The sequence below is a fragment of the Numida meleagris genome, chromosome 3 (genome assembly GCF_002078875.1).
Source record: "Numida meleagris isolate 19003 breed g44 Domestic line chromosome 3, NumMel1.0, whole genome shotgun sequence".
Taxonomy (NCBI): domain Eukaryota; kingdom Metazoa; phylum Chordata; class Aves; order Galliformes; family Numididae; genus Numida; species Numida meleagris.
In genome coordinates, this window is record NC_034411.1 from 42439268 (window position 1) to 42560626 (window position 121359).

The 121359-nt window shown below is 43.2% G+C and overlaps 3 long non-coding RNA genes across 7 annotated transcripts; all 3 read right to left on the reverse strand.

Annotated features, from left to right (window-relative positions):
* Positions 2147-34445, reverse strand: LOC110395663. The gene is made up of 2 exons (XR_002436567.1): positions 34303-34445; positions 2147-2427 (listed from the first exon to the last, which is right to left on the reverse strand). It is a non-coding gene; the product is annotated as an uncharacterized LOC110395663 (long non-coding RNA).
* On the reverse strand, positions 34553-73038 carry LOC110395662. 5 transcript variants are annotated; one of them, XR_002436565.1, is made up of 6 exons: positions 72935-73038; positions 70217-70334; positions 69256-69373; positions 63046-63150; positions 37156-37304; positions 34553-34661 (listed from the first exon to the last, which is right to left on the reverse strand). It is a non-coding gene; the product is annotated as an uncharacterized LOC110395662 (long non-coding RNA). The 5 variants fall into 5 exon arrangements; XR_002436563.1 differs by lacking the exon at positions 72935-73038 and adding an exon at positions 71188-71386; XR_002436564.1 differs by lacking the exon at positions 72935-73038 and adding an exon at positions 70422-70558.
* Positions 47452-48619, reverse strand: LOC110395664. The gene is made up of 2 exons (XR_002436568.1): positions 48008-48619; positions 47452-47826 (listed from the first exon to the last, which is right to left on the reverse strand). It is a non-coding gene; the product is annotated as an uncharacterized LOC110395664 (long non-coding RNA).

A 121359-nucleotide genomic window follows, 5' to 3' on the forward strand; every position in this document is an offset into this window, starting at 1 on the left:
GCACTGGAAATGCTACTTAATGACCAAATAGCAGGAGCAGCTCCTGTGCTGATAAATGCTTCTCTGAGCTGGATAGTGTGGAAACAGTGTTAAAAGAAACCAGGCCCGCTTGTCCTGCCAAACAGGTTGTTGCCATCCACAGTCGAACTGCAGTAGCTTTGTGCAACATCAGGGTTTAAGAAAAATCATAACGCAGCCATGAAATGAGCTGTCTGAGAGAACCAGCAGGACAGTGTGTGTATGGAGATCGTACTGCTGGCGACAAAGCATAAACCCTGGCCTTCTTGGAAAAAATTAGTGTGCAGAGAGCTGTAGCATAACATTACAGTGTGCCAGCTAGTTTACTGTGGGAAATGTGTGCTGCTTCACTTTCAGTCTCTATTCTTTTCATAGGGATATTGCAAAAGGAAGTAGAACAGCTGCTGTAAAGCCTAGCAAGTGACGTGATTCTTGTGAGCAGTTGTGGAAAAAAAATTTCAGAGCTATTTATGAATGGAAAGCATTATACAAATAAAATGTAAACAGGTTGTGTGTTTGAGCTACCTTCAAGGCATCTTCAATTTTAAAGAATTGCATAAAGTTACTTGAAACCATTAGGTGAAATTTGTCTTGTGTATTCTTTCTGAGATTTTTACATGGTGAGAAGACAAAATCAAAATCCTCTTTGAGGAGTTTCCAGTCCAGCCAAGCTTTCCTGTAGATAGTCCCACTTAATTATATTTCACTCTTTAAATAATCATATATTTGATAAGAAATAATAGTGTGGGAGAAGCAAGAGAGCAGAAGACGAAAACTGCTCTATTTGCAAGTGATAAGGAAAAATTTTTTTTTACTTCTTTCCTTGCTGAACAGTGTAAATGTTCTGTTCTCTTCTAAGGCGCTTAAGACACCTAGGCTACTGTAAGCCATTACTGTGATTATTAGTTCAGCCCTCAGAGAATAATATGTATTTATTTCACAGAACAAATAAGATAAATGCCTTTTACCGTAGAGCTTGCAAACTACGTTTTGTCACAGGTGAGAGCAGCAACAACTGGAAGGAGGTCTATGCAGAAGAAATGCAGAAATGTGGGTAGGCTTCTGCAATCCTCTCCATTCTCTGAGACATCAGGAAGCGCAGTGCCCATGCAGTTACCTGCTGCAAGGGGATCGCGGCTGTGCTACTTCGCTCATTAATCATATCAATGCGCATCTATCCCTGGGGGAGCCGGTGGTTCTAAATAACAGGAGCGTGCAGGATCCCTGTATTTCTGCTCCTGGGCCAGTGCAATTTGTGCAATGGGTGCCCAAGGTTCTCTTGCATGGGGAAGGCTTGTGTGAAGGTAGGGTCGTGCTCTGCTGGCCGCCAGCCAACTGCCCATACGGTTGCCAGAATGCAGCATTAATTTCTGAGGCAGCGTGTGTCCAAAATACAGTGCCACACCATATAAATCAGCCGCTATTGGAAGTTATAAATTCACAGATAAGATGGAAATTGTTAAAGTAACCTTTACCATGGCTTCCTGAGTGTGCACATGTTTCTAGAGCAGAAGTATCAGAGCTGTAATTCTGCATAGCATAAAGCAAAACTTACAGGAGAGCAGCAGGAACATTGCAAACCCGGGTCATCAAACTGCTGTCCTTACATGGATGGCTCACCCACTGAGGTAAAGAAATGAGCCTGAATAAGGATTGCAGCTACGGTCGGTATAAACACACATGAGTCAGGGAAGGAAGAATTTTTTGTTGCGCCATTATTTCACCTGCGTGAATTGCACACACTGCATACATCAAAGTATCAATTTTGTAGCCTAAGTGGTAAACAAACATAGCACATAAAGGCTACGTGGGCAAATTCGTGCCACATGAAAAATCTTTGCATTTAGATCCCATTTTTCTTGCTGCATGAATAAGATTTTCATAACCTTGGCCTCTTTAAAAAAAATTAAGTAAGGGGAGGGGAGTACAGGGGAAAACGGGGCAAGTGTGGCAGGTTATATAATTGTTTTTTGGAAGTCTTTACGTTTTTTCAGTTCAATTATCCTTGCTCTATTTTCAGGGGAAGGAAAGCACTAGACAGTATAAATGGCAGCTAACCACTTATCTTGATAAATTTATCCTTTGTTTTATATGTGGATGTATAACAAAAAACTGCTGAAACCATTCCTTGAAGAGGAGGATGCTTAATTTTTATTATAAACAAGACCTTTCCAAGTAATTTGGTGGTGAACACTTCTTCGCTTATGTCCCGTGTAGGTTCATAGCACTCATTGCGTTCAGGCCTACCTGTGCGTATAGGTCCAGAGCAAAGACTAGGTTCAGGCCTGTCTTTATTGAAGCATGCTCTTTGATCCATGTTCAACAAGATGGACAGGAGTTTGACTGCCTTGGAGCATGTGAATATTCACATTGATTTCAGCAAGATGTCTGTCTTCAGCTGAACCAGTCCTGGAAATGAGAAGCACCTGTGAGTCTGTCTCACACAAAGAGGATCGGGCCCCAGTGAGTGTTGGCCGGTACTGGAATCCTCCTGGTACCTTCAGATTGATACTGAATGCTTTCCTGGAAAATGTTTTTTACCCAGGGAGTGATGTTCTCAACACAGAACTGATTAGGACAAATTTAGTGGCTTGTATACGCATTAGATTAGGAGATGATCTCTCCTGACCTTGTCTCATATAATTTGAAATTCAATCAGTTAACATTTAGAGAAGGTGTAGATACAACAAAAGCTTTCTGCTACTTTTTTTTGTTGTTAGTTTTGTGGCTTTTTTTGTTTTGTTTTGTTTGTTTGTTTCAGTAAGAGATCTCTGTTTTGAAGTATTTTCTCCCAAACTGCTGTGTCCTGAAAGAAGACCAGAAACTATCTGACCATAAGAGAAGAAAGAAAGAAGTCTATGTAAAGTTGTCAAGTGGACCATGTAAATTAACCATGTGAATAAACCCTATTTTCAGAAACTAAGCTCCCCTCCCTGTGATATACAGCATTATTCATATAAATGGTAAAGGCACTTAGGTAGAAGTTGCACGTTTCTTTTAAACTGAGGGCAGCTCTCCAATCAATAGCCCAAACTAGGCTATTAGTTACAACAATGTATAATCGTTGCAAGCCTCTTTGAGCAAGATGTAGTGGGTGTTTGGTTTTGTATAATTAACCCACCACCATTGGCCATGCATTCTCTCCACCCTGTAATTACTTGACTTAAAAAACCACTCAAAGCATACATTGTATAGAATATTAAAAGAGTATTAATTTCAGTGTTTTTACACTCACACAACGTTTGTAACTCACCTATACATTTCAGGAGCAAAAGTCATTTGGCCTAAGCATTTTTTGTTCAGAAAGTTTAATTTGGAAACAACTCGAGTTAGCATGCACAGAGTCACTGGCTTATTGTTATTATTATTTAACTTTTTTTGGAACTAATCTAAAAGTACTGAATGGATTTTCACTTAAAAATACCTTGCCACTGAGCTAAGAATGAAGCGGTAATGAATTATTCGCTCCAACAAATTGCTGTTCTTTTTAATTGTAGAACATGCGTAAGTCCTGTATGTAGAGGACTTCAGCCTCAAAAGAAAATGCTTCAGGAAGCTTATAAGTGAAAACTTTGGTGTAAGCCTGTGAAAAGAAAATGCCTGCTCAGCAAAAAAAAAAAAACAACAACAACAAAAAAACCCACCAAACCACACAACAATCTTCACTCAGCAAGTTTTCCTTCATAATGCTTTCTCATTCTCAAGGTCTTTGGCCAGAACAAGCATGGAATAGAAACAGGCTTGTGCGTAAGAGTAAAAAGCAACAGAAAGCATCTGGAAAGCCCTCTGTAGAAACCTGCAGTGAGATTGCTTTTATCTAACCTGAACTGTTTAACAATCAAAAAAGGACTGTCAGTGTAGATGCCCTCTAAGGGTAGTGAAGAGTAGCAGACGTTTCCAGAAGGATTCAGATCACTGCCTTGTGATAGCGTTAATCAGCTTACTATTCATGTCCTTATGAATAAGGACTAGAACTAACTTTTAGATCATAGAATCATAGAATGGTTTGGGTTGGAAAGGACTTTTAAGATCACCTAGTTCCAACACCCCTGCTATAGGCAGGGACACCTCCCTCTAGACCACGTTGCTCACAGCCCCATCCAGCCTGGCCTCGAATGCTTCCAGGGAGGGGGCATCCACAACCTCTCAGGGCAACCTGTTCCAGTGTCTCACCACCCTCACAGTGAAGAATTTCTTCCTAATATCTAGTCTAAATCTACCCTCTTCCAGTTTAAAGCCATTTCCCCTCATCCTGTTGCTACCTGCCCTTATAAAAAGTCCCTCCCCAGCTTTCCTGTAGGCCCCCTTCGGGTACTGGAAGGGAGCTATAAGGTCACCCTGGAGCCTTCTCTTTTCCAGATGGCTGCAAAGAGCTGAGGTCAATCCCTCTTGAGAACAGTGCCACCACTCCTCAAATTCTTCAAATCTTCAGTGTTTTGATTGTGCCGTGGGCTTCACTTCAAAGCCCACACCTTGCTTTAGCCAGTGATGCCATTTTGTATCAGACATTATATGGTCATCACATTTCTACAAAGAGTCCCTCCATCTGGATTAAACCCACTGCATTCAGGTCAATGAAGCACTTGCTCTTCACTTCCCAGAGGTCACAGCTCAGTCCAGCTCAATTGGGTGTAGAAGGGAATAGCTGAGGGATGGAGGGAAGCATTAGAAAGCTTATCTTACATTGCAGAACATGACAGAGATACTTGGGCCGCATTTGAAAGCACTTCCTTTATAGTTGGCTAAATTCGTCCATACAAAATTCTCTTCTGCCTCACCTCCTCGCATGGGTGTCTGCTCTTAGCACCGCATCTGCCAGCACAGGAATACTGGGTAATTACACTTTGAAATAACTGAGCCCTGACTCTCTCTGAGACTCCAACCTTTAATAGGAGGCTGTGCATTTTTTCCTCTAACACCCTCACCTTTCATCCTGTACCACTCCTTGATTGTGGGAAGAGACCAAGCCAAAATCACAGAGGTGCTCCCTTCAGATCCTTCTAAACTCACCGGTCATAAAGCTTGTGACCTGCTAGCCTATGGTAAGGTACCTTGCATTCTGCAACCTCTGCTTGTTGCTCTAACCAGAAGCCTTGTTTTTCATACCTTTCCACTTTCTGTCTGGTCATTATCGTCTTTCCTCCTTATCGTGTTGCAATATGTGTGTTGCTTTGAGGCAGGGACTGTCTTCTCACTGCGTGCACGTGCAGCATTTAGCGCCACTTGAAACACTCGGGCCATCACCACACGATAAATATTAAAATCTACTGGCAAGTAAGTGTAATTACCAGGTCCTGGTACAATAATCATCAGCATTTTGTATCCTTGGCTGGATCATTTTCTCCCAGGAGTGCAATTTAGTACAACAACAGTGAATGGAAAAATCAGACCATCTCCTGGCAGTACAGGAAGGCTGACACAATGGCAGCTAGAACCTGTTAATTAACCTGTCATGCACAGTATACAGCCTCACAGGTAATTTAAGAAATATGTGCTCTTCCTTACTGTTACCCAACAAGCACTGTGGGATCTAGTTAAGCAAATCTCAAACATGGTGTGCTCTACCTTGTAAGTACCTTCAGGGTCAGCACCTCTTATACAAACGCTCCTGTATGCAGTTCTTCTAAATGTAAAATTTCTGCTTAGAGACTGTCGTGCTCATTGTAGAAGAGTACTTAGCAGTTGCCAAACAAACAAATAAACAAACAAACCATAAGCGGTTTGGGAGTAGATTTGTCTTGAACAAAGTACTGTTTCCAAAGCATATAACTACAGATTATCCAGATCCAGCACTGCAGGTCAAACAAATGAGAAGCTAAGAATTAAAAGTCATTAAGACAAAGATTATGGAGAAGGACAGCTCTCTGGGCAGCAGATCTCCTGAATCACATTACTTCTACATTTCAAAACAGGAGGATCAACACTTTCCCTTTTTCTGACTAAAGTTAGAAACATATGCTCAGAAATAGGCACCTAGATTAGTGACCTGTTTTCCAAAATGCTGTAAACTCCCAGTCATCAAAGGCACCTTTAAGTCCTCACTTACAAATGTAGACCACGAGGCATGAAAATGTGTCCTTTGTCTCCCAGCAGTACTTCTCTGAATATGAGAATGCAATAGGAAAGCTGTGCAAAAAAAATTCATCCTATCTGAAGTGATCACGGTGGGTGGATATTAACCACTCTGTGTGACGCGTACCTGGGGTTGGTGAGTGCTGCTCTCACGCTAACGGATGGGACATGCTGTGAGACCGCAGGTCCTCTCTGCCTCACAGAATCACAGGAGAACCAAGTGGCTGAGATTGGAAGGGGCTCCTGAGTCCATTGGGTCCAACTCCACTCAAGGCAGGGACATCCAGAGCAGGGTGCCCACAACCATGTCCAGGCAGCTTCTTAAGATCCAAGGAAGGGGACTCCATAGCCTCTGTGGGCAACCTGCACCAGAGCTTCCTGATGTTTGAACAGAACCTCCTGTGTTCCAGTTTGTGCCCATTGCCTCTTATCTTGGCATTGGGCACCACTGCAAAGAGCCTGGCTCTGTCCTCTTTGCACCTCCCGCCTCTTATTTATACATATTGATGCCATCCCCCCAGAGCCTTCTCTTCTGCAGACTGAAAAGTCTCAGCTCCCTTTCCTCACAGGAGAGGTGCTCCAGTCTTTTCATCATCTTGGTGACCCTCCATTGGACTCTTTCCAGTATGTCCATGGCTCTTGTATTGTACTTTCTAAGCCCTGCTTCTGACCCATGATGGATATCAGCCACCCTGGGCCCACCTGCATGCACTTTATGCCATTTGTTTATGGCCATTTTGGGTGAACAAGTGTTACAAAGCACACTGCAGAGTAAAGAAGTCAGCCTTCTGGGCCTCCAGTGACATCAGCAGCACCACCTTAAAGCTAGGGTGGGCTTCCCAAGGCCCAGGCATTTCTGCTTGAGTAGAGATGCTCTGGATTTCTTTGTAGTTACTGACACTAATCTGACTATCAGAGCTACTATCACAAGGTAATATGGCATGGTGAGATTACAGCTCCTTCCCGTTATAGCTTTGGATTGACAGCAATCAAAAGAAATATCATCTGCTAAGGAGACAGTACAGAAAATGCCCTTCTCCAGACATGCGTGGTGACCCAAAGGCCCTGGTGTGGAAGGAGTGATGAAAAGACTCATTAATACTCCAACAGATTGTGAGGCAAAATGTGCAGCAGATCTCTTCTGGCTTGTCTAATAGAAACCATAGGATTCAGCTGTTCTTTGAATTAATTCAGGGTCCTGCACTTGGTGAAATCTCATCTTCCAAAAAGGCTTGAACTGCAGGTGATGAGACTGAGGATAAAGGGCCTTGCGGGGGTTATCCTGATGGTTCATCATCCTTGCTGCTAAATATGTGTCATGTGGCATGTGTTCACATTCACCTTCCAGGCACTAGCTCTTGTCACACTTTCTGCTGTTTCATTCACTAGCCCTTTGGAATTTCATATTTTCTCCTTTTTAATACACTTAGAGCTTACCTGCTGTTTTTGGAAGATGCCACTTTATCTTCCTTGTTTTAGCTAGCTAAACAGATAACTCCTTCTTTCAATGTAACATGCTTTTTCTGGCTTAGAAATAGGTACCAAGGCTCTTTACTGCACTTGCAAGCATATTCCGAGTTTTCTAAAAAGGATTCTAGCACTCAGCAAAATGCCAATTTGTCTCTCTTGGGCCTTGTGGTACAGAGGCAAGATCTGCACAGGCCCAGCCCCACAGTTCCTATCAGCTGCCTCCCAAATCACTGGGCTGTACTGCATTGTTTCAACTCAGAGTACACAGCATTATTGGATTTATTAAAAAGTGCATAACTAAGGGAACATTCTCTCATGCACACAGTAGCATTCTTTCTAGCCATGCATCTTGAGAACAAATGTAAAATAGTTTAAGGAGGAACTATTTTAATTCTATCTGCAGTAGTACATCTAATTTAGTTCCTTAAAACAGGGCTTTTTGAAACCTGGAAGCTCAATGGAGCTTCTAAACACAAATCTCTCTATACAGAAATAAATATGTCGAGTTAATACTACTTTTTTTTCTATGTCATGTTTTTAGGCCAAGAAGTGATGTCACATTAAGGATGATATAAAGCTCAGTGCTAATAATCTGATGGATTGCTTTGGGGAAGGTGTTAAAGCATCCTTAAGGAAAGTAGTAGTGGTGCTCTTCAGTGGATCATAAATTGCTTGTAATGACTCTTGAGACTGTATACATATATGATAACTCTTCACTTGTTAAGGATTATACATTCTTGTTAAACACAGGACAAGCGCTACTGAAGGTCAGAGAATCCTGTCACTGTTAATAATTCCTGCAATACGTATCTTTTCTCACTGGCCAGATTTGTGATTTCTGCCTCAGAACAAATTACATTACATACACTTTATGAAAGGTAAAAAACATCCAGTGATATTAAAACATGCTTTCAAAAATATTTACAAGACCTTTCAAACTCCTACTTATTTGCATTTGTCCCTGGAAAGCAGAAATACCATTGTGGTATACCAGAGGGCTATAAGCCCTCACCCTTTCAGCAAGAGTAATACACTGGAACAGATTTAAAGAAAATAATAATTTAATACTGTCATAAGCAAATGAGCTCAAAGGGCTCTGTTAGACAAAGCAGAGAAAAAGAAAAGTCTTAAGAAACTCTTATTCCTTTTTAATATAATTCTTTTCCTTAAGTAGCATCTTAAGGAGACTGCAGCTGCCCAGCCTGGCTGTGCTATGGATCAGCTGAACAGGAGACCGAAAAGGGTTATTCCAAGTTTCACATCAGTGCTAGAAAAACAAAATTATACCAGACCCAAAATGAATTAAGCAGTGAAGAGCCCAGACTAACATGTTAAAATGACCTTCTCACTGCTGATTTGATGTTTTCCAAGCAAAGCCAAGATCCTTAGTCACTGATGTAAACGGATTTGCTATTGACTATGACAAGAGAAAATTGAAGCTCATCTGTGGTTCAAGACTTTTTGCAAAGAGATTTGGTATACTTAATGAATAGTGATAAAACAAAAGCAGCATTGAGCTTGTGATAGAGATAGAGAAGGAACAAAAGCAGAACAAAACAAGGGTTGTCAATTTTAGAAGTCTCTTCCCACTCTGCATTTTCCATTTTTCCAATCTTGCTTTCCCCACTCTGTCTCTGTTCCTTCCTTCTCCTTCTCTTTCTCTTTCCCTTTCTTTCCCTTCTCTTCTCCTTTCCTCGCCCTTTCTTTTTTTCTCATTCTAGAAAGCATTTACATTATTGTTAAGTTCCACTTAAGTAAGAAAGTAACACAGTTCATGCTAAGTTAGGCATATGCTTACATATCTTTCCTGACTAACGACAACTATGTGAAGTCAGGCTGTAATTTGGTTGTTCAAGGATTTCTCCAGCTGATAAGGAGACGTTTGCCAAGGTTGCCTTTAGCTCAGACAAGCTGCACTCACTGTGGTTTCTCTGTTGGAAGAGAGACAGAGGGCCCTTAGAGAGGGCACTTCAGCTCAGGGTTCTGAAGCACTTGTTCTTAATCAACCCAGGAAACACATAACATGAAGTCAGAAAGGGGAAAGAAAACAACCAGTTGTGCTAGGGGCTTGCATCATGCTGTGGTCCATCCTGGATCACTTGATGTTTTCATGGGTTGCTCTAATCCACCAAGCTTTGGCACCTGCCTTATTCCTGTGCTTAAGTACCTAATGAAGCAATTTTCCTATACTAAATGCCTGCATTGCTCTGAAGACAAGACAGAAGGAAACTCCTCCACCTCAGAGGGAGACAAAATTTGAATATCCAAGTTGGGCAGACAAGTTCCCTTGTGGGAATGCTCCTCTTCTCCGACATGCCAAACCGGTGAGTTTGCCTCATTTTTTGAAACTGCCATACCTCAAGGAGTGGGGTATAAGCCTGCCGCATGGGAAGACTCAGTATCCACTGACTGCCGAGTCTCTCCTGAGCTGGGGAGGAAGTCAGACCATGATTTCAGTCTAACTTTCTCCTTGGCAAATCTTATCAAATCCATGAACAAACCTAATAGATGCTAATGAAAATTAGGGTATGAAAATTAATCATAACATGCATCACTTCTTTTCATCCAGCTATCAGAACTGGGAGTGATTATAGGAACTCCCATTGTACAGAGGAGGATGCAGAAATGGAGTGAATCAATGAAGCAGGAAGAGAAGACAGGCTTCTGGCTCCTCATTCTCCTTCCTACCTACCCACCACTGCACCTCCAGTAGGTACCTGTCACTCTGCTTTTGGCTCTGATTTGTAAGAGGTATTTGTAAATGCAGCTATTCTGAGCTGTCACTGGGCAGACCCTGTGGTTGCCATCCCGGGCTGAAGCCCTGTCACGTACCCTGGATCTGTCCAGAGACTCAGGCTAGTGCTGCTCCAAATAGCTCACCATGTCTGAGGAACTGTAGAGCGGGTGGAGGGGAGGGAAGGTGCAAGTACATTTTCCATACCCAGCAGCAGCTCCAGCCTCTGCATGCCACCTGCCTGTCTGCTGCCAGATTCTCCTTAAAAGCGCTGTGCATGAGGCCCTCCGCACTCACAATCTGTTTCTGAGGCATAGTACTCAAAGGTGAAGAGTCTCATTATAGATGGATCTGTTAGAGCAGGAGGTCGACAAAGAAGAGCTTGGATCTGAGTAGCAGCATCTCCATTTGCACCATTCTTGGATCAACCACTTGCAGACAGGACTCCACCGCTCTGTTGTGATTTAGTCAGTTAAAGCCTGGCATAAGCTGTGTTCAAGCCAAAGGAAAAAGCTCCTACTTAGGCACCAGGCAGAGATGATGAGATCCTGAAAGTTCAGTCTGTGCCTGATGGATAAGTGCTGAAGGATGTCTGGAAGAGGAGCTAGCAGCCAAGGCATGCCAGAAGGAATAGATTGCAGGACTCTGAGGGAGTTTTAAGGGTTTCCCAGATTATGTACTCATGGATGTCAGCAGTGCTGGCAATTTGCCTTCTACATAGTGGCAGTATCAGCTTAAATCTACATTATGGTTCCCTACAAAAAGCATGTGTTTTCTTCAAAGAGCTTTAAAGAGAAACCATGCAGATTCAATATAAATTGACCTGTCCTTTAGACTGGAAGAAATCAGCCTATTTTGTTACTAAATTCCGTAAAAATTATTACTTTGCCAGTGCATAATACCCTGATTCTAGCAGTCAGGTAAGCAAAACCTTAGTTGTATGGGTGAGAACTGAAAAAAATCTTTAGCAAGAGAACAACAGTTTTAACAGTTGTATGTTTGATTCCCATGGCAAATTTCATAAGCCGCTCACATCTCTTAAACAACAACAGCAAAAAAATTGGCAGCCTCATGGAAAACAGACTCAGTGGTTTGCTTTCACCTAAGCTTGTTTTGGTACAGAAATACATTAGTTGTTTTATGATGTTTTTGCATTCAGACGTAAGTGCAGTTTATGTCATTCAGGTCTAAAATATATTCACACCAAAGTGAAGGCAAAACATTTCAGTGGAGCTATGTTGATTTACACTAGCTGGAGTTCTGGTAAGTTTTTAAAGGCTCTTTTGTAGTGATACAAATACAGTGCAAAGCCAGTGTGAAAACATGAATACGTAAGAATTTTGACATCTAGCTATAGCTCAGATGTATGTAGTTATGTAACTAAAATGCATGAATACACATTTCACTCTGCAGCGTGTGCCGTGAGATTAATGTAAGTGGATGCAACTGAATGACCCTAAGTCTGCTCATTCCTTATGAATGCCATTCACAGTGCCTCTGCAACTATAGATCAAGGTGGGTCCCTGTACAATACTCATGTTCCCTCTGTATTGTTATGGTAACAAGCCATATGGTTATGGGAACACAGCCAGCTGTGGCAGCTCACATAGCTATGATGACCAGCTCCAGCAGAGGTCCATCAGCCCAGACTTCACTCCAGTGTGACTGTGGTCACAGGCTCTGGGGTACCAGACCCCTGAGTATCAAATGTACCCTCCTCAAGCCTTCTTGTGTGGAGCGGAGTGCGAAAGGTTACTGGAACTGGAAAAGATCAGAGAAAGAAGAAGTGTGAAGGTAAAGAACAGAAAATTGAAAGAGAGGGACAGAAGGACCAGAATTTGTGCAGAAAAGAAATGAAGGGTAAAGCATGGAGAAAGATAAAGAAACAAGTTTCTAAGTGATTGCAAGGGAATGCTTCCACCAAAATGCTGGTATTACAGCTTTGAAACCATCTCTGGACTGTAGTTCTTGGCAGTATTTGCTACATATGGCAGCAATTCCTGGTCATCAACAATAGGGATCTGTAAAACCCAGATTTCCTGCAGGGGAAGAGCAATTTAAGAAATGCAAACTTGATATACCGTTTATTGCTTTACATGAATTTCACTGCTGATTGACTTTAAAACAGCTTTTCCCTTGCAAGATGAAATTTCCAGTTGACAAACAACTTGACTTAGAGCCCATTTGTGTGCTAGGAAAATACTGTGTATCAGCTGTTTCTGAGAAAAAACTCACCATAATGAAATTTGTCTTTTAGAATAACCATGCTAAATAGTGCCGATCAGCAAATGCTTAGTAACTAACGTTTATAATGGTTTCTTTTAAAATAGTGACTTCTATTTTTATGCTGAACTTTCTCTAAATTGGTGGCACAATGTTATCTCAAGACCATTCATCTAGATAAGACCATGCCAGTTTCCTCAAAAATGGTCTTCTTTCTATGGATTTTGTATATATTTGGAGTGGGGAGGCACTGGGGGAAGAAAAACAATATATTAAAGTAGTTTTTAAAGTAGGATTCTTAGAAGTTGATGTTGGTTAGGGAGTAGGGCTGAAAGTTTACAATAACTTGCCTAACTTTGAGATAGGTCTTGTTCCCGATTTGTCCAAAGATTTTGAAGAGATGCTCTGGAAGATAAAAAGAGCCAGCCCTAAAAAAGATATGGAAAATTGGCATTCCAAAATCTCTGTGACCATCCACCTTGGGCAGAGAAAAGTCACAGCACTGAAAAGCACACTGCAGAAGCATGTGACTAGTCATCTTGAACTGAACAAAAGTCTGTTCAAGAGATGTGATGTCCAGCAGATCTCCATCTGGTTTATTGGCTGCAATCCTAGCTCTTACTTTGTGTAAGGATCCAGAAGTCTGAAAGAGCTGCAGTGTTTTCAGACTCCAGCTATCTTCAGAAATTTATTGTTCTTTTTTTTTCTTTTCTATTCTTCTATGCTGTAAAATGACTTGTTCTTTTTATGTTCCTTAATCCGAGGCATGAAAGCAGGCATCTCAAATGCATGCATATGAGCACATATACATATGTAGAGCCAATCTGGACAACGCTTTACTGTGCAAACATTGTTCTGTAAGATTGTTTTTCAGACTATATCATGTGTTCAAAAGTCTGACAAGGACCAAATTATTATCTACAATCCTAAATTGTAAAGGCAAATATAGTTTTCGAACTGATCAAATCAATAAACATTGCTGAGGATAGAGGCAGGGAAAGGTAACAAATAGATTTTCGAGGTTGCCAATACAATTTTCAATAGCAGGCTGTCTGCTTAAGTGCTCACCCTTTTAAGAACATAATTCTAAGAAGAAAGCCTTAATAATCATCCCTGAAACAATGAGATTGTTGGATGACAGTTTTATGAAAGAACAAAGAAGGTTAACATTTGCAATCACAATTTGTCAGACTTTGGTAAAATTCCTCAGTTGCACTTTCTAAAGAAAGGACATCTCTTCTCTTAGATTAATTGAAAATGCAGAGGGACTGATTATTTTTGAAGTAATTTGACTAAATTCCCACATAATATTGAGAATCATCTATCTTTGGTATGACAGTTCTAATTAATTCTAAATAAGTAATAGTTGGATTTTAAAAGTATTTTATCTTTCGTTTAAGTTTTTGAATTAATGATTGAAGTAGATACTAAATTTCATTTCTTGCAACACTCAAGACCTATGAGGCTGTTAACTGGTCAACTTAAACACCTGCACATTTCCCTAATGCTCTTTCCTGATCACTGTCCAATTTCTTCTGTTTTAACGACCTACTGATCTGTGCTGGTTGAGTTTAGTTATTGTTTTAAAGCTGATCAAGGACAACAAAAAGCTCTAACTTAAAATGCTTCCATTTAAAATGTTCTACATTAAGCTAAAGATTGGTTTTGTTTAGCGCAAAGCACTTGGGAACAGACTGAAATTGAACCTGAGCTGCAGACGGGCAGGATGTGCCAACACCACGACTGGTTGAAGCTAACATCTCAGCTGCCCATCGTGTGTCCTCTGATGTGGCACTGAAATCATTGGGGACCAGCAGAGATGGATGCGTCTAGCTTAACTGCGTAGCACAATGTGCCTCACAGAGTCTCTTCCTCACTGCCTCTGCTGTCCTGTTCTCCCTGTCAGTGCCTGAGTTCTTCATGAAACTCTCCCTCTGCTGCTGCCATTCACAATGGGGTGCTTTGGGAAAACCAAAATTAGTAAGGGTTTGCTTTTTGCTGTCCAGCATCCAACAGAGAGTTCGGGTGCCTAAAACGGGGCTATTGCAGTGCCCGTTTCCCTGCATGCTAAGCTTATGGACTTGGTTGCCTAGTGAGAGCATGGAAAAGGTGAGTGACTCAAACTAGGATGCAAACAGAGCACATGCTGAATAAGGAGGTGCCCGATGTCAGTGTGCTTCTGCCATGTATCCCAACAGAGAAACACTGGATGCAGCTGCCTTTGCACATTCTTTAGAAAATGTCACTGTGCTTACTCCTGTCAAAGAGTTAACAGAGTGTGTGCATCTCCTGCGTGTGTAATAAATAAGTTGTTCAGGAAACTATGAAAAGAGAGAATTCTTCATGCAGCCAAGGGCTTGCGAGCACACAAGTAACTCACTGCACTCTGCTTACAAAAAATTGCTCTGTATTTTAGCACTGGTATGCTATTATATCAATAACTTGTAATTCTGAGTGAGAATATGAGCATTCATTTGATTTTATATCTTTATTGCTAATCTCTGGGATGAAGACAAGGAGAGGGCTTCTGGCTTGTTTTATGAATTCCAAGTACCATCTGCATTCCAAAATATCTAAGCAAGGGCTGTTCATTAGATCCACTGGAAATGTGTTAGCATTTTACAGAGATCATTGCATGCATTTCACTGAAGTGACAGGCAGAGCACACTCCTAATTTTCGTCCCCATATGTTAGCTGCTTTGGGCAGGAGGGGTGAAACAGAAGGTTCCCAGAGTTCCCTTCTATCCTCAACTGCTCTGTAACTCCATGATTTTATGTGTAAAATGCCAGTGGAGAGAAATGTTTCATTTTAGCCTTAATCCGTTCAAGCAACTGGATTTGCTTCATAATTGACAGGAAAACGAAGATGCTGATATAAAAAGAAGCACAGACAGGATACTTTCACAAATTCTGAAAAGGGTGGAAATGAGAGAAATCACAGTTGCATCACTTTCACCAGAAAGGGAAGTGAAAACCACAGCGGAAACCATCAAAACCAACTGTGTCACATCTTCCTGTGTGCAACTGTTTTATAGCGGGTAGCTGGCACGGCATCTACTTCATCTAACTACCTACTGTAAGACAACTGTCAAATACCAGCATCCACAAACCATTATTTGTTTATGGTGGACAGTTCTTCTCTTCTGATCAAAACCTGATTTCTGAGCATTTGCTTTAAAGAAAAAAAAAAAAAAGGAAAAAAAAAAGATCTTTTTCAGTTAAAGGAATATAAAAGTGGAGATAAAGGAAGCTTACTTTAAAGCATCTTTCTATCACACCTGTCCTTGCTGGAGAATTTTGCGTCTCCTCCCTAATGACAAATAGTAAGAGTGAAGACTCATGTTTTGATCAAGTCTGCTGTGTCAGAATGAAGAGTCCGAAACCAAAATTTGTGTCTTGGTGTCTTCTGAGCTCAGCTTTAAAGGCAGGCTTTTGGTTCCCTCATTACTCTTTGCCTACTGCTTACAAAGGGATGACCGCCAGATTCACCAGCAATGTGCCAGCATGCCAGCTGGGTTGACTCCACAGGGCCAGCAGCCACCCACATCAGCATCGACATTTGGATCAGCAGAAGTAGATCTCGATCTGCTCTGTTTTCATTCCAGATCAAAAGGAGGAGCAAAATGTGTTTGGACCTGTCTTACTGACACTGTGTGTGCGGTCTGCCCAGTGGCCATGCTGCACAAGTCAGGGACCACCACCTGGACCTTGCTGGCTTCAGAGAAGGGCAAATGAATGGGAAGTCAACCATATCTGCGTACCTCTGATCAAAGCGTGGTCTGGGAATGCTCCATCACAGCCACAGGGACTTTGCGAATGAGGAAACGCTCCCACCGAAAGAGGAATACATACAGGAGGAGGAACAGCTTAGATAGAAATCTGCCAATCCTTTTAATGCAGCATCAATATTGCACTCCTTATCGACACATCTCAAAGAGCTTCCCTGCCTTTGATTCCAGATCATCGTTTTTTCACACCTTGCTATCTGTGCTCCATTAAAGGATTATCTGCACTGTGATAATTTCAAAACACAGACTGTTTTTGAAGGTTTAGATTGAAGAGCAATAGAGCTGCTTCTAAGATATACAGGAGCGCAAGACCTGGAGTTTTTAAAACCTGGAAGATGGCAATAAATAGTGATGTGAAATAAGCAAATGGCAGTTAATAGCAACCTGCTAGTAGCTTAGGATACTGGGCGAAGTATGATGAACTTGCTATCAATTAAAGACAGTGAACAAGCTATCTGTTAGTCAGCCAGCCAGCACACAATCAATCAACAGCAATGCAGAATTGGAAGATGGGGAATAATACTAATAGCAGGCAGATAACACATGCACTGGCATCTTGGTAGGATGCTCCTTGGAAGACCACAGACCTGCATGTGTTTGTAAGCCAGGGATGCAGAAGGAGAGGAAGTGTGCCGACTGGGCACTTCTGTACATCAAAGAGGTGTAAAAACGGGCTGGCTGTCAGAGTCCCAGTAGGAATCTCATATCAGATTTCAGATGCTCTTTGAATTCATGCCACACCTTGAGGAGGAAGATAGAGGTGCCCATAAAGTTGTCTCCTCCTCTCAGAAGATATTGTCAGGGGAGAGGCTGGCGTGCTTTGTGGCACACTGGTAGCTCTGATAAACGGTTGGGCTGTGGCTCCAATTTAGACTCCTCTCCACCACCATCCCAGTACCTCTGCAGGGAATAGCAACGACCTTTTTTGCTTCTCTTGTGATCAGCGATGTTCAGATATTTCATATGAAATCAATGGGACTGACACCAGCCAAGAAAGCACTATCAAACCATCCCCCTACCGCTTCCCTAAAAGTGCTGCCATTCGTTCTCCAGGACTCCTCCTGGGTCTGGATCTAAGACTCACTTGTGTCACATGGGAAGGACATAATTAGTCTGAGAAGAAATACCTGTTGTTCAAGATGAAACACAGCTCATCATTAATATAAGAAGAATTACAAAATCACCTGCAGAGATTCTTTTTAGTCACAGATTTTACCAGAGGGTTTGACCTGAGCGCCTAACACAAGTCTTTGAGACAAGCAATGGCAACCTCTCCCACTTTAGCTGTAGTTCTTAACTCCTCTGGATTCCTGCCACGCTACCACAAGTGTGCTAGGTGCCATATGTGTCTGCTGTGCTACCTCCCAAAATGTGTCAAAAAGGCATTTCAAAGAACATGGCAATGGCACCCTAGCATCCTGTGCCATACTGTCCTCCCCCAGCCAGCCCTTTTGTTGTATGCAGCTTGCCAGCCTACCAGCCTTCACCCACACCATTCACTGAGCTGTGACAGAGGTGTGTGCCCCGCAATGATGGAGGTGGGGTGCAAGCTTCCTGCGGTAATAATTCAAGAAACAGGAAGAAAACTCAAACTGAAGAGCAACTTGCTGTGTCCCACAGAAGGGAGCTGCAGTGGTCTCCTCATAGTGTTGTTTCCTTGCAGTGAACTGATCCTGCTCATCCAGATGATGGGGTGAGTGGAGGAGAGCTTTAGCTTTTCTTGTGTCCTGTTCAAGTGTGGCTCCCTTGCATCTTCTGTATACTCGCAGAACTGCTTTTGTTTAGTTTGCTGACTTTGGAAATGCTGAGAAATACTGGCTGAGTGCTGGGCTGTCTATGGCAAAGAAGCTGCCCTGTCAAGCTCTAAGATGCTGTAATGCTCTGTATTGTGATCTGCCCTTGAAACTTCAAAAAAAGCCAAAAAATACAGGTGCTGCTGAACAACTTCTCTAGACCCCAGCTCACAAGCGTCACAGTTTCTGCTTCACTGCCTGCTCTGGCTGACTCCAAGTCAGCAGCATACTTTGGTATTTTTCAGCCAGAAACTTGATCAAAACAGAAATCCTGACACCACATAGCTGCATGAGCTACAGCTGGGATGGTGCAGGGTTTAACTGTCAGGAAAATGCAGCCACATTTCATTTGCCGCTGTGCCACAGGGGTAAGTGCATTTGAAGGGACATCAGGCCCACGTCAGATGGCAGAGCCAAGACCCACCAGATTCACCATACTAAGAGAGAAATCCTGGGAGAAAAAGTGGTCTCCACCTCTAGTGTCAGTAAAACAGACTGAGATTCTGGTTACAGTTGCCTGGTGGATGCCTCTTTTCAGGCCATGCCATGCAAAATTGGCATGGGTATTGCAAATCTAGGACAAGGACTTCTGTTCCTCTTTCTGCTTCTCCTCCCTGAAAAACCACTCCCTTCATTCTCTGGGCACCCTAAAGAGTGAAGACCCAGTTGTTGGGCACCATGCTGAAGATTTCCTTTGGCAAACCAGGTAAGGAGACCCAGCTATAAATGCACTTTTTCTAACTTCATCTGAACTAAACACACTTAAAAAATGTAGACAATCTTATTACAATAAGTAATAAATATTATGGTAAATATCTCATTGTATCTAGCCCATCATTTAAATACGCTTTCTTTTCTTCTCTTGAAGTCAAACAATGTTTTGTGTTGGATGCTATCTTTTCTCTTCCCTTTGCAGTGAAGCAGCAAGAGCCCAGAGATGTGGGGAGATTGAAATATCTTATCCCCTGCGAAACACAGGCAGGCTGAAGACATGGCCCCAAGCTTCTTGGTGCTGGCAGACCTCAGTAAGAAAGGAGCAGATTGAGGCAAAGCACTAGCAGGGGCTGCCTTGCTGCATGCAGTGTAGGATGTACGACGTTCCTGCCAGAGATGGAGGAAAACCAGAGGCTCGGGTTTAAGAAATCACCTGCCGCTAAAGGGTCTGCATGAAGAATGGAGGTGGGAAAGGGCTGCACTGGGCTGCCAGGCATAGGGGACAGCAGGAGGACAGAAGACAAGGAAAAGGCCCAGGAATTAGGAGATCGTTTACCATGTCAAAGACAGAAAACAAAAAAGGGCAGCCGGTGGTCTGGCACAGGGAGTTGAAAGGCCAGCAGAGCATGACCCAGAGGGGGAAAGTTTGGCCCCGCAGGGAGTTACCACTTCTCAGATTATATTCTCTTCCAGAGGCCCTCAAAACAGGGGGAGGAAGAATAAAAAAAAAAAAAAATACTCTGTTTTCCCTATTAAATCCTTGATACATCTCAGCAGACAGTATTCTCCCTCTTGGCAGTCAGATCCTTTTTCTCTCCCAATAAAACAGCCTCTGGAGAGCAACTTAGATGAACAACTTGACTAGAGCGGCTTAGGACAGCACGTGCCGCCCTCAGTGGCCAGATTGAAATCTGAACTCCTGCCCCTTCCATGCGCATGAGTTCACATTTTGGCAAGTCCACAGAGTTTCTAAACAATTATATGTTTAGTTTACTGGTCCAGAAGGGGAAGCCACTCCAGACAAGTAAATAATATACAGAGATAAGTTTCTTGAGAAATTAAGGTCTCAATGAATACACAAATATACAAAGGATGTATAAATAAATGACATTTATAAATAGTATACTTGGCATACTCTTATTCATCCTTGCTCTTTTTTCTCCAGTTAAGGTTTAAAAGAAAACTGTTTCACGAGGATATTTTCCTTAAGTGCATTCAAGATGGCCAACGCAATGGCTCTTAAGTGTTCAGAACACACAATAAAATGATGCTGCTTCATCACAGTAAAAACAAACATTATTGTATATCTCTCATTTTAATTTACTATGCTCAGTTGAGTTATTAGTCTCATTCATGATAATCCAGTTATTTGTTTAATTCTGTTTTCCCCTGACTAGAAGCAGGGAGCCATGTCAGGCTGAAGTGTAGGTGTGCGTCTCTTGCTGTCCTGAACACACCAGAGCCTGCATTTTATTGTGTGGGGCAAACAGGAAAGGAAGGAGATGCTGCAGCCCCTCCATGCTGCCCCATTACAACATCCTCCTCAGAGAAGTTCCTGTCATGTTGGCTGATAAACTACAAACTGGAAAGTAAACATCTGCTTGTTATAATGCCCCTCACTGGTCTACTCTGTGTGTGGATGGTACCATACCCATGCCCACTGCACTGACAGTGCTCCTCTGCCATAGGAGCATCCAATCTGCAGGCAGTAGCACCAAGGCACAGAACACTTCAGGGATCATTTCAGCAGGGAATATAGTGCCCAGAGGATGAGGCCAGCTATGAGCACCTGTGAGCATCCAGCGCAGGTGGCTTGCTCAAAATCACACATGAAATCAGTAGTAGGACTGATATTGAAAGTTGCAGGATCAAGCTCATATCTGCGTTCCTAACTGGACGACTTCTGACAAATAATAGAGCAATACATCATTAATCAGAGGATGTCGGATAAGGATTTTAAGAGTATTCTGCTCATTCCTACCACGTCTCATGTTTTAGGTTCCAGTTTGAGAGAAAAGATCCAATTTTCAGAAAACAAAACAAAACAAAAAGCAAGAAGCACTTAGTGACAAACAGGCTGTGTGGAAGTAGGAACTCAAAAGAGGAGGCAGCTCAAATCAGTGGCCAGTTTAGCAAATCTTTCTGGTATTTTTGCCCTTAGCCAAAAAAAAGAAAAAAGAAATAAAGGAAAAAAGAAAAGAACAGAAAAAGAAAGAAACGGAATTTCATTCATTTTAAGAAGCTTATGATGTCACATGTGAAATGTCAACAGATCGCAACTTAGACTAATCTCTAAAAGATGACCTACTTGAAGGTGTTTGATAGATTCTGCAATTCCTCCATTCAGCATCAGTGAATGACACGTTTATGAAGCTAGATTTTAAATGCATCAGATTTTTGTGCAAACCAGCTGATTTATCACTGAATCAAACCTTGAATTCTTAGTCTAACATTTAAGAAAGAGAACATTAAAGAAACAACGTATTCCTTCTCCATAAACTCTGCCTGGAGACGTCAAACTTTCATGTTTCCTTGATTCATTTTTATCTGAGCTGTTCTCTTTTATTACCACAAATATGAAGCTAGAGTTTTCTTCTAACTGCTTTTCTTTCCATGGAGGTCTCACTCCCTCTGGCTCAAGGGCTTTTCTTTCATTGCAGTTGAGGGAGTGTCAGGTATAGAGGCTGGTGGTAGCAGGAGTATGTCCTTTACAGACACAGATCAAAATTACAATGCTACATATATCATCTGGATAATTTTAGGGAAAAGGAAAATTCCATCCGATCTAGACCTTTCAAATAAATAGGGAGTTATTTTGTGGCTTTATTTTTTTCTTCAGCAGAGGTATTTTTCCACATGGCACTGAACACAAGGGGTGGGAAATTACTTCAAGATAATAAAGATGTTGGCTGAGAAAAATTCACCCCTGCCCAGCAGGCCAGTCCAAGGTCTGAAATGATCTACAGGCCTAGTGCTGACCCTTGGCACAGGCGCACTTTTCACTGTCACACAAATAAAATGAAGAGGCTTTGCCTGAGTTGAGCTAAGGAAGGGCAAGAGCCAAGAGTGGCCACACTGACAGGCCATGCATTTCTCTCTGTTTTCTTCTTAATTTCCTTGCTTCATCAGTGCTTCTTGGCTTACACCTAATGTGTCTTTAAGGAATCTGCCAAATGGGTGAGATTTGGGCTGGAGCAATTGCCTGAAACCTGCAGATGCACTGTTTGTGGAAGCTGTAACCTGGGTGGGTGCAGCTGGAAGGGATACACTGCAGGTTGAACATCAGAGCATCGTCCACCCCAACACTCTCAGCACATAAAGGAGATTCGTGTTTAGCTGCAGCCTGGTTAATGGGCATGAAAACCTGCTTGCCAGGGATGCAGAGACTTCAGTGAGGCTGGTTGCAGGGCAAGGGAGACCAGCTGATGGTTCAGAAAAAATGGAAAGAAATGGTGAAGAAATGAGTGCTAAGGTAATGCAGCTGGCACTGTAGCATTAAGAACTTCCAAATGGTAAGATCATTTCAGGATTTCTTTTGTGCCAATGCTATATGATGAACATATTTTATAGTATTATAAACCAAACAAACAAATGATAAAGAAGATCTAGTAAATAAAATGCAATGAACACGTGCAAAGCAGCTATACTGACACTGACTACTTAGCAGACCAAATTCTTATTCAGGGCAAGCTCCCATATCTCAGAGAGAAGCTGAGAACCAACACAAACCTTGCAATGCAGAATGAGATTTTTTTTTTTTTTTTTTGAATTCTTGCCTGTGTCTGCTGGCTTCAATCAAAACTGAAAAGCAAGCAAGAATAAATGTGATCGCTTAAAATGCAGGAGCAGTACTGAAAAAAAAAGAAGCCTGGAATGTTATGAGCTGTTCTCCACCTCCACAAAGGGAGGACTCCTTCTATTACTCATCACTACTACATTTTTCAATAAGAGTAAAGCCTGGCACTTTTGTGAATGGTATGTATATTTTACGGTTCTCATCCACTCACTGTAGGTCTGATAGGAATAACTTTTTTACCTATAAGAATATTAAAAGTAAAAAAGAAAAATTGAAACAGTGGATAATCAATTGTCAGGAAAACTGAAACTTCTGTACTTATTGAACTATACTGGGCATTTACTATGCTAAGCAATTACCAAGATGTTCTCACCTGCACCTATTTGCATACTGCATACTTTCCACTGTCAGTTTATTAATATTTTACCAGCAGTTTGCTGCAGAGACTGCTCATACAAAGGAATAAAGCAAATGGGGGCCAGGGGGATATGAGATCTCAAAGCAAAATATAGGCACTGATTTTTGAATCTGAAGTTTGTGATGATGGAAAGCTCAACACAGCTTGCAACAGACGCAGATCTGGATGAGTAAACAAAGCAACCTAAATTAGTAGCACTAAATTGTCGAAGCTGCAAGGATCAAGTTCAGACCAGCGAGCTGGTTATTTTCCTTGAGTCTCCACGTAATCCTCTATTCGACTCTCGGCGCTATGTACTCTGACTGTCATCCTGAGCCAGTGAAAACCTGCTTACTGCTTTTGATTATCTGTCTTCTGAATGACCATCATCCACAGCGCTGCATTATTACCGCCAGCACAGCCAAGAGGAGGGCTTGGATTATTTTTCCTCCTTTAAAACTGCAGTGTAATTTGTGGAAGGAGAGATCATTATGACCTTGTGTGAACTGGATTTTAACTGACACCTCGCTTATTTTGGGAACAAAGGTGAAGCCTGCACTGACAATTTTGCTTGACTGCAGAATTTTGTTCATCTTTAAGTCTTCTTCAGAAGATACTCAACTTTTTGTGTATTTTTTTTTGTCAATACTGCTTTATGACTAACAAATACGTAAACATTCATGTCTGCCCAGTGAAATAGTACTTTTTAAACCCCTTTCGCAAACAAAAGTCTCTTATAAGAGATGGGAAACAAACAATTTTTAATTACACTCTGATATGGATTTCTGTGCAAACTTGGCTGTGTTAACTTAATGTTCCTGATGTGAAAGCTGGGATTTTATGTGGTTTCCAGTATAATGTCCTACTTACTGCCTACCTTAGTTTTATATATATATATATATATAGTGCACGTATATGTACATGTGTATATACACGTAAATGCACAGGATATAGAAGGCTCATCTACTCTTCCTCACTGTATTGACTTTGAAAATTCTTAAATTATCACACAAAATCCATGTTTTTAGGTTAGATATAAGGAAAAAGTCTTTTACAGTGAGAGTGATGAGGCACTGGAACAGGTTGCCCAGAGATGCAGTTGATGCCCTGTCCCTGGAGACTTTCAAAGCGAGGCTGGATCAGGCCCTGAGCAACCTGACCTAGCTGTGCATGTCCCTGTTTGTTGCAGGGGAGTTGGACTAGATGGCCTTTAAAGGTCCCTTCCAGCTCTAAGGATTCTATGATTCTACGATTCTGTGCTCTAAGAAAGGATTTGACATGACCTGAATTTTGGGTTGTATCCTGAGCTTGGTCTAGCCACCTCAGGAAAAAAAAAGGTGAAGAGACTGTTTTCCAAAACCATCAAATGAGCTGGGAACACGTTAAATGAAACCTTCTTCAGCTCTCCCAGTGTCTGAAATGCAGGTCAGGACAGAATGAAAACTGAAAGTCATTTCTCTCTGGGGTGGAGCCAAGATGGGAAGTGTTACTCACATCTCTGCTTGCAGCAAGCTGCATGAATTACGGCTGGGAGCCAGCCCCTGGGGACATTCAGCATTTCTTAGCTATCTTATCCCCTGCCCTCCCTGAAGAAACACAAGCTTGGCAGGACCAGAAGGCATGACCATGCTGCAAAATGTGCTGGTGGTGAAGTGCTTTAGGCAGACCAGAAGTTCTAAAATAGAAAATCTTTTTGGCACATCTACATATACATGTACATACACACATACACACTCACTTAAAAGTGACTTCAGAACCAAACTTTGCATGGAAAGATGAGAGATGTTACAGGGGACATTATGGTGCGGTTCAGCTGGTCACTGAGATGAATATTTCTTCTGAAATAAATACTTCTTAGGTAGTTGTGGGAATATTTTTTAGACCAAATTCGGGGATTTCTGAATTAATTCTCAGACAGCTGGATATGGAAGAGAAGAGGAGGAAACAATCTGCAAAAAAAAGTGACTATAACTAATTTCATTGATTTGTTTTGTTGTTTGCTTCCAGCAGCTGCTTTATTGCTTGTAGGATAAATAACTGAAAAGTTCTAGAGCAGCAGAAGTTGCTTGGTAGTTAGTTTTTAGGTCAATTTTTTTCTCTTACACCTTCTCCAAAAATAAAGTTGTTCCCAGTAAAACTCCCAGTGGGCACACCCCACCTCAAGGTGTGACCATGAAAGAACGCCAGGCAGAACCAACCATCCTGCAGCATTTTACAGAGAGGCAGTGAGCTCCAGGATGTCTCTTTTCCAGATGTTAAAACCCAAATGAGTTCTTGGTATATTACATCTTGCTTATGACTTGATCCATGGGATGCTGTTTTGTTGTTATCTTGGCTAAGATATCTTTAACAACTGTCAGAGTGAATGGAGATGATCCCAAAGATCTTGTGTGCTAACAGTTTTCCAGTTCATATGTCCTAAAGTAGGCAGAGAAAAGATAATCTACATATTGAGGGATAATGAAGGTACATTGAAGTACATTTAGAGAAAACTGGGAGCAGAGGAGTATATATATATACTGGATATATATATCTACATGTATGTATATTGAATATATATATATATAGTATATATATATATATATACAACAAAACCCAACTCAACTCAGAGAAGAATATTCAGAAATCCATGGTGAATGTCAAAGTGAAATTCAGTAACTGTGCCTAGCACAAATGTTCCTGATTTCTGCCATGCTTTGGGCTACCTGCAAGGCTGAAGTGCAAAGTGTCTCCCTTGTTTCAGAGACAATAAATGAGCCCCCCACCCTTTAATAGGATAAAGGTCATGAAAAAGGCCTCAAATTGAAATTAACTGGATTTCCTTTCTTCAAGAAGGTAAGAGAAGCCACACACTGGATCAAACCAAGGGCTACAGCTCAGTGCATTGCCTTGGACAGGAGTCAGGGGCAGGTGCCCAGGGAGAGTGCAAGAGGAGGGCCTGCACACAGTGATATTTCCCTGGAACAAATTTCCAGCTTCCAGTGATTTCTGGCTCAGGGTTTCTGTGAGAAAGATGAGGTGTGTTTGCATTTAATAGCCCTCAGTGGAAAATCCATGGAAGAAAAATCACTTCTTAAGCCTCCCTTCCCCCTTTCAAGGCATGCCATTACCCAGAGTTGGAAGTGAACTTTTGTTGCATACTTTTGTTCTCCTAGTGGCTCAACATTTGCAATTCTTGGCAGGGGCCATTCACTTATCGGTGATTCAGCCTTCAGTAATCAGCACAATGGTGACACTGTACAGGGGCAGCGCGGGGCCAAACCTGCAAATCCTACCAGCACCTCCCCTCCTTGTCCATCTTCCTGGTTATGAGGTGGGAGGAATGATGTGAAGCCTCTTCCTGACATTTAAATACATGAGCTGATGAGTTATTCCTGAACCATACCCAAAATAAAAAGGATGGTGAGAAGGCACTTGTTTCTTCCTACTAATCAGCTGTAGCAACTTTTTATCTCCCAGCCTTTCCTAAGTTTCCCTATTAATATTAAATCTTAGCATTTAGATTAATCATATATTTCACAGTTAATATTTTTATTACTACATATTGCTTATGGTTCTTTTTTTTTTAATCACTTCTCATTAAACAAAAGTTTACCTACATGTAAAGGGACAAAATCAGTTACTTCGGATTCCCACGGGACATGGCTCCATGAGTCCAGAAACGAAACTTTGGGCACCATGCACTGTGTCAAAAATGTGAGAGCCACTGGACCTTAATGCATTTATCAGTCTGCTGATCCAGTTGTGCTAATGGCAGATAACATTTTTCGCAGCAGATCTGCAGTGCTTATTGTCTGTAGGCCTTTGACAGGACCTCCCACAATCTGTTCCGACCTACACCCCAAGGTCATGGTTTCTGCATATTGCCATGCTGCTCTGTAAGCAGGTTTGGTGCTCTTCTGTTTGCACACTCACCAGACTGAAACATAGATCAGAATTATCCTTTTCTGCTGCCAATGTGCCTCAGTTTCCAGTCATGGCTATGCCTGGACTCATGCATGCACAGTACAGACAGCATGGCTCCGCTGCTCTGTCTGCATCTGCAGAGAAAGATATCACCTTCCACACATCCTAAATAAATCCTAGTGGACCCAAGCACAGCTACCAGCCTTAGCTGAGCCAAGAGTTTTGTCCACGCACTTGGCTGTCACAAACAGAGAAAGGCAAGGGTTAGTCATCTGGCTCTTCTCAGTGATCCCAAACTTGGAGACATTCCCATGAGCAAGGCCTGCCACGTTGTCCACTTGTGCTCATCCCCTGCAGGCAATGTAAATGGAGAAACTTCTGGATAGCATAAAGCATTGGCTGTCCTTTTTTCCCACTAAAGCAGAGCAGCAGTGAGTAGCAGTGAGAGGTGGATGACTCTTTCCTTAATATTTGGCTGGCTCTATTCTTCAACAGCCAAAGAGTCAGGAAATTTAGGTTAATCAGCAGGATCTGTGTGAATCAGCTCTGCCAGGTGCAGGGACACAGAAAGGTGCTACTTGGCATGATTTGGAAATACCTTGGTGGACATCATGCTGAAATTCTCCCAGAGAACTTTTGCAGGTGATCAACGGGAACACGTGAGGTGGCCTTAAAACTGGAAGGCTGATCCCTGGAGGTGCCGCCTCCAGGACAATGTTACTCAGCCACACAAAGGCAACCAAAAAGAGAGGGCAACTGCTACACCAGAACAGCCAGGTCACGACTGTGGTGCAAACTGGCACAGACTCCCCAAAGCGCACAGTTAACAACAGGATAGAAATGTTCTGAGGGCTTGCTTCTGACCTGTATTAATCTTGTACTGCCAGACGGTCTGGTGGATACAGAGCTGGTATTAATGAATGTTGAATCACAGATTCATTGAACAATACCTGGGTCAGACTCTGCACTCCAAACCCATGTATTGTGGCTGCTGCTGAGCGTGCCTCCTTATGCTGCTCAGGGAGTTGATGTGATGAGATAGGAAGCACTTTATTATTCATACTGTCTTAGCCAAGAAAGGGGCTGCAGGTAAGGAAGATAAGAAGAGTCAGAGTGGTAATTAGAGCTAATATTAGTCTGGCTGACCTGCCTTGACATTAAAATGCCTTGGAGAATTTGCTCTGCCCTTAAAAAGTGAAGACTGCTTTTTTGCATAAGTCTGATTTAAAAAGTGCCAAGTTGCATGCATATGCCATTAGAAATCTGTAAAGATACCTCGCCAGGTCCAGGTTCAAACTAGAAACAGCAGAACCATGTAGGTGGGGCATCACCACTGCCTTTAGGGAGCAGCAGAGGGAGAAAAGCACATTTTGCACTACAAGGTGGGCTGCTAATTAAACTAACAGAAAAAGGTAGCTAATATTAGTTTAATTTCCATCTTAGGCAACAAAACAAACTGTTCCTCCAAGGTCAGTGCTAAAGAGCACAGCTCTTCTGAAGCTTTCATCTGGGTGTGGTATGTGGCGTAAGCCCATGACGCAAGTGCAGGAGTTTAAGCAGCTCTGACTGCTCCCTGCAGCCCAGCGAGCTTTTCTCTAGGCTAGTGGGCTATTTGGTAAGTGACAGCATTTAGACATCAGCTTGTTAATCATAGCATTTAAATTCAGCTGGCTCAGCGTGATGTGCACCGCGGCTGTTAGGCTCACTGGTACAAAATGCTCAGCGTAACTGATGTTCTGGTGTTGGGACACAGGAAGCACCAAGCTGCTCCAGGCTCCAAGGTGTTTGGATGAGTACAAAGAGAGACAAACAATTAAACAGAAAAAATACTGACAGGAGTGAATTCAAAGTGCTTTTTCTCTAGTAATTTGTCACCATCTCACAGTGACAAATACAATAATGTTCAAAATATATGTTATTATTTAAAAAAAAGCGTTAAAGCCCGTGCTGAAACAGAACTCCTAACACTGCCATAGCCCTGGCAGATAAAACATGTTTGGCTGAAACACGGCAAACCTCCCAGGCAGGAGATATATATATTGTCTACACTGGAAACCTTGATACAGATGCCTTGGCAAACCCTCCTGGTACTTGCAACTCCCCAGTATTCTTACAGATGAAAAATCAGTGCATGTCACAGCATTTAGAAAACTAATTATAAATGGTAATAATCCAGCAGAGCTACACTGAGATTAGAATATCTCATGGAGCCATTTTTGTCCTTGCAAGGTGAGTGCTGTTATTATTTTTTTTTACAGTCTAACCTAGGGACATGTAGCAAAGAAGTCCCCTGGCATGGCTCATAATGAAACGAGCAGCACCAACAAATGGACTTTCCCATCAGTAAAGCGCCGTGGGGCTTCAGCTCATAGAGCTGCAGCAGCTATTGGTGCGGGTTTCCCACACTGTTGCCAAAACCTAGTAATGGATCAAGGCCCAGATGTTCCTCAGGTTTCCCAAGTGAAATGATGGCTTTCCAGTCTTTTGGCTAGCTGTGCTGCAAGGATGTGCTTGACAGAGGGTATGGTATAATCAAAGATGGTGCACTTGGCCACCTATGTATTTCATCCAAGCCCATAACGCTCCCTTCGTCACCTTGCCAGCAATTTCAAAGACAACAGATAGTGGCAGAATCTGCTGCAAAATGCTCCTCCCCGCTGCTGGGCATGGGTGCGACTGCTGTGGCAATGCAGGTACTGTGCAGTAGTGCAGCCCCTTCTGCCCTGCAAAGCACCTGGATATTGGTGGTGTGGGACTGGCACCCTGGGGATCACTGCTAGTACGTGCTGCCCTGTATGCTGCAGGGTGGCAGAGTGAGGGGAAGCAAGCATCTGACGGCCCTGAGCAGCTGGCCCTGGGATAGAGTCACAAAATGGCTTGGGTTGGAAGGGATCTTAAAGATCATCTAGTTCTTCTGTGGGCAGGGCTGCCACCCAGCAGCTCAGGCTGCCCAGGGCCCCATCCAGCCTGGCCTTGAACACCTCCAGGGATGGGGCAACCATAGCTTCTCTGGGCAGCCTGTGCCAGTGCCTCACCACCCTCTGAGAGAATATCTTCCTAAATTTCCTTCCTGAAAACTGGCTTTGACACAGTGAACTTCAGTGCTTTAGTGGGTGGGATTTCACCAGCAGTCTGAAGTAGTGTGCTGCTACTGAGTCCACTGAGCATCACTGCTCCTGGGTCGCTGAGGCCCTTTTTCAGTAAAGTATTAATCTTATGGTTAACACAAGCAGCTGCCAATTGTTATGCTGGGATTATGCATGTGTTTATGTTTTTTGCTAAACGGGAGTGTTAATGCATTGTGGGGAAAACATTAAGGAAATTGGCTGAAATGTTTGGAAAAATCATTATTGCATCTGACCGGACTGAAAATACAAAAAAATTGCTTACCTCTTCCTTTTTTTCTGGGTAATTACCAGATTCCACTACGTGATAACTTATACTTGAGGTATCAAATTTAGCACCGACCATTTATTTGCATTGATTAAACACTCCACTGTAACAGCATATGAGGTTTAAAATAGATACATTCATTAGAATTGGGAAGAAACAGTACTTTTAGAGGAAGTATCTGGTATACTGGTTTGGGGGTGGTGGTGGAACAGCGCTTAATAGTCCTGCTATCTAACCTGCTCATCGCACAGCAATCCAACAGCAATTAACCAGTATCCTCTGGCAGGCAGTAGGAGCTGACGAACTTGCCGAGCCAGTCCCCGGGCACCCGGAGGATGACGGCAAGCAGTCACAAAGCGTGCTGGGAAACTGCCTCTGCCTTCCCGGCCTGAGAGCCACAGCCTGCCCAGAAGGCAGCAGGAAGGGCTCTTCTCATGGGGGATCCTGCCCATGCCAATGAGAAGCCCTAGAGTAAAAGCCCAATGTCTTAGAGGCTCAAAAGAAAGCTGAGCCACTTCTCCTTTATCTTCTATATCATCAGCTAAATTTCTGCTTCTTGGTCCCAGTTTTATCCATTTCCAAAATATTCATTCTACATTTACCATTTTTGGACTAGCTTCAAGCCCACTGGATCCTTTGCAGAAGGAACAAGCAGGGATGGGTTCATTTTCTCTGGCTGAGCCTTGTGCTCAAGCGGAGATGCCATAGGCATGAGAAACCAGAAAAAAAACCCTAGTATCTAGATAGCCACTCAGTTGCAAGACATAACACTCCCATTTATAAAAGGCAGGAGACACACCTAGAAGAGCTGATTTAGAAATAACAATAATAATACAACTTGTGACCTATACACCCGGCGTGAAGGACAAAAGTAGGCTGCATGCCTGTGGGAACAGTGGTTCTGAAACCCAGCTATTACTGTTGTTTTTCCAAAACAGAGTCGACAGAGGAAGATCAACAAGGCAATGGCAATTCTCAGGCTGCTAAAGCAGCTCAAGAACAGTGATAAATTAAGCTGAGATCTAAGGAAAACTGCTCCTTCATAAAATCATAGAATCGTTGAATGGCATATGTTGGAAGGGACCCTGAAGATCAACTAGTTTCAATGCTTCTGCCACCCACTAGATCAGGCTGCCCAGGGCCCCATCCAACCTGTCTTCCTTCGAAAGCCTCCACGGATGGGACATTCACAGCTTTTCTGGGCAACCTGCTCCTTAGCAATTCAAAGCATGGTCCCAGTTTGTGTCAGGTGCTCAGGGTAGCCCGGTCCCATGCCTCAAGTCCCTTGGTGCCTCTGGGCACCAGTGGCTGAGTGAGGACAAATCCCTCGCCACTAGTCCCCTCTGTGTCCATTACGTGGCCGGGCATAAGTCTGGCTTCATGTTTCGCATTGGTTTTGAGGAATGACAAGGCCTGGAAGGACTGCACAGACCCTTGAGCTCAGGCTTACATAGATGACTTCTATGAAGACATCTGAAGGAGATTTGCTGTCTGTAACTTTATCATCTGGTCAGAGGGCAAATGTGCTTAGTTCGTAGGAGATATAACTTAGTTTCCAAAGAGCAAAAGATGCTCTCTCCTCTGAGGAAAAGGAAGTCCAGCTAAGACATCAGACTAGTAGAAATCTTGGGGTTAACCCTGTCATTCACGTTCTCCAGTGCTGTTCACACCACATTCTTGTTACAGCTGGTGATGCAAATAGTGGCTGCTTTCAGAGATTAGATCAATCAATGACTTGGATTTTCAATGCAGCTCCATTGGAGGGGAATGTTGAATTATCCCTACTGTAAAAATGTCATTGTCAAGTACTGGAATTTATCATCTCCTGCCTGTACAAGTTTTGTTTCTGTTATAAATTTAACTCATAGCTTTCACCACAGTAGCCTTTATAATTAAAATGGCAACATGCCTCATAACTATCTCATTTTTGCTCACCGATCACTCACTGGGGAAAATACATTCCCCTCCCAAAAGCTGAGTATGGAAATTTGTAGGAGTAAGGAAGGTTTGGGAGATAATGCTGCAAGAACTTCATTAAACTTCTTTCTGAATTACTAGGACAAGCAACGTGCAAAACACAATTTACTTTTATCAGGAGAAGTGGTTTTTTTGTAAGGTTGGTGGGTGTGGTTTGGATTTGGAAGCCCCAGTCATTCCAATGATTTAGCAGGGAAAAACCTGCGCTTTGGTCCTTCTGGAGCCTTAGGGATCACCTTAGAGTGCTGGAAGAGTTACAAAAGCAGGGACTGGCTTGGCATAGCCATTACTGAGCAGTAGGAACAAGCCATCCCCATTCTTTTGCTTGTGAATGCAGTAGCTGCTTGAGGTCTTTTAGAGGCAAAGCCTCACTGAAATGCGCACCGGTGCCATCAGAAAAAGACTTCTCTGGAAAGAAGAATGAGCTTGGAAGAAGACATCCAAAATCCCAAAGTTATGAGGAATTACCAACACGTTTCTCACTGACGATGAAACCTTTAACTAAACTCCATGTATGTAGCTTCCTGCTGCCTCACACAGTTGCGTAAATATACAGTTATCTTCTGCCAATAAGGCTGTGTGGTTATGCACCTCTGATTTTGCCAAAGAGTTCAATTAGCTAACCCCATCATAATACACTTAGCGCTGTTTGTTTTGCTTTTATCTTTTCTTTTTAACTGAAAGGGTGGAGGAAATTAAGTAAACATTCAGTTTATTAGCAGTTACTGTCTTCACTTCACAGATCTCAGGAAATGAGTGCTCTGTGATAACTGGCAACATCAATTGCCGATGTACCAGGAATCCCCTGCGGTGCACGACTACATGAGCCAGCAGAGGCTGAGGGATCGTGCAGCCGCCTCCGCCTGCCCTCATCTAAATGGGGGCTGCATTGGGCAGAATGTGTGGAATGCCAGTCATGCCTATAATTTAGCCAGGTTATTCACCAATGGCACCTCTTTCTCCGGGTAGAGAATCCACAATGGAAACAATGGCACAAAATGCATGTGAATAGTCAATTAGATTTGTCAGGCATATAGGACTTAGTTCACACTGGTATATATTAACCCTGTGAAGTGTGAGACAAACTGTACTTGTAACGTGTGCTGTACAGATAAGTGCAGTAAATCAGTGTCTGCAATGCATGTGACTTACTGAGAAACAGGTCAGCAGGGCAGCACAGGCACGGAGAGTCTGCCTTGAACATGGTCACTGTAAGAGTCCATGCGTATGTATGTGTAAAATGACTTTGGAGTCAGTGTGAAGCTGTCTGATGAGAGAAAATCTATCTGACATCTGCAAATTCTGGAAGAAGTCCAAATTCCTATCTTTTTTCCCCCCATTTGACGAAAAGTTGTAGGCTGAAAAAAGAACGTGCTCACGTAAACCCAGAATTATGGGTCCCTAAATTCTAAGTATTTCACTCTCCTGAAACTACTTGTATGGCGGGGGGAACATTTTAGTCTTGACTCAGCTGCTCACATGGAGTATGGAGCACTGTATTTGCTGAAGCTCGTAAAAAAAACACTGTGCAGGCTACAAGTGCTTCTCTCACACCTGTGCTGCTCTCCTCAAATTAAGTTGCTGGTGACGGATGTGTAATTGTGTGTGCAGATGTGTATCTGGCGGGATCTATGAAGTGTTTGTTCGGGAACAAAAGGAGCAGCACCCAGCCCACTCCTCTGCAGCTGACTTGGCTCCAAAGGGTGAGCTTGGGAAAGCAGCACCAGAGACATATCTCAGCCTTGACAGTGATGGAGATAGCTGCACTACCTGCTGCATATTCAGCAACCTTTGGAGTCTGCAGGGCTGTGGCAGTCGGGGGAGATTTTAAGAGATGCCTTTTGGCTTGTCAAGCGAGCATATCTGATGTGGGAATCCCTGACAGACAGGGAGCACACAGTCCCGCTGTGTCCCCAGGGCAGAGATTGCTACAGCTCCCTTCCCTCCAGCCCAAGGCCCCGCTCCCAGAGCCTCTCACCCTGCCCACCCAACCTGCTCAATGCCATCCTCCTTATTCCTACCCCACTGCTCAGTGGTTCCCCTCAGCTCTGCTTGGTCAGGGTTGCCAGGGGTGACAGCCAGCTCTCCTCCCCATGCTCCTCTCCATCACCATCCTCAGCCCAGTGTGCTGGAGAATGGGGAGCATATGGGCCAGTGAGAACATCCTGGAGGGAAGAAGAGAGATAGCCGAGGGCTACAAGAAAATAATCTGTAGTATCTATGGAATTAATCAGTTGTATCAAGACTAATATTGAACTCTACTCCTATTGTTCTTGCCTTTGTGCTCATCAAATGAGGATACGCAATCAGTCGATGCTTGCAGTGCCTTCACAGAACCAGGTCCTTTCTGTAGGCCCCCTCTCTACTTCCCTTCTTCTTCCTGTAAAATAGATCAGAAATATACTTAATTTATGAGCTGTGACTAGGCGGTAATTCAGTCAATATGTTTCTCAAAGACACAAATATATAAGAGATTCCAGGCATGTCTGCAAAATCCAATTGTTTTTGGTCAAGGAACCATCATTTTTGATTACTATGCTCACTCCAAATTAGATATTCATACTTTTTCATCTTATTATTTTTTATCCAACTGCTCTGTACTGATTTACAGCAGGGGAAAACCTAATCTTGTTTGAAATATCCACTGTCATTGATGAATTCTGCATGAAGCACAGGATTAAATGTTATTTAATTTTTTAATGATATCCATAACTGTACATGAGTGGTCTCCAGGCAATATAAATTTCCATGCATCAACACAGAGCAATAAGAAATTCAGAGACCTGATGTACTAATCAGTCCAGATAGGCTCATTCCAGTTTTAACATTTATGGCTCCCGAAGAACAAAAACGAGATTACTGTTCCTGCAAGAGGAAATCTTTTCTTATTTGATTTGTACGACAAACATCACCTGGCAACTTGATTGTAGCCTTGCCTCTCATCTGAGTACATCTGTGTTCAGATCTCTCCTTTTGTAAAATCATTATGCCTTTTGCCTTGATACTGATCTGCTTCCCAGGGATTAGCATAAAATTGTACAGCCCTCTTAGAACTTTATCATATCTTCATTGCAAAACCCATACAAGCCCTTTTCTATTATGAAAAAAGAGTCTTTATCACATCTCTTAATCTGTCAGCATTCTGTAGGAATGAATGATGTAGATATGATTACAGAGTTTGAAATTCATGTTCTAAGCTGGTCCAGCTGCCAGGAAAAGGAATGCAAAGAGGATATATCCATGCATCCCACTCGTGTCAGCATTGTATTGGTAAGGCCAACTGGATCAGAATAAAATGTAAAACTGTGAGTTTTTATGGTGACCGTAGAAGAGGTAGCAGAGTCTGCTTCTTGCCTTCATGCACAGCAAGGACTCTGCTGCTTCCTTTCTCTGCCATTGTGTCCTGTTACTCAGGTGTATCCTCCAGCCTGCCGCATCCAGAACCCATTGCTCTCAACTGGAGTAGACAAAGGCAGTGGGATGGGCTGCTGGTGATATCATTTAACTGCCTCGGTGTAACGACTGTGGGCAGGACAGACATCTGACAGGTCGCACAACCCTCCTTGCAGCCTTGCCTGGAGAACGACCATTTTTATGTTTGCAGTGCTGGTGCTTGATATCTGACACTTGCTGAGGTGATGTTTAACTACAAGTGTCTCATGAAATACAGGCTGGGACACTGGCCCCACAGACAGGCCTTAGTGTGTGTACATCAGAACACATCAAACCACCAATTTATTTGGCTGGACTTTGATGGATTTACTTCCAGCAAACTGGAGATTGAGTCTTACAGAGGACAGAAACTACTCAGGTTAAAATCACATAAATGATTACATCCCCGATCACATTATACAGATGGCATGACCTTCCCCTTCTTTAATCACTGAACAGTTTGCTTTTGCTGTTCACAAGCATCTTTCTCTTTTCAGAGGAAAGAAATTAAAAAAAGAAACAAGAGGCTGTTTTCAGCACGATAGACCAGGCCCCGCTGCGTGCAGTCACCCTTTTCTCTGGTCAGGACTTCCTGAGACCTTGGGGCTGACATCCTGAGATTGCCCGGTGTCACGGTGACACTGGTCCTCATCCAGTGACACTTCATGAGAGGTGAGAAAGCTGTCTGCAGAGCGAGAAACTCTGGATAAAAATAGCAAAGTCCTCCTGACCCCTGGCTTTCAGCAGATGATCATACTGACTAACACGCTGGCCTTGCTCTGGTGGACTTGGCAGAAGCTGGCAGAGAGGTGGTTAAATGATAACGTTCAGAAACACCCAGCAAGTGGCTGAGTGTGCAAGGAGAGCTGTGCAGGGAAGGGCAGAGCCCAGGGAGAGATCACCCTGAGCAACCTTTCAGGCTTTATTTTGACATATCCCACTTTCCTAGCAGAGAAGTCTTTCCATGGAGAGCTTCCTCCATAGGCCTTCACCACTCTCCCTGACACAAGGCTATATTAGCAGCAGGTGTTTGGTGCTCAAAGCCCTTCAGGGGCAGAGGTCCTTCCTGGCTGGTGACTTGAGGTGCCTCCATATGCGGGTTGTCACCACTATCCTGTCCTCAGCCTCCCAGTACCTCTGCAGCCCGGCTCCCACAGCCCTACACCAGGCCTGCCTGCTCCCTGCTCTGTGCAGATCCTCTGCCAAAACCTCTGACACAAACAGCACTGGTATGTGACAACATGTCACTTAAGCATTCAGTCAGTTCCTCTTCCAATTCAAGCTAGCCAAAGAATAATAAATGACACAAAATGCTGGCTTCCCAACTAATTTGGCTACCCTAGCCCTTTATTTCTGGATCTAATCAGTATTCCAATCTAATATGCACACCGTCTTGCATTTCCACATTTTTGTAGCTGTTCCAAATATCTTGCACTACATACCTGGAAGGCATTCTGCTTGTCCCGTGGTGGGATTGTGACAGCCATCCCAGGGCGGCTGCTGCACCCTGACAGCAACAGGGAGCTCTGGGCTGGGGGAGAGCAAAGCAACGTGCTGGTGTCAGAGCTGAATTTTGCCTCAGGGTAGAAAACTGGGGGAAAATAAACACAAAACCAGAACATAGGCTATGTTAGAATGACACATAGGCAGGGAGAGGCTGGAGGCAAGATGGCACCACAGACTGATGGGCAGCTGCTCATTGCTGCCAGCTTCACTTGCCAGTGCTCCAGCTTTGTGTTTTCATTTCCTCTTGAAATCTCTCAAGGGGTGAGAAGCTAAAGCACAGTGAAAAACTGGCCTGCAAACACCAGCCTGCCTGGCTGTAATGATTGAGGACATGATGCTGCAGGTTCTTCCCCATCTGCATCCACCTCCAGTGGGCAACCCAGCCATGCTGTGCTGTGCCATGCCAAGCTTTGCCATGCTGAGCCATGCTGTATGGCGTATGGGCCTGCCTCTGGAGCAGGGAGGGCACAGTTGCCTTACAGCCAGTCCTACCATGGATGGGATGGGGAGCACAGGCCTAATCCGCGCTCATGTGCATTGAAATCCTGCAGGAAGAGGAACAGGAGGCAGGACGAATACATTCAGTAGATCCTGCCAGCGTCACCTTGATCCCAGTTGGGAAATACCCTGTATGCTCTCCGAGGGGATTCATTTCTAAAGGAAAAGCTGGTGAATCACCATGCCTAGAAGCAACCTGCTTGTTCTGCCTGGTGGCAGCGGAATACCCCAGCGAGCACATCTCAGGGGACTGAAGGGAGCCACCCTTCTGTGTGTTCAGCAGTTATGTCTGACTCAGACACCAGGTAGAACGAACATATTAACCTTTCTTTAAAGTCTGGAAACTTTGGAAAAGCTAGTTAGGCATGTAAATAGTGTGCATTTACATGTATGTCTGAGCTGCATGTCCATCGCATTGAGGTGGACAGAGTGCTGCTGAGATGTGATGCAGAAGACCCCTGGACACAGCTGCAGGACTGAGGCCTTTGCATTTTGGATACCTTTTTTCACTTTCTTTCTCACGCCATTCTGTCAGCTGTCAGTAACTTGGATCAGGAAATGGCCTCAGGCACCACTCCAGCAAAACTGCCCTTTCCTTCTTGGCAATCTTGGGACTGTCTTGGGGCACAGCCCTTTGCTCGGAGGGGGTCATCGTGCCTGCTCTCCATGCACAATGCAGTATGAGGTGACACAAAGGGTCTGAGGAGATCACAGCTCTCAGATGTGATCCTGTCTTGCTGGGCATGTCCTTGGAAACCTACCTGCCAGGGACAGGCACATCAGCGAGGGCTTTGTGCAGGAAAAAAATATGACTAGAGCAGCTGAAGGGAAGACAGGGAGAAGCCTCCATCTGCTTAATGTAAGGTTGCATTTAACTTCTTGGCAAAGAAACCCGCGGAGAATAGGAATATTTTTGGAGCCTCATCTTCTCCTGGGAGATTTGAAGCTGATACGGCTACCACCTCCTTCTGCCTTGGAACACAAGTGAAAGAAGGGAGGTATCTGAGATGCAGGTCTGAGTGCTGCAACTCATGCATATCACCATCCCAGGAGCACAGCCAATTTGGACAATTAAGTTAGACTTGGTGCAAACCTTCCCTGTGTTTCTTTGAATGCAAAACAAAGGCTACTATCCTGGCCAATGGTGTCCTCCAGGATTAATGTTAAAGGGCTGTTGTGCAGTTGAATTTGTTACTGAATATGAGGTCCATTCAGATTTCAGAGCAGTTGTAATAGTACAAAATAGACAATTAATAATGAAAAATATCTCCATAATCTGTGGGTCTCCCCTCCTTCCCCATGTATTTTCATTCTAGTAATAAGCGCAAAAAAACCCCACAAACAAAAAACAACAAGTTTTCCTCTATGTCATCTAAAACTATCACACTAACACTTCATTTTTGTTACTTCTTTTTTTTTGTCCAGGCTACAGCTACATGTGCAGACTACAAATGACAACAGGCAGGGGCCACATCCCCATTATATTTGAAAAATGTTTGCAGCAGAATAAAAGTGTTCTTACAGAACAAACACTGAAGTAATTAAGTATTCATTGAATTTTAGGACTCGGTGTAGATGGAATTATGTAGATACATTAGTTGGTCCCCAGAGAAAAAGAAGCTGGCTGCACCACTTAGCGTGCACTGCTGGGAGCAGAGTGTTAAAGTGATTGCAAGGGCAGGGCAAGCTGTGAGAGACCAGCACAAGCTCTGCTCTTCTGTTGGAGGCCACTGACCCACGGGCAAGGGCAACTTAAGGGCCAGAGGAATTCACCTGTGGTATATTTAGATACAACCCTTCCATTACAGATATGATCATTATTTGACATTACCACCCATTCACTGCAGAGCCACCAGCAGACGGCAAAGGGCCCTGCACACAGCCATGGCCTGCAATGTCTTCGGCTCTTGAGACTAGATCTTCCTGCACGTGTCCCTCAGAAGCCACACATGCCCTTCTGGTCACGTCAGGATACAGCATCTGGGGAAAGGATATTTTTCTGTGGGCCAACAAGTGCCTCAAGAGCACAACACCCTTCCATCACTTTTATTTAGCACTCAGCAAATGGAGAGCCATTTATTGTCCATTGAATAGTTTGTAGAGCTCTGCTTTTGCTGAGTTGTACATGGAACTGAGCCAAAAGGAGAAGAAATAATTAACAGTCTGCCCTGTCCATATGTTTAAAATACACCGCAAAATGAAAACAGTCCTGTGGAGAGCTCTTTGCATTAAAGCTTTTTCATCATGCAGAGTTGGAATATTTTCTCTGTTCCTTAGGGGAAGACTTAGGACAATATTTGAGAAACCAGAGTTAATAATAATTTTAAGAACCTTTCTTTTGAATTGTTTCAATTCATTATTCAAACATTGTGTGCCTGCATAAAAATAGAATTAAGTTATTGTGCATATTGAAATTCTTTCAGATGTTCAGAATTCATAAGAATACTAAGGAAGAACCAAAATGAGTCTGGACTCTGATGGTACAACATGGAAAACAGAATGGTTCACATTTATAGCCAGATTTGGACTGAAACTTTATGTTCTAGACCGATTCGTTTAAAATGGATCTGATACCACCTGATCCATATCTATTGAAAGCAACTTACTGGGCTTGAATTTCTTGGAAAAGAAATAATAGGAGTTAATAATAGGAGTTCTTTGTATGACAGGGGAGGAATTCATGTCAATCCTCATTGACATGAAATGAAGCATACCCACGTAAATGCTGCCCATTCCTGTTTAAACAAATAATTTCCAAAAATCTCCTCGGCAATCAACATAATAGCTCCTCTGCTCCTATCAGCACCTGTTGGCCTCATTATCAGGCTCATTGCAATTGCTTTCTGGTGAATCACCAGTGTAAAGCAAACAAGATCCCAGCAGAACCAGTCTAAAAACAATCCTCACCTCGTTGAGCAGCTGTGACTGACCATACAACTAGTTCCCCATGTCAGTCTCCAGTTGTTGTGGCAATGGTCATCCTATGTCTTCTAGCTTACCCTTAGGGGCCAATTACCCTTGGTCTATCTGCCTTTTGCCAAAGTTGGGAAAAGTTTCATGTAATAAAACCAAGACTAATAAAGCTGTTCAGCTGTTTTTGTTTTCACATGAAGGATCTGCACAAAAAGCCAAACTCTCCCTCTTGACTATCAGTTGCTTCCCCAAGGCTTTTCTGGCATCAACAGTCTGTGAAGGTTAAGCTGGCATTACTAGCTTGGTCTAAGACAGAGTCCAAGGCCAGGCATCCAATGAAGGCCTGGTTGTATACTGTTGATAATCTGCAAAGAGAAGCCAAGCTCTGAACAACCTGCAAATCAGCCAGCAGCCCTCTGGACTCATGTTCAAGTCTTCTGGCAATGCCAGGTGGAGATTTCACTGGGGCAATCCAGCCTGTGCCTGCAGATTTTCACTCTGATCATTCATTCATCTGTCACCTTGCAATGCCAATACTCTAAGCAGAGGCTAGCCATCGGGGTTGGCTGGACAGGGATCAAATATCCCTTGTGGCGAAGATTTGCCTGTGCAGGCACTGTCGAGTCAGCACATGGGCTGTCCTTAAGGGGAAGCCACACATCAGCTGGGGATCATTATTGTATGACATCAGAGACCTCACTGAGCTCTCCATGCCTCAGGGCCCTCTCCTGCCCATGGCCCCTTGCCCTATGGCTCAGGATGGTGGGGCAGGTTTGCACGTGGCTGTGCTTGTGGCGCACATGCTTGCAGGGAGAGCACAGGAGAGCCATCTTTTTTTGGCAGTGGAGGGGAGTGGTAAAAACTTCAGCATCAATCCTCTTTTTTTTGAGTCTATAGGGCAAACATGCATGAACCATTCACAGAGTGGGCAGCAGAGGTGTCGAGGCTTCTCTTCCACTGGCACAGAGGAGATAAAATGCTCCATAATACCTACCACACTCTCCCTGCCCAGCCTTTGTGCCCCATCTCACTGCCCCAGGGCCTCACTCCCAGCTGCAAATGCCTGAATATAGTGGCATAACACAGATTTCACCTTTATTTTATTTCCCCGCTAACTGGAAGGTCAAAACAAATTGAATTAAAGAACTGTGTGGGGAATTCAGTAATTAAAAATTTGTGAATGGGTGTAAAGACTAGTCACAAAAGTAAGCAGTTACCCAGTAACGTCACTGCACTAAGGTAAGAGCCCTATATGCTACATAATATAACAGCAGCTGAGGGAGCTGAAGCCACTGAGAAACAATAAGTCAGTGTTTGAATCCAGGAGAAAATCCGTGTTGCTGTGGTCTGGTCTCTGGAGCAGAGAGGGAGCTGAGCTCCAGGCACAGATAACATCCTGACATCCTCCTTAACTTGCATAGAACCACAGAATCATAGAATGGCTTGGGTTGGAATGGACCTCAAGGATCATCAAGTTCCATCCCCCCTGCTGCAGACAGGGTTGCCAGCCACTGGGTCAAGTACTAGATTAAATTGCCCAGGGCCCCCTGCAACCTGGCCTTAAACAACTCCCGGATGGGGCATCCACAACCTCTCTGGGCAACCTGTTTCAGCACCTCACCACTCTCTCTGCAGAAAATGTCCCCCTGACATCTAATCTAAATCTCCCCTCCTTTAGTTTAAAACCATTCCCCCTTGTCCTATCACTATCTACCTATGTAAAAAATTGATTTCCCTCATATTTATGAACTCCCTTTAAATATTGGAAGGCCACAATGATGTTTCCCTGCAGCCTTCTATTGTCAGGCTGAACAAGCCCAGATCCTTCAGCCTATCTTCATAGGATAGTTATCAGCTGAGCATGATGTGTATTCCTTGGGTGCCACCTGACATCATAATCTAGTGACCTGAGGCATAGGGAGCAGATGAAGCAGTGGGACAGGAGGCTGGAAGTCTGTCCTGCAACAACCACTCTGTGCTATAAGTAAAGCTGTTTGCTTTGGGAACCAGAATGCTGAATGTCACTCTTCACACACAAAAGAAGAAGGAGGTCGTGGGGAAGTAATAACACCCACTGTCAATTCAGTAATGTCATCTAAATCACTCTGTCCTGATCTCCTCCAGAGGGGAAAAGCTGGCAGGCATCTCCTGACAGCTGAGTGGGAAGGTCCTGCAGAACGAGTTGCACCTCTCCTCCCTTCCCATGAAGAGCAGGGTCAAGTAGAGAACTATTTGGGCATCTCAACTATTTTCCCAGCAGCCCTACTGCTGCTGAAGGCAATAGGCAACCACACCTTTAAATTTCAGACCCACTGACACAAAAAAAAATAGGGCTAGATGAGAGTGTTGTGGGTGACAGAATCATAGAATGGCTCGGATTGGAAAGGAAATTTAAGATTATCTAATTCCAACCTCCCTGCTGTGGGCAGGGTTGCCACCCACTAGATCAGGCTGCCCAGTATCCCATCAAGCCTGCCCTTGAATGCCTCCAGGGATGGGGCATCTACAGCCTTTCTGTGCTACCTATTCCTCTGCCTCAGCATCCTCTGAGTCGAGAATTTCTTCCTAACATCTAACCTAAACATCCCCTCTTTCAGTTTAAATCCATTTGCTTTTGTCCTGTCACTATCTACCTGTGTAAAACGTTGGTCCCCTTCCTGCTTGTAAGCTCATTTCAAGTATTGGAAGATCGCAACAAGGTCTCCCTGGAGCCTTCTCTTCTCCAAGCTAAACAATCCTAACTCCCTCAACCTGTCTTCATAGGAGAGGTGCTCCAGCCCTCTGATCATCTTCATGGCCCTCCTCTGGAATCACTCCAACAGTTCCACATCCTTCTTGCATTGGGGGCCCCAGGCCTGAACGCAGTACTCCAGATGGGGCCTCACAAGAGCCGAGCAGAGGGGGACAATCACCTCCCTCACCCTGCTGGCCACCTCTCATGTGATGCAGCCCAGGATACTGTTGGCCTTCTGGTCTACGAGTGCACACTGCTGGCTCATGTCAGAATTTTGTTCATCAGGACCCCCAAGGATCACACCAGTGTCACCAGGCAGAAGCGTCTGTCCAGACTGCCGTCTGCAGACTCAAAGCCATTGCACGAGGTGAGTGTAGCCTGGATGAGAACAGCTGGCAGGCTGCAGATGATAGCTATCAGGTAATGTTTGACGGGTCTGGAAGTGTCCCACAGCCTAAACAAGCAGTGCCTAGGCTTTAAACCAAATCAGAAAGTCTCTATGTGGGTAATTCTCTGCATCTTCCATTCACTTTTGTGCATTAGTCACAGAAGGATTTTTAGTGACGGAGAAATCAGCCTCAAGGTAAGTAGGGGAAAAATATACAAACAAGATATTGAAGTAACACCGACCTCATTTAAAAAAGGAAGCACACCTTTCTGAAGCAGCTGGAAGAACAGTTAAGTCATACCTAAACCATAGGCCTCAAAGCTAGAAGAGGCACCTCCATTATGTCCTGAAGTACCTTCCTCAGGGGAAGCAGATGTCAACAATTGTTCACAATACGACTGACACAGTGAAAAAAGAAACCTTAGCTGTTGCCAAAACTACTAATATTTTCTTCCTGCTAAATCAGTCTGATCCTGCTGGGGTTACTGGGTTGAAACAGTACTGTCCTTTACATAGTCACATTTCTGTAGTCCTTGGTTGCTGAATTTTCTACTGGTCCTTCAGGGCAGCCAATCTAAAAGAGAAAGGGTAGAAGGATGCCTTGTCCAACCTTTTTTAACTTGAATTTATTACAGTCAGTACTGGCCTTTACCATTGCATAGCTAGGGGGAAGGGAAGAGAGCTGAGCCTTCAGCGTGCGGATTTCAATAACCTTGGTGTTTAAACATACAGCCAGTGCACAGCAAGTGTCTGCTTTGCCTGTTATGTACTTTTTCCCATAACACTAAATGAACTCGTTTTCTTTAAACCGAGAGCTTTCCAATGCCAGGTTGTTTTTCACATACAAAGTCACCATTATGAATCATGTCACATCATATCTTAATCTAGCAGGTTGTAAAAATAGAAGCCATCAACAGCTGAATGTTTTCTGGGTGCTTAAACAGCTATATTTCCTGAGCCCAAATAGTAGCTGTGTCATTAATAAGTAGAGCAATATAGTCCAAACATTGCCAAACCCACATCAGTTCAGATATGTTAGTAAGCTTTGAAATGAAATAACACAGGTTGCTTTTCTACTTTTTTGCAGTAAATGAGATTTTAAAAGCGAGGAATGCATCTTCTAGTAATATGGAGGTAAAAACTGTTGAAGAAACAGTTGATTAGTAGGAGAATTATGTTTTCTGAAGTAATTTACGTCTACAACAGTAAAGTCCACCCTAAAAAATGGTACAATTTACTCTATAACCTTCACATTGTTAGTTCTCAGAATGACTTGACATGTGAACAGAGTGATACTTATAATACAGGCCTCATTAAAATTATTGTCTTTTGGATAGGAAAGGCTAGTAAGCTTTCCATGTTGGAACTGAATTATTTTCCACTAGTTTGAAAATCTGACCTTACAGATACAGGAGTTCTGATCACTAACTAGACTCTTATTTGAACCATTAAATCACAGCACAGCCCCCCAGTTCAGTAAATGCTTAAGCACTGAATCTGAGCTTCAATGCCAAATAAACAAGTGTATCATACTGTTATGCCATGTAGGCTGCTAGACAAACTGAAATAAAGCACATCTAGCTTAATGTGTGCATTAAACATTCCGGGTAAGCATACAAAATTACAATCTTAAGTGTTCTGTAATGAAATCATGCCGCTAGCAATAAGCTCAGCATAAATCTTCCTGATTTCTCAAGGAGAGAGTGACACACTCTTCTGAAATCTGCTCCATAAATACAATAAAATCATGAACTGGGAGAAAAAGCAAACCAGGAAGGTCAGTCCACAGCAGAAAAACATTTTCATGCTTTTGGAAGTCAGGTTTCCATATATTTTCCCATCATGGGACTCTTTCCTGTAACTTCCCTTCCTTTCAGCACACTCCTCTAGCTGCTGACTGGAAGATCCTGCAATGCTTAGCATCATTACAAGTTATGACCTAACTGACTTCAATTGATATGTGTAGATTCATGGCTTTTTGCTGACCTCTTGTAGTTTTGATTCAAGATATCAATTTCTCATGCACAAAAGTCAGAAAACTAGATAGCATTTAGAATGCCCAAAACATCTGATCTTAGCTTTCTTTCATAAATCAGATAATGGATGGTCTGTAGTGTTTATAAATGTGTGCATCAAGAAACTCACAAAAGACTTGTGCAGGTCCTCAAAAAACATGTGCTAAAATGTCTTGGTGATGTCTGCGTCTTCAAAAAAACAAAACAAAACAAACAAACAAAAAAACAAAGAAAAAAAACAACAAAAAGCCTGACCAACCAACCAACCAAAACCTCTCTCTTTTCAGCCTATCACTGCATCCATGGCTTTCATTAATGATTATCAGACCTGATTAGTCAATGCCTATGCCCATCCCTGTTGCACAGGTCAAGCCCAGACCTGAGCACAATGGAGCAGAACACCAGTGGTCTTCATCCACCCTTAGGGCATTGCTGCTCCGTGGGCAGAAATGAGCACTGCTCTCACAACAAGGTGCACAGCGCCATAGCCATTCCGAATAGAGACGCAAAAATTGGCTTAGGATAGATGGGTTTTCAGGGCCTAGGAGGCAGCAGCTTGAGCCTCATCTCTGCTGGTTCCTGCTGGAAGGTCCTGTGTTGGCACCAGTGCCAATCCACAAAGGATGGGAAGAGTCTCAGCGAGGACTGGACTCAAACCTGTGCTTAATCAAGGATTTAGACATGCTCAGGGATGCATGGGTAAGTGCTCTCAGATCCTCTTGTCTTCTACCTTAGCTTTATCAACCTTAATTTAACATGAAAGAACTCAGAGGGAGCACAGTGTTTCATGAAGCCTGCTTGCACCTTGTGCTTCAGTGGCCCCAAGCAAGCTTCTCTCTCAACTTCTTTCCCCATCTACTGTTGCAGGCAGCTGAGCCCTGTGAGCTGTCAAGGCCTTCAAGCAGTGTCTCCTGACTCCAGGGAGCAGAAGGCCTCTAGCTTGTGCCGGTGGACTCTTGATCTTTGATGCCTCTTGGCAAGGATGGCTGGGGATCCACCAAGCTCACTGAGTGTCCCTGCTGGGCATGCGGCCTCTCCCTGGGGTTAACATGCCCGTGTGTTCTCTCATCTATTGTTGGTTTAAAAACAAAGCCAGGGAAGTGGTGTTTTAGTTGGGAGGGATGATATCCTAAAGAAGCATGCATTAAGTAATGGGCCGTTATTACTTTTGCATTAAGGCTGAGAAGTAGGAGGAAGAAGGCAGGGAGAAAGGCTGGAAAAGCAGACCTAGAACCATGTGGAGTGGACAAACCGGATCCGCTGTGCTAGACACTGATAATAAGGATACTGCTCTTTCATTTGCAGGCTCTGAGCTTTTCTGATTAGCACAGTCACAGGTGAACAGTTGGCAGGGAAGCCTGACATAAAGCTAAAAGCAACAAAGAAGCTGATGGCTGACTGCAGGATTGCTTGGAGCCTCATTATTTTAATTTTGTCTGGAGTTCAGCTTTTAGTCTCAAGCTCCAAAAAGCAAGTGCTTTTGGAAAGCCCATTCCTCATTCTAGGTCAGAAACATGCTATCCTCATGGTATTACTGAGTATATTTGGAGCATATTATTGAGCCCATGGCTCCTCCCGCAATTTCTGTTTTTCATAGTCTTACACGCAACTCTCTGTCTGTGGAATATCAGTGTTGCAATAGCCCTAAGGAAAAAACCTTAATTTAAAAACAAAAACACAGAGATAGTTTCACAGAGGTCTTTAACTGTCTTTCTGCCAATGGCTAGCTGAAGCAAGTGAAATGAAGAGCTGCATTGCTGAGCTACACTCAGATAACGCTACGCCAAAGAAATATTACATTCAGTTAAAAAGAAGAAAAAGAGCAAGTCTGGGGCACTAGAAAACATTTGTCACTGCAGATAGAACGTGTCCCAGCTAATCTAGTTGAAAGAAAAGGAGAATAACTGAGCTGTCATTTTGGCATTCAAAGGCTCCCAATTTGTTTTAGCCTGAATTGTAGCTAAGCTGAGGTTTTGAAAGCAAAGAGATTGGCTTCTTCAGCTTCCTCCATTTTTTTTTTCATTCAGTCATGAGCCCAAGGGGTGCAGGATTCAGCTACCTAGAAAGCAAAGAAGCTCACTGTTAGCTGTGACCTGCAGCCACCACAATCCAATGAAGTTACATCCATCATTTGGTGCAGGCCTCTGGAGAGCATGTTTTAGCTCTAGGAGAGGTGCTGTGTGCATTTCACTCCAGATCCTCAGCACTACTCAGTCAGATAAGAGCTGTTGAAGTCTAACCTGAGCACATCCAAGGGGCTGAGTGCTTAGGACTCCAAGGACCTGCAGCAGACCCCAGTGGCTGTAGGACAACAAAGCCAGTGGTACCTCAAGCTACTTCCCCCTTGGGCCATGTACCTCCAGCCTAGAGAGACTGGCTTCAGAGATGGAGTATAAGTTATTCCCTGTATTCAGGGCCCCTTCCCTCCCCTCCTTCCTTAAATCCAGAATGCGTGCTTACAGGGTGGGTCAGCACCTGTGTACTCTCCTCACCTGCTGTGACTCAGCAGGAGGCTGAGGTATTGCCTGCTTGGGAAGCGTGCCCAGAGCAGCAACAAGCTTTTCAAGCTCTCTCCATCAGTGTCAGAAGAACATAGCCGTATTTCAGACCATACTGGTTTACACATCTTGTCTCTCTCTGACCCCCACAACACACTGTCTCATAAACTGCCTTTATCCTTGCTACAATCCCATTAAGTAAGGAAAAAAGGGAGGACAGGAGCTTAATCCAGATTGGTTAATGCAGTGGGACTGAATTTGCACCTAGCGAGAGGGCAACCAGATTGGTTCCAGGAAAAAAAGGATGCATAATTGATTTCACTCCCTCCCCTTCTGTCTTGTCTTTCTATCATCTATAACATCCCCAACAACATTTTACCCTACTGGATGATTTTAAACACCACCGAAGGCAGTAATGATCTCAAAGGTGTTCCTAAAAGAATCGTAAGAATCAGCAGCTGGGAAGAGATAGGACAAAACAAAGCTTTGTTAGTTCTGCTGATTACAGAATGGCTTGAAATAGTGTGAATGTGTTTAATTCCTTAGTGCCTCTGCCCTAGAGATTTGCATTTAAAAGAGGAAAGAGAGCTTATGGATTCAAACATGTAGTCAGGTCCCCCTGATTTTATTATTCTAAATCTGAAATTAGGTAAGAACACAGGGATATAGGCACAGAAGCAACTTAGGTTTAAATATGAAAGCTAGAGAATTTGGTTGCTTCTTAAAATGCATCACTGGAAACCCTAGGTTTTATTCAAAAGTGAAGCAGGGAATCGTATCCAAGGAAGCCTTTAAGTGGCTCGCTGACACATGGGATTAACATAAAGAGTTATCACACAATGCTTTGCAGTTCAGCGCACGGAGATTAATTGCTGATGGCCAGATGGGAGCAGTAGGGGTAAATACTGCCTTTTGTTGAGAGGGAGAGTGAGGGCTGAGCGTGCAAAGCTGCAGTGATCAGGAGGAGAGTGTGACTGCTCCTGGGGATTTAGCCTTGACAGGGCAGGTGCAGGTGAGCCCTAGGGAGACCTGCTCATATGCTCTGTGAGGAGGCAGTACGTGAGTGCTCCATCTTCTGCTGAAGCATGGAGGGCAGCAGCTAAATCCCTGCCACCCCTGGTTCCACGAAGCCCAGCACCACCCCTCTGCACCATGAGGCTACACAACGTCCTTGCATTTGTATAAGGGTTCTGAGGGGAAGGCTGCAATTTACGTTACTCATTATGTCTCTCTATCTGTTGAATTTATCTAAAATATCTGCCTCTGTGGATTCTATATTTCCAATATCACCATCCAGTGCAACATTTGATTCTGATCTTTAAAACTAAATTGGAAAAATGGCTGTTAGAAGGATTCATTTATGAAATTATGATTCAGTGTCACACAAAGAATGTAGAGAGGTTTTCCACTGTAATTTCAGCATTTGAATTGATTTACCATCACAAAAATGTATTTGGATTCTAGTCCAAGAAGTACTGTATCATTTTTCTTCTGTGGTTGTACCTTGCCAGCTGATTTACAAAACAAAAGTTATTTAGCACAAAAACTATTCTCCTGTTTATTAGCATTTCAAGAAGGACACATCAAGGCACGGTACTTTGGAGCAGCCACAGTGTTGGGCAGTGCTTGATATAGACCTTGAAAACAAATGGAGAAGGAATAGCTGATTTTCTGGAACAAGCAGGAATTGTCAGTGGTACTGACATTTGTACTTCACCTATTCTAAGGCACTGTTGGTCTTAAGACCCTCCAACACCCAACTGAAATAGCTACATTATCCCTCTCTCATGCATCCCAAGTCTCATTTTCTCAGATAACGCTTAACAGGAGAAGCTATATCCCAGCAAGGAACGTCTCTGCATTCCTAGCTTCATATTTTGATGATAAATGTGTTTATCAATATTTTCACCAATGAAAACCAGCATTCATTTGTCTGGGGAATAGGTACACAGTTTATCTTCCTCAAACAAATAGAAAAACCTCCAAAACACTAGTTCCACTAGTTATGCCTAGACTAGGAAGCGTTCACATTTAATTAAACAAAGATGTTTAATTCAAACCAAATACACTTTGTTGTAAACTATGCCACAGTTGCTAATCCACCAAGGCTGGAGGGACCTGTCTGACCTTTTGGCTTGGCTAAAGCACGCACGTTCCTATAGCTAGAAGCACCCAGAGGACTGAGGCTTCTAGTACTATGTCTGTCTGCCTTTGACTGGGGAGGTCAGAACCACTAGCTGTTACTAACAGGGAGTGTCTTCAGAGAGGCTTGAGTGAGGCATGAACTTTTACCCCCAGGTTCATGATGCCTTAGCAGTTGTGCCTCAGACTGCAAATTAAACTTTCCAAAGTAACACAGCAGCAACAATGCAGCCCAGACTCCAGGAATCTGCAAATACTCAGAGGGATGAAGAAGTCCATTTGTCTCAGAGGGTTGTGAATGCAGGTACAAAGAACCATTGCTTCGGTTCCATCATCATTACCTAGACAACAGCAAGCAAAGCTTGCTAAAAAGAAGTGACTTGGTCTGTTAGTCCACATTTCTAGCATGGTAGAATGTGTGAAGTAGGATCTAATTCATGAAAGAAACAAAATCCACTAAGAACAACATTGAGAACCGAAAATATATATAAGTTCTGCTCTTGTGAATTGAACCTGAACCTGATGGACTGAGCAGATGTCATAGAAAGTTCTAAACGACATCCGGTACGGAATTTTCCAATCGGACTAATGAAAACTAAGATGGTTTTGTAATAGTTGCTCAGTTTTGTGGAAGTCCCATTAACAGAACCAAGCTCAGTTAGGCTGCCTCCTAATTCATAGGGCAGGATGATGGAGAAGCCGTGCTTCCAGGGTACCTGTTTTCCCAGTGACCCCACCACAGAAATGTTTGACTCGGGATTGTCAGGCTCACAGCTGTACTTCAGGGAGCCTGTAAACTTGCAGACCCAGCTCAGGTCAGAGGTTTCAGAGTTTCAAGTTGCCAGGCATGCAGGAACTGGGCACAAGTGGTTGTTCAGGTTTTTGAATAAAAGAAAAATACAACATGCAAAATTCAGTCTGGGAGAAACATTTATTTCACGTTGTCAAAACTGAAATTCCACAGCTTACTTTCTGTGGGAAACTCTAGAGTTTACTGCCCTTCATCCAGATTTAGAAATGTTGGAGTTTTCCTTGAATGGAATTTTGACAAATTCTAATTTATCACCCTTGCTCTGAGAGGAGCCAAGTTCCTGAGGCACAGCAGATAATATTATTGCAATTATCTCTATGACCTTCTGCCACTGATATCTCATGTTGCTGTGTGGTGTGCAGTGGGGGGAAGGAGAGTTACTTTGCGGGTAAACTCTGATTTTCATCCTTCCTTTCCTTCTAACCTCCTGCATAATCTTAGCAAGATAAATTTCACAGAAATCCAAGCCCACACTTCTTTGGAAACTTACTGTAGAGCACATAAGGAATGAAGAAACTGAATATAAGCAGCTGGTGGGTCTATTTTCTTTCATTTTGCTTTTGGCTGCTGAATTTCTGCAGAGGCAAGTGTCACATTGCTTCCAGTATACACCTCTGATTTCCGTTCTGTGCTTAAGTGTATTCCCACAGTCATCAGGGAAAGAAATAAATCGTACTGTATATATTAACATATGCCTCCCCTTTCTGTATCTAGATCTTTATTGTTGTAATGAAATTTATGTGGAGGACATGTATTAGAATTTAAGCTGGGAAGGAAGAGACAGAAAAAATGTTTAAATATATATATTTTTTCCTTGCCAAACAATTCATATGCTCATTCTTACATAATACTATCATCCATTAGAATGTATAGCTGTTGTGACATAAGCTTACCCTAAAAATCACCTCACAACTAAATATTTTGTTATATTTTACTGTATTAAAAAGACCTAAGAGACAAATAGACCGGAGCAACAAAATAGCTAAGGCCAATTTAAACCAGATTAAAGCTGACCATGTTTGAAGCTGAATGAGTATTTGAGGTGCCCTATTACTGCTCATCCACAATTTACTTTTCAAAGAGAGAATCCTGTAGGAAGACTAGCTAGCTATTCATTAGGCCACCAAACACTCACTAGCTCCATTTTGAAGTCTAAATTTAGATGATGGGAGGGCTATTTCAGGCAATTCAGCTAAAGCTAGCACAAACACTAACTGCTATGGGTAATAGTTTCCAGGAAAGCTGTTGACCTAGTACATACATTTGAAGTTCAGTCACAGGTGCAGGAGAGATTTAAATTCTTTTTATTAAAAAAAAAAAAAAAAAAGAAAGAAAAAGAAAGAATGTACATGTCTCACTGCATTCCCCAACTAGTCAAATATGAGCAGGTTTGGCCCTTCTTATTGCTTTATACAACACAACTTTTGGGAAAGAGGCTATTTCTTTCTGCCTTTTATTTAAGAGAGCTGAAGAGCAAGGACCAAAGATGAAGTAGGTGACAGACCATGGTCTGTCATGGGACCACTGATCCCCATTTCTTGTGGGCCAGACAAGAGGAGACTCTGGTGTGCTGAGCAGCAGGGGTGGCTATGGAAGCTTATTGCAAAGATTAGAGACATAAAACTCAAATGCTTGAATGTCACCTGAGTGTCTTAGTCTTTGTGCAGTGTGATATCTTGAAAGCAACAGTGGATGAAGAGAGCAGGCCTTCTGGCAGTTATCAGAAGAGGAGAAGATCGAATGATTAAAACTTCTTGTTGTTGCACTCTAAACCAGAGCAAAATGCTGTAAAGAGCGTAGCAAATACCAGTGCACTAGGTAACCACATGTATGTTGGTGATGGGATGAAACTGTCCTCCTGGACAAATGTAGCTGGTGCAAATCTGAGAGAGTACAAAGCCTCAAGTAGGAAATTCAGTAAGGTTTGTTTAACAAAAGGCATAAAAGCAAGAGAACTCCAATGAGGCCATGTTAACAAAGATGAAAGAAGGTCAAAACAAAATCTGGCCATGTCAGAAGAGGAGCAGTGTTTAGGACACTCGCCTCAGATGTGGGAAAGCCAAGCTCCAGCCCTGAACTGAATCATGTAAGCAGGTGGCTCATGTGTGCATCTCCCATGTCCCCGTCTAATGCCCCAGCCAGCAGGCTCCTGCCTCATCCTGGCAAGGGAAGATATCTGCAGAGCTTTTCACTTCATCCCCAGCAGAAGTAGAATACACTTCTGAGCAATTGTGTTTCTGCCAGAACAGTGAAGCGTTTCTTCCCTGGCTCTTGCACAGTGTGAAATGACTCTGAGCACAGCCCCTCGCTTGTGCAGAGCCCACAGTGCGCCTTACATTTGTTCTCCCAGCAGACAGGAGAGTGTGAGTGTAGCTTACATGCTGAGGTGCCAAAAGCACGTACAGAAACAGGGCAGAAGCAGAAACAGTGCCGTGCTGGGGAAAAGCTCACTGGCTGCTTGGAAAGTGCACGGGGCCCAGCAGTGAGTTGCCAGAGCAGAGAAAAAGCCTCAGGCAGAAAAAGTTAAGGAAGAAAGAAACACTTAGACTGTGCCTGTTAACCTTTGCAAGGGGAGCAAAATTTACAAGTTGCCAAGTTGACTTTAAGTAGTTTAGCCTTCCCTACCTGTTTGCTCTCTGCTCAAGCACATGCCTTTAATGTATATGCATTTGCACAAGTTCTATCCATAGTTTTGTTAGAGTCCTCTCTAACAGAGGATACAAGAAAATACCAATGGAGCCAGATGCTGCAGAGTGCAAGGAGCTGTAACTGTTCACACAGCCCACAGGCTACTCGATGGGAGCGTGATGTGCCAGCAATGGATCTTGGAGCCTTTATTTCATGGGGACATCTCTCACATTGAGCACACAGTGAAGTGACACCTGGGAATGTTAACATTGCCGCTTCCACTAGAGGAAGGTGACAGTGAACCCAAGGGTTTCCATGCAGCCAGAGTTAGCTCCCTAAAGCCCATGGCAGGCTCAGGGACAAAGCTGGTACCTATCTTATTTCTGTTACACCCAAAAGCCTGTGCTGTAGCTCTGTGCCACAGGAGTGAGGAAAGACTCACTCCCTGCCCATACTGTGCTCATTTTCCTAGGGTTCTGCAAGTCAGAAACCAGGCAATATTTGGCCTAGGGTACAGATGGCTGGAGAAATGCAATGATGACTTCACAAGAAATACTAGGCAAACAAGCGAATGACTCCCATTGCCTTGCTTGCCTGCTGTATGGGAAGATTAGTGGCTTTTAGTTGACTGTGTATTTACAGAAACAGTTCCAGGTTGGTCTGACCTAAAAAACTATGAAATAAAATGTCACACATTTACATGGTTGCAGGACTTGAGTTAACTAGGACAAAAGTGCACGACCCTCCTACATTAAATGGCAAGGGTGGAACAGGAAGGCTGATACTCCATCAGGAATAGCACAGATAAACATTTATTTCAAAATAAACAGGTAACTTTCCAGCCTCTGAAGTCAGTATATTGCTTCTCTTCCTGCAGAGGATGACAGAGTAAGGGATTATTCTTAGAAACACAACTCAGAGTAAAAATAATCACAACCCCTTTGCCAAACCTTAAGGAAAAGCTTGTCTAATATTTTTTAAACAATTTTTTTTTTTCAAAATTCATCACAACTATTCCAAGAATGTGTCAGTAAGTTGTTTCACCACCCTTAACACTGGGGAAGGGTAATATCTGTCATACAGCCTATGAAAAATCCTCATAAGTCAAGCAGATGTTACCCTGCCTTGTGAGTTTTACAGCTACCACTGGGAGTTTCACGCGTGACCTGCAGGACTACACTGCAAGTACGTAGCTTGTTACTACTATATAGCAAAAGAATAATGCACCTGTGGGAGACACAGGTTAGGAGTCTGGTTTGACACTGGCAGTGCCCACATTTCCTGCACCACACTGGGCAAACCCTAGAAACTCTTCCTGGCTCTTACCTGCTGCTCGAGGAGAGCTCTGTGACCAGCAGGGAAGGAAGGGGTAGGGCACAACTGCCAGTTATTGACCTGGGCCACCCAGCACCTCCATTATCAACGTAATTTGTCCTCAGCCAGGAAAGTGTCCATCTCATGAGGCAGGGGACTGAAGAGCTCCCATGATAAAGCAGGACTGTTTAGGTGTCTGCTTGCTCCTCCTCACGTGCCCACACAAATTGCCCATAGGGAAAACTTCATAACCATCTCAGTCAGAGGTTAGCTTACATTTTTGTTAGGCTGGCTCCACATGAAAAAAAAATCTCTTCTCCCAGAGATTGCTGAGTAGATTTCCTTGAGCAAGTAGGTTCAACTGAAGTTCAGATTAGCATCTAGACTAAGTTAACAAGCCTCCTTGGTTGGCCTGTTATTAATTCTTAAGTTGCGAGACCACATCAATTTCTACAAGTGCAACTGAGTAAGTAACCTGTAAGCAGACACACACAGGGTTTTGCCAGTAAGGGTTTACTGGGACTCTGTCTAGCCCTGATTTACTAGGAAAACTACTTATTCTTCATTGGTTTTTTTCAGGTCAATTTTTCTGCACTTAATTCCAGAGATTGCTGTATACAGATAGTTTTTATCATGTTCACTTTGATCCTAGAGGTACTCAGTTGGACAGAAACACAAATAATATAAGGGACATAATTATTAGAATTCCTTATACCTGCCAATCTGGCTACATTGTGAAAAACCCATTAAATGTATTGAAGAAATGCTGAGAAAAGGCACAAAGAATTTAAGTATTACCTATCTTATTAATCTGTCTAAAAGTATTATTCAAAAGAGGAGGTCAAGTATAATTTCAATTGTTTTACAGCCCCTGAAGTTAAATATCTTCAATTAAATCTCTATAGCTAGATAGCATCATAATAATACTTTATACCTCTAGTATATTTAGTCAAAAGACATCATCATTTTCATAAAGCTTCTTCTAAAGATTAAAAACTGGTCTTTAGCAGCCCTATGAGGAAGAGTTTGACTTCAGAATATGTAGTCAGGAGAGCATAAGCAAAGCATTTAACTCCTCTTCCTCCAGTTTGAAGACCAAGGAAAAACCCTGAAGGAACAGTGCTGCAGGAGCTCTTCTTGAGCAGCTGTTTCAGCAGCCTCCACAGCCAGTGTGTTATGTCTTAGCTCTTTTATGAGCTGCAGAGAAAATATTCACTGAAAATTTTGATGTACTCTTGACTGGCACTATGTGTCAGGAATGGTACTTTAGTGTATAAGAGAAGATACACAAGCAGTATGTTTCCTTCTGATAAATATATTATGAATGTATGGCAGCAAACATGTCCCACAGATCACAGAATATGCCAACTGCTTTAATGAGTCACATTATTGTTAAAATTAGTCTTTAAATGCAGCATGAGATATGCCCCAAGCTGATTACCACAGACACAGGCGTGTTGTACCAGCCTCATGTGAGATACCTCATTTACAGATAATGCAACTAACAGATGAAGGACTTGCTTCTAAGATGACTCAGGCTCCAGCTGTGAGCTGCTGTGACCTCTTCTTCAGCCTCCCGAGGACGTGCCCCGCTCAGCTGGATAACTGGTCTTCTCTTTGCAGCAGGGGGCAAGATTCAGAGCTGGTTTTGATCTTTGCTTTTCTCATCATGTTGTTCCCCATCCTCCATCTCCTTACTTCACCTGAGGCTGTACTGGGGCTCATTATTCAGACCCCAGAAACAACCGGAGGGAGCACAGAAGAGCTTGTGGTCTCAGAGAAACCACAAAATAATTCTGCTGTGTCAGATAATGCTGCAGCTCCCACACCTCTGCCGCAGCAAGAGAGCATGTCAGCCTGCTGCTTTTGTGTAGGCAGTGATGGGATTACCTGGAGATTACAAAAAGATAAAGTGACTTCTTCTGTGACTCCATTTTAAACTCCTCTTTCTTTCAACCTGGAGGACTTCTGCCAATCTCCTTCTCTGCTCCTCAAAGGCAATAGACAGTGCAACAAATGGGGAGGCATAAATCAGCCTAACATGGTATGCTCAGCCTTACAAGATATACCCAGCCTAACACAAGCCCACGGTCCAGAAAGTTGGGCATCTGCAGGCATGGCTCACCCCTGAAACTAGCTAACTACAACTTCAGCAGGGCTCTACAAAGCACCAAGTGCAGCAAACAAGGTGGGCCTTCCCTATTTTTTGAGTTTCGGACGGCATGAGTGACAGGAGGTGTAGTACTAGAGAGAGCAGATCCAGCTCCGTGTGTAAGCTCAGCCAAAAGCCCACAGAGCAGCAGAAGGCAGGTGAAAGGCATGGCCTTATATCTTCAGGATTGAGCACTCACAAATCTTACAGTTGTTACCCAGCCAGGCAGGTGTGAGAGAGCTTTGAAAGCATCAGGTCACTGGTAACCTTTAGAGACCAGAAATAGCTGCTGGTTTGGTATTTATCAGAAGACAGTCATAGAATCATAGAATCATTAGGGTTGGGAAAGACCTCTAAAATCATCTAGTCCAATCATCAATCCATCACCACCATGCCCACTAACCATGTTGATTGATGAAAGATTCAACATGAGCCAGCAATGTGCACTTGCAGCCCATAAGGTCAACCATATCCCAGGTTGCATCAAGAGAAGCATGACCAGCATGTTGAGGGAGGTGATTCCGCCCCTCTACTCTGCTCTCGTGAGACCCCACCTGGCATACTGCGTCCAGTTCTAGGGCCCCCAACACATGAAGGACATGGAGCTGCTGGAGCAGGTCCAGAGGAGGGCCACAAAGATGATCAGAGGGCTGGAGCTCCTCCACTTTGAAGACAGGCTGAGAGAGCTGGGGCTCCTCAGCCTGGAGAAGAGAAGGCTCCAGGGAGACCTCATAGCAGCCTTCCAGTACCTGAAGGGCACCTACAGGAAAGCTGGGGAGGGACTTTTTATAAGGGCAGGTAGCAACAGGATGAGGGGAAATGGCTTTAAACTGGAAGAAGGTAGACTTAGACTAGATATTAGGAAGAAATTCTTTACTGTGAGGGTGGTGAGACAGTGGAACAGGTTGCCCAGCGAAGTTGTGGATGCCCCCTCCCTGGAGGTGTTCAAGGCCAGGCTGGATGGGGCTTTAAGCAGCCTGGTCTAGAGAGAGGTGTCCCTGCTGATAGCAGGGGGAGTGAAACTAGACTATCTTCCAATCCAAACCATTCTATGATTCTGTGATTCTATGACAGCTTCAGCCATGCAGCCGTGACTTTCCTGGGCCCTGGGTGCAAGCCTGGCAGCTGTGTCAGGAACAGAGAAGTACACCAGCACAGGCTGCCAGACAGCTTGCATGGTGCATCTGGGAATCCCTCAGAGGAGGCCCTTGATGCACAGGGCCAGACTACAGCTCATCCCTCACCTGGGAACTTGAGCAAAGGAGAGCAGCTGCAGCACCAGACCCTGTGAATGCCAGATGCATTATTTCACCCTAACAATTTTGGTATTTACCACTCCCTATCTCCAACACCCTCTGAACAAGCAGGATGGTACGTTGTGAACAGACCTGTTTATTAAGCACAAAGGAGTTTCCAGGATTCACTCTCAGACAGGTCAGGAGGTTTCCTCCAGAAGAGCCGGAAACATGTTGTTCTGGTGAGATTTTGTGGAGTTTTCAGCATTTTGTGGTTCAGCCAAAGTGGCATTTAAAGTTTCCAATCCTTTTAAAGTCCTGCACTGGCCCATTCATTATGTCACTATACCCAGCAATTATATATGCAGGACAAATGAAAGCTCAGTTTTTCTCTTTCCTCTGGCATAGATTCTCAGTATTTCAGGAAAACAGAAACAACTCAGTGTATTAAAGCTGTTACCTTCTACTTGTAGTTTTTGTCACTGAAAGGCAGCCTGCTCTATTTACATGAAAAACCCAGCATTAGGGTAGCAAAACCTCCATTCATCCTGTATCTTATACAGCAAGTGCAGATACCTAGATAGGGACAAGACAAGCAGAGATATATATATTCCATGCATATTCTCTCAAGCAGAGCTGTGGGTTCTGGGAATCCCAGAATGTAATGTGTTAAAATTCTTTGAATTTGACTTCCTCCAATATTCTTTTCCCTCAGTTTTCTTTCCAATTGATCTTTGGACTCACATATTGGATTCTAAAGTGTTACAATGCTAGAGAGCACTAAGAACCTTACACAGGCACCATATGAAGCAGAACCTCCCCTTGCTTTTCCTGAGCATCCTACAGACTCCAAAAATATTTTATGGGTGAAGACTAAATTTTTACTGATTTTGCCAGCCATCCTTCCACCCCTTCCCAAACACCAATATACTGTGGGATGCTGCAGCCTTTCACTTGTTAGCAAGCTGCCAGGGTGCATCAGTATTCACATAGAATAGTCTCAGACATGGGCATATTTAAAACCTGGGGAGGTGGGAGGTAGAGAAGGGGCTAATATAGCCAGCAGCCTGAAATTTCATGCATGTTTTGAAAGAGCTGTTACCACTAGAGATAAGAGGATGGAGAGGTGAACACTGCACCATCTTTCATTTTCATTGTGATAAGCTGTGACTTCCTAGGATGCTAGAGCTGACTGTGTCTTCTTGATTTTACCTCAGCCAGAGCATGCCTGCACATGAGTGCAAAGAGCCAGGAGGAAGCAGCAGCCTGGATTCTGGGAGCAATGCAGCCACGTAAGGGCTTCTTGCCCCACAGACCTCAGCAGCATGGGTGCAGCATTGCCCATGGTGGCTCTGCTGCTGGTGGCTCCAGAGCAGCAGTGCGTGGTGCAGACATAACTTCCCTGCCCTGCCCTGCCCAGCCGTGCACTCCACCCTACACCAGACAGAAGTTTTCCATTCCAGTGCACTGCCAGGAGCTGTAGCAACACCACCATTCCCTATTGCCTCGCAAGTCCAATCCAATCAAGAGTCATAGACGTGGGGTTTCCTCAGAATGCCTCCAGCTTTCTCAGTCCCATCACTTATCAACACCTTTACACATCACAGGGACGTTTCCTTCAGCACAAGGTGCCTATCAAACATCATCCAGCTAACGTGGCAGAGAGTTTACTCTCTTGTGGCTTCAGTGCAAATGAAGGCACTACATGCAGAGACAGGCTTTCTGCGTGTGACTGAACATGGTTACCAGAGCTACCAGCCCTCCTATCAGCTGGACTCTGCTTGAGGCCTATTTCTTTAGCACTTTTCCCAGACTGGCAGCAAAGAAAATAGTCCAAAAGAAACACTGCTGTGAGAAGCAGGAATCCTGCACACTTTATCAAATGTGCTGGGTCCAGCTGGTCTTTCTGGTTGAGTATCTCATGGGCTGAGTCAGCCCGTCAGCTCCTTGGCACCCCCGGGTGCCAGAGGCCGGGAATGTGTTTCCCTTACAGAAAACACAATATATATCCAAATATGCATGTGAGATTTAAGGCCAAAACTTTGCTCATTCGAGGAATGACCGTGCTTTTCCTATAGTGAGGCCCTAAGGAGGGATGTGTAGGGAACGCAGAGGCAAGTGTAACAATTTTATAGAGGCTGGTCAGGTGATTCTTACCAGAGCCACCAGCAGAGCATGCAGCGGCCTTGGATTCACTTTCAGCTTCTCCTTAACTGCTAGAAAAGGACCATGCATTCAGATCCACTTCTTCTACCGTCAATGATAAAAGACCCTAGTAAAGAGCCTGTTATCACCTATTTTTCTTTTTTTTTTTTTCTGTGTGAGTTTCACAGAATCACAGAATTCTAGGGGTTGGAAAGGAACTCAGGAGATCATCTAGTCCAACCATCTGTTAAAGCAGGGTTCCTAGTGTAGGTTTCCCTCTCTCCATGTTTTCAAGAGCAAGTTCGTGGATTGCTAGCGCCCGTGTTACAGTGTTTGAAGGATTTCCTGCCAGGGAGCAAGGAGGACCAAGGCCTGGCAGAAAGCGACAGCAAAGGAGATGAGCAAAACCCAAGCACAATGATGGAGAAGAACATCTCATTGGTAAAGAGAGTATCTTCCACTTTCCATTGACAGTTACCCAAGGGGGAATCTGAAACAACAGTATTGCATAAGGTAATTCTTCCATAAAGTACAGTCCCCTCCCTCAGATGGCTACTTGAACAGCTTCCCTTCTCTTTGCAGGGCATGAATATTGCTTTAAAATGATATAGATGGAGTAGAGAGAACAAAGAATGAAGGAGGAAGTGGTATTGGGCTGGAACAGCTAGAAGGAGGAAGTTTGCTGAGGGAAGCAGCTTAGAACAATCCTGCAGTCCTTGTGCCCTAGATTATTCATGTACGTTCTAATAAGAAGGCATGTTCAAGTGTGAAGCAGATACTACGAATTTAACTCCTCCAGTCTGAGTCAACACTGAAACTCAACAAGGAAAGCATGCTAGTGACTTGCTCTTGCTGCCTGGGGTTACCAAGAGACTACACAAACAAGAAGGCACCATGGTGTGGTGTTACTGCACTGCCTGCCATGTATTGCTAATGCTTCTCTCAGTTGAGTCAATAGACACTGAGTAGCTGTTGGGTACAGCAAAGCCGCACAAGCCCAACTAAGTCAGTTGTCCTGAGAATTCATGCACTTCTCCTCATCCTGCCACCTCTCAACCTTTCTGCAGCTGCAGGGGCTCCTAGTACTGAAGCATTAACCACCACATTTGAAAGACCAACTACTTACTGTAATATATTGTCTCTAACTGGTCAGCAACTTCAGAATAGGAATCAACACAATCAGCCCCTTTTCTAAAGTGCAAACAAGTTGGATTGGACAACAGAGTAGAGCTACCATTTACTTGTCCTACTTGAGATCATCACCTCCACCCTCCCCACCACCTACACAAGCACTTTTCTTCAGGAAGTAATTACATTGCCATTCACCTTAACAAAAGTTCTTCTTCTGAACTGGCCTTCAGCAAGACCAGCATCAGATTGTACATTCATTACAGACTCACAAATGAATACCAACCCCTCCTTCACACAGAGGTCTTAAGCCACATTAAAGCCTGGTCTTTTCAAAGGTGTGTGCAGCATTCCCTCCAAGGAGTTCCCCAGACAACGTGCTCATGGTACAACTCACATTGATCAAACAGATTAGCCATTAAGCAACGCCTTTGCTTTCCTAGCATCACATACAGACAACGTCTCTCCCTCTCTTAAATGTAAAACACCTTCCTTTATGGTATGAAGCCTACATAAACTCAGTTTCACGTTTTCAGCCACACGATAGGAACTGTTGCCTTGGCTGTGCTGAACCAAGGAATGAAACAACCAAAAAGCTGGCGTGGCTCAAGGCATGGCCAAGATGTCTGAAGTCCTATGTCCCAACAGAAAAAGCAAAAATCTTCATAATTTAAAATTTTCATTCTCACATACATAAGGAAAAATATTAAAATATTAAACTTCCACAGGTTTAATGGGGTGCATTAGAAAGAGCATGGCCAGCAGGTCAAGGGAGGTGATCCACCTCCTCTACTCTGCCCTAGTGAGGTCACATTTAGACTACTGTGTCCAGTTCTGGGCTCTCCAGTTCAAAAAAGAGAGGGATCTCCTAGGAGTCCAGCTGAAGGCCACAAAGATGATAAAGGGCCTGGAGCATCTCGGGTATGACGAGAGGCTGAGTAACCTGGGTCTGTGCAGCCCGGGGAAAAGTAGAATGACGGGGGATCTGATAAGTGTTTATAAACATCTAAAGGGAGGTGGAAGCAAATGGACGAGGCCAGGCTCTTCTCGGTGTTGCACAGGAATAGGACAAAGAGTAATGGCCTAAAACTTAAACATATGAAGTTCAATACAAACGTGGAAGAACTTAATTACGGTAAGGGTGATGGAGCACTGGAACAAGTTGCACAGCGAGGTTGTGGATTCTCCTTCTATGGAGATAGTCAAGCTCCTTCTGGACGCCTACCTGTGAGACCTACTGTAGGATACTTGCTTTAGCAGAGGGGTTGGACTCAATGATCTCCCTTCCAACTCCTGCGAATCTGTGATTCTGTGATTCTGTGGAAACAGTCTGCTGAGAAAAAAAAAGAAAAGAATCCTAACTGAGTCAAAGCTGCAGTGTGTGCTCACTACTTATTGGGTATCAGTGATGACACTTTAGAAAGTACCTTTACAAGTGCTGAAAATTTTCTTTCAGCTAAAGCTATTCAGTGGCTTGTGTTGCACACCTGTAAAAGATCAATCCTTCTTCATTCTGGCACTCAAAAAAATTATCACTGGAGTTATTACAGACCTTCACTCTCATCCTAACACCTTCCCTAACTGTAAATTCAGCTATTCTGGTCTTTGGAGGTTCTTTTCTTCCTTGTCCCAGTGCCCTCCATTTTGTCAGCTTTGCAATAAGAAGATGCCTGTGCCTGAGTGTGGCATAGAAATAAACCCACTGCTGAATATGCATGACTCTAACCCCTACCTTCCCTCCCTTGGCAGGCAAAGATTGTCACATTTGATTTCACCTTTCTGTTCAGCCAATTGAAAAAAGCTGCTGGCCACCTACACCTTGTGCAGATGTCTTTTTGGAGAGGCTGGAATTGCAGATTCATGCTCCTGATGCCTGCTTTGTCATTATGAATTAGTACTTTTACATCTTTGCACTTCTGTGAGCAGCATAAACATCCACTCTTTCCTCCTGCACAACACTGATAAGTAGAGAGATGGTCATTTGATTTATGCCCTGATTTTCAAGCAAATGAGTATGGATGGATTTGTCTGATGAAGAGGAGTATTTTTGCACATCAGCAGAACAAAGAAGAGAGAATGCCTCAGGCAGCTTCTCAGTGAAATCGGAAAGCAAATTTGGCTGTGGAAGGGTCTACATTCTGAAGACTTTTGTAAGTCCCTAGCCCTTTCTGAGACTCAGTTTCTCCTTAAGTCGCTAGTAATTCTCCCTGAATGTAGACTGAATACAACAAATAAGTTTCAGGCTCTTGTTTCAGAAATTAAATTTGTTCTAATATGTGCAATAAAAGTTGCAGGTGGCTCTTTTGGCCACATTTTCCTGTATGTTTTATTCTTTCCTATCAGTGGGAGCCTACAAACTGAGATGTAAAGTGATGTCTTTTTAACTCAGGGATAGGGATAATCCAGAAGGTTGCCTTACAATTTTTCCAATCTCCGCCCTGCCAGGATAATGCACTGCTCACTGTGCAGCCACCTCTGGGCTAAGAGGGCCATGCAGCCCCCATGCTGATGTGAGAGTTTGGCCTCTCTGCTGTGGCTGCCAAAAGTGACATGAGTTAGTGCTGGGTTTGCTTTCCATTAGCAGCTGTGCTGAGATCATGGGGTTTCTTAAGCTCCTAGTGTCTGACTGAAAACTCTCTGTTTTCTGAAGGAATCACACCAGCGACCTGGAGGTGAGAGATGATTTCATCTGTGTTTCCACACTGTTTGCACTGGAAAAACAGCTCCATGGCTCAGAGTTCGTTCTGTCCCTCAGTATTGTGAGAACAAACCAAGAAGTATGTATGACTGTGTGGCTGCATCTATATGCAGCAGTATGCCTTTGAGAATGTCCACTTGAATGCAAAGGTCTGGACTACTCAGAATGACTGATTTAGACATTCATAATTATGGCACAGCCCAGTTTATTAAGGCTACAGAAGCTCATTACTAAACTTTGAAGTATACTTAAAATATATAGGAGTAGAGTTAAGATGAGGCAGGTTCAATTGCCAATGCTTCATTAATAGTTGTAATCATGATAACAGAAATGCAGGGAATCCATACAATCTGCCAGCTTACTCCATGTTCTGGTGGTAAAGAAGCATTCAGAACGCACATGACAGTCATACAAGGAGATGCGACTGAAGCCCTCTGCTCACTAAACAGAGGTCTAGACTAGCTCCATGAAGTGGCTGAATGAAACTTGGAGCACAGTTATTTACACTGAGGGACACCAGATGGAGACAGGATATCCGTTGTGATCATTGAATCCTCAGCATGAACCATTCAAGCCAGAAGATCCACTCACTGCCCTGCATTACTAGCTAACACACATGAGACATAAGTGCTCTGGCAAAGGAATATCTGAAAAGACACCAAGCACAACGCATGTTGGGTGGGGTTTATTTTGATTCACCATGTGTGCACGCTTATATTGAAAGAGAAAGGAACAAGCTTAACCCTCATGACTAAAAGGCCAGCCCTTGTCCAGTGTGATCTTGGTTCTGACTCTAAGGGCAAAACTTTGCAATGCCATTTTAATGCATTGTTACAACAGAGAGCAAAATGCCTGCACAAACACTTCCTACTGTATTTCTTGGGCTTGATTGTTACCGGGTGTTTATATAAGAAATGTGTGTACAAATGTAGATTTAAAAAGAGCAAAGAACAGGGTGTGGTAGTAGATCTCAAAGCTGTCAACGCAGCAGTAAGAATTGGGACTTGCGCATTGCAGGAGGCCCTGGGAACCCAGGAGACCCTGTACACAAAACCTGCCTACCAGAGCAATGCACCTGGGGCACATTCTGCCGGCAGCCAGCCTCAGCAAGGCCTCCTGCTGCTCGGGAAGGCTGCGCAGCTCCTGCAGATTACTGTGTCCCAGCATGGAGTGCAGCCACTTGTGGGCTGCTCAGTAAGACAGTCTGGCTCTCTGGAGTCCAGCTCTGACTTCTCCCATAGTTTCTACTCTGGCAAGGAAATGTTTTCTGCTGCTGCGTACACGCATGATTTAATCTTAACCACTGCAGTAGGCTTCAGTATATTTAGTACAAAATATTAAATACACAAGGCAGATTAAGCCTGTTGAGATACTTGTTTACTAAAGATAATTAAAGATGGATGTAGAAGTTTTATGTCAATATAAACTGTAGTTTAGCAAAACTGGAATAAACGTATCGGCAATATTTTTCCCCTGTGGCTTTAGTTATGCTGTAGGAAATAAGGTAACCAAAACATATTGGAGATGAGAGGGTAAAGAATTAAGCCCTGTTATTTCTGCTGGTAGCATTTAGCAAGATTGCCCTATCACAAATTGCTAGTGGATAAACGTGTTGCCTCTTACAGGATAATATAACCTCATATCACTCAAAATGTTTTAATATCAATACTAATACTGATTTCCTTTATAGTTGTAGCTTATTTGGAATTAAAATTGCTGAACTTCCTAGAGAGACTAAAATAATTTTGTATCAATGATGAGATGGGAAGAAAGAAGATTACAGGGCTCACACTGTAGCAATGCCATCCATGTAGAAATTCCCACCTGCTGATGCCCTGAGACCTCCCCTAAAAGCTCAGTCTCTTAGTTTTGGGAGGTAGGGCTCCTTTCCTAATAGGTTGCCCACCTATGCATGTTCCCTATCACAAATCTTCAGTTTTGAAAATGAAGATTTGTTTCTCTTGTCCATTATCTGCATAATCATACAGTTAATGTCTTCTTTGGCACTGCTGCCTATCATTTCTGCATGCCACAATTTCTTCTTCATTGCTCTGCACCCATTTCACTGCGTACTTACCTGTGTAAACATAGTTCTTCTCTGCAAGCTCCTAGTTTCTCTGCAGCAGGTTTCTCCAGGCATTACGGTTGGCAGCTCATGGCTAGGTGTCAAGAGGCACCAGAGCTGAGCTTTCATCAGCTGGCAATAAAAGTGCCTCCTTTGGTCTGGTGCCTTTCTGCTGCAGCTGGGCTGCTGCTGAAATGGGTATGAGAGCCTCCTGAGTTACATATAGGCACAGGCGCACCTGTAGTGCATAGCAATGGAGTTCTGTGGGTGCCCAGAAAGGGAAGGAGCTCTGCCATGTCCTGTGAGTCCTTCACACCCTGGTGATCCACTTAATCAGCTTCTTTGCTTGCTGCGTGCTGCAGCGCAGATGGCAAAGTGGACTCATTAGTTCTTTCAAATTAAAAGTGCCAACAAATATTTGATATGAACTCTCAATTCTTGTAATGCATGTGAACTTACAGGGAAAATAAACAACAACAAAAACAACAACAAAGGATGTTTCTCTCTCCAGAGAGTACAAATGAACCCTCATATCAACCTGTTGTCAGATGCTCCATCTGTGCCTATGATGAGCAGTGCATGCCAAGCATTTTACTTCCCTGGGAGGAGTGGTGCCTTCCTTGGTGGTAGAAATGAGGATAGCAAGTACTCTTTTTTTCACTCAGTATTTAAAAATGAAGGAGACACAGAAGTGACAGCAGTGACAGTCCTTTGTCACAAGGTCTTGAAATATGCTACAAATAATTGCATGACAAAAGGAAAGAAAGGCCAGAGGATGGTTTGGCATTTAGAAGAGAGAACTTAATCCTGTAGTAGAGGCACCTTCAGCGTTACACTTGGCCAACACACTTCAAGGAGCTTCAAAGACGCAACACTGGGCAAATCCCCTGTGTGGTGCATTTGGGAATCCCAACAAGCCACACTGCACTGTGTGCATGCTGGGTTCCAGCTGAGATACTTCATGAAGGAAGCAGAGTGTGGCCCCTACTGCAAGGGAGAGCACACCACAAATAGATAAATTCTGGAAAGGGACAAGCTGCCATGATGGAGAGCCTTGAGCCAGGCTCTGCCAGTGGAGACATGAGTACAGGAGCAACTTCACTTAAGTGCACTGGTTTTGCAGGACCATGCAGCCAAGCTGGCTTCAGTGCCCCTTGACAGCTGGAAGACTGGTCTCTGTGCACACTGTGTGTGCACTGGGATGCACAGCTGCACCATTTCAGGCTCCACAGAGCAAATGAGATGAGCACAGATCAAATTGCCTTGACTTCAGTGGGATGGCTCCTGCACTACTCTGCAGGGCAGGTTTTCCCCATGATTGTGTCCCTGCAGCTCTCAAAATACCTCATGAAAACTGATATGATCTGAGCACCGACCTGCCCCCAAAGCAATTTGTGAGGTTTGTTTAATTAAACATTCATAACTTCAGCCGAAATGTACAGTTGAGAGATGCAAGATGTAATTACGAAGCATTGTTATGGTGATTGTGTGGCTAAAGCTGCAAGCATCCAAGAGGGACAGCTCTCCAGCCATACACCTGTTTCCCCAAATCTTTTCCTCCTTAGAGAGTAGGAAAGAGGATAAAGCCTGTCGTACTCTGCCTAATTTCATACGTCTCCAGCAGCACCCTTGGGCACCTCAGACCCAGGCACAGGAGATCTCACTGGCAGGGCAGAGAAAGAGCAGGGTTCTACAGGACAGCTGTGAATGTGGAAGGGAGGAGGAAGATGGAAGCAAATGGGATGCAGCTTGGAGCAGAGTGCACAAGGCATTGCCACAGCAGCGCTGTGCGGGTAATCATGGCCACATCTGGCAGTGCTGGATGTGTCCAGACCATGAAATAAAGTAGGGTTAGGGCAGAAGCTGGCTGTCATGGCTCTGACTGGTGCCAGCTCACTGCCAGCAAGCCAAAGAGCACAAGCCAGAAGCAATTCACCTGCTTCAGAAACTGAGAAAGCTGTGTGAGCAACACAGCTCGGCCCCAGCACTCAGAAATAGTCCCCGGGAAGTGCTATTTATTTGTACAGGGAAACACTGAGCTCCTGCAAGTGACCACCTCCCATTTCTTCAAAATAATTGCTTGGGGTGTGAAAGCGGAGGGGCAAGTAAGAGGGTGGCAGCCATGGGCGGTTGCGTAGTGGCCCATGGGGCTCAGCAGGGTGGCCTTGCCAGCCACCATTGCTTTCCTGGAGTACAGTCTTTCTGCCAAGCAAGCTGAAGAGTTAATCTGCACGGAGACCCAGCCCGCGTTGCATGATACCACCAGATTCAGATTGAGTAAGTTTAATTAGATGATGAGAACCTCATGGCAGGGTGTGCCCTAGTTTCAGTCAAAGGTGGAACATTATTAAGCACCACTTACATCCACAGAAACACCCACTTTTGAAATCGCTGATGCCAGTAATGCATGCTTTCTATTTAACTCACTCGGTGCAATGGGAAGTCAGTGGCAGAACGCAGAGTTTCTAATTTGCTCACTGCCAGCAAGGTGATTAATGGAGTTTCAAAACACCCCATCAGCCAATTAGGATGGATACTAACTTTTTAATAGGAATCTGTCTGGATCTTTGTTTCTTGGATTTAGTGCTCAGACCAGATAGATCATAAATTATTTTTTCTTTGGGAAAAAGAATGAATCCCCCCCCCAAATAATAAGCAGGTCAAAACTTTACCTTAGTTGAGACCAGCTGCTTGAGCAGGGATGCAGTCAGTGTTGTGCCCCTTGCTTATAATCATGCAGTGAGGAGTGATCACTTCACTTAACAGGCCGCCTTTTTTGGGAGGGGACTTCTGCTGGGTAGATGGAGGACAGGCTTCAGGCAGAATCCTAAATCTTAATTTAAAAAGCATTCTACAACATCGAGTCCATGATATGCACCTTTGCCAAATGGACACATTTATGAATAAAAAACAGATGAATCTGTATTATTACAGGGTTTTATTGTTATTTTAAGATGTAGTTTGTGTTCCCCTCTTGAATCCATTGGTGAAGGAAATGGTGAGGTAGCTGCACCTTATCGGTTGGTTTAAACATGTTTAAGTTATCCCAGAATTTAAATACAGAACACATGGAGGGAATGCTGTATCCCAGAGTGAACAAGAACAGCTGGGAGAACCATTTTCAGGTTTCTTCTATTTGCACGCATTCTGCCATAACAATAAACTATCCCACGTGCACTTTGAAAAAGAGGAGAATCTCTCTCCCCTGGGTCTATTGCCTGTTGCAGCAGCACAGTGGTTGGCAGTGCAGGAGCCCATCTGGCACCCGATGCTGTGAGCAGTCCCAGCTGCTGCAGAGCAAGAGGTACAGGCCCTCCTGCGGCTGGCATGCATGAGGTGATCATTCTAGCAGAAGAATAATGTGCAAAAACATTTGAGCAAATTAGTTATCATTATGGAAAAACAGAGCATCACGGCTGATGCAAAATGAAATGTCCACGCAAAATGGAATCATTTCTTCACCGATTCCAGATGCCTGCCACTGGCTGTAATGTGGATATCTTTCATCAATGCATGCTGCTGCTGCTCACTTGGGCACCTGTATCAAATTATGCTCCTTCACAGCTCCCAAGGGGAGCTTGGTGTCTGCCTTCAGCAATGAAAAGCACTGCCACAAAGGCCATAGGACCATACCTGAAACTGGCTGCTCACGTCTCAGTCTTAGGTAAACTTTGTGTTGGGGACTGTCTTCATTCTGGGTTGGTACCATACACAGACCAGTGCCAGGCCATGAGTAGGGCTCCTAAGCAGCCTAGAAATAAAAAGAACATCAACAACCATAATAAGCTGTATTGTGAGAAGAGCAGATGAGTGCAGAGTACTTCCACGCTCAACACACCTCATTTATTTAACATAGCATCACTAGCTGCAGCACTGTCCTGCATGATTTTCTGCAATTGTATCATCTCTGCCCCCTCAAAATCATTCTCCCCTCCCTCATGCAAGCCAGAGGGTGGGGAGTACAAGTGTGATGAGTGCCCCTGCTGGATGCAGCTCAGGAAACCACTCACCACAGCGCGACTGTTTCTTCCACACCACATTCTTACTGAGGGTGGAAGCACAACAAATGGGGTTCTTCTTCCTTTCTCACAGTTTCTTATTTCTTGAGCCCAGACTCAACACATTAAATAACTGTGCTAATAAGCAGGAGCAGTGTCGTGGTGCAACATCACCGTGCGGGCCACAGCCCATCTCCTCCTTCTCCCTGACTTCAGTGCAGGGCTTGGGGGCTGCAGGCTGCCAACAGGAGGGGAACACAGAGAGGGGAAAAAGGAAGAGGTGAAATCACAGTCCTCAAGGCCTGCCTGGCAGAAGGGTTGTGAAAGTTCTGTACAGGGAAATCATTTTGGTTTCTGTTCTACACCTTCTAACAAACACCACGCAATTCCTCATTAATTTGTGGCCACAGCACTAGCTCATCCTGACTCCATCCAGCATTGAGCTGTCTCACAAATCTGCACTTCCATACAACAGCTGGCATCGATGCTGCATGCAGGTCAGTGGCAGCAGACACCTGCAGTGGAGCAGTTAATCTACAGGAGCTTTGTCAGGGCTTCTCCAGAACTGTTGAAATGTAAAGTACCACAGCTGCAGCTAATGCAAACCTGTTCATCTCCCAGACTCTGCTTCTCCGAGGCTCCAGCCTCTGCTAATGCCTCAGTTGGAGAACCTCAGGGAGCAGCCAGCCCTGAGCTAGGGGACTCCCCATGGCATCACAGCACTCTTCTGAACACAGCAGCCAATTCTTATTCCTTCATTTTTTTCTCATGCCTCTTCACGGGACTTCTGCTGTCTTCAAGCGGAAGTTAGATGTCAAGGACACGCAGGTTTGGGCCTGTGTGATGAATTGGTGTCATACCACAGGAGAACAGGCCGCGTCGTGCCTGCCTCGCCCTGCGGCCCTCCCGCGGTGCTCCAGCAAGCAGTGCCCCACACATGCAGGGCCATCAGGGGCGTGGAAAGCTGGCCTGCCTGCCCCAAGCTCAGCGCCAGCACGGCTGTCACAGAACACAGAAAGCAGGGCAATTCTCTCCTGTAAGCGTCTCTGCCCACCATGAAGCTGCTCTTTACTCCTTGCTTTCCCTCAGTCCAGTTGCACAGTGACATGATCAAACTATGAATGGAATGCTTGCAAGGGATGTTAAAAGAAATATGGAAATTGAATGCAGAAATGCTTTTTTCCTGGCAGTACTGAATCCTTAGCTCCAGCTGTGAGCATGAAGCAGTAATCATTTCAGAGACTGAAATTCAAGCAGGCAGTGCAGAGCCTAGTGAGAATACATGATACAGCACGGACCTCACAGCATCCATAATGGCTAAACAGGAGGAGGACACACTGAGCACTACCTGCATGACAAAGGCATCCAGTAAAAATGACCACGTTCACCTCAGGATCCTCTGGAAGGGATGTCGCCTGCTATTGTAATTGCTGGCCACCTCACAGTCTCCTCCTCATGTAATCAACTCTTCCCTGGGTCAAGAGGTCTGGGTTACTAATGGATCAATCAGTTCAGCTTGGTTGTATGCCATGTCAGCTTTGTTTAGGGCCATGTCAGAAGTCATAAATCACAGCCCAAATTCAGTTAGTTAATTCTCCCAGTTAATAACATTTTTCCATCCTCCACTGGACACAGTAACAGCTGAGCCAACTGCACAAAACTGGTCAAAATACTTCTTTTCTGTCTAAAAGGATCAGTGTTATTCTATTTTTAAGTAATGATTTGTGAAAATTACGTATTCAAATATCTTGCTAGTCAAAAGGAACCAGAGTGCCACTATAGCTAGCCCCAGACTAATTACAGATGTTGCTTTTCCCAGTATACCCATTACAGCCAGAAGGATCACTTCTTGATTTTTATCCTCCAGCAATAAGTCACATTTCCTTCCCAACACAGGTAGCAAATCCTCCCTTTGGCTCAGTGATTTGACCTGAGCTGGCATTTTTCACTTCTGCGTATCAATCTGCATAGCTTTCTCCATTTGCTACATTTGTGTATTTAGAAAGTAATCACAACAATGACTTGAAAAAATTTTGTGCCTACAACAGTTGCTTTCTCTGTGGCTACCTGCACGCACCTTTAAAGCTTGGCCTGGCTCTGCACACTCAGTTAAAGCCTGTAATCTACCTCTCACTCACATTTGTTCTGTTTGCCCTACTAGGGACACACATACCCCGATCCAGTTGCTTTCAATCCCCCACAAAAGACAAATCTGCTGCAGGTTACTTTGAAAGTACTGAGGCTGTCATCCACAGGGTCTGGATGTTCCTGGTACTCAGAAACTTAATAAGGGAGGATATGTTTCAACAAAAATAGTAACTTTAGCAAGACAGTGCTTTTCCCACAGTTTTACCTTCTGTATCAGGGAGCTTAAACATCTAGCTCTCTGTAGACTGTAAGCACTGGCTGGCTTTGCACTGCTCTTTTGCAAAGTCTTCAAAGTCCTGATCCACAACTGTGATAAAAATGAAACAATAATCCAAGGTTTAAGTAACAGACACATTGTGTGCAGGAGTACAAACACACATCGATGGACTTAAGCTGAAAGAATAGGGTGTAGCATTACTGGTAGGAAAACTGGTGGGATGCATGGTGCTCACCTCTGGGCTATGCCCTGTGCATCCCCCAGCACTGCTGTGCTGCTCTGTGGTGCAGTGGTGCTGGTGGGTACAGCTGGGCTGTGTAAGGCTGTGGACACTGGTGCTGTCCTCCAACAGGACAGGCCGCAGAGGAGAGCTGAATTCCCTCATGGCCAGACAGCATTTTAAAGGAGAAGCCTTAACCTAATTATCTCCTCACAGAATATTCTTCGAGAATTATTCCTAATATGATTTTGCCTTAGAGCTTCTCTCACGTGCGTTACAAATCAGCTTTATCTTTAATATTGCAACAGTAAAACATTTTGCTACATCTTTTCTGTCCCTTAGCCAGATAACTTCAGAAAAGGCTTCTTTTGTGTCAAAAAGCTTTTGAAAATCTGTCTCTCGGTTACATTTGAGTTCAATCACTGTCCCCAGGCTCTCCTTTTAAGGTTGTGGTAATAAGTAACTTGTCACCAATGGGAAAAAATATCTTACTTATAAAGGCATAGTGCATTTTTACTACGTCCACTAAAATGCAATAAAGAGACTTCTCCTTAGACACTTAAGAGCGGTAACTCAATGCTACTGCTGTCTTCAGGGTGCAGTATTCCCCATCTAGGTATATTCCTAAACACAGTGCTTACCACTCACCTTAAAACTCATTGATTGTTTCCTCCAGCCATACTCTTGTTATGTGTTTGGTGTACATCAAAGCAAATGACACCCACATGAATTCAAAAAGCCATTAAAATTCTACAGTTTCCCTTCAAAGACTGTTTATGGTAACAGAAAGATCCATAAGCTATTAGAAAAAGACAAGAATAGATGCAGGTAGAATTGGTTTTCAGTCTTCTCTTGTCAATCTCAAGGACCTCCAGGATACTTAAAAAGACACAGAAACCGCGCTTAATGAATCATTTGAAAAAGTGGTAGAATTGTTGTTTACTATAAACCTCTGAGAGTATTTTATTTTGTTCTTCCTAGCACTAGTATTATTTTTAGATGCAAGTGAATTTATTAAGACACAGGTTGGCAAAATCAGAAAACAAAGCTGAATGTGTACTGCTTCAGACCAGCTGCAAAGCATAGCTCATCTCAGTGCAGCGGGGGGTGACTTAAAGTCCTTGGTCAAGATCTGAGAGCAAGAATGTTCCTACATTGTGTGGCTTTGGTGGGAACTTGTTCACCAGCTCTGAGCCAGTTCCCCTTTCAGCTGCCTCCAGCCATTCTCTCCCCGAGGTATGTTCCATGATTGTGTGTCCTCAGTCCCCATCAGCGCGCACCTGCTTCATCTAAATTAGCTTCAGGAGCCCCCTCAACTTGAAAGGAGGCCAGATCCATAGCTTCTGCTGTTCTGCCATGAGGGAGATGCCTTGCTAAATCAATTTGCTAACAGATAGCTATCTGCTTAAATAACAACAGAGAAATATCATCTATTTTTTGCGGCTGTCCTTGACATAGAGAGCTCCTCATAGCCAGATTTTTAGCATGAAATAAGGTCTTGTCCACTGTAAGCAAAACAAAAATAGCAAAGATTGAAGCTGTCCTTCATTCCTTAGATACCTATTACCCTATCAGCCTCTGTAGGAAAGTCTGTGAGACAGGTGTGAGGAGGCCCTAGGAGAACTCACTTTTCTCATGCCACAAACCTTTCAGACCTACACATTCATTTCCACCTAAACCTCAGGAAAACATCATTAGTCATGCAATTAGCAGCACATCCTCCAGCACATCTGCCACATACATACCACTGATAACCCAGGCTTATCTCTCAGGCCCACCCTTCACAGAGCTTGTTTGCAGTAGGCAAAGTGGTGAATGCTTACAAGTAGTATTGACTCCAAGCAGAACTGACTGAAACAATTCAGGAAAAACTGTACTAATAAATAAATAAATAAATAACACCCCCCCCCCCCCCCAAAAAAAAAAAAAAACCCACAACAAAACCGTTTCAAAAAGAAAAAAAACACAACAAAAACTATTTACAAATGAAGTTAAATTCACTGAAGTTTCACACACATCACCCACTTTCCTGTTCCCATTTGGGAAAGGAAGGAAAGTTGTTCTGTCATCTTTTGAAACAAGGTTTTCTAAACAGGACTGACTCACATTCATTGAGCAAGAATAAAAACTCCTCCTCATAAAATAAAACATTTTGTTTTGGGTTGAACAAAGTGTTTCATTGAATCTTAAACATATTTTACACAAAGCTCCTTTCTGTGAGAGATTGAAAACATTTTCATGCTGAGCTGACAGAAAATTACTAACTTTTTTTTGCACAGTTCCAAGAGTCTGGGTTCTATCTAGCAACCAGGAAACATTGAAATAATTACTGTTATTGAGATGGCTTAGCACTGCTTCTCATACTTCAAGAAATCCCCTTGCAATAAAACCCACTACCAGGCAGAAAATCATCAGGCAGTGTTAGGAACTTGGGATGAATTTTGAGTACAGTTGGGTCAGATTTTGTGTTCAATGTGACAAGCCTGTGGCTGTAATCTAGCAGCAACTGTCAGCTCTGAATATATTTCACTTCGGGTATTGCAGTGTGTTTGGGCCTGTTATTCAGACAAAGATCTTTGGAGATTACATCACAAGGACTGAAACTTGATTTGGAAGCCAAAGCTGTTTGGCACTTTTCTCTGGATTGAATTCCCTATCACAAAATCTTAAAGAAGTAAGTACCTTAAATAATTCTCCCAGAAGTGAGAACTCCATTAGAACGAGACCTCTCAACATGCCACTTTCAACGTTTAGTTCCCCTTTAATAAATAGGTCATATTAAAATATGTATCAATGTTGTTTTAAAAACATCTTAGCTTCTCCCCAGGTATCACCACTAATTCCAGTGGCAAACCCTCTTTGCAAGATGATGGCTCCACAGACACATTGTGAAAGAAGGTCTGAAAATGGTCCAGAACACTGCCAGTATTTTCATTGTCAAAGACTTTGTTCCACCATTGGTCCTGCTGTGCACACTGTTGCTTTCCTAATCCAAACAATCATCCTACATAGAAACCAACAGAGATTGTCCATGGCTGAGGGGGATGTAAAATTAGAGAAAAGGATCATGGTTTAATCCATGCATTTTCACCAGCTACAGGCATTGCTTTTTCTACACATGCCTTTTCCTGCTCAGCACAGCTCTGCAAATTGCCAGTTTTTCAGTTTCATCATTGGAAATGCAAAAATGAATAGGAGAAACTTAATTCAACTAACAGCATATGGAAAAAGTTCAGGGATTTTTGTCAATGGTTTAAAAAATTACTTTCTTTATACTGGAAGTGCGTTCAGTTTTGCAATGGAACAAAAGTATCATCTTGATCTATTTAATTGTTGTTTGAGTTAATCCTTTAAAAATGTGACTGGGTTTCAAAAGTAAACCGTATTTCCGAATGAATATCAGAATGTTTAATTAAAGAAAAATACCAGAAGGTATCAACTTCTTTTTTTCCAATTCTCTGTTTAAAAAGATAATGACTTTTTGTCCCAAATTCACAGTACTTGCAACATGTTTTTGGTTAATTTATGCTTTTAAAAATAGAAAAAATATCTATAAGCTATATTTTATCTTGTTCTTTACATATCTTCCAATCCTTTTTTGCTAATTTTAAGTAATCCCACTGAGCGGTGCAATATGTTTGTTTTCTTTACAACAAATGTTTTAGACTTCCTAAGGACCCAAACAATCTATGACCTGTCAATTATTGACATGCAGAAGAACTTCTTTACTGTATGGGTGACAGAGCACTGGCACAGCTTGTCCAGAGAGGTTGTGGAGTCTCCTTCCATGGAGATATTCAAGGCCTGTCTGGACGCCCATCTGTGCAAGCCATTGTATGGAATCTCCTTTAGCAGGGGAGTTGGACTCAGTGATCTCTTGAGGTCCCTTCCAACCTCTGTAATTCTGTGATTTTGTGTGAAAAAGGCAAGATAACATATCCTTCACTTCACCAAGAAGAGAATCATAGAACATAATTCATATAGAAGTGAAACTCAGGTTTTGGTCAAAGAATCTAACAGCTGAGCAGAACCTCAGTATGTGAAGCCATAGAAGATTGAACCTGAGAGATCAATGGCAGCAAGGCCACCCAAAAGAGCTCAGAGGAGTGGTGTAACTCCAACATCTACACAGTGTTTCCCCCATCCCTGCCAGCCCTCCTGCAAGTAGTGGTGCAGGCAGTGGTGGGGATGGCAGAGGAGCCTGGCACCACCTGGTGCTGCACCTGTGGTAGGACAAATGCCAACTCTTGCTCAGTGTCTCTTGTCACAGCCCTTCACTGGGGCTCCTCTTTCAGACCCGCTGGTGTTGGAAACTAAAATTGCATCATGGCTCCCACTTGTAGGATTGCCAAATCCCTATCCTGGGCACAGTCTTTTCAGCACAGACACAGTAACACAGCTTATGGGTATGCAGTTATCCAACTGTGGACGATTCAGTTCCAGAGTAAAAAAGCTTCACGTCTCTCAGCTGACTAGATCACAACACACGATGTTCACAGCCATGGGGCTGTGACTGCCTATCCACGGTGATCATTTTCAAATATTTGCAGGGGCTGAACACATTCAGAAAGTCAAACAAGATTTAAAAAAATGGCCATGATCTATTTATACACTTCTTTGCAAAATAAGATGAGATCTCTCAGATATGAAATAGATCTGATTACATGCTACAATAACAGATATGACACCACATATAAGATTTTAGAAATTCATACTGTGGTCTAAAGCCACTCAATAAACAACAAAAAGGTCCATGGGATGCAAAGAGAAGGCCTTCCAAGTTTGTTGCTCAGCACAATGCAGTAATTCATGTGCAGCTAAGATGTGCAGCACACGTTTCTAATTCACTTAGAGGTCAATCAGGAGTAATTGCTGCAGTCAATGAAGTTATGCCAGTGTAACAGATACAGAAGAGGCTGTATGTCGCTCAATTTATTCTAGCTGGAGAAAGAAGCCTCGTATTACTGACTGTATTGCAGATCCCCTACATTTTTTATAAACACAGGTTATGTGGAATAATTGCAATATTTAGAGTCATTTTTCATTGTTCTATTCCTTTTTACGAAACAAAATCCTTCACTCTATGCATGAAACTTCCCTTCACTTTTCACTGATAGTGGTTCCACTCCTGAGAAAGCAACTGTCTGAGTGTATTAACAACCTGGTCTAACCTGAATTCAAATTTACTAATTTAATTTGGAAAGGGCTAGAAGGAATAAGATCTTTGCACTCTTGAATGGGATCATTGGTCCTGAGGGAAAAGCATCCTCCTTCCAGAACTAAAATGCATATCTTCATGCCGTTTGTAGCCTCCATGATGTCTGATTTCATATGGGCTAAGCTTCACAAAGAATATGCAATTACACACTCTTTCCAGGGGTCTGACACGACTTGTTTAAACATGAACCATTCTTAATATTTGTCAGGATGCATGCAAGCTACAGTCACATTGACAAAAAAAAAAAAAAAGAAGACTGAGTGAATTATAGGCCTAACAGCCCTGTGAAAGAATGTTATTCATCAGTACACCTCGATGAGTCCTTTTAGGTGGGGCTCCGCACGACAAAGTGGATGTTGGATTCAGCTGGGATGACAGATTCTGCGCTGGGAAGCAGCTGAGTCTGAAGGTTTGAGGAATGATATGGAGGCAACATGGACTACTCTAATATCTAGGGAGAAACACTGGCAAAAACTAGTTTTTCCTCTCAAGTTCATAAAACATTCCTAGCATTAAATTTCTTTTCTTTTTCTCCTGGATGTCAGAATGGACTAGCATTCTTCGCACAGGCTTTAAGTATCTTATAGAGCAGATCTACTAGCACTTCAAAAACATTGTCATGAAGTATTGGACAGTAGCCCATTCTCACAGAATATATTTCATTTGGCCACACCACAGATATATATTGTCAAGAGTCCTATTATCAGCCAATAACTGCACCTCTTCTTGCTTCCTCAGTGCACCTTATCACAAGCCAAGCACTGACATACTTGCACGGACATAACTCAGGCTGCAAGGAATGATGAGATTAACTGCTGAAGCTCTGCAGATGAAGGCATCTGGGGACTCAGTTTTTTGGCTGTGTTCAGAGTCATTTCAGATGATGTGAATTAAGTTCAGTGAATCCTTTGATAAAAACCTCTTCAGAGGAAGTATGGCCATTTTCCAGTATATTGTACGTCTTCCTAATTACTGGACCATTGACTGCATCAAGCAACCATATTGCACCCACAGGTAGAGGCTGTGATCCAGATAGAATAAAGGATGGCAAGTTAACATCAGATTATAATTCCTTGTACAGATGGTCTTTCTTTCCCTAGGAGTCAATATCACATCTGTAAAGTAGGGACATAAACTCCTTATAATTAATGGACCATATATGTTTGCAGAGTTAAAGTTAAAACAGGAAAATATTGCAAAGCATGCTGATATTTTGCATTTTGAATCTATGCAGTATTCTGATCCACTTCTGTGCTATCATCTGTGCAGCACTTTCAGTGTCAGGGTACTAAACCTCTTCTACTTCAGAAATCAGAGCTAGCGGCTGTAACAAATAATACCCTGAGTGGAAACCTGTCTTTGTAAGCATGCAAAACCAATGATGGGTTTTTATCTTCCTTCCATAAGTACTGAAGGGAGAAGTTATAATGCCATTCTGCATGCTTTCTGATGGCATGCTTTTGTAGCCACAATCCCAGCCACATGGGATCTTACTCTGAACACTGCAAGCGTTTGTCCTGCTCTTGGGTCATTTGTGAGATATATCATCTGGATTCCCATTTTAGAAACATAACCATCAGTGCCAGCCACTTTATGCATATTTGTATATTGCTATATAATGCTTCTTTCACTTGATAATATGCTTTGATATAAAACAACTAAGTACTATTACAAAACAAATTTTTCTCATGCTCTCATTGGCTAGCCAGCAGTCTGTTTTCTCATACCGCAGAGTACTTAATATGCTTCACCCTCTGCCTTATCAGGTTTCTCTTTTCATTCAGCTGAGGACTTCTTATTTTGCATCTTATTTGTTCTTGTGCCTTATCCACTTCCAACTTAATTGGCTAGAAAAGCTCCCAGTTATATCAATGTCATCCAGATCAGACTCTTTCTTCTCTTCTTCCCTTAAAATACAAATAGATGGTGTATTTGTGTGCTAATTTTGCTGTGGCTCTTGTAAAATTGTAGCCTACTGCTTGCGCAGGTAGAGCATGTGACCAGTGTGGAGTTGCTCTGCAAGATGGTCATGTCACCACCCAACTCACGAGCAGGATCACCATCAGCAGTCACAGACCTGGGGCATAAGAAGCTCATTTCCTAATGAGCCATAGTAAGCATACAATGCACCTATTCAATGAATTTTTTTTTTTGTTGGAGATAATGAGAAGTATTTAAAGGCCAGAGTTCATCTATGCCCTCTTTCCTCATCAAAAAGAAGGAAATGTTTTTAATGACTAGTTGGTTTAGCAGTGGGAGGATGCATACATTTTGTACTGAATGAAGCTAGGTATCAACCAAGCCCAAATTTTTAAAATCTGGATACCATCAGCTGGGAACACCCAAAAAGGTATCGTTATTGTCAAGTCTTTGATGGGAACATTGGGTTCGGGGTGCACAAGGTGAGCTATGGCACTGATCTATCCCCAGTCAGTTTCTCACTCAATTTTACACTTGGCTAAATAGCAGATAGGTTTTTTTTTTTTCCTCCTCCTTAAAAGAATAATTTCCCCTCTCAGTGTCTATGTAGTATGCTCCATCTAGTATCCTCCATGTTACTTTGCTGGAAGCTGCCAGGCTTCCTTAGCCCACCAGCCTCAAAATAATTTTTATTTGCATCGAATCGCATGAGATTGCCCAAGCACTGGTCTGTCAAACTTGGCTGGGGTGAAAACATGCCTTCCAGAAGGGCAATGGTTTTCACTGCTTCTCTCAGTGGTTAATTACCCTTGCTGCTAAAAATATACATTTTGGACTCAGCTTCCAGACACTGGTTTTTGTTTTACTGTTCTCTGCCAAAATAAAGACAATTTAAATGCCTGAAAGAGCAGAAAATATTCTATAATCGAATAGCCCTTGTAAATAAGACTCCAAATACTTTCTGCGACTCTCTTTAATGCTCTCCACAGTTTTAATACCACATCTGTCAAAAAGTGTTGACACAACATCTGACAATTCTGTTATATGACTCAGCTTCCTTTAATATGTTAATATTATCTGGTTTTTTTTTCCCCCTTCAGACTGTTTATTGCCTTTTTTTTTTCTTTTCCACACTATCACTAGTCTATGCTTGTGCCTGTTTCTAATATAGTTCTGGTTCTTCGTATTATTCCTTGCAAGGTGCTTTAAGTAGCTAATTGTTTACATACCTCGTTACCTGTTTTCCACACATGACATATTGCTTTGTTATTTCTAATTGCATTTACTTTGTAGATGAGCCGAGATGGTCCAGTAACCAAAACTCCCCTATCTCTAGGGTGTGAAACTGCGGCATTCTGGCCAGCTAGTTAGTTCTCTTAAAGGACTTGCTTCTCTCTTTATACCTTTCCTCTCTCTTAAATTCACTGGCAATTTTCTTTAACTTTGGAAAAATCAGATCTTTCTGAAGAATCTAATGGCAACTATATTTCATCTGCCCACAGCGAGTGCAATCGGATTGCAGTTGCTCATCCCTAGGCAACTAGTGCTCCTGGACAAGCAGTGAATTCATCTTTACCAATCCCCATGAGATCTGGACAAGGGTTTCTCCTGCTGAGTGCAGTAATTTTTCTGAAAGCTGGGGAAATTCTTGCCCGCAACTTTGAGAAAATACTAACAATGTCTCACTCTTGGTTGTGCTGAAGGTGGCAGCTACCTTCCCATGAGACAGTGCTTCTTTTCTGTTAATTAATGCCTTCCTGTTGGTACACATAGGAAAATCCTACAAGAGCTGTTGCCTCTCATTATGAAGGTGATACACTATGTGTCTGGTGGAAAACAGCACCTAGCCTGCCAGCTGGGACCCAACCTATTGAGATGTTTGGTGTCTGAGACAGTTCCTCCTGCCATCTACTGATGGGCAGTTGGACACACGTCTTGGCTGTGAGCTGGTGCAGGGCTGGATCCACTACCTACTGAAGTCACTTGAAGCTGGGGCACTACTTCTGATGTCACCTGCTTCAGTAAGATCACTGTAACAGCATGGCACGACAGGCTATGCCAGCACAAGCTGTCTCTGCTCCAGGAATGTAGCTTTCCCAGTCCACCGCATCCCTCCTGGAAACCATCCCACCTGCAGAACAGCCACCACTACCTTCATCTTGCACTCGTACAAAGCACAGCACAGGCAGGACTGCTGTCCCCTGGGGATTTCCAATACACACTGAACAAAGCAATTTTTTCTAGGAGGAGAACGGGAATAAAAATTCCATTCCATCAGAATAAGGTGATACATTCTTTTCACCCTGCTGTCAATGAAATAATTACTGTAGGTATTTCTATTCACTCTTTCTTCCCTCTCCATATCATCATCTAGTTGCTATTTTTCTTTAATGCACCTGCACAGCTAACCACCAGCTTTTTACACCCACATTTTACCACCACCCTTTTAACACATGTCCCGGCATTGAATTACTTAAGTTCAGCAGAAAGTTGACTCGTCCTTCTGAAAAACAGCATGCCTTTCAACCTGTTCAGCAAGAAGCCTACCTCCACTCCTTAGACCATTCCAGAGGGATGGTGAATAATTCATTCAAATATTCCTTCTTCTTCCACCAACACACTGATTTGCAAGAGAGAAAAATCTCCTTCTACCTGTCTGTATGTGCTTGTTCCTCATCTCAGAAAGTCAAATCAGCTGTGGTCACCAAAGGCCCAGGCCTCTTCCTACTGCAAAGGCAATTTGGGCATTCTGCTGAGAGCACGGAAGTTAGGCTTGAGTGCACACAGCTGTGCTGCTGGGGTGTAAGCTCTCCAGCACCTGTGAGGAAGGGTGTCCCTAGGTCTGCTCCTGTCAGCTATTGCTCCTCATACAAGGATGAAGGTGAAGGCCTACAAATGAATGGAGGAAGCTGTGCTTGCTTCAGAGCAAGGACCTGTCTGAGCCACTGATTGCTGTAATGCATGCTTACACGTGTTCACATTTGGCACTAAAAAAAAATGTCTGCCTACTCTTAAACAGAGGGGCCAAAGATCTGTGGGTTGGATGAGGATGTTGGGAAGAGGCAGGGCTGGCATTCAAAGCAGAGCCCTTGCTGTTAGGATTTCTGGAGGCCCCTGATCTGCTAGAGGCTTTGTATGTGAATTTGGGCGAGGGCTTGACTCCCTGTCACAGTTGGTCTCCCTGTCCTAAAACCCTGCCTCTCAGGAGTCAGGGGATCTAGTGTTGGTAAGCTTCTGTGGGATCCTTTGAAAGATGCATATGAATGTTTCATTGTTGCAAGGGTGCAAGTGAGTAAGAAAGTAAGTCACGTGTAATGCTTATATGTAGATGCATTTTGTGAAATATCCACCTTAGAATACAATGCACAAGGCCAACACATTTGAGCCAAGGTGAAAGCGTCTGAAGAATAATCTCTTATTATGCAGGAAAAGAAGCAAGCACCTGTCTGGGCTGATCCTTTCTTTTTTTCCCCTCAAAGCCTTTTCAAGAAAGGCTGAGGATATTTTGAGACTTGTAATAAATTTGACTCAAATACATGTCTTTTTCTGTTACCGTCACAAATCTTAGGGATGCTCACAGAAAGAATGCAAGAACAGAGCGAGTGTCCAGAATTGGAGTCTTGATTTTTTTTCCTCATCTCCAGTGACATGCACCTTCATGACTTATGAGTGACAAGTGGTTTCCTCGCAATTAGTAATCCAAAATAGATTCACCTGCCATAAGTTTGCCTTTTTTCTTTCTTTCTTTCTTTTCTTTTTTTTTTTTTGATCTGGCATGAAAGTTTCCTTGTCAAGGATATCATGAAGTGATGAGTTCAACAGATGATCCATTCATGTGACCTGAGCTACTACCAGGTGATTCTACCCAACATCCCAGAGCCCTTGTATCGCAAGATGCAACGAACAATATCACCCATTTACCTTTTCTATGCTTCTGGTTGTTTTGCAGTCTTCTGTAACATTCCCCTGATGCTATCCTTCTAGGCTAACAGTCCTCTTGTATTTAACGTCTTCCATACATTGGGTCATCTCCTTTCCCCTTTCTGCAGCCTTCTCTGTTCTGTCATCGTTTAGAGGCTGACAGGACCATCAGATCTGCACACAGTTTAAAAAATGTAAACGCACCCTGGATGCATTCATGGGAGTAATAAGGGATCATGATTTCTTATCTCTTTCCTTTCCTCTTAGTTCCTTATGCTCTATCTGCTTATTTGACCTCTCTAAATATTGAGCTGACATTTCAGTAGCACTCTCTCTTCTGTCCTTGAGGTCTCACTCTTGAAAGGTAAAAATAGCGGAGTCAATTTTGGGGCATACAGAATTAAGATTGTGCCCTGTCCCTTCATGTACTAATTTACATTTATTTAGACCGAATATGGTGTCCATGTGTATTTCAGCACAGCAAACGAAAAAGGAAAAGAAAACACTGGTGCAGTGCCTGTATGCAGCAACACAGTTAGATGATGACACTGTCAGTGTTCTCTGGAAACCAAGCAGAAACCAGATGAGAATACCTGGACACTGAGCTTGCCCTGGATGTCATAACTATGAGTCCGGGCATACTTCTGAGCCCAGTGCCAGATTCCGTAACCTCACAGACCTCCTTCCCTGGGTGGAATCCTTAGCCCTCTGGAATTAGATCCCTGCCCAGACCCAGAGTGCAGCCACAGCAGCCTGCGTGATGGCCAGGAGGTCTATAGCCAATAGGAAACACCAAGGAAATGATTATTTCTTAAACTATATGCCTCTGAGGAGATTAGTCATCTATTTTCATGCTGCAGGCAAGTCAGTCTTCCAGACCAAGATTCGCAGCCCGTAATTCTCATGTGTGCTAGATAGTTTAGCATCTCTTCCAACAGGACAGCTGGGGGAGAGAGGAGGAGTGCCAGTCTTTTCTGCAAAAATATGGCTGGGGCAGAGTGCCCACATCTCACTTCACTGAGGGGAAGAGTGTTACACCACGCACACAGTTAATGGGAGCCATCGTTCAACTAATTCTCCAGTGTGAGTGGGTGAACCTAACCCTGTGATCACCAAGCTCCTGGGTGCTACAGGGCATGGGGGAGCAGGTGGATGGTCTCCATTTCTCCTGCTCATGCTGGGCTAGTTCACAGAGTACAGGACTTTTGATTCACATCAAGCCAGAGACCCCAGGACATGACTTTGTGAAATAAAGTTTAAAGAGCAGAGAAGCCAAGGCATGGGTTTGGGCCCTTTTTTTCTGAAGTGGCAACACATGGCACATAATTCTGCAACTCTGAGCACTCAGGTGCCAGGTCATGCCCAGAGCTATGCCAGAGCAGAGAGAGAATAGTCACTAGGTCTCTGCTAACTTCCCCAGAGTTAGGAGATTAAAACCTGAGATGATGTAGACCCAGTGTTTTCTTTGCCCTTCTGGTGAAAAGAAAGACAAAGCTTCTTGGAGACAGCTAGGGCAAGTGATCAGAACCAGGTTGCACAGATTCACCCTCTTCTTCACTTGACTTCTGCAGAGTGCTTTTGCAATGAGGTGACAGCTGCGGAAGTGGGAGTGGAAGCAGTCCAAGAAAGTCTCTTCCCTTCTCCCTGTGATGTGGCCTGAAGCTGCCATCTGTCCTTCATGCTGACTGGGATCTTCTCTTTCTCAGCCTTCTACTTCAGAAAGAGTTATGTGGGTCTGATATCTCTTTCCTTGTCTTATGAGTCCGCACATTTTCAGGTCAGAAATTTTTCCCTCATGCATAATGCTCAGCACAAATGAGTAGCAGTCTGTTAGTAGTTACTGTTAAATTGTATCATCAGAACATGTATTATATCTTGGCAAAGTCACTTCATGTACAAAGGGATGTGATTAACTGCTGCGTTTCCACACTTGGATTGAAAGGCTTTGTGTACCTTGTCAGAAGTTAACATAATACATGGAAAACCAGAACACAACCCTGAGGCTAAATGTGGTCCATTGAATTCCACAATGGGGCAATGGTTTGACCAGGGTACAGCAAAGCATGCCAGAAGCAAAAGCCTTTGTGGGCCATAGCTCCATATGAAAGATTAAATCCACCACAATCTGCTCTGTTTTATGTAAAATAGGTACACCCCTAAAGCCCTGGCAAATGGCCACTGAAGCCTTTGGCTGGACAAAGTTTGGGCATCTTTGTGTAAGTGTTAATTGCCAGCTGTTGGTGGCTGGAAGGTTGCCAGTGGTAGACTGTCCACAGCAGTGTTCTTGGCTGAAATACGGCTTTTACAAATTAATCATCTCTAATCTATTTAGTGCCTTGCAACAACCACATCTGTACTGATCAGCCACTGTCTAGAGCATCTGCACATGGAGATGACCTTAAAACAGCATTATAAATACAGTGTATGTGACATTCAGGCTGCCTATTCCAACCTCACAGTGGGAAGCAATGATGAATAGCAGTGAACTCCACAGCAGCGCTACCTGATGCCTTAACCCACTCAAGTTCATAGCTGTTCACATTTAATTTGCAGCAAGTCTGGAATACAGAGCATCGAGGCTTCTGAATCAGGCTGTAGGAGATTGTGCAGCCCTGTGTACTTCAACATTTTAAATAATAATATAACCATCTCTGCTCTTCAAGCTCTGGGATATTCACAGAGTTGTTTGCAGGCATTTATACTCACAATTGCATGATAGAATAAATAAAATTTCACTCTTAGTGAGAACATGAGGCCCAAAGGCCAAAATTTTCAGACATGAGTATCTAGAAATCAGCACATCAGTTGGTGATGGAGTGCTTGAGATCAGTTATCTGTATGAGAAAATGATACCCTCATAAATTCTCAGTAGAAAGTCAGACAGGAACTGCTTGCCTGCAGGAGGAGAGCCAGGATGCTTGGAGAGCATTTCTACATCACCAAATATCTCAGTAATCTTATGCCTCTAGCTCTCACCCCCAAAGATTGTGCCACTAGAAGTGTTCCTGCCTGACTCTGGCTCTGGGACATCCACACTAATTTCACTTCCACGGCAGAGATGAGCTTTGCTCAGTCTTATGCCCTGTTTCACATCCAAGTCTGCAAGCTGGATGCTTCCATTTTCTCTGTTGCTACACTGAGAATTTTAGAAGTCAAATACATACAGAGCCACAACACAGCCTCCAAAGGGAAACTCAGCAAACAGCAGGACTCCTAGCCTAAGCTTTTGCTCTCTGAAAGTCACCTTTCTTTTGAATTCAGATTTATCTTCTGATCTCAGGCTACTGCCCATCAGTAGAGTGAGCAAGTTTCTACAGTTAGACCTTTCAAAGAGCCACTGAGGCACATCACATCACCACAAACACCACAAGCACTCCAGACACTGTAAAGCACAGACCATTTAATGGTCTGGCAGCTGTGCACTTTCAATTGCTGCAAACTACACTGGCTATAGTTATGATGATCAGCAGCAGTGGTAAACATTTACATTGTCACACAACACAAAATCACATCAGGGAGACTCACTGCTGGACACTGCTTAAATAATAAGGAAAAAATTCTGTTCAGTCAGATTTTCTCTCTGTATCCTGAGATACCTCTTTCCCCAAGTAACTCTTGCAGCCAGCTGTCTAGTAATGATCTGCTTCATTCATTGCCACTCAGCACTGAGCATTATCTGAGCAGTGTAACTGCTGGTTCTTCCTGGGGAGCTGAGGACAATGAGGCATCTCCTCTGCTTTGTAATAAGGCCTTTCCCTCCTCCGCCCCTCTCCCCTCTCTCCCCTCTTCCCTCCTCTCCTTCCTCTTCCCCCCACTCCTCCCCTCCCCTTCTCACTGGCCTCAGGTAGGATTCTCTCCAATGGCGTCTGGGTGCATGTAGCATTAAGACTGGCTGCAGCTGAGGATTCTGTGCACAATTCCAGCATAAAAATATAATAAAAAATAAAATGTTAATGGAGTATAGGTGTGCAGACACATGCTTCTGCCACGCTTTCTAGTGTTCAAGCTGTCATTAGAGCCACATGTCAGGCTGCACAGATTTCCATTCCAATCTGCTCTTTTGCCACCGTACCTCAGCTGGTGAAATTTCCTGTTCTGTTGCATGTCTCACCACAAACTTTATTTTCAAAAAACTAGAAAAAAAATTCTCCACTCATATGAAAAGATCTGGAGGTTTTTTTCTTATTCTTTTCTTAGGGAATATCTCTATATTGCTGATTCCTACTACTCTTCACAGAGCAGAAACATCTTACGGCTCACAGGACTAGTTTAGCAAATGTGTGATGGCTATTAAGCAACGAAATAGCCCCTCTCACTCGAAGCAGTGGTTCATTAAATCCATTATCCACAGCTCTTGTTAACCATACATGTTACTATGAGTGCTGTGAGAGTGTGGATGCTACTAATTTAAACACATAGTGGAGCAAAGCCCTCTTGCAGTAAAGATTTTCAGCAACTCCCTTTGCACCTTCATTGGCTCTGCTAAATGGAATTTAATTCGAAAGGCCAGTCAATTCATATATGAACCTTTCATAAGCAAAGACTGCTCTGTGACTTACACTGCTCCTAATGGGAACTTATGTTGCAATACTTTAGAAGGATTCTGAAACCACTTAAAAGACAGAGTTGTATTTTTTTTTTACCTTCTATGAATTTAACACCATTAGTATTTGAGAGTAACAGGGGTGATGCATGCTATATTTGTCTTAGCTTCCCTTTTCATTGTGAGTGCAAGCTTTAAGCAGAGCAAAGACTTAAGCAAAGCCTTTTCAGACAGCTTTGCTTTGGAGAAAAGGATGAACTTTTAATACTTGCCACCATTTTACAGTATGCACATGCAGAACATACAGTACAGATGAATGAAGCTTCAGAGACAGGTCAGCAGTGTAATTTTCAAGAAAAAAAAGAACAACTAAAAAAAATCCCTTTAGGAAAAAAAAGAAGTGTTATTCATGCTCTATCTTTTTGATTTGCTACAAGTAACTTCTTACAAATAATGAACTGGTGCAGCAAAATCTGTGTAGGTATCTTGATCCAAATTGTAATGACCTGAATATTAGAGCAAAGCTGACCAGCCTTTTGCAGTGCTGAGTCACTGGAATGATGTATATGATCCTTGCCAGGATCATATCAGGTGAGGGCATACAGGCATGTTTTTAGCCACATAAATTCTCCCAGTTCTGTGGATTGGCCTCTTCAGAAGGAGGTTAACAGTGACAACCAGGAAGAGATTTTAAGGAGTCTTTTCCACTTCCCTTGTCCATCACTAGAAGGAATCCAAAACAGGCAGAAGTGGTCAGTCAAAGTATCTGCTCTGTATTTGGGGAAAAGGCAGAGCACACACAGATTTTCAAAGGTATACAGAACTCCTTCTTTTCCAAAAGAAGCCAAAGGTGATGCTAATGAGCAGCTACTCCCTTTAGACTTCCACAATCCGGAAAACTTGCAATCAGCAACTTCAGAAGAGCTGATGAACGGCTCTCTGCATCAGTAATGTTAATTTTCTATGCATCTTGAAACACTGGGGAAGTTCCAGGGCACTGGCGGAAAGCCAGTAAGATGGAAATATTAAAAAAGGTAAATGAGATGATCCCGTGATACCAGCCCTGTGCAGCTGAACCGATCCCTTGCAGAATAAGCACACAGGTGATAGAGAATTTCATTTCATAAACAAAGAAAGAAGGAAGACACAATTTATACAGGCTCCCACAGGCTTGACAAAATAAAATAAAAAGAATGTGATTTTATCCTTTAAAAATCAGTTAAATTCCAAACTTGACTGATAAAGGATAAGGTTGAAATAAGCGTCTTCTGATAGATGATTGGTTGGTACCACTTCCTATTCTGAATAATAAACTAAACTAGAATGACACAAAACCATCATAGTAGATGTTAGAGGGGCTAGAAACTAGCTGGCTTGGAGATCTGGAAACAAAATTGTAGCTGGGAAATCATCACAAATACATTTTCTACAAGTAGGTTTTGTAGACATTCCATGAAACTTAGTTTTTGTATATAAGTTATGCCAAATATTTGCCACTGATCTGAAAGGAAATGTAAAACAATACCTTACTAGGTTTATGAGACATTAAAAACACTGAAAACCTGATAATGAGAGATTAGATTTGTAGGCTGGATGTAAAGGGAAAGTATCTGCTAAAATATTACTATCTGTAAAATCCTGCATCTAGGGAGAAAGAGCCCAGGTCAGGCATCAAAAACCTTATCATCTGTGGTTTAGGTTAATAGAGTGGAAACAACGAGGGAAGCAGGATGTAGCATTGATATGTATCTCATGTCCTCAAAGTGATTTACAACTTACAAGGGCAAAGATAAAAAGTTCTCTTTCTCTGTGGTTGCTGGATCACTCTGAAGTATCGTAGCATATATTCCCTGCAGAGGGGAGCACATTTTTCAAGCCACTGAAGTGGCACAGAAGGGTAAGCATTATCTTTCAATAAGTAGAATGATAATTAGTGCTGGACACTGATATTATGGTACCCTCCCATGGTGTAATCTGTGCAAGAATGAACTGAATCAGTTAAGGGTACCTCAGAGAAAGCCAGAGACTAGAAAACACTACAGAAAAGCTCAGGAACCCAGATGGTTAATTTTAACAAAACAAAGTTTAAGAGATGAATTAATCATAGAATCTATTTGAGGAACAGAAATGTGAAGGAGGACTCTTCAGACAAAGATGCAACTGGATCTAATAGCTGGAAGTTGATGCTGACAAATTCAGACTGGAAGTAAAGAATGTATTTTTAATAATAAGCAGCAAATGGAGCAACAAACTGCTAGCACTTGTGGTGGTTGCTCCATCATCAGAACAAACAAGCTAAGGGCTGGCATTTTTAACTATCTTTCTTTCAGAAAAGACAGCAGGAAATAATTCAGAAAAGACCTGCGGCTTAAATTATAACAGAGGTCAGACCAGATGGTCACAACAATCCCATCTAACTTTATAATCTACAAGAAATCAAGAAACTTAGCAGCAGTGGTCAAAGGCTAGCAATATGGTGACAGAGAAATGAATGACCAAGGAGTCCCACGCTGACATGTCCCTTTTTGAAGACAGATATAAGAAGGTGACCAACTGCACTAATGCTGGTGTGGATGGGAAGGTGGTTTAGAAAAGCAGAGAGTGCCTGCCCATAGGAAACTTCAGCTAGGTGTCTGTATCGGGGCAGGGTGGTCTGAGATGGGGAGGGTAAGGCTGTGTCTGGGTGGCCAGGCACAACTGAATTGATAAGGGATGGTGCACAGGGGCAGGTAGAAGATGCAAATCTCTGCAGACAGCTGCCTGTGAAGCAGCCTTAATGAGCTGAAACACGGAATACAAATAGTCAAATCTGAAAAGATGATAGTGTAAAATTGCCTGGGCTCTTATCATTTTCAAGTGCTTTTATTTATTCAAAATCACCATGACATCACCCTCTCCCTCTGAGAGAGCTACTGTAATTGCTATTTACTGATTCAAGGCCTTTCAGAGTAATTTCAGAGGCCTTCTGCCTCCAGGCCAAAAGGCAATTACTGGTTCCCCCATCTTCTATCGAAGCCACAACAAAATCTGGAGAAAAGCCCCACACAGGCAGCATGGCAGCCCCTTTTCCCTCCCAGAGGCAGCACTACATGGTATGGAGCTGTCACTGGCCAGGCAGAAGGGTAAGCTGGCTTCTAGGGCTGGGAAGGAGATGGGAGCGGAGGCACAGAGAGGAGGAGGAGAGGCGGGGAGCAGAGACAAAACAAGTGAAAACCTCACTTCCATCCAGTACAATTTGAAATTGGTTTCTAAGCACAATAAACGTGTGGACTCAATAGCATACTTTTCCCAATATATAGAAAAGCTTTAACAGTTGGAGGCCAGTCATTAAACATCTCTTACCTGAGAGCGAAGTTCAGCTTCATTCCTATTCTGTTGTTAGGCACCGTGCTGCAACCCACCATGTTTATATCTTTCCTCAAGCCCAGTGGTAGCATGTGCTGTGCCTCAAAGGACCGGCACATTGTGAGTTATGAGGTGAGTGCCTCACCATAATTAGGTTTTATTAGGATCATAAAATTTGCATTCTGACTAAATATTAGGCTAATGATATTAAAAACCTAAGTACTCCAAAGACAAGCGTAGCAGGATAGTATAAATCTCTGTATTATATAAAATGTTTGATCGGTAAATTGTGGTGTTAGAAGCTAGGATTTTAATGTAAACCGTTTGCTACTGAAATGTTTTGTTGCTGGAAAAAAAAAAGGAACTCTAGAACTATCAAATTGAAAAAAAGACGCAATATCATAGAATCACAGAATCATAGAATCACCAAAGTTGGAAAAGATCTACAAGATGATCCAGTCCAACCATCCACCTACCACCAATAACCCCACTAAACCATGTCCCTCAACACTATATCTAAATGTTTCTTGAACACCTCCAGAGATGGTGACTCCACCACCTCCCTGGGCAGCCCATTCCAGCGCCTGACCACTCTTTCAGAAAAAGTAGTATTTCCTAACATCCAGATATATTGTTATCCCACTCTAATGTAAACTGCCCCTGTGCTTACAGGTGTGACCCAGCTCATCTTGGCTGCTGCATCAAATCACACCTGCAAATGGAAATGAGAGAAATGGCTTTGTCCAAAGGACTGATTCCTAGCCCCTGTGCAGAGGCTCTCACCGGATGTGGTGCCCTGGTAACGGACATCTCCCAGCCCTGGGCAGCTCTGGAGGGATCACACTGGTACCTGCAGTTTTCTCCCACTGGTAAGGCAACCTGGGGGCTGGTGCTGGTCCAGCCTCGGTACTGCCTCAAGCACCCCATGGCCTCTTCAGCATCAAGCAGCAGGAGCTCAGGGCTATTAATGGTATCACAGAAGGGCTGAAGTAGGAAGAGACCTTTGGATGCCATCTGGTCCGACATCCAGCTCAAGCAGGGTCACCTACAGCAGGTTGCCTGGCACCATGTCCACATGGCTTTTGAAGCTCTCCAAGGAAGGAGGCACTTCTCCAGCCATGCCTGGTGCTGGACAGCATCCAGTCTGCACAGCTAACAAAGGCTCAGCAGTGAGAGGTGTCCCAAAAGAGAGGAGGTGGCAGTGCCACAGGGGCCCAGGGCAGAGGTGGGATTCTGTTCAGTTTCATTCGTGTGGCATTTTGCTGAAGGCCCAGATGCAATCCCCAAGTTTTAGTACTTCTCAGAGAGATATGAAGGAGGTCAGGTAGGGACAGATAGCACACAGCAGTCACATCGCTTTTGTAATGTCACTGCTCATTCTACTCACAACTTGGGCAATGATTTACAACAGGCTCACCAAGAAGCTCAGCTGACGTAGAAATTTCCTCCTAAATTTAGTAGAAGGATTTCACATCTCCTTTTTTGCAGCAAGGCAAGAATTCACCCCGATGGTTACAATGCCATTATTATACATCATTTAAAACACTGCCTGTCTCAGACTCCACAGGGAGAAAAGCTCCCCCTGAGCAAAGCGGGGCTGTCTGGAGGTTCTGCAGCCTTCCTTCCCTGTGTGCACTGGCTCTGGGTGCCAGCTGTGTGCCGCCAGGGCCTCTGGCTCTGGTTCCCTGCAATGGCAGGAGAACCCTCAGTCTAATTCACAGATCTGTCAAAAAGATGAAGGAAAGGAAATGCTGGATTTTTGACAACAGCAGGGGATGCAGAGCCAGCTCGGACTGGCACAGCTGTGGAAGGACATCAGAAGAAGCCTCTGCCTTTAGAGGATCCTCAGAGCTAGCTCTCCAATCCCACCATGGGTGTTTTGGGAATGCCATTAAGCAAGTCTTGCCTCTGGACAGAAGTGAACAGACCCGCTTCATTCCCCCAAGCTGTTGGCATTTCCAGAATTCCCCCAAGCTGTTGGCATTTCCAGAATTTCATAGGCATTTCCGAATTAATGTGCAATGCTGAAACAACTGAAGGCCTTTTCTTCTGCACTCCTAAACGTTTTTTTTTTTAATGTGGCTTTTCAGATGATTTTGTTATCTCTTACCAATCTCTACTGTATTTTTGCACTGGTTTTATTGGTTACCTCACAGACGGCCTCTTTTGAAACTGCATGGCAAAATCCTTTTAAAGGTTCATCAGAGGCTGTTGCAAGGTGCATAAAGGCATTTTCAATGAATGCCCCATGCATGAGTGTGACTCAGCCCTTCATTTCCACTCTTGCTGAGTGCTCAAATATTACAGATCCCTTCTGATTGCCGAAGGAGAAGAAGAACATTCACTATCTCCTTTCCTGCAGCTCCTCTCTTTGACACCACACCAGCCCAGGAGTTCAAATCTGATGACCATCACTCACCAAATCTGCCTCTCTGCAGGACATGGACCATCTTTTTTTACACAGCATACCTCTAGCCTAAAATTGTTTTTATGCCATATTAAATGTGCTCCAAAAGACATTTTTTCCACACTAAAACCACTTCTCAGAAGTACATTAACAACAGATGTGATGCTCCAAGGTGTCCTTTGGAGGGACAGAAAACCTGGACTGAGTGATGAGCACCTGGGGGCTCCCCAAATTCCCACTCCCAGGTTCCTCTGAAGCACAGCAGTAGGTCCTCACCACTTCACTGCTACACAGGTAAGAAAGCAATGAGCTGCACCTGAAGAAGTGCATGTGTTTGCTCTTCTGATGCTGTTACTATTGCTTGCCAAGCAGACATGTCAAGGAAAGGTGGATAATTGCTGGCCCCACTCTGGCACTGCCATCCTCAAGGCAGCAGTCATTGCATTTTTTTTCTTCTCTCCATTGCACAATCCTTCACTAAGAAAAAGATAATTCACTGTAATTTTTTTTTTTTTTACTGTAACCGGTGTTGGCATTTAAAAGCTTGCATGAACTGTTTAAAAACAAACAAACAAACACAAATATTCCCAGAAAACAATGTTTTTGAAAGCACTCCTGCCATTTCAGGTAGCAAAAACCTTGGCTTAGAAACCAGTGACATCCCTGCACCTTTGCTATGTAGCTGTAACCTTTGCCACCTTACACCTTGCAGTGGCAGTGAGAGCTTTGACCCTGGCACCAGCTAGCCCACCTGAGAAATGGTGCTGTACGTGACCAGAATGCTTGTCTGCTTTCAGGAGACCTGATCTTTTCATCTTCAGTCTCCTCTCGGAACTGTCTCTGATTCCCTTTATCTTTGTTCTCTTGCCCTTTGCTGCAGGTCACTTCCAAATAGTTTTCACTCCAACCCTTTCTTGGCTACCTAATTCTCTTCACACTCCTCACTCTCTTCTGCTTTCTGCTCTTCTACCTCCCACTTCTCCATACCCCCATAAAAGCAGGCCAGAAGGGGACCCACCCAGAAGGGTGGCCAATGCACTGATGATCACAGCAGAGAAGCCTGTGCCAGTTGCCCACACAATGGCCAAAGCACATGAAATGAATGGCACACTACAGAGCAGGGAGCCTGGGCATGACATAGGCGACAGTCTCTTTCAAAGTGCAAACAGACACTCTTCCACGCTTCCTGGAGGTTTTGATTGGCTCTGTTGTACCACATTTTTTTTTCTGTTGCCCTCTTCTTCTCAGGTCCTGCAGCTGGTGGGAAGCTGACAGCAAGTGTGTCTCATTTTGCAGGGTGGTTTGGTGCAGCATCTTACCCTAGAGTCACCAGTGGGCTCACATGGAAAAGAGGCACCAAGAGCCCTCAAATCCCAGAGAAAGAATCACTTGGAGATCATATCTTCTTAGATCTCAGTAAATACACGTGTAAAACTGAAATGGATAGGCAACCAGGCATTTCTTCACTTTTATGCTTTTGGAACAATCTATTCAACCTTTCCAGGCAAGTGTTGAAAAGCAGTTGGGGAAAGAGCAGGAAGGATTTATGTCCCATCCTGTTCCTAGGGTAATACCTGAGGAACAGCGAGTGCAGTTCAGCCATGCTCATCCAATACAGATCATTCACAGATATTGTGGAAAACAATAATTCCTGATATCTCAGAAGTTTTTATTGCCCAGATTAAAATAAATAAATAAAATTCACTCGGCTGTATTTAAGCCCTTTCTCAGAGAATGTATACAGTTAGTTCATGACAACAGTCTGAAAAGCATTGCTTAACCAATTGAATGAATAGCCAAAATACATCTAATTAAACCAACAGATGCTCTATGAGAGCACACTTTTGAGTATACAATGGCCCCATACAGCAGTGCAGAAGACTGAGGGATTGAGACATTTTCTGCTGAGTACTTTGCTCTGCCTGTTGCCTCTTCAAGTGCCAGGTTTGCCCAAGGGAGATGCTACATCTTCCATAGGAAAGAGCTGTTATCACAGAGGAGGGTGGGCCAGGCAAGCCCATGATGTGTGCACTTTAGTTGTCAGATAGAGAGTGCTCAGGATGCTGCCGGCTGTCACCTGGGACAAATGAACACTGCCATCGGCAGAGCCAGGAGGCCCAGGCAGAAGACAGCACCTCCTGGTCTGCTGGCACATATGGGCCCTGAAACTGTGTAACCTGCTAGACAGCTGGCTGGGGGTACCCCCCCACACATCTCTCATTTTGGGGTAAGAACCCCATGGCCAGCAGTGCTCAGAGCCATGGTGCACCTGGGAGACTTGCCCGCTGCCTAAGCAGGCAGCACTGGGAGAGCAAGGGTTATTTTAGGCAGAATGTGTCAGTCCCGTTCTCCTCCTTCTCCCCAAAGCACCAATCGCTGCGGCAGCATGGATTTGCTGGACTAAAAGGGCCGAGGGTTTAATTGATATGATATGGCAGCTCATATGTAATCTCATTATTCTGTCTAGCAGGACACATTATTCTCTATTTATCACACTCCTGCTGTTACAGGTCTGCTGCCACTGTGCTTTGAGGACAACAGGCTATGCCTTTCCACTGGGCAAATCTCATCAGGGGCGGAAGTGGCAAAGGAAGAGCTGAGATGGTTCCAGATAGCAGTAAATTTGTTGGAAAATGAGGCTTTTGTGAGTCCGCGTGTGAAGCGGGGAGCAGGAAATCCAGTTTCCATCTGACAAATGCAGATTTGCCCCCACATCTCCAGAAAGGAGGGCAGCCTCCATCGGCTGAATGTTTCCAGTCTGGTGCTCTCTGTGCTGAGCTTCCTGGCTTCTTTTCTATTTTTCTCCTATAAATCAGCCCACAATCGAGAGGAAAAAGCAAGAAGATAAACAATCCAAACATGCAAAACAAATATTTCCAAGTCAAAAAATATCTCGTTGATTGAAATGTTCTGACAAAAAAAATCATCCCTGTCTCTACACCATTCTTTCCCTCTTAATTTTCCCGCTGGCCCATAAAACAAAAATAAAATTATCGGACTGGTTCTAGGTCTATTTGTGCTCATTCTGATTTAACAACAGCCTACAGTCTGCTGCTGGATGTGACTGCATCCCCTGACAGCTTGGCGTGGCAAGAGGAAGCTTGGCTCGTTAGAGGGATGTGCCCGTGAGGACTTTGCAGAGAAGAGCCCATGGACGCGTGGCTGTCACACGGCGGCTGTGGGGCACAAGAGGGGAGAAGCAGACAGCTAACAAAGTGCCATCATCAGTGCGGCCACGTGGACAGCACTTTGCTTGCACAGATCTGAAAATGCCTCTCGGAGGAGGGAAAACATAATTAGCGCAGTATGCCGTAGGATAGATGTTAAAGCAATCTGTCTAGCAGACAGATACTACAGTACAGAATAATATAGATGTTAAACCAGTGACCCAGAATCTAGCCAGCTAAAATCTTAATCCCCTTTAAATAGATTCACAGACATCCTTTCACTGCAAATATTTGATCCGAGCAGACACCGTATACTGTTGTGTTGTATTTATAGAGCACCATGACAAAAGTTTGAGAGGTTTGCCCTTAAATAATGCTATTTTTCCCTGTTAATTTGTCAGCAAACTGCTGTCTTTGCATAAATGCTTTTGAGATGGAAAGAAAAGAACATCAGCTCCAGATCCACAGCCAGATAACTAACAAAAGGCTCTGTGCAAGCAAACACAGCCTGCGCGAGGCGGAGCAGAGGAGAAGGGGTGCCCCAGCTTGCAACCAGGGCAGCCATATATGGGATGGGACTCCTTTTGAGTCAGGCAAATGCTCATGATAAGTGTATTCTTTGACTCAAATAAAATCCCTCAAAGCAGCAAGAAATGAGGTTGAAAATAGCTGTGAATTCAATTTGCAACTAATGATTTGGATCAGAATGGAGAAGAGGCAGAGATGCAAACTGGCTTACTTTGGTGCTTCAGGAAGGGACTGCTTCAGTTTTACAGCCAGGTCCAAGGCTGGATTTACCAAACTGCCAGGGCAAGGATGACTTTCCTCTGGCAGTGTGGATGACAGCAGACTCAATAAGAGAAGAGGAGACCACAGCCCGTTTTCTGCCTAGAGGGAAACAGAAATTGAATGTGGTCTTCCCAATGCCTGTGCTTCAGGAAAGTGCCCTTGCAGCTGGACTATACAGGGATCTAAAAAAAAAAAAATACATTTTCAATATCTCCTGGTAAAAATATTTTATTTTTGTTTGTGGAGAAGCAGTAATTGGAGCAAGGACCAGAGCCCAGCTGTTCCCACAGCTGGAGCCATCAGGCCACAAAATCACACAAGCTTTTCTTTTTCTAATTTGTACTGAACAGCTTTGCAGAGTATAACTATTCAAAAAGGAGAAACATACTCCTGTACCTGTGCCCATAGCTCAGAGTGCTCAGGTGGGGACACAGGAGATTTGCACCCAAGACTACAAACTGGGAGAATTAGGATTAGATGCTCTTTCTGCCTAATCCTGTCTTATTGGTCCACTTGCTTTTTTTTTCATGTGGAATGTCCACCAGAAAGCTAGTGTTTTATTTTCCCTGTTCATAGAATGGCTTCAGTTGGAAGGGACCTCAAAGATCATCTAGTTCCAGCACCTCTGGTGTGGGCAGGGCTGCCAACCACTAAATCACTAACCAGATCAGGCTGCCCAGAGCCCCATCCAACCTGGCCTTGAACACCTCCAGGGGTGGGGCATCCACAGCCTCTCCGGGCAGCCTGTGCCAGTGCCTCACCACCCTCTGAGTGAAAAATTGCCCCCAGACATCTAACCTAAATTTCCCCTTTTAGTTCAAAACTGTTCCCCCTTCTCCTATCCCTGGCTACCCATGTAAAAAGTCAATTTTCCTCCTGTTTATAACTTCCTTTAAGTATTGGAATGCTCCTTCACTGTAGAAAATACCAAGGGATTTCTTAAATAAAACCTTTAATTTGGTTCAAGCTGTCTTTTTCTCTCCTGTTGAGTGACTATTAAAGAACAAATAATTTGGTTTCATTTCATTAAAAGAAAAAGAAAAAAATTGCTGGTGAAGAAAAGAAGTATCTACTTTTCACACTGATTTCTACTGGGGAGAAATGCTCATCCCTCAAGCACAGCTCTCTCCACAGGGAGGTACCTCTCCCTGTGTTGCCAAAGATGGGTCCACTTCTCAAGGAGCCTCAGGCTGGGTTGTTCATGGCAGTCTCAAGGCTCCCAGGGCCACAGCCCTGGAGACAGTCAGTGTCTGGGAGAGCCAGCAGAAAGTGCCCAGGTAAAAGCATCCAGTGGAGCCAGTGTGCTCTGGAATGACTGACACAAATGGCTGGGCAACAGCACAGATAACCTTCCTGCAGACAACGCCAGTGTCTGGAGGTAAGAAGCATGTAATGACTTATCACAAATGGCCTTGATGGTGCACGGTCTGAAGCTAATAGCTCTACTTGAGGTCTGTGACTGCATAGCATGCAACATGGTTTATACTGCCTGCCTCCTATCAAAGGGTGGTTGTGATGGAGCAGGACTGTCAGCTTGCTATATCCCCTATATCTACAGCAAAGATTGCTCACAGTGAACAAAATGGAACACAAAATAAATGCATCAGAGTGAGTCAGTAATTTTCTTTGCAGGGGAATAATACCCAACACAAGTAAACAGGCTTGAGTTTAATTTTCACCTTAGCGCTCCCTCATATTTGGTTCCTTATCTACAATAAAGCTTTGAAAATACCCCAAGAGCATCTCTGCTATGTGAGCAGAAGTTTGAACATCCAACTAGAGAAGGACAGGGCTACCAGCAATATAATCCCATTCACAGCATTTAAAGCTGCTGAGATTCGTTGTTCTAATTATTCCTGCCAGAAGATAGACGCAGAACACCACTCTTCTGATGAATAGAAATCTTCTGATTTTTTCTCTTCAATTTATTCATGGATAATTTATACACATTTGTTCTTGTGCCAATATTGTTCATCTCCCAGCTCTTTTCCCTTCTGTTTACTTGCCTATGGAAAGCAATCATATAACTCTTAGGCTTAATTTAGTAAAGCAAACAAGCAAAGTTCTTCTGGTTCTCTTTTTGTGAAATACGACTTTCATTTCCTGCTCATCCCAGCAATCCTTTTCTGAATATGCTCCTGCTTGGGCCTCAAGCCTGCTTTCCAGATACTGCAGGCTTTCCATATAAGGCTTTTTCTGCATCTTGCAGAGATGAAAGATCAGCATCTCTGTAGGAGACCATATTTTCCTTCCTCTATTGGAAATACCTTACTTGAAGGCACCTAAGATGAAGTTTAACTTTTTAATTCTTCATTATTTCAGTTTTTCCTGTTGTCATTCCCAACTAATGAACCTGTGTCAGCATAAAAATCCTTGTTATTATCTCCAGTATTTTATGCAAGTGAATTTCAGTCCCTTTGATTCATCTTACCCTGAAAGGCACCTTCTTCTCTTTGTGCAATATCTGGATCCTCCATTATACAAGGGATGCTCTGAAAGTACTGCCTCCTGTTTCATTATGTTGGCCCACAGTGTCAGAGGCAGATGTTGGTGGCACAGCAGTAGAGGTTGAACCTTCCCACCAATATTCTGTTACATGTTGTTGCCGTGTGACAGATGGCAGCAGAGGGGCAGTCTGACATGATGGCATCTGATGTGGAAGTATGCATGAAGCAAACATTTGTCACTGAATTCCTCCATATGGAAAAAAATGCACCCATTGACATTCATTGATGCTTGCTGAATGTTTATGGAGACTTACTCTGGTTTGTACAAATGAATTTTGAATTAATATCATCCATGAAAATATTAGATCAATGCAGTTCACTTCTATACACAGTACAGTAAAGTGAGAAAGGACAAGCTTACATCTATTTTTCTTCTCCTAGCACTATCATGCCCAATTCCTAATGCTCTCTTCCAAGAAGTCATTAGTTCAGACTTCTTTCCTAGTAGATTTTTCACTTTGCTGAGGCTGAACATTTTTAAGGTTTTGGGTTTTGAAGTCCTGGTTTAAGGAAACAACAAACTTGAACATTTAAGCTGTCCAGTCCACTTGGCTTTGCTTTCTTGTTCCCACACATTTCTCAGAATTTGCACTGAAAAAAAAAACTCTACATTTTTATTTTCTCCCATTTATTTCATACACTGTGGCTAGTTGCTTCACAGTTATTTTCTAAGAGAAGCTCTTCTCTAATACCTTCACTAGTTATTGAAACTAACTAAAAAATGTCATCATTTTCTCCCGATTACATTTTTGGTGATGAAAGCTTTTGGCTATCACTCATAATAACTAGGAATAACCAGACTTCAAATGATTTGCTCTGTAGTCTGTAGCCAGAAAGATAACACTAATGATGTTGTGAATGCCCAATGGTTCTCACTTGAACGGTGCAGAGATTTCTATCCATCTTCCAACCCAGACCTTAGAGATCTGATGCAGGTGTGGAAGATTATGCTACAATGCCTCTTCAGCTGTTTTTTCTCCAAATGACTTTACCAAAGCAAGCTCATCTGATCTGTGCACTTATTACTCATGTTTTTCCAGTTTGTGGCACTGTAGACACAGTTCGCTTTCTGGCTTACCGGTCACATTTTTCCATCTACCTTTCCAGGACAATGCATTCTGGTATTCAAGTCACCATTGCTATTTCATCATATTAATTTATCTGGGCAAAAATAAAGCACTCATAATGACTGGGAGAAAAATAAGGGGCAATAGTGCTATAGCAACCTAAAATAATCCTGGATTATTTACAAGTTTTCAAGATGAAGAAATATTGTGATTTTAGTCTGTGTTAGTGAAAGCCTCAGGTCCCCAGAAAGAGATACTGCCTTTTCTGTGACTTCCACTGGCGTTCCCCGTGTTTGCTACCTGGAGGTAAGAAAAGCACAGGGCTAAGCAGAAAGATTTTCTAAGAAGACCAGCATAGTCACTGGAAGTGACTATTGATGCACTGACTAGCAGGGTGCTTAAGCTCATGAGACCAATTGATTTTGAATAATGCTAACACTAGGCAGGTGCTCTGCTATCTTGCTAAACCAGAGGGACTAAGTAATAATAAATACATATAGTTTGGATATGTGTTTCCTAAATGAGGTATGAATAGGAGAATAAGAAGAAAAAATTACAAGCTTGTCTACATGTTCCTTAAATGAAGCATATAACAGCCTACAGATCTTTTACAGGCAAGGAATCCTGATTTAGAAATATTTATTGTGGTGCTTGTGACCTTAATAAGGCATGCAGGAGGAAAAGAAAAAAAGGGAAAATACAGGCTGAGGATCAAGAATTCGTTGACTTGCCATTTTTTTTAAGCCAAGAGCAAGCAGCATATTTGGACTTACTGTGTGTGTGACTCAGGCAGAGTACTTTCAGAAGGTCTAATTTTTCAAATGTAATTAGGGGGGAAATTCTGTAGGTCAGTCTTTCTTTGAAATATGTGCACTCTGGGCAGCTTATGCCACCCCGCAAAAGCTACGTTTATAGCATTACAACCCCATGGTGTCTTCTGCAAAGACATGATTCTGCATTTCAATTAAAGGGTCTTTAAAAAGACTTTTGGAGAAAGAAAAGGAAAATCTCAAGAGAAGAAATTTTTACTCAAATCAATTTTTACTCAAATCAATGAATCAGTAAAGGCCAAATGGCATTTATGTTTGTCTGAAGTTACTAGACTCTTAGAAGCTTGCCTGTAAATAATGCGACAAAATTTGTATTTCCAATGCAGCAGACAGTGTTGAGTGAAATTTGTAAATACATTGCCTGAAAAATGTCAGCTGGATCTGAACAGCCATCATGAAAAGAAAGTTTGTTAAATGCTTAGCCAAGTGGACCAAGTGCACATTATACTTTCCAGCTTCACTGGAGTCATGTTGAGGACAACCAGGGACCCAGAGTTTGCGAATGTGTGGCTGTGGAAATGCGAAAGCCATCTGGCTTGGGAGCCTGACAATGTCAGAGGCTGTTGCTGGTTGCAGGGATGTGTTTCTTGTTTTTAAACACTGCAGCAAACCAGCTCACTCTTCAAAGAGCAGCGAGCTTGGTGGTGTACGGTTGCAAATCCCCTGCCACCCCTGCTCCAGCATGTTATCTTCTTGGGATTACCCAGAAACGTGAAAGATGCACTTCCGTCATCCTAAAACTGACAAGTGGGCTGAAGGAAAACATTTGCTCTGAGTGCGAGCTTAATGAGGTCTGGTGTTATCTTGGAGACCAAATGCCCAAGTGTTTCTAAATGAGCATGTGGGCTTACCTCCTGTCTTTTTTAACTGATAGTGAGCACATAGATAAAAAACAGGGAGCGTGCTGTGAGGAGGCATTGAAGCTCTTCAGGTCTCTCAGAAGTGCTAGTGGGCAATCCATAGAGAGAAAAAGGGCTGGGGGCTGTTTCAGATTAAAGTGATGCCAGAACAGCATCCACATCCCAATCCTTTGCAAAACTGCCCCTCACTAGTTGATGGTGGGCTGAGATGACTTTTGCCTACCAAAAACGTATTCTAACAGTCCTAAAGGAGAGAGGTTTCCATGATCTTTGTTTCTGCTTAGTGTCTTTCCCTATGATACTACCTCTCAAGCCCTGCCAGCCCCTGATGCAGCTAGTATATGTGGTGATGTCTGCCCAGAGCAACTGAGCTGACAGAGGGCGGCATCTTGCTCCAAGCCCCGACAGTCTTGTTCTGCAAGTGGGATAAGAAGTAGGAGAAAAATGCCACTGTCAATTAGCCAGTGTTTGTACAAGAGATGGTTGAGCCCCATGGAGTTTTGTTAACCCCATGGCCTCTTTGTAAGACCTGCCTGAGTTCACGAACCTATTCCCACACTGTAATTTAAACCCACACATTCTCTTTTGAGGTGGGGTTCATAAAAACATGCTTCTAATTAAGGAACGCACAGTGCTATGTGTTGGGGCACAACACTGTGTATCAGTTCAGGCAGGCAGATGCTTTCGGCAGTATCTGACTGTGCACACACTGCCATTAGTTTTTCCTTCTTTGCTTCACTTTCACAGCTACTTGGAAATTATTTTTCTTCTAGCTGCATTTTCTCACTAGATTATTTCACAGGAATTTGCTTTCTTGGCACTCTCCACAAGGTAACGAGGCTCTCCTGACATAGCAGGCCTCACTCTGGGCCTACGTTCAAGCAGGTCTGGAAAACACGCCAAACCATTTCCCTGCTCTTTTGAAAACAGCTTCCTACAACCACAGAACACAAAATACCACCAGCATTTCCCGCCTCTCACAGCAGGGAGGCAGGTACGCATTCCCTCAGCCTGGAAGCCTGGCCAGGCCCAATGTCCCTCCATCACCACCGCTGGGCAGGACTGCAGAAGCATTATCTGTTTACAGCTTTATTTCTCCCCTGTGTTAGGTAGTGAAGAATATCCAGAGACGGGCCTTAAGTAAGTACAGTTCAAGGCAAGATAGAGTTGAGTCCACATTCAAGTAATTCCCTTCGCATTAACAGCACCAAGACAATATTTCAGTAGGTATATGTCAAAGCAATGCCACCATCTAAACACATTACTGCAAACTCAGTGCTCACAGGCAGGCTGTCAGCTCCAGGTTGGCATCTACTTACAGCTAGAAACTGGTTTCCAGAATACAGTGCATTTTTTAAAAGCATTTCCAAGGAGATTTTTTTGGTCTGCTGATATTTCTTGATATTACAGCGACAGAAATTCAACTTATGCAACACACTCATATTTCACTGCAAAGCATTCTGAAGTTTTGAATTTGATTTTATTTGTTGTATTATGGATATATGAACTTGGATCTACGCTGCTAGTCATACCATCTAATGCAAATGAATACAGCAATGCTGTTTACACCACAGACTTGACCCCTCACCTTTTCTAGTGCAAGGAGAGTACAAAAGGAGTTATTTTTAGAATGAGCATATAAAAAAGAGCCATTTAAAAAATAATCTAATTCAGCACTTCCATGTTTTAGAATATTTACTCTTCACTCACCTAATCCCATCAGACAAGGTAAATTTATATTTACAGACACAATCTGGTTGGCTTTTTTGATTTATTAATGTGCTTGCTGATTTCTATGTCAATGCTGATTTGCCATGAAAAGAGTTTGGAGAAAATGTATTCAATTACATGAAGAGACATTTTCAGCAAATACTCAGCTTTCACTGGCTTGCTTCACTGCATGTAGAAGCCCAGTGACATTTGATTTAGTTCCCAGGTCACAGAGCTCTTCTCTGACATCCCCATCCTGCAAGAAAAGATGTATTTTGCCGTTTCCAGTGGCTACAGCAGAAGTCCTTTCCCTTTCTCACTTAGATTTCCTATTACTTTTGTATGGCTTGATCCTTGTTTACATGAAGGTTGTTATCCATGGCAAAATAACAGAGTGTATTGGTGCCTGCATTAGGTTCTTCTTCGAAGTGGCTGTCTATTCAGTTTCACTGTAAGCAAGACCGGCGTGGGGCTGCCAACTTCTTTGAGCAGGATCTGTGCTAGCTTTCTGTGGTACTCATTGCACATGATTGGGATGCAAGGACTTATTTCCCAGGGGTTTCTTATAGTCTCTGGATGTGAAGCACTTGCCCAGCTGGGACTGTCACACAGGAATACAATCCAAGACCTCAGCTTTTAGACCTTTGCTCCACCAAGAGCAGCAGCTGCTGTGTGGGAGCATATCCAGGCATATCAGGTCCTCTCAAGGGAGAGATAGGGTTGGTAAAATTCTGGCCTCCAGAGACTGAGAGCCCAGGGGCACCAGGCATGTGCTTGGTGTGTTCGCTCATGGAGCAGCTTCTTGTCCTCCCCCTCCTCCCAGTTTTCCTTCAAAAATGACAGTACAGGTCCTCTATTCAAACCCCACAGCCTTTGCCTGTCTGGAGTCCCAGTCACAGTGTGCTAATATTAGGTGCACAGGGGCTTCACATCTGGAAATGTAGCAAACGGGGACTTTAGAGAATTATCCTGCTGGTGTCAGCAAGCCACAAAGCCCAGTTACTAGAGCTTTTACCATTGTGGCACTGAGATGGCCCATAAGGTTATTAGCAGCTACTTCAGGTTTTATAAAAGACCTAAAAAAATGAAAGCTGGAGTCCGAATGGATCAGCTCTAACCCTTTAATGCTTCAGTTTGTAATTCTTTTTAGTGAATGATTTTCATGTATAAAGGAAAGAAAGAACATTTCAGGAAGGGTAATGCAACTAACAATAACAGGTCATAAAACTGTGCTCTCTCTTCATTCCTGTAATTCCTCAGTTGATTGCTTACAACGCAGAGGGAGAGAAATGAAAGATAATTAACAAAATGTAGTGTGGAGTGGTCTAATCAGTGAGTTGGATGTCTCAGTGTAAGCTAAGTGCTGATAGTGTCAGCGACTGTAATTTCATTGGCTGTGCTACCAACTTGAACAAGCCAGAGCATCAACTGGCTCATAACAGCAAATTATATTTTATAGATCACTCTTTGCTTTCAAGAGTGAGGAAGCATCCTATTATCCTATCACAACTGAGTTTTTAATATTTTCCTATAATTCACTGGATTTAAAATCTTTTACAGGTGTCCTGACTAGATGGGACACACAAAATCCAGCTCCATTGTGCACACAGCCTTTTTATAACTGAATTCACATTCTTGGCTTTTCTCACTTCTAATGACATGTTGACAGGGAATTTTGCCTCTCCCTTCTCTCTTCATAAAACTCTACCTTGGAGTCCCCTGTAATAGCTATCTATTTTTGCTAGGCAAAATACAATCAAGCCATAAGCACCTCAAAGGGTGTCATATAAGTATTTCATACAGTTTTACCACTCTTGGAGGATAAGACATGAAGACAAAGTACCGCAATTTATCAAGTTTCCGCACTGACAGAGCTGCGGTAATTGTAGAGAGACATTCAAGTTGAATTGCTCTCACTCCCATTTGGAGCAGGCAAAGATAGTACAAATAGGGTTACGTATGGAAAGTTCTAGAACTGCTTCAACACCATCATGTGCTTGAGCTCCAAGTGGAAATCTTTTTAAACACCTGTGCTGAAAGGCACACACGTTGCTTACACAATGTAAGGCATGTTTTTCTCCTCTGCAACTGAAGGGACAGGACTAGAAAGATAGCTGTGTTCCTTGACAAACACCCAAAAATCAGGATATTTTTCTTATACCTTTCAATGCCTGTTAAATGCCAATTGAAAAGTGAATTGACAAAGAAGCATGGATGGGTCAGCCTCAGCACTGTACCTGCCCAGAGGCAGGAGGGCTTCCAGATTCTGTTCCAGTTCATCTCCTCTTGACTGGTCTCTTTGGAGAGGGTCCTTCTCCAGACAGGGAGAGATTTGCAGACTGACCACAAGCCCCCTCTTCCTTGCAGGCTCTCTCTGCACCCATTCACTACAGGTTTGCACCAGGTTTGGTATTCAAAGCATTGCTCCTTCACATTGCAGGTATTTGTCTTATTTGCTTTGTTGCCTACACAAGAAGGGACAAGCCTTTATCCCTGATAATCTAAGACAACATAGTGTGAAATGCAAATCTTCTTTTACTTCATACAACATTAAAAGACCTAGGACTGTGAGGGACAGTGGGAAACAGGAAGAAATTTTGGATGTTTGGGGTTTTCAAGACATTATTTTTCCTTACATATATTTGAAAACATAAAATGTTGGATATGAGGAATACATGAACAAGCTAGGGATGGGAACACTTAGGTCCTGGATGGAGAAAGGAATGCAGTGCCTCCATCTCTATACTGCACATTAAACACAGAATCATAGAATCATTAAGCTTGGAAAGACCACTAAGATCATCTAGTCCAACCATAAAACTATGCCTGTGACTGCTCTAGACCATGTCACTCAGTGCCACATTTACCCTTTTCTTGAAGACCTCCAGGAACAGTGACTCCACCACCTCCCTGGGCAGTATTGGTATTTAAAAGTCCAGCAGATATTACTTCCTTCTTGAATTACTAGAGGAAGAGGTGGGGTTAGATTAAATAGACTCATAGATCATGGAGACCTTGCGGAAAAAAAAAAAAGTCTGAACTAAACTGAAAATGAACATCCTGCCTTCTTGTTAACCTAACAGTTCCTTATCAGCATATGAGTAGCCATTCCAAGGGCACTAGTTTAACAGTATAGATTTCAGAAAAAGGAGCCTAGGTACACTTAAGACACCACAAAGGTTCAAGCTTTTCATCACACTCCTACTTCTGCCAAAATTCACTGGGAGCCTGAGGACTTAAGGAGAAGCAATAAAAATGCTAACTTCTGAAAACCTTCTATGCTACCTCTCAAAAAGTGAAAAAACAAATATTACTCCTGGTATCTATCACTTTTATCTTCATAAGCATTTACTAGTTGGTAAGCATGTCTATTCCCATTTTGTTGATGGAAAAAGGCAAAAAGAAAAGGACACAAGGGGCTCAAAATGGCATAGGAAATCAGTGACAAAGATACTACTATACAATCACGGGTCCCAGCTTCAATTTCATAAGCTATTTTTCCTCTGTTGAAAAGTAATAATTATATGGCAGAGTACTATATGGTCAGCTCTCTATATATACTGTGTGTGCATACACACAGTAATTGCTCTCATCTAATCTGTTTTCAAGTTTCAGTCAGGAACATCTCAAAGAAATAAAGTCTCATGGGAGATGAAGTCAACTGTCCTCCATTTACCTAGTATAAAGCTCGAGCATCAAAAGATCATGAGAAGGACCCTGGCACTTTACCAGCATCCATCTACCATGACCCACTGGAGTCAGTTTGGCTCCCACATCTACTCAGCATTGGCCTTTCTGCTGAATTTATCAACAAAGGGTGGAAATGACAGCAGCAGCTTTAAAAACATGAGTATCTATTTACTGGCAGCAGGGCAAGATCCTACAACCTCACAGGCCATGGAGAAGCCCTCAAATGGCAGTGATTTTTACTCACGCTCTCTGTGGACTAAATTCAAGCCAGATGTCTAAAAACATTCTAAAAAATCAGCTATCATCTAAAAAAAAGCGGCATTCAAATCTCTTTAGATTCCAAACTCTCTTTGATAGACCCAGGTTCACTGAAAACCATAATGGGCTGCTCGTGAAGTGGGAACATCCCTGGAACTCCTCTCAGCAGACTGCTGCATTTCCTTGGTGCTGGGGAAAGAGGCTAACTTGGAAGCTATGTTCAATGTAAATTACATAGCAACAAAGACAAATGCAAAGAACTCCAAAACAATTAAGCAGAGTCAGGCAAAAGGATTTCAGGGGTTTTTATATAGCCAGCAGTCAAGGACTTGGCTGCCTTACCTCCTGCTGAGGAAGTTCTCTGATGCTTGAATGAAGGGTCATTTGCAGCATTTCAATCAGACTGAAAAACAGCTGTACCTGCTCAAGAATAACAAAAAAAAAAAAAACACCCAACAGTGTGTTATGGGATGGACTTCCTCCCTATCGAGCGCTAATTACTCCTTCAAAGGAGGAAAAGCTTAGCTCAGGTTTTTTGTAAGGAGCAGAGGATGCAGGTTTGTGAAATCAGATGAGGACTCAACTGCAGTATAGAGAGGGCAGGCTAGGTTAGATCATGTGGGCCTACCTTTTGCATGGAAACCATTTGCCATTGATATTATTTTGGCACTTCTAGTCACAATCTGCAAAGAAAATGGGATGTAATTCCATTGTAATTCCAGTGGCTGCTGGTACAATAGGACATTTTGCTTGAACTACACCATTGTAAGAGCAGAGACAAGCTCATCTGCTCAAATGGATATTTTTGAGAAAAAAATAGTACCTGCATTGTTGATATTTAGAATCTTATAATATGCAACTATGTCAAATAATGTAATTCTTTTCATTTGTAGGGATTTGTTTTGGTGAAGTGTTTCATACATATTGGCCAGCTCACTGACCTCAGTGCTTATTGTTGCAGAAATTCACGGTTTCTGACATTTTCATCATAAAAGTATGTCAGGACATTCTTAGCCAGGGTACCGAGTAGCATACCACCTGGTTTAATTCAGACCCAAACACAAGTTTCAGCTGTAATCAGCACAACCTATGTGAAACAGAGAGAGGCTATGAACCTGGAGCTCTGCCAGCCCAGATGAATGCCTAAGCCTTCAGGATGTCAAGAAAAGAGGCTGTTCTCTTACTAGAAACTATGAATTTGGAGCTGATACACAGAGGAAGAAAAAGGCAGATTTTAAGATTTGTTATGGAAGAGGGAAGCCATTTCTCACCCAGGTGCACTGGGTATGACATGGTCTCATGTTGGAAGATAGAGCTGAAGCCAGCTGGAGCCCAGATGACATGTGACCACAGAACCATATAATGGTGTGGGTTAGGAGATCGTCTAGTTGCAACTTTTCTTCCACAGGAAAGGACACCTTCCACTAGTAGTTACTCAAAGCCCCATCCAACCTCGCTTTGAATACTTCCAGGGATGGGGCATCTGTGACCACCATGTTTCCAAAATCCCAATGATGAAAATGCACTCCTGGGGACATGCACTTGCTCAGGCATGAACAAAGAGCTGATCCATATATAGCAAATAGACAGGAATCACGAGTTGCATCTTAGTGTTCGTGCAGCAACAAGAAAAGGAAGAAAGGTACCTCAGTGCAAGGCAAGAAAGAGAAAAGGAAAGGCTGGGGATGAAAAGAAGCAGGGTTACCTGTCTTGCACTGTCAAGCTTTATCAAACCCTCCTGTTCCTCCTTACAATCATGTCATTGGATCTCCTTCTCATGATCTTCATCTTTATGCAATACAAGAGGGAATTATGCCTCTACTTCTTTGGTAGCTCTGCTCACAGAACCCTTAACTTGCGTCTCCTCCTAATGCTTTACTCTTGCAGAAGGCCATCACAGTGACACCAAGTTACTCAAAAGCACACCTTAGTCACAACAGAATATGTCCAATGCATCAAGGGAAGGCAGAAAAGCAAGAAAACTGCATTTAAACTAAGCACACCTGCTGGACTTTCCAGTCTTTTCACCTCGTTTTTTCTACTTTCACCTTTATCCCCTTAAGCTCTTTGAAAACCAGCTGTCCTTTGCCTCATCATATGGAGCACTACATAGTTTTGACAGTTAATAAGGAAATTGGAAAATTAAGGGGCAATTAATCTAATAATTACTTTAAAAAGCAGCATGAGACATCTGACATTCTGATACTTTCATTTTTCCCTTGTGGTGAACCTTGATTGCCTATCCAGAGAAGTTAAGACGAACACAGAGCAAGATGCCGTGGATATCTGAGAATGCAGTGTTACTCATAGGCTGTGCAATTGTTGTAACTCAGACTCCTTATTTCCATTCTAGAGCTGTGAGTCAACCAAACAGAGAAGATTTCTGATCTCCATGAGGTTTTCATGGTCAAGGGTCAGTTGCTCGTCTGGAATGTAACATATGCTCATCCCCATGGAGTTCCTGTGTTGATATCAAATTTTCTGATTCTTTATGGGAAGCTCAGAGGAATCCAACCCACACACATCTGCTTAAGGTGGCAGGAGAAGGAGAGGGAAAGTGAAGTTTTTAAATGTTTTTCCTCTGCTAACCCTTTAGAAATTTCACTGACTTTTAATCCATATACAAACATAGTAAATATCAGGCCAATGACAGCTGCTTACCATACATGTCCTTTGCAATCGCTAATTGAGGGACCTTTTATTAACATTTTACATATTTACATACCTGGATGAGGTCAACATTATTAGAACTCCTGCTGGGGAAAATGCCGCGATCAGCAGAGAAGATGGGGAGGAGATGGAAAGGAGCAGGGTTGTGCAAATCTTCAGCACATTGCCACATAGCTTTGCATTCGTCATAAACATCAGGTGCTTATGGCCTAACTGGAATGCCTCACACTAGCTCCATAGGAGATGTGAGACTAAACTCTACCAGTTTGCCATCCAGAAATATCCCAAGGAGACAACAAAGCCACATTTCTTTTCCTGCTCCACAATGGGAGAAATATACCACTGAAGCCAAACACATCTTCTGCTAAAGACCGTTGTAACCAATATTACAGATTCAATGGGCAACATCACTACCGATTAAACAATCCATCCAGCCAAAATGCATTTCAGCTCAGCATTTATGCTTTCTTCTCAACTGAGAAAATTATACCATTAGTATCATCAGTGCTGTTTTTTCATACCAGTTGTATGTGAAACCTACAATGACTGTTTATTTTTTTCCATCCCAGTTTAGAAGACAAAGGGAACAAGAATAGCAAAAACCTGACAGCTTCTACTGCAAGAAGAGCTGTTTTGCTGTAATACAGCACATTACCAGAGAACTACGTAACAGATCTTGAAAGGTTCAGCTTACAAAGCATTTTAAGCCAATTTTTGCAAGCACAGTTATGTAAGCCACAGAGCAGGGATTTGGACATGCAATGCTGAGAGTTGTTTAACTTTAGCAGTACTAGCAGAGAAGTAATGTAGCCAGGCAGAGGCAAGGAAAATGGATATCAATGGGCTGCTCCTTGGCTTTGCTGGGCAACTAGATGCATGAGTGCAACAACTAATGTTCAAACACAAGCAGGATTATTTCCATATTTGTAGGATGAAGTCAGAAACTGTACATTTTTACCTATGAATCTTTTAATCAAGACATTAAACACTCTGCTCTTGTTTGGATTGTATGGACACTCACCCTAAGTAAAACATTTACTCACCTGTCTTGAGCTAAAATCTCTTTGATGTGGTATTGTACCATAAATATTTAGTACTTGCACTCTTCTACTTTGCATTGTGACTACAGCATGTAATGAGAAGTGCTTACAGAGCCTTTGAGATGAAAAGCAATATACCAATACACTGTCATGAAATATAAATTGAAAATACAGCATAATTTTTGGATATAGATATTCTGAGAGCAAGGATGCTCATTCATCACTCACTGCAGTACAGCCTTAGGCAGTGGAGCCCTGTCCCAGATGTGGGCTCTCTAGGAACAACAAAACACAAACAATAAACAAAAATGTAATAGAATGATTTCTATGTTATTAGCATCACTCCAAGAGACACAGTGTGAAATTAGATTGCAGCATAAAGATACAGACCTTAGACAATTAGGCTAACCTCCAAAATCAGAACACTGCATTACAGGGAACCGAAATCCACTTCCAGCTCTCTATAAAACTTCCCCTAATCTCAGCCATGAAGCCTTCTGTATGTCAGCTAAGGTTTCAGTGGGATGTGAGAACCTGTGTTCTGCCACCAAAACAGCTATTGTACATTATATCACTGATATTTTCACGTCTATTGTACATCATCATATCCATTGCACTTTAATGATTAGATCTCTGTAGTCAGCTTCATTCCCAAATCAATATCTATGATGATGTGATTGTCAGTGTTGCACCGCTATACGCTGTGTCCCTATATCCACAGAGCTCAGTTGTATTCCGTGGAGTAATTTTGGATTTACCAAGACTGAGCGTGAGAAAAAAGCACTAGTCCTGCTCTTTTGAGGAAAGTGGTGAGGAGGGCGATTCTTTTCAGCCCAGTGAGCACATTGAACTCGTGAAAGCGATTTCTGCACAAGCACACAATTCCCTGGGCAGAGAAAGCACGAAGGAACGTGTGGGTGGATGGCTGGAACTGCCCCTTACCTCTCCTCTCCTGATAATGCATTGTCCCTATGTAACTCATTAAACCTCTTAATCTGCTCGTAACAATTTTTTTTTTTTTCCCTGGATCATTAAGTGTGACTCTGCTGCTAGGATTAGACACCTGTATTCTACCCCAGGCAGTGTATTGCCATGGGGTGAGGGGCAGAAAGGTTTGGCAGGGCTCTGCTGAGGCTCCTCTCCCCTTCCCATTTCAGTACTGCTTCAGAAGCATGGAAAAGAACAGGAAGTAAAATTAAACTGTTGTGGCAAAGGATTATGTATAGCTTTTACCATCCCCTGAAATGAGAATACCAAAGAGAGGATACGAGTGGGAAGGATGATATTAAAGCCAACACTCAGCTTAATCAAAGCAAGCCTCAAAACAACAACGTAATGGCTCGAGACAAAGAACCCGCAACAAATAAGCCAGCAAAAAAAAAGAAAAAAAAGGCGGTCAATTTTTCTGCATGTGCAGGATGTGTTGGCAGCCTCTCCTTGGCTTAGGCAGGATGACAGAGAGGATTCAAACAGGAGAACACCAGCAACAGCTGTTCTGGTTGCTGCTTCAATACTGCCCGTCTGCCGTCAATTTTCCATTAATTTCCTTCAGATGTAGTGAGTGTGCCTCACTGCTTTTCGGAGGATGGCTTCTGGCTGCATGCTGCATGGCACTGGGCTGTCACTCATCCCCTCAGACGCATGGCTGCACCAAGCTGGAGACTGGCAGTGATGGACATTAATGGGGGCATCACCAGCATTATTAATGTGTGCTCACTTTCCTGCTTCCCTCACCCCTGCCTGCTCTGCTTGCAGATCTGAGCAATTGCTTGCAGTGAAACGACCCAATGAAAAATCATATGGGAAAGAGAAAGCATAGTTATATCTTGAATTCTGAGTATAAATATATCTTGCATAATATGGTGCTGTGTTGCCATTCATTACATCTTCTTTATATGCATCAAGAAAAGACAATATTCAATTCCTTGTGTATGGAAAAGTATTTTATATTGCTGATGCTTCTCTTTAAGTTACAGTACTTGGAAGCTACACAATATTATGTTGTGCTCTGGTGGCTTTCAGGATGGCAATGGTTTCAGCCTCTGCATTTTTTCCTGTCCCGGCTCCTATCCTGTTTAAACTCCCTGGGGCAAGTTAATGCAGGAGAGCTGCCAGTCAGACAACACAGTGACCCCAGGGTGGGTGTGCCCTGTACCTCCAGCTCTGCTGTGACAAAGCTCAGCACTCCTGGGGCTCACTGCACCTTCACCCGGTTGCAGAGCATCCTGACTCGGAAAAGTCCTCTGTATGAAACAGGAACACACATAGCATCTTCCACATAAAAAGGTGGCGTATTGATTTGATTCCTTTTCATTATTAACCATGGTGCTTTATGTTCACATAGTGAATCAGAGCTCATCCTGAAAAAGACTACACTATATTTAGGAAGAGCATGTGCAGGCAGTTTTGCTAATGCTGGCACAGTGAGCACATGCTAGATTTTAGCACAAGACTTTCAGTACCAGCTCTTGTCTGTGGTTGATGAGGAAGGAGCTTTTACATTCTCATAGTAGCAACAGCTACCAGGAATGAGTTTTGTTTTGCAGCTGCCTTCAATGAGCGTGCACGTTGCCAGCAGTACTGATTCCCAGGAACAAAGTCTGCTTTTTTTTTGGTTTTCAAATATTAATGTCCTGCTGTAAGTGCCAACATACTTCACCTATTGTAACAGAGCTGGGGCCCCTGCAGGGGGACTGGGGAGGAGAGGAGAAGGGATGTTTGCCAAAGGGAGGGTAACCATCTTTCTCCTGGAAGTCTGCGAGTTGGGGAACAAAGGACAGTGCGCTTGGAGACACATAAACCCAGCCTTCACCTTCTTATGAAAATGCCTCATTCTGGCAACTTGCCCTTTCTCTCCCATGTTTATTTCTTAGTCTCATCATTCAGTGCATGAAATACTGGTACTGAGGCAGAGTCCTGAAAACAAACTTGCCCTCTGCTGTAGGAAGTAGCAAAGCTCTGCCCAGTGCTCCCAAACTTATGTCAGAGCTTAAAAGCCCTTTTCTATGTAGGGAGAGTCTCAGTTTAGGCAAATGCATTGATCACCTCATTGGCAGAGGAGTAGAGAACAGGCGCTAATCCTCAGGCTCATGCTAAAATCACACATTTTTTGGCCTGAAGGATCAGGTAATTTTCCCCTGGTTAGTTTACGGGCCACAAAAGCTGCACCTGAATGAGGGTATCTGGGTGTGCTTCTGGAGCATGCCTCAGCCACTGAGGGATCCTGGTGAGATGTTGCCCTGTGCCTGCCCTGCTCTGCTCCTCATCTGTGCTGGGTTCCAGGGAAACCAAGCCTCAGAGAAGGGCCAGCAGAAGACAACAGCAAGTTTTAGGGGAATTCACCCATTCTGACTGAGATGAGCAGGATCCTGGCTGAGCAAGGAGCATGCTCATCTCCCCAGATAGATACCACCTGAGTGACCCCACTGAGAAAGCTGGAAAAGATGTTCCCAGTGAGGGAGAGGGCTGGGAGAAAAGAAGCTGAAAGCAGCTGAGGGTCACTGTGGAGAAATGCCAGCCCTCCCAGGTCTCAGGCCTTGGTAGATGCTGATCTAGTCCCTTAAAACAGGCTTTTCACACTTGGTCACTGATAGAAATAGTGACTAACGAAACTTTTTTGTTTAAACTTAACATTAACTGTATGTTTTTTAAAAATAAATTTAAAACAATATTTCAGCTAGAAATCTAAAAAAAAAAGCCCTTTAAGATAATAAAAATAGCAACAAAGTGATTTTTGCATTCAAAATCAACAGCACAGCAAAAATGATGCAAAATTTGCTGAAGAATGTTCCTGTTCTGAAAGTGAATTATTCACAGGGAAAAGTAGAGTAGACATCCTCCCTCCTGTCCAAAAAACCTTGCTCTAACATGGTTACAGTTTGCTCTCCATTTTCTGATTTCTTCCTGAAACCCTTCAGGCTTACTGGCAGAAGTGCTGAACACTTAAAGCTGCAACTGTAGGGGAAAAGCACCTTCCCTTCAACCTCTTTTTGCCTTCATATTCCCTGAGTGTAAAAAGGGGCTAAACTGCCTTTCACTTATAAGGGTTATTGTGATAGGGTATTTCACTTCTTGTGAAGCAACTCCCTCTCTGCATGTAAGCCCTCAGCAAGCCTCATGAAGAAACAAACAGTGCAGTAAATAAGGCACAGTATTGCACACTGAGCCATGCCAAGACAGCACCGTGTGGCACAGCTTCTTCTGAAGTGGGAACCATCTGCCCTCTGCAGGGATGGGGGCAGGATGAGTGCAACACTAGCTGTGTGGGACTGGGCTGTGGGGGGCTCCGGCAAAATGTGGCCTTCAAATGGGATGAGCCGGAGCTGCATACATGATTTTAATTAGGGCATTTCCTAATATGAATGTGTGGCTTTGCAGCCTTAAAAATGTATTTTAGTAGATGGAGTTTGCATGTGCTAAAGTGTGCAGAGAAAGTGAAAATCCCTGCCTTAACAGGCTATTATAGCACACCACCTCTTCTGAAGAAGGAATATGCAAAAAATAAATGGGCAAATCGGAGGCAGCCACAAAAAATTCCACCCTATCTCCTCACTGGGAGCTTTCCTAATTTGTAAATACTTTCCATTTTTCTCCTTTTGACCAACAAAACCAAAAAGCTGGGACTAGTCATCTTACAAAGCCTGTTCTTACAAGGTTTTCAGGCTCCAGTCATTTGGATACATTTCAGACAAGCAGCCAAACTTGTGTGTAGATTGTTCAAACCAAACCTCTTATGATGTTTGCTCCCTGCTATTAACCTTGTATACTGTTAGCAGGATTTCTGGTGAGTTTTTGGGATGCTGGTGCTGTATTTGTTGGGTATGAGTGACCTGCTCTGGAGGAAGACCTAGGGATTATAATGTTAATTGAGGGCTCCAAGCATGTAATTCATCATCAATCTCTATCTCCCCTGGTTCAAGAGGGCTTAATTACACTGTTGATAGCTGCTTTTGATTTGTATAAAATAACTTACAGAATATGAAAATTCCTTTCAAGAACAGGAGGACACCTCCACCTCTGGAGCCAATAACTTGTTCAGCGAAGAAAAGAAAAAAAAAACACCAAAAGTTGCATCTGTTAATTGAAGTGTTATGATACACAGCTGACATAAACCAGGGTATTTCCATTGACACCAACTGAAGAAAAAAGAAAAGAAAGGATCCATGAGTCACTCTGGCTGAGTGTACATGAATGAATATAGTTAACTAGAACCCTGAGCATATGACAGGTTTGAGATGCATACACTCTGATGCATCAAGATGCATATATCCTCACACTGCAGCTGCGAAATGGCACAGTGCCATTCTCCCCGCTTTATAGATGAGGAGTTCAGACACAGAATAGGGCCAGGCAGGGCACAGAAGAGAGGCCCCAGATAGGCTGCCACTACTTGTGACAGATTTCCTACCTTTCTGGTTGCACCACAGCACCAAGGCCACCAAGTGGCTCCATGGGATGGGTGCCTCCTTTCTGCCTTCCTCATTCTCCTGCCTCCTGTGTCTCTTGTTTTAGTATGCACATGAGTGAGGGACTGGTGATAATGTATCCTAGGTTTGACATACTCATTGCCTCTCCTCCTCACACTTCAGATTCCCTTGGTAAGTTGCTTGAATCTAAACTCTCACATGCTGGATGTTGAGAGTGGTCAGAAGGCTGTGAGGACTGGGAACCACCCTCTACCCCATGGTGGCTGCCATGGTAAAGTTCTGCTCAGTGCTTCAAGGGCAGGAGCTGAGGAAGGTCATAAAGAGCCTCATTCATGTTGCTACCTTCCTCAAGGTTGCAGGTTATTTTGTTTCATTTTATCAACTGTGAGGCATCAAAAAAATTAACATTTCAAAAATGTGTGCTGGCACGCACGGTTATGTCCATAATTCATGAGGGTTTTTAAAGCATTCAAAAGGATCCAACAGTGCTGAAGTCACGGGACAAATCCCTAATCGCTCTGAGTTTATCCTCTTACACTCGGATCCAATCTGCTCAGTGTTAAAGCACCCAAGACATGGCAATAGAGGAGAGAGCCCAAGGTCACTGTGCCATGAAGTCTGGTCTTTTTCATTCTCTGATCGACTTTTAAGATGATACCTCCAAGGGTAATAAAAAAAACCAGAACTTCAATAAGCAATGCCAGCTTCCAGACTTCTATTAAAATTTCAGTAAGTTGGTCACCTCTATGGACAAAATTTTCCTAGGTCTGTGCATGAATGGAGCCCAGTGGACCCCCTCTGATGTGACACTTGGGCTCTAGGTGTGCTGAAACATACTGGCTTAGCAGTGCTGAAGGACTCTACTCTCAGTCATATGGCAAAAGCCTAACACATTAGTTCCTCTGAGTTATTTTTGGAAGAGAAATGCCTATATAAAAAACCTGTGCTAGATGAAAGCTAATTTAATCAAGTGCATTTATATAATTACTTTCATATGAACAACAATTGCTGAGATGACTTATAGAGTAGGGGAGAAAATGAATAGTGTAAGATGACATAACACTAGAGCTCAGAAATTTGCAGTCAAGGGGGAAATATGCCAGATGTTCTGCAGTACTTAAAGCTAATGGGATGCCACATTAATCACTCTTTAAGGCATCCTTTCATGCTTATGTATTGGAAACTGTTATCTTCCCTTTAAGTTGCACGTCCCCAATTTCATCACATTAGTTCTCAACTTGAGGTCATCACATCACCGTTGTGCCTTTGTGTATGTCAAACAGCCTGAGACTTTTATGTGCAACGGGTCCAGGGGTTTTCCTTACAGATTTATTGCTAACTCCTGCCAGAGGCGCAGAATGGATTATGCCTCCTAAATTGGAACATTCCAAAGCTCTGCCAGGTATAGAAATTAACTTCCAAGAGTAGTGTGCTTAATGATTCCCATTACACTCCCTAATCACCTGAAATGGTTATAGTTTGTGCCCAGGGAGACAATGAGGTGGTCCAACTAGGAGCTCCCAGAATCACCATAATTGCTCTCTGTATCAAAATAAATAGATGGACTTGCCATACTGACACAGGAAAGAGAAACAAACTGGGAATGGAGACAGAAATCTTACTGTTACCTACTCCATGCCTTGTCTTATCATTAGCCCCGTTGTCTTATCATCATTAGCTCTGGCAAAGCAAGGAACAGAGAATGAACCAGAGTCAGCAGACAGAGTGTTTAGACCACCAGTTCGAAGAATTCATGTTAAGGAACATGCTAAATAACAGCCAGCCCTATTATTCCTTATCTTTTGAGAAGGAACATTCATGAGAGATGTTAATCAGGAGTTAGTCCTCAAAAATCATTCCTGCTTCTGCATCACTTGGGCCTGGATTAATGATGAGGTTAGGTTGTCTGAAAGTCTACTAATAGATTTTCTAGGACAATTTCCTGAGATTTTTTTTTAATCTCTGTCTTTCAAGCAGCAATCAAGCCAAAACATTCAGGGAAAATGAAAGCAAGGTCTAAGATTCAAATGCCAAAGGAGGCAGATAGGTAGAGAAAAGGACTGTGTGTAGGAGGTTCTTAGAATTGGAAAGGGAGGCAGATGAAATCTATCTGGGAGAGAATAATCCAGGAGAGTTCTGAGAACTGCTCAAGAATTTAACTCTGCAGACCAATCTGGCAGAAAACATGGCTGTAAATCTAATACTTGCTAAGCTGTATCTATTAAATTGATGTCATAGTGTGCACAGTTAACAAATTTTAGCACATCAGTATTACAATCTAAGTTATCTCCTGCACTGACCAATTATTTATATAAGTTTTAGAAGCCTGGCAGATATTCTGAAATGGGAAGAATCTATCCTAAGGAGATTTTAAAATTCAAAAGCATTTCCTGGGTCTTTCCATTACCACTTGAAGACTCAGCTATTCATCCTGACAGCAATTAGATTAGACCTAGCAGAAAAAGCAATTGCAGAACTAAATTGAAATCTTTACATGGATGTATCCAGTGCACAGAGTACATGAGCAGAGTAGCCTGTACCAGCTAACACAGTCAAAAGAGAGAGATAACAGGATGGTTTTGCCAGCTATTTTATGTGAGGCTTTCTGAGAGCCTGATTGTTGTAATGAATGAAGGCAGAGTATTCCACTGAACACTTGCACTAGTCATGACACTGACCCACTTGTATGGAAAACTCATCTGGCAAGGATATTAGCATGCATCCTCTGCTGCTTCCAATGCTTGCCAGAAATAGTTATTTGTCAATCGGGGAGAAAAAAAGAGTGAAGCGTATGACGGGGGAGTGAACAGAATGGTACTAGGAGC